Genomic DNA, 117,198 nt, shown 5'->3' with positions numbered 1-117,198 from the left:
GGAACCAATCAGCGCGCGCTCACCGCCGGTGGGCGGGCTCCCGGTACTCCGGTACCGGTAACGCTAACACGGTACACGGTATGCTAAAGGTCCCTAATATTAGCCCGATACGTTAAAGGCCCTTTTGTCCAGAAAATCCGGCGCGGGCGTTGTCGGCATTGTGAGCGAAAAATCACTAGAAAAAATTCAGGGGGCCGTACTTTGTTGACCTAAAGTGCGGTGAGGCGAAAGCCTTTAGCGTGGTGTTGCTGCTTGTGTGACTGCTGTGTGGTTGAGATGTTAATTAAGTACACAACTGTTTATGAGTCTTAAAGGTTGGAAACACTGGAGGGTGCTTGGGAGGCACCCGTCTGATTCGACGCCTTTCTGCAAACACTCTCCAGCGTCCTAGACAAGGCGAACTACATGTGCGTTGGCAGGAAGTAGCGTAGCCATTAGCACACTCAGCTTCGGTATGGAAGGATGGTGGTTCGAATCCCATCATGCACAAATATTTTTTTCTGGTCTGACTAGAAAAGGCGTGACACCTCTGCTGACAACCTTCTGTCGACAATGATGAGGCATTAAAGGGTTTCTCCTTAATATGACTCTGGCAGGTGGCGCCCAGAGAAACAACCTTAGGAAGCAGGTGGGCCACCTGGCCGGGTCACGTGACCTTGCTGCGTCATCACAACCTGTCCGCCGGATTGTTTGCGCACTGCACACTGCAGCAGGTGGCAGCTAAATTTACGATTGGCCCCTCGGGAAGAGAAAACGGTCGCACAAGGCACACCGTTGGCAGCACAAGCCATCGCAGGGACAGTGGCGCACCGCTTAACCGCTGCACCACTGCGTCAGGAGCGGTGTAAGGACTCCCAGGGATCTACGAAGGCAAAGTACAGAATGACCTTCCACATCTATGGCAATTAACCCATTACGCTGTCGCGTCGTACCCTTAAAGCAAAGCTTACGTGTCTCCTCCAATTTTCCTTCGACGTTTCATCCGTTGCGCCCCGAAGCTATTCTTCGCGCGATCTAGCTCGCACGCATCAAAAGTAGCCTGGAAAGTTAGTGTGTCGCCTGCCGTACTCGCAACTCCCTGTGCACAAGGGTGCATTCTAATGGAACCAATACTCCGGAAAAACGCTCCGAACTTCGCTGTATGTGTTCCGTGTCAGTCTGTACAGTCATGCTGCGGCTCTCAGTCCCGGTACGCGTGGTATGAACGAAACCCTTAGTCCGCACTGAAGGCACAACTTAAACAGCCATTACTGTACAGTGACAAGGCTCCTCATTTCAGTAGTTGGTTATTTGCCATTTTAGGCATCTTAACTAGAGCAAACTATGCAAGGGCTCTGTGTCGCATTAGACAAGGGCACTTATTCGTTTGTGCCGTTGGGGAATGGCACATACCCACGAGGAGGATTGATGATGATGATGATGATGTCCTCTGGGCCCTCTACTCCTTCATTTTGTTTACGTTTATTTTGCGCCAGTCAAGGTGGTTGAAATGATCATTAAAGTCATTATGCATTTTCAGAAAACTATTTAAAAACAACAACAGGAAAGTAGTGCCGCAAGTATTCTTTTGATGGTAAACGTGGACTGTAGGCATATACATGGTTCTCGCTTATAATTAACACGTTCATCATGGCTTTGCAAGCAGGCCTCGAATGCAACAATTCAAATAAAGTGCCCTTCCATTTTTATTTCTGTTGCATTCTAGAGGCCCGTGTACTGTGCGATGTCGGTGCACGTTAAAGAACCCCAGGTGGTTGAAATTTCCGGAGCCCTCCACTACGGCGTCCCTCACAGCCTGAGTCGCTTTGAGACGTTAAACACTCATAAACCATTACTTGGATTCCACGTTCCTGATACGGCTGGGAACTGCTATTTGGCTCTGCGAACGACAAAGAAGGAATTGAATCGCAGGTAAATAATCGGTGTGTTATACCTTATTGACAACAACAGCGCGGTCGGAACATGCACATGAAAGATTGTCACAAACACACAGGCGCTGACTGAAAGCATGGTTTATTGCCTTGAACTGGCTTATATATCCACCCGCAAATGCATCCTTCTGCGAGCCCTTCCTGCTGTCGTCTGGTCGGGATGTCGGAAGAGACACAAACTGTTAAACAGGATTCAGGTCCGGCAAGTCATTTTAACGCTTTCGGCATCAGTTCCTAAAACTCCGCTTTGTACGAGATGCGCGAATGCTCGGAACACAAAGTAATCTGGCCCTGGAAAAATTACGGAGGGCATTTAATTAAGACTACGAGCTGTGAATGTGAAAGCATTAACGCGGGGTATTCGACCGCGGCGATTGCGTAGTACTCTAGTGGCCAGCAAAACTGACACGTTCGCGCTGCCCGAATAGAAGTTGATGAAGACGATGAGCGCCGAACGGAGAGTTCTTAAGAGGATGAAGAAGAAGAAGAGCTTAGCGCGCGGGGTGTTGTGCTGCTTGGTTTGGTTTACAGGGGTTTAACGTCCCAAAGCGACTCAGGCTATGAGGGACGCCGTAGTGAAGGGCTCCGGAAATTATTTCGACCACCTGGGGTTCTTTAACGTGCACTGACATCGCACAGCACACGAGCCTCTAGAATTTCTCCTCCAAAGAAATTCAACCGCCGCGGCCGAGATCGAACCCGCGTCTTTCGGGTCAGCAGCGGCGATGGCGTAGTGCTCTAATTAAGTAGCCAGAGATGCGACAAGTGTCAGTGCTGAACCCGGGAGACACCCCTTACCAAGCTGGTCCTCCCAAGCTGCTATTTACCTGAATACAGGCGCATATTTTGAGGCCAGCCGAAAGGGCGGTATACAAATGACAAAACAGTGACGGCGACCAATCGAACATTTGTGCGAGACGCCCGGGCGAACGCTCGAGTTCGGGCCGCCCGTCAGCAGCGTCATGCAAGTTTCACAATGTCCTGTGGCATGTCGTCAGAGGCTGTCGACCGCGCTCCGCCCTTTCGCAACGGCGACAGTTCGTTGTTCCTGTATAATGCCATCGCGAGTTTGTGTGTTTCCAAGTCGTTTGAGGACGATTTTCGCACGATGCCCCTTAGGAACAGAGCGAGAAAAAACACCCTTTCCACACCCCCTTCCCCTTCTAAAATGAAATCTAAGGTTTGACGAAATCTCGTCTGCTCGCGTAGTAGATTCATATCTGAAAAAAAAAAGAAATAACGCCGACCAAAAGGGAGTTGTTAAAAGAAGTAAATGAAGCATAGAAGACGGTGTTATTCTTCTTTTTGCCTAGGGACCTCCTCCTTTAAGGTGACGAAAGTCAAATGTCTTCATAGACGTGCGACCTGTATATATTAATATTTATCATGTATATATGTAAATAGATTTATTATCAGTGTACTCCTCCCCCTGTCCTTTCTACTATCCCCTCCCCTCTTCCTTTTCACTTCTACACACTGCCTGCTATCCTTTATTCCCGCTGCCCCAGCTCAGGTGCTTCCAGCAGCGATGGCAGCGATGGCAGATGCCGGGGTAGAAAAAATTCTTTTACCTTCCATATTCAATGCAAAATAAAAACCACTACAACAACAATCTACAAATATTGAACAAACGACTGAACATCTGACGTGTCCTCAAGCACATTGGAGTTCGGCCTACTGCGTTGCCGTGCGCCATACGTCCGTGTTAGGTCATTAGGGTGCACTTCCTGGTCGAAACAAAGGCGTAAGAAAGAAAAAAAAAGTGCACTGTGTTAGTGTTTCTACTTCGTCCTTGTCCTTAGCGCTATGTTTCAACCATGCAATACCACTTAGCCTATCAGCTCACCCTCGTAAAATGCGACTGTCGTTGTCTGGCGGTGTTCACGGTTTCCATCTTGGTAAAGCTAATAATATGCTAAAGCTAATTTGACGCTTCTGTTAACGTGACTAATCCACTCAAATACTTGAAAAATAAAAAGCGCACATTATAGGCTTATTTAAAAACCATATATTTTTTACTTCAGGTCATTGCAACCTGTAACTTTGAAGGAACCAAGTTGCGCTATAAAAAAGACAGCCACAGGAAAAAGCCAAGGAGACAGACAGAGCGCAACCTATCAACTTTTTTTTTGTCTCCTTGGCTTTTTCCTGCGGCTGTCTTTTTTATAGCGCAACTTGGTTCCTTCAAAGCGATGCACCAACTTGCCCAACAAGAAGTGCAACCTGTAACTTCGAGGGCATCAAAATTTTGATCAGAATTTTGTTAATCATAATTTTGTCACGGGGTGCGGTCCTGGAATGGCAATCCCTTGCTTTGCGGTTAGGACCCTACTCCGGATCATGGTACGGGGTATAACCCTTTGTATCCCATCGTCCACATACGTTGCCACCGGATATGACCGTATTATGGGACGTACAGAGGGCAAAACGCATGTCTAGAACACGCTCTGAGCAGGTTTCGGGCGTAACACGCGATAACTAGCGATAAGATTTGGTTAAAAATGGACTGGATGTAAACATGTGCTGTTAAGTTCATACAATTCCATCGTCATTGTTTGCTTTATTGGTCGCAGCAGTTTTGGGAGCTCTGAAACACACAGTTTGTTTGTTCTAGGCATGCGTTTTGCCCTCTGTACAGGAGGAGTGAAGCTGTGAAATATCATCAAAGATATTGCTTCCACGGCAGCGGTGTCACGGCAGCGGTGTCACGGCAGCGGTGTTTGATACCATTCCGACTTCACTTTTTTTTTCTCTCGTTTCCGCTGCATGCTTATTTTGCTAGAGACATATGTGGCCGCTCTGAAACAAAGCATTCCAGAAGAGACCTGCCAGAATTATGCGGTACTCGCTCACCACACTTTTGGGGGGTTGAAAACAAGTTTCAAGCAGGAAAGCTGCAACAGTTTGATATTTTGTTATCACGGCTTCCAGTAAAGCGTAAATTTACAGACGCGGGTTCGATTCCGGCCACGGCGGCCGGATTTCGATGAAGGCGAAAGTCTAGAGGCCCGTTTGCTGTGCGATGTCAGTGCACGTTAGAGAACTCCGGGTGGTCGAAATTTCCGGAGCCCTCCACTACAGCGTCCCTCAAAGTCTGGGTTGCTTCGGGACGTTAAACCCCAATAAACCAACCAATAAATTTACATTTACGCTTGTTGCCTAAACCGCCCCGCCGCGGTGTATCAGTGGTTATGGCGCTCGGCTGCTGGCCCGAAATATGCGGGTTCGATCCCGGCCGCGGCGGCTGAATTTCGATGGAGGCGAAATTCTAGAGGCCCGTGTGCTGTGCGATGTCAGTGCACGTTAGAGAACCCCAGGTGGTCGAAATTATTCCGGAGCCCTTCACTACGGCGTCCCTCATAGCCTGAGTGGCTTCGGGACGGTAAACCCCAATAAACCAATAAACCATGTTTCCTAAACCACGAATTATGAAAAATGTTACTGCGCTCTGGCGTTACCTTAATGTTGCGTTGTGATTAGTGTTCATATAAATTAACCGTGTCGAAGTGAGCACACGACGTTGTCTGCATCGGCCTGAAATTGCGTTAGCCACCCATCTGACATATGGAAAGCGCCAGCCACTGTCTCCAATAAGTGATATTCTAGGTACCCACCGAAGATGAAGCTTTGTTCCAGTGGTCACGCAGACAAAGGAGAAATGAAAGGGTCAACGGAGATGTCACATAGTTGAAGGCCGCTGCTGTATTTGTTTGTATTTTTTTATCAATGTGCAGCCGGCCGAAGTGAGCGGCGAGCGCTCGTTTTTGCACGTTCAGCTTGACTCGTTCCTTCAAACGCGTTTGAAAGCAAAACTATACGGCAGCTCAAGAGCACAGTCACGTGCTCTTAATGCGACAGCATCACTAGTCCCATTACCAGAAAAGCCGGCGGCTTGTGTGTGTGTGTGCGTGCGTATGTGCGCGTGCGTGTGTGTGCGCGTGTGTGCGTGCGTGCGTGCGTGTGTGTGTGTGTGTGTGTGTGTGTGTGTGTGTGTGTGTGTGTGTGTGTGTGTGTGTGTGTGCAGAAAATACCAACGATGGCAAGAAAAATAGAATGGCGTCATCAAGCGGCCCCATGACTGACAATGATGCGGAAGACTCTACCATGCATGAATCACCGTGTGGTATGAGCTTACGACCACCAAATAATTTATAATCGAAGTTTTCTGTCATGATGTTTCAGTTTCAACAGCGATTTGATGGCTGTGGCGTTGAAGTGTGATATACGTCACATGGTGCAGGGAAAAACGTGGGTATAATGACTTCTTCATTGTTCTGATTCACTACAGTGCCGAAGCCAGCCTTTCTCAACATCCGGGATGACAATGAATGTGGCAGCAGTGATTATATCGCAGTTTTTCTTGCCTCACGTGACCTATAATCACACTTTGACGTCACGATCATCGTTCGGCTGTTGAAACCAAAACCGAAACATCACGGGAAAGAAATTTGATTGCAAATTATTCAGTGGTAGCATGAGAATACCATGTGGTAATTGTCTTATGTATTTTTTATATGTCGCTAGCTTTTTTTAAATGCCTGAAAAAAAAAGACCACGTAGAGAGTGCGTTAGAAAAGATTTAATCGCCAGTTTCATAACTCCCTCTTCACCTGAGAAAACGCGCTCTTGCCTAACATGACAAAACACGCATTTGGTGTAAGTAATGTCTGATAACAAACTAATTAACCAAATTTTAGAAAAGACTCTTAATAGCGCCACATGATGGCAAGCCGTATGACATTCGTTTTATATATCATACCGCGCACCACCCTGACGCAGGTCGCGCGGCGGTTTGCCTGAGAAGACGACGATAGGCACCGAAGCACGAGGTTCTGTTCCAGCCACGAGTTCCAGCAACCAACGAGTTCCAGCACAACGAATCGAACGCGGCTGGCCAGCCCACTCAGCGACTCCGCTAATGCGAAGCCTTCATCATCCCGTCGTGGCGGCGTCCCGGGTCCCGACCCAGAGCACTTGACTGCCCCTGCTGCTTGCTCCTGGTGAGTTCACTCCGCAGATAATGCGCATTTTTCAAAATTTGTGTTACCATGCGCAGAGCGCGCGGACGCACCGGCGAGTCTCGGAATGGCTCGTTTCAAACAGGCCCATTCACACTCGCGAGTCGCAGATGTTGCGCGAAGGCGACGCAACTTGCTCTGGTCGACTCGCGACGGGTGTCGACCGACATGAATTCGTGTTCACACAGGCGAGCAGCGAGTCGAGTTTGCAACTCGCTTCCGAGACCTCTCCCTCCGAACGAGGATCGGCGCGGGAGGAGAGGCATCACTCGCGTGCCCTCTCCCCCTTCAGGTCGCACGCGATTCTCACAGCCGGCTTTTTCCTTGCTCCGTCGCCTCCGTCGCTCCCGCAGCCGACGGAGGGGGCGATGTTCGGACCGGTTTCTGCCCGAAATCGGGCGGCCGGTGCCGCTGGATCCTGCTCTACGTTTCGGTCGAGCGGCGGCGACGGAGCTCGGCCCCACGGACAACGCGCCAGTCACAGTGCGAGTTCGCCTCACGTGACCCACGGCTTGCTTGCTGCGACCAAGAGATGGCGCTGGCGAGCGTTGCGGCTTCGGCGGCGATGCGCGGGCGTAAGCACGAAAGAAAAAAAAAGCCTTTTTTTTCTCCGTCGTGAGATGAACACGTCTTGCATCCCTAAAAGCGCCCGCTGCCAAGGAACAGAGAGCGGATCACGGTTTTACTTCATTTGGGAATGTACAAGGTGTTCCATCTAAACAAGTCAACGACTTAGTTTTTTGTTTGCACATTAGAAGAAGGCGCAACCAATCGGCCAAGCAGACCACTTAGTATGAAGACCAATTTCGCAAGTTCCAGGGAAACATTCCTATATTGATAACAAAGTTCGTTATCTCACTAGATACCTTCAATTTCGCTGTCTGGCCAGAATAATCTGAGTGCGCACTGTTATTGAAACCAGCTCCAAACTTTTGCCAGAGCTCTCGAGATCACGTCGTTTTTTCTACGATAAGAGGGAAACAAACCAAAGCCAAGGAGGCGACAGACGACTTTCACTAGATCGTTCTTCGGAGCCCGCTGCCGTCCGCGCCGCTGCGTTTATTTCATGCGGGAGAGAAGAAAGAAAAGGCAGTGACGTAGAGTCACGTGGAAGCAGCGAGCGCCCACCCTAACTGGTTTGCCGGTATCCGGCGCCTCTTGCCGGTGTCCGGCGCCCGTTGCTGCCGCGGTTTTCGCCTCCGTCGCCGCTGCGCCGCTGAGGAGGCCGGCTGTGAGAATGAGGCCTAAGAGACTTTTGATCATCATCATCATCAGCCTGACTACGCCCACTGCAGGGCAAAGGCCTCTCCCATGTCTCTCCATTAACCCTGTCCTCCGCCAGTTGTGGCCAACGTACTCCTGCAAATTTTTTAATCTCATCCGCCCACCTAACATTCTGCCACCCCCTGCTACACGCTTGCCTTCTCATGGAATTCGCTCCGTTACCATTAAGGACCAGCGGTTACCTTGACTTCGCATTACACGCCCTGCCCAAGCCCATTTCTTCGTCTTGATCTCAACTAGGATATCATTAACGCGCGTTTGTTATCTCGCCCACTCCGCCCGCTTCCGATCTCTTAACGGTACACCTAACATTTTTCTTTTGCTCGAGCGTTGTCCTTAACTTAAGCTGAACCCTCTTTGTTAGCCTCCGCGTTTCTGCCCCATAGGTTAGTACCGGTAAGATACAGCTGTTGTATACTTTTCTCTTGAGGGATATTGGTAAACTGCCATTCATGATCTGAGAGAACCTGCCATATGCGCTCCACCCCAGTCTTATTCTTCTAGTTTCCCTCTCACGATCCGGATCAGCTGTCACTACCTGCCCTAAGTAGACATTGTCTTACTACTTCCAGAACCTGGCTGCCAATTGCGAACTGCTGTTCCCTTGCTAGGCTGTTGAACATTACTTTGGTTTTAGTGGAGCGGATTATTTGTGTTCCTATATTCTTTAACATTAGTGTTCCTTATAATCTAACAGTAAGTATGTCGGGTCAGAAAAAAAAGAAACGTTTGGCACTGTGAAGGCCAAGTCAAGCCCATGGTCAATCCTAAGCCCCTCTCGCTAGCTGGGCTACAGTGCTCTAGAGCACTGTAGCTGGGCGCTCTCAAATTGGATGAGCAGCGTTCTGCGCATACTCTTTGGCACTCCCTCTTTTCCCCATCCCTGACCGCTGGCCCCGTAGAGGGTTGGCCCGCTCCATGCTGTAGCGTAATGCGGCTTCGAAAGCCCAGAAAGCAGTAGTGCATAGAGGAAAAAAAGGAGGGAGCGTGACGTCACGCGGCCAGCGTTCGCAAGCCCAGTGTTTATGAAGCCGTTTTCTCCCTCTGTATCTCGCTGTCCTGGTCAGCCCTTTATGTTTTGGTTCTGGTATGTTTTAGTGCACGCGTATTCGCGGCTTGTGGCGCGAAGCGTCTACAGCAAGGAGACTGATCTACAGTCAGTCTGCCGCGCTAATCTTCGCATGCGCGCGCGCAGCGGGGCTATATTTTTCCGTGGTGCGATAGCGTGGAGACAAACTCTCTTTTTTTTTACTATATCTTTACTTGTTAAGATTAGGCTTCAAGGTTGTCGCCGGACGCTCCCTCCTCAGTTTTTTTTTTCCTCCATGCAGTAGTGCTGTTTGCTGTGGCGACAAGGACAGCCAGACACGCGAGCGTCTCGAGATCCAGAGGCGTGCGCACGACGAATGGCGTTACCATCCGGCTGCCGCGAAGTGTTCGTCTCACCATGTAACATTCTCCTCTACTACCACATGTGGCGAAGGGGTAAAGGACACGCATCACCTTGGGACATGTAGTGAGAGTAATCTAATCGCGAAAAATCACATCGCTGATGGTCAATCAAGAAAAAAAAACACTGGCAGTAATCATCCCGATATCACAAAGGCAGCCGCAGATATGCCCGGTCGCAGTTTACGATTATGGCCCTGCTTTCGCCAGAGCCCTACGCGAGGCGCCGCATCCTAAAGATACAGGAGATGATTATCCGCGTCAACACCGGTAGTGTATACATCATGCGCTTCCCTAATTTGCTTTACTGATTCTCATAGAGTCGGTTCTCGCGATTCTGGCCTTCCCTGCTTCACTCGTGCCTGACGAAAGGTAGTCCAGTCTACGAGGTCAACCTTGCTTTCGGGTATGCGGTAGTCGTCGACTGCGATGTCCGTTTGCAGTATGGTCGCGCTGCTGAGGTTTTCAATGGCATGCGTTCACGCACAGGTGAGGCCGAATTACTGCGAGCCCAATCCTTCCAATTATGTGTCCAATTTTAATTCAAATTCAAATTCCACTTCCAATTTTTTCAATCCTTTTGCGGTTCATTAAACCCTCCTCCGTCAGCCGCGGCCCACCTATGCGCTCTCTTCTTCCCCTTCAGTGACGTCATGGAACCTCCTCCTCACACCACTTCTACTTTCCGTTCCTCTGTACTAGGACAGGCAGACGCTTCGTCTTCGTTCGCATGGCCGTTCTAATGCTCACGCATTAAGACCGCATCCTTTGATAAACTTAAAACATATCACACGACCACACCAAGGACTGAGAACCGAACGCACCTAAAACCAGAGCCAGTGGTCAGTTGATAACATATGGAACTAGCGAAGAAAGAACAACGCTAAGAGCAGCAGCGAGCACACTGCCAGGTACATCAAGGCAAAAGAAAAGTTCACAATTCGCAACCAAAACAAAAAATTCAATTAAAGATGGCAGATCAGAGCGAAAGCTGCGTTAAAACTGCAGCCGCCAGAAGGAACACGCGCGGCTGTTCAAACCAAAAAGAAACAAAAAAGAATAAACGCAAAAGGAGTGTTAGTAGATGGATCAAAATGCAGTCCTTGCTAATCAGGATTTCAACTCTCTTTGCTTTTGCGTCGTTACACCTCAGGGATATCCCACAGATATCCTATGTTGGTTTGGTTTATGGGGTTTAACGTCCCAAAGCGACTAAGGCTATGAGAGACGCCGTAGTGGAGGGCTCAGGAAATTTCGACCACCTGGGGATCTTTAACGTGCACTGACAAGATATCCTATGTAGGCGATCAGATATTCCTGGGTGTATGAAAATGGTAGCGGGGACGCCACAGGCATAACTTTGTGGCCGCTTGACGCGTTATCTAGGGAGACCCCTCCGTGTCCGCACGGGACTTACATTACAGCATCAATTACATGTATATATCGGGTCTGTGCATTGTTTTCCTTCACGATCAAGCTCTTGTACCGAAGGAGGAGTTCTAGTGTCCCTTCCAGAGAGGGCAATGTAACGCACCATGGCGCAAATTCGACGCGGTTTCTTCGCTTCATTAAACATTCACCGACATACAACCCACCATTGCCTCCAATGGATATGAGACAGTCCTTACACCTGGTTCCTTCTTTTGCATGCTGTGAGAAATTTCGCTTCGGAAATACCAAACAGGTGACAACAAAATCGTCACGGGATAGAATTATTCGTCGATCACAATCACATATTGTGGGCGGACTTCGCTTTCCGAAGAGAATAACCCTAAACAAAAGAGCGTACGTCGCGTCAGGCTGGCACAACGTTTCCAAGCTGCGTAGGCGTCTTCCGTATTGCCCTGGGATCTCCTACGTGAATGTCCCTGTCAAGTGTGTTGGGGTGCCAGGACGTTGAGAGCTCTTTTGGATATCCCTGGGACGAGGTGTTTTCACTGCGTAGCTAGTGCTAGCAGACGGTAATGGAAAGAAACTCCTTCGTTTCGGCCACGCAGTTTCTAATGATACCCCAAAGACCGCAGCGCTTGCAACTTCTCAAACACTATAGGCGCGCGCAGCAGTAAGCTCCCCACTGCTGCCTGGAAAGAACTCCAGTACACTTTCGATTCTTATGTTGGCGCAGAACAGAACCGACTCTCGTTTGACGCTCCTTTCATACTGCGCGCCATGTATGAAAAAAAAAAAAAGAGGAAACGGAATTGCTCGATTTTGGAGGCGCTCGATGTAGCGGAGCGGTGGCGCCCTCACACCAACGAGCGAGCCACCTTATTTTCTCCATGACGAGCCACATAGAGCTAATATACGCGAGCCAGTATGAGGTGGCTTTACACCGGCTAACCGCGATTTTTAAGGGGATATATATACATATATTTTATGTTTACTTCCTTCTTTGATGACAGCGTGAAAAGAAGTTTACCTTCATTTGGAATATAAATTTGTATAGGGTTTTCCCACTTATAGTATGGCGCCACAACTTTAAAAGTAAAGGTTAAAATTAGTACTAATATCGTTTACTATATTTTTCCTTTGCGTAAACACACGGGAAAGAGATTCAAGTTTTGATATACTCTCGGAATATGTATTATGGCGTCAGTTGTAAAACGCAGTTTTGCTTATCACATGCCTCTTCAGTAGTTAGATACAGGCATTTAATAGACAGTATCTGTCCCGGCGGGAGACTTTATGACGATGTGGTTTGAAGTCTCTAACACGAGTTATAAAAGCAAAATTAGGAAGCAGAACTGAAACCGAAGTATAGTTCTGGTTTCGGCTTGCTTTTGTAGTGGCGTATTCTTTTACTTCAATGATGGTGTTTGATACGATGTGACGACTCACGAGGACACTCTTTCATAATTATTGTCAAAAAACGTTCTGTAAATGTTGTGATCAGGTTTTCGAACCGTTGCCTTTCGATGTTTTTTATCGAAGCTCTGATCCCTGAGGTCTGACGTGATATCGCGATACGACTAGCGTTTAGTTTTTAAGGTGGTTTCGGTTCTGCCTGTTTGTGACGTCACAAAAACGAAATCGACGTTGGTTCTTCTACTCAGCGCTACCTACTGCGAACGCGCTCAAAGCCTGGCGTCGCTGTGGTTGCTGTGGTGGTGACTCGGAGCTTGGAGATTTTCCGGTGCCCTGCCGGATAACCGCATTTTCCCAGCTGGTTGCTCAACCCCCTATCAGCGTGCGTGCGGGAGCATTCGTCGCGTATTGTCATGGGAAGCAGCTGAGAATGGATGCGGTGCTGCTTCTAGACCTCTCGACGGGGCGAGCGTCTCTACTCGCGTAAGTTTTTTCGTGGGATAAAAACAGCCCGTGAAGCCTTCGGCCTGACTTCGAGCTAACTGCGCTAACTGCACCACAAACAAGAGGAGAACGCGTTACCAGCGGGCATTCGCATAGTTTGCATGCATGGTTGTTGTTCCTTTGTTGCTGCCGTCGTCATTTCGAGGATGCTGTCCTTTCAGACGTTCGTTTGCTGTTGCTGCTGCCTAATAAAGCTTGAAGTTGCGTTTCATTTCCTAGCTTCGCGCTGCTCGTATCGGAAAAGAAATCCCCGACTGGAGGAATTCGGCAGCTTGTTCTCGTTTCGGAGCATTTGTGTACGTCGTTTCCTCCTCGCTAAGAGATTTTCGAGGCATGTTGCCCAGCGCGAGGAAAATCGCGATTCTTTCCGTCGTAAACAGCGGCCAGGCGTCATCCGACGGAGTGTGTTTATTTTGTAGGACCCGTGAAAATTTTTCGCCTTTTAGTTCAAGGACTGACGCGCTGCGCTGGAAAGGCGTCCGCGATTAATATTCAGCCGCCCCAGATAATCTCTCCTTCAGACCTCGGCGTCGGTTTGGATATAGTTTGAAAGAAGAAAATAGACAACCCTGCTCGAAGCGAATGTGCTCTCGACGGAAGGGTAAAGTTCTTTTGTTGATAAGTTTTCTGACTCGCAGCGCACGCGTTGTGATTGTTTGTGCTGCGTATACGCTTAATTTCCGTTCGGTTTTTGCCGCCCCTGCTTGGTTGTAGCGAGGCGCTGTTTTCGTTTCGCGGTATTTCCGTTCTCGTCCCTTGCAGCCGACGCGGTAAGCGCTACCTTTTGACATGCTGTCACAGGAGTTTTATAAATTACTTGGACAAAGAACTAGCTTCTGTCGAGTTTGAAATGTTTGTGTCATTGTCATAGTTATGGCCATTCAGGCTTCAATTTGACATCATAGACACTTGCTGATGTGCTAGTTGGTTTTTTATACTCGGATGAACCGGAGCAAAATAATACAAAGCTCAATTTTGTCCCACGTGTTGTCGTTTGGCTGGTATACAAAGCGTAAACATTGTTATTTTAACGTGCATTTTTGTAATGTTGTATAAATAGCAGCTTCTGAACAGTTGCTTGACTGGTGATCTGGAGAAAAAAAAAAAAAACTGCTATTGTTGGAGCAAAAAATCGATTAATGTTCAGCCTCTTCTGTTGCAACATGTTGTAATGCTTGTTTTACCTTCTGCTCGCAGATTCTATGGCGGGATTATATAGCACCTAGCCTGGCTTTTGTTTGTTTTTCTGCAGAATTCAAAAATTTGATTGCAACACATTGTGTCAATTGTGCAACAACCATTAGCAAAAATACATATATAGCACTGTTTAATGTATTGTGGACGCTGTCTTGTCTTTTTAGGGAGTGGTCAAGTCACTCTTGCAAAACCATCTGTTAGTGAGAAAACAACATGTTTATGTTGTGGCAGAGATTTTATTGCATTATTGAATAGGGTAGGCCAGTCTACAGCGTCTGTTTACAAGTTTGAAGCTTCATGCATAATCAAGCTTTCTAATTTTGTACAGCTTTGGCTACACCCAATTTTAACAATTTTTAGGACAGTTGGACACTTGTGGCCCCACTTACTTCAAGGGACGACAAATGAAATAAGAAACTGAGTTTACTGTTTTAAACTTCACTGTCTTTTAAATTCACTATTATTTAATTACTTTTGTAGCTCAGAAGCGCAGAGAAAAATTTTCTATTTTCTCTCCTTGATTTTGTAGCTGTATAAGTAGCAACTGACACCTTCTGGTAGCTGGAAAAAAATGAATGTGGCGTTTTACTGCCGAGCCCATGGATTTGGGACCAAATCTCTGATACAGCGATTGCAGTTTTGTTAGAAGGGAACTGCAAATATGCCAGTCTTCTCTGCAATGCTACTGCTTGTTAAAAAAACCCCAGATGGTCTAAATTAACCCAGAGCCCACAACTTCCCCACCTTTCATAGCCCATGCGCAGTTTTCGGACATACTGTACCATCATTTTGTTCAGTTTCATTAATGTTTTTAGCATTAGAATGATTAGTGCAAGGGCGAGCGTTGCTGTCATTAGCCAATGGTTGTTGACGCACCTGTCACGTTGGGCAGAATACTATTTATACGAACTTAGTGTTTTACATGGCTGAAAAAAAGCTTGAAGGAAACACAAGGACGAGAACAGGAAAGACACGGACAGACGAGCACTAACTCGCAACTGAGATTTAATAGAGAATGGAACGAAAAAGGAAAACATAAGATGAAAACAAAACACACACACACAAGGCCGCAGTCTTCACACGACACATCTGGCAAAAAAAGCAATGCATAAACAGGTTATATTTGAAACCCAAGTGATGGCAATAAAAATTACTCTGTAACGAACAAGCCTACTGATGTCTGACTGATGCAGTTAGCACTTTCTAAGCGCATATGGAAGGTCCCCATTAGTTTACAGCTAATTTATCATGATGCCTGAAAAGAAGTGTCGCCCTGCTAAACAATGGTCTGCACTGTACTTTTTTCTTTTTCTCATTAGTGCCCCACGTTCGGCAGGTTGTCAAGGGAGTCCCCCCTGTTATCGATTAAATCTCAGTTGCGAGTTAGCGCTCGTCCGTGTCTTTCCTTTTCCCATCCTTGTGTGTTACTGTCGCGCATATACACCAACTCGCCCAACTTTCTGCTCTTCTTAGTATTTTACTTTTGCCATAACAAACCTTAGCATGCCATCTCGCATGCATGATCTTTCGCATATTAACCTCAAATGTAACGACTCTTACTATGCCAGCTCGGATACAACGAACTTAACCTCGGATATAATGAATTTTCATGTGTTACGCCAGATGTAATGAACCTAAGTATACCACCTTGGATATAATGAAGGTTGGGATGTTAACGCATGCATACAGTGCACTGAAGATTGCCTAAGAGGTTTTTTTTCCTAGGGCCAGAGAAGCTGCTGTTGTATTTTAGTGTCCCAGCACTTACAGTTGCCATTTTCTGCAGTTAAGAAGCACTTTGATTTGGGCTAGTTGGTTCACGGCTGTAGTTAATGTCAGGACGGCGCACGAAGCGAACAAGGACGGGAGAGGCTTCTGTCTTATTGTGTTCTTGTGCCTCTGTCGTCCTTGTTCTTTTCGCGTCGTCCCGACATCAACTACAGCTCTGCAATTAGCTATTATGTGTTTGTTGTTGGGCTGCGTACCCCCCCCCCCCCCCCCCCGCCCAACACACACACAAACACACACACACCTGGGAAGGTTGTGATGATGTCACAAGTTCGCGTGACCTAGGTGGCAGGTGGATGACAAACAAGCAAAACAACGGCCGCACAGCTTTAGAACACCTAATCCAAATTTGGTGTAACTCCAAATCGACTGTCATTTTTTGTAGCGTGAGCTACACTGGCCGAGGTTGAGCTGTTTTGCGTGGCTCCTGGAGAGCTGGCATGCTTCACCGCGTGCGCTCACCTTCCTTTCCTTAAAATGATCGGAGTGTAAAACATTGGCGACGCCAACGCTAATGAATACAATGAACGCCTATGGCTTCGGCGCCGCGTTTCTGGCACAACCTTGTCAATGCCTGCAGCGCGCATCTCTCTCTCATCACCCCATGTACCTATAAGCATGATTCAGTTGTCCACTGAACCAGGGAGCTATTATGCGCACTTCCTTTCCTTAAAGTGATCGGAGTGTAAAACGTGGTCAACGCCAATGAACACAAGGAACGCTGACAGACTATGGCTTGAGCTGGCTTGAGAGCGCGTTTCTGGCACAATTCCAACAGCACACACCTGTCACTACCGCTACTTAGCTTAAAGCACGGTTGAGGTGTCCACTGTTCCAAGAGGGCAGTTACGTGCCTTCCCTCTGGTTCAGGTGTCCACCGAGATGTGGGCACCTTGCCTTCACCTCACGCTAGGTATATCCTGGCATAGCAGAGCTAAGCCACTGCCAATTTTTTTTTGTGTTCACTGACTGTTGTGTCCTCTTAACGACCACTCAATCCTCCTCCTAACGACCACTCAATCCTCCTTCTAACGACAACTTGCACCTCGTCCCACGCTGTCACCAGATGCCCCCCCACGGTGCGCCCCGCACCCTCCTCCTGTTCTAGGAAGCCACTCCCTCCCGTGGACGCTTCTCCGCTCCGTCCTTTCTTCGGGCGGCCAGTTCGGCTGCTGCCTCGGTCGACGCTGGTCGCACCCTCTTCAGCTTTAAATAAACGAAGTCTAAAAGTACCGTGTGCGTCTTTCGCTGCATTCAACACAGCGACCGGACACGACAGTGGCGACGAGAAAGTGGATTCGACCCGCGCTACGCAACGCTATTGACAAGCCATGGCTACGCGAGGGTTTCCCAATCAGATACCAGAATTCAACGGTTCATCGTGGTCATCGTGGGTTGGACGTCTTCAGTTCTACTTTGAAGCTAACAACATCACAGACCCAGCCTTGAAGAGGGCCAACCTGCTGACGCTGTGCGGGGAGCAGACCTACGATACTGTCTGCGCCCTTATTCAGCCAAGCACACCAGCGGCAGTGTCTTACGACGACATCGTAAAAGCGCTGCAAAAGCACTACGACCCAAGGCCATCCGAGGTCTACAGCCGGGCTCGCTTCCAACGACGAGATCAACTGGAAGGAGAAACTGTGAGCGCCTACGTAGCCGCGCTCAAGAAGCTCGCTGCCGACTGCAATTTTGGAACGCTGTCGACAACAGCTACCGGGCAGGAGGGAGACGCAGCTTCTTCTGCTAACACCACCATGCTTCCCTTGGACGTGATGTTACGCGACAGATTTGTGTGCGGACTGAGTGACGAGTCACTGCAGCAGCGCCTGTTCGCTGAGAAGGACCTCACATTCAGCAAAGCTTACGACATCGCCGTTCGAGCGGAGAGCGCCGGTCACCAGCAGAGAGGGATTCGCCGGAACACCGAGCCGGTACACCAGACAAGCAACCAGGTGCGCAAGCCTTCTGTTGTTGTAAAATCGGTCAAAAAGGCACAACGCTGCTGGCGGTGTGACGACCAACACAACCCCCAGGGATGTCGATTCCAGTCAGCCACGTGTAATTTTTGCCATAAGCGAGGGCATATCGAAAGAGCATGCATTACGAAACGGAGACTTGCCAAGATAAAGTCACCTTCCCAGCCTAATCACAGCGTCAACGCCTCAGAGAATACGCCGCTATCTGATCTCCATGGAACAACATCAGCAACACCATCTGTGTTGTACGACCTGAACACCATGAATCTCGGCACGCGACCGAAGATTTTTACAGAAGTAAGCGTACATCACCAGCTGATTAAGTTCGAGGTGGACTCCGGCGCAGCCTGTACTCTGATCAGTGAGGACACGTTCCGAACTTCATGGCCATCTGACGCACCCGCCCTGCAACAAGACGACACGCACCTGCGAACGTGGTCAGGACAGAATCTGCCACTATTGGGCTCTGCCAACGTGCAGGTTAACTACAACGGCCAGACCCATACGCTACCTCTGCTTGTTGTGAAGGGCACAGGATCAAGCCTTCTAGGGAGAAACTGGTTTTCTCCACTAGGCGTGATGATATGCAGTAAACATCAAAACGCCGATGCGCTAAGCCGTCTGCCACTAGACGCAACTGTTGACGAACCATTTCCACCAGGAGACGTTCTGATGTTCGAAGCACTGCCAGAACCTCCGCTTACAGCAGGCACAGTTGCAGCATCTACGCAGAAGTGCGCAGCTCTCCGGCTAGTTTACACAGCTGTTCAACAAGGCAACGTGCATAAACTCAAAGGGGACAACTTCGACGCTTACCGCAGGCGAGCTACAGAGTTGAGCACCCATCGCGGCTGCATCATATTTGGGTCCCGAGTTGTGATGCCGAGAGAACTACGCGCACAAGCTATGTCTCTCATCCACGCCGGACATCGGGGCATCGTTGCAATGAAAAAGTGTGCCAGAAGCTACATGTGGTGACCTGGCATTGACAACGACATCGAAACAGTGGTGCGAGAATGCAAGCCTTGCCAGAGCAGCCGGAGCGCCCCGCCGAAAGCTCCTGTCCCAGAATGGGAAAAGCCAGACACACAATGGCACACACTGCACATTGATTTTGCAGGACCAATTGAGGGCTGCACTTTCCTTGTGGTCGTAGATGCCTACACAAAGTGGCTTGAGATAAGGCAAATGGGACAGACGACTTCGGCAGCAGTCATTGACAACCTCCGATCACTATTTGCAACGTTCGGCCTGCCGCGCAAGGTAGTGTCGGACAACGGAACACCGTTTGTGTCTGCGGAGATCCTCAAGTTTTATCGCGACAACGGGATCTCATCAGTTACATCGGCCCCCTACCACCCAGCGACAAACGGACAAGCCGAGCGCTACGTAGCCGAGCTAAAACGCGCCCTTGAAAGAGATCAGACAGGCTCGCTGCAGCGCCGCCTTGCGCGCTTTCTCTTCAAGCAGCACACGACGGTTCAGAGCACAACAGGCGAGACCCCCTCGAAAATGATGTTCGAGCGTGAAATGCGAACCCAGCTCACAGCCATCCTCCCCGAGCCAAAGGCAGAGACGTTCCGGGAAGAAAAAGCAATTCCGCGCTGCGGCACGCTTAATGAGGGGCAGCGCGTCCTCGCCCGACAGTTTCTGAAAAAGCCACGCTGGGAGGAAGCTACAATTGTCAGACGCATAGGCCTGCGCTCTTGGCTCGTCAACATACATGGCACAGTAGCACGCCGACATCTCAACCAGCTGCGTAGATTTACGACGCCGTCTGAGAGCTGTCCGCCAGCGGAGAGAACACGTGCACCATTTTCCCACATAGCCTGGCACCTCTTCCCGGAAGAAGAGACTTCGCCCAGGACAGACCCAGGAGACACAGCGAACAACAGCCAGCCTACAAGTGTTTCTCCCCCGAGCGCACAAAGCCAGCGCGCCTCCACGCGTGAGCGCCGACCCCCTGCACGATACCAGGCAACTTTCTAAGGGGGAAGGAAGTGTTGTGTCCTCTTAACGACCACTCAATCCTCCTCCTAACGACCACTCAATCCTCCTTCTAACGACAACTTGCACCTCGTCCCACGCTGTCACCAGATGCCCCCCCACGGTGCGCCCCGCACCCTCCTCCTGTTCTAGGAAGCCACTCCCTCCCGTGGACGCTTCTCCGCTCCGTCCTTTCTTCGGGCGGCCAGTTCGGCTGCTGCCTCGGTCGACGCTGGTCGCACCCTCTTCAGCTTTAAATAAACGAAGTCTAAAAGTACCGTGTGCGTCTTTCGCTGCATTCAACACAGCGACCGGACACGACACTGACTTTGCATTCAACTGAAAAGACATATTCGTAAAGGTGCTTTGCCCCTTCTCCTCTTATGCAGGTGATACTGCTCGTCAGCTAGAGTGACTGTGTGACGTTGGAAATGGACGCGACATCCGCGGGGACTCCGTCGCTCAAGGAGCCCGCACAGCCCCGTGTGCTGAGTGCAACGTGCCCCGACGAGGCTTGTTGCGCGCGTCTCTTCTTCCCGTCCTACGACCAGAGCGTCGAGTGTCCCCAGTGTGGCCAGCGCCATGACCGCGCTGTCTTGCGCAACGTCAAGGAGGTGTCCAACCCGGGCATCGCCTTCCACTCGCTCATCCGCAACATCCTCATCAGTGAGTCAGCTGAGTTTGACTTGTGTCGTTATGCGATGGAGACACCCAATTTTGGTTGCATGTTCTTTCTCTGTGATTATGTACTGTCGGAGACAAAAGTGCCCAGGACACACGATCGACAACAAAAGCATATATAGCTTTGTTATCAGCCGGTGGTTGCAGATCACACTTGTGGAGATGACGTTAGGCCTTTGACTGTATAATGTGTGCCAGTGAAATCATCCAAACAATAGCGCACTTCGCACTTATAAGTCAATGTCATCAGTCGCACATCCGGGAGAATTTTGTCCCCTATAGTGCAAGGCGTGTACAATAGCTGTGACCTCAAAGGTGGTTTGAGGTCTTGTGAGGCATGAAAAATTGTGAGATGATCGCTGCTTCCTCTTTTTAATTCGCTGCAGCATTAAAGGGGTACAGACACAAAGTTTTTTGGTGTCTTATTTTTTGTTTTTGCCTTGAAACAGGTCTACAGGTCTAGTAATCATGAAAATGAGCTCAAAGCACTAATGCGCAGCATTAATAGACCATTCTGGGCAGTTTTGATCTCAGTCAGCGCTGGCTCTGAAGTGCAGTTCGACGTCGTGGTCAACCGGGCAACCTGTCTACCACATTCCTAATGAGCCACCGCGGTGGCGCATTGCTCATAGTGCTGGGCTGCTGACTCAAAAGACGTGGGTTCGATTCCCGCTGCGGCATTCACATTTCGGTGGAGGCGAAATGTTAGAGGCTTGCTTACTGTGCGATGTCAATGCACATTAAAGAACCCCAGGTGGTTGAATTTTTCGGGGCCCTCCACTACGGCGTCCAGTCATAGCCTGAGCCACTTTTGGACGTTAAACCTCATAAACTATAAACATTTGTAATGACTTCGGTGTTACCGGCGAGCAGTACAGTTGTGACGACCCCACATAATGCGCAGGTCCACACGGGACGGAGAGGCAGACACCATATGGCTCAGTTTAAACAAACAGATATATTCAATAATTATACATGATTGTACATCAGAGGATGGGATTTCCAAGCTTACATGCCGTCGCCTTCATGGGGACGATGGAGGGGCTCCGGAGCTGCGCTCGATCGGTTGCTGGCAGAAGCTGCACGCCGTCGGGCTTCGGCGCTGAAGGACCCATTGGCGAACAATGTCGTCCTGAGCGTTGCTTTCGTCCGCACTGCCCAGCTATCCCTGCTCCGCCGCCCATGCCCGATCTCCTCTCTTCCAGGCTGAATTGTTTCCCTCGTCCTCCCCTCCATGGCGGAGCCTGCGGCACCCCTGAGTCCTGACCTCCCGTGTTGGGATGTCGTTTTTCTCCTGCCGGCCGCATTCTTCCTCTTGCGGGGTTTTCAGCCTCTCTTCCGTCCGTGTACGGCCAGGCAGCCTAATTGTGCTGGCTTTTCCTCTGCGGCGGAGGCGCACGTGATGCTGGGGGGCCTTTTCCCTCCCGCCGGCGTCTTTGTTCCCCTTGAGGGGTTTTGCCGCCTCTGGGGGCTCCGTCTATGCAGCGCCGTCGAACGCGGACCGTTTAAGGAGAGGGGAGACAAGGGAGCAGAACGGAACGAGCTGTGTGTTTTTTTTTTTTTTCTGCGAGCTCTCTGAATGGGCCAGTCGGCTTCAAACAGCCAACCGCCCACATCCTTTGCCGGGGTGCCTCCGGGGTTGAGCACAGAGAAGATGCCGCCGAAGATAGGGGCCCTCGTAGCACACGCACGGAACGTCACACAGTTGAGCCCACTTATGACGGCCATAGTTATAACGAATGCTTGCTTATTACGGACGGAGGAGGTGCTGCTGTTAAAGTATGCATTATGGCAATAGGACTGTGTCTTACATACAACGAACAACCGTGGCAGTGTGACTCGGATATAACAAATGAGGAGACGCTGTCAGAATAATGTGGACGGCTTGATGGTTGGTGCCATGGGAGAGGTTCGATATTAAAAATTTTTTGGGAAGTACCCTTCTGGCACAAATTCTGCAAAATTGCAATGAATACCACTTTCTGCAAATTTATTGGAAAGTGGCTATTTTAAGGGACTGTGCACTTTGCGTGATTCAATAGATGTTGCCTGTTGAAAAAACCTACAGTTTGTCTAATCAATACAGTGCTGTACCATTCAGATAAACATGCATCTTTGTGCGGCATATTTGTCAGGATATTTTGGCCGGCTTGTTGGTTGGTTGGCACTGAAGCTATAATTAATCGGGCCAACCTGCCCACCACTGCGCTCTCCATCAGTTTGGAGGGGAGGAGCAACAGACTTCACCCCGCGTGCGAAAGGTGAGATTCGACTGCTGACCAGCGATAGGGGCCACGCCTGATTAAGCGTTGACTGGAGGCGTTAGGCGTAGACAAATTCCTTAACAAACCCCTTTACTTAGGCAACGAACAACGACAAAAGGTTACAAGATCAAGCCCAACAAAGTAGCAGGCGTACACAGGCGCGACACAAATAACAAACACAAAATGAGGACGCTAACAACTATTAACAGGAAGAGGGAAATACCAGTGTGAGAACTATACAACAGCGTTACAAGATCAAAACAATACTGTACAATGCAATAGGACGAGAAAGAGCGACAGGACAAGGGAAAGAGTTCAAGCAAGTGGGGAGATATGGTGGCTTAGCTGCGAGCTGGCAAGGTCCGGTCGCAGGGAGCGTCGGGCTGCAGATACTCATCGTGGGGCTGATGCGGTGTTGCGGATATGGCTGAACTTGGGCCACGTGTCTTCGGGGCTGCCGTCGCCGCGCTCTACGTGTCAAACCTCCACCTAGGCTCGCTTACCGACCACTTCCCAGTCTGACCGGTGTCCATTCGCAAGCCTCTATTACGTCCCTCATGGAATGCAGTGGTCACTGAAAATCACTTGCGAGGCGGTCGGTCTATCTCTACGCCATCTTTGCTGTGCTGTGTAGATAAACCATTCCATTTGTAGTGTTGGACAAAGAGGGAAGCTGTGTGTGCTGTTGTTTCAAAGTTGTGCAAAAAGCCCGGACATGGAAAATGCTGCGTTCACATTTGCCGCCGTCGTTGCCACCCTGCAGGCAACCTGGTCCCCAAGCATGGTGAGGACACCATAAAGGTGCGGGGCCTCTCCAATTACCACTGCAAGCTGGTGTCGCCGCTGCTTACCACGTACGGCATGGACAAGCAGTCGGGTAAGGCCCGGCCCCTGTCGGAGATGGGCGCGGGCGCCCATTTCGACTGCAGCGTGCTGGGCGGCCGGGCCTTCCGCATCGACCCCGAGCTGGTGGATGTGGCAGGCTATGGCCGGGATGTGTCGGGCAGTCTGGCTTACCTGCGCGGCACCTTGGCGCTGGTGCGTGCCCACAACGATGGCGAGGACCGGCTGCTGCCCGTGCACGTGGATGGTGACGGCCACTGTCTGGTGCACGCGGTGTCGCGTGCCCTGGTGGGCCGTGAGCTGTTCTGGCACCCTCTGCGGTGCCACCTGAAGCGGCACCTCGAGGAGCACCTTGCCAAGTACAAGGTAGGTGCACATGTGGTTTTTACAGCGACAGCTGTTAGCGTCACCTACGCCGTCTTCAGTGACGGCATAGGCTTCGGCATAGCGGAGGAATTTGAGTGGGGTAGGAGAAGCGTGGTTCTGTTATCTCAATGATACCGTACTGCAGCTGAGCACCTTGCTAAGTACAATGTAGGTGCGTGTGTAGTTATACAGCGGCGGCTGTTAGTGGCACCTACGCCCTCTTCCATGATGGCGTAGGTGTTGGCACAGTGGAGGAAGGAATGTGAGAGGGTTAGGAGAAGTGTGGTTCCATTATCTCAGTGATACTATCCTGCAACTGCTGAGTAAGCAGCACCACTGAGCGGCAATAATAAGAGAAATTTCATCAGAGTAGATAAAAGCTCCTGCCGGTTTATTTCGCATAACAATGCTACTGTTGAACCCTATAACTGGGAATGTTGTTACAGTGAAATTTCTGCAACTGCAAAGCATTTCTGTTCTCCTTTTAACAAAACGTGCTACATAATCCAAAGATTATAAACAGTCTTCAGAGTGGAGTTCAATTTCACCGATGGCTTGCAGGTATAGTGACTCAGTGGTTATGGCGCACAGCTGCTGACTCGAAAGATGCGGAGTTGATTCCGGTCGCGTCGGTCGCATATCGCTGGAGGTCGCATATCGCTGAAGGCTTGTGTACTCTGGGATAACAGTGCATGTTAAAGAAACCCAGGTGTTTGAAATTATCCGGAGCCCTTCATACAGCGTCTCTTGGTGGATGTTGGCTTCCGTCATTTAAGCGTCCCTCATAGCCACAGTTGCTTTGGGACGTTAAGGGGGGAGGCTACCCTTGAGCATCAACTTTTTTATTTCTTGAGATATCTGGATGAAATTTTCAGGCTAAGCCTGTAGCACACACATTTGAAGAACTACCAAGTTTCATGGAGCTGTGCCCTCTGGTTCTCAAGTTACAGGAGTATATCAAGGTAGTTTACATGGGTTCCTTGGGACATGCCTGGAGCACGGCCGCTAGATACAAAGCGCAAAGCGAGGTGCGGCCCGCCACGTCGCACAGAAACGGCGTCTTGGGCCTAGTTCTCCGTGCGCCCGCCGCGGCGCCACTGCTCGGGGACAACTCCTCGCAGGGAAACGCCGCGACAGCTGCGTCGGTGCGCCCGTTGCTCACTCCTTGAGGCGTAAACAGTGCGCTTTCTGGTTGCTCATTAAATACTGCATTTTTAAGTAGTCATTGAAAACACCGATTATGTCACAATCACCGCAGCAGGTAGGAAGTGTATGCCTGAACGCTGTCCATAACGGCCGCCTATACGATGCACGACCGGGCGAGCGGCTGTACCTCAGGATGTTGCATTAATGCGCCTGAAGCTTTCGATCTACTTTTAAGGCGTAAGCCTTTTATGGCTCATGACTCGCCAGCGTGTCCGTCCGTCCATGCGTCCGCGGCAGCTGTCATTAATGGTTACTTGAAAAGTCAGTAATGATAGTTAATGGTGTAGTAGTAGATGTACGAACAGTAATGATGATTAGTTAATGATACCCACTAAACGCGCACACTGCGCATGCGCAGTGCCCCATGCGCAATCCTCAGGTGGTTTAACAACGGCGCATGTGCACTGACGTCAAAAGTTTGCACAATGGTCGTATCACCCAGAGCTCTCTCAGGTGGTCTCTGAACGTTGATCGAGGAAGGATGCAGCCCGCGCGCGCTCCAATGTCGCCCGCTACGAAGCGCGCTCGCGATGCCGTACGGAAGCGTTCAAGAGTCGCCAAACGATCTTTAACAGTCGCCAAGCAGAGGGCACCGACAGAGGCGGTTAAAGGCTTTCGCCTCTTCGCACTTTAGATCGTCAAAGAGCTCCCTGATTTTTATTCACTCCTCGCTACCCCATGTAGACGGTGAATGAGACGGACACGCACAGCTGGTCACACGCAGTAAATTTCCGCTTCATGTCACGTCGAATTTTGGCTCTTATATACACAAGTTATTGCAATTTATAAAAAAAGAAAAAAAACGATAATTATAGAAGTTGTGGAACTTCATAAGCCCACCTGCAGCCGAAAAAACCACAAAGTACTTGACACTTTTATTGCATGGTCATACAAGAAAGCAAGGAACCATTCACTGACGAAGAACCTTCCTTGACCTTACTTTTTGTAGTCATTCTCTGTAAAATGCAAGGAACACGCCAGAGACCTGTCGCTTGGCGCCCACTTGTTCCTTTCCCTGACAGTCCTTGGCGAGCGATATTTTCAGCCACGCTTCTCGACGCTGTAGTTCAGAGGGAAACTCATGATATCTCACAGTTGACTGTTTTCTGGAGTTTGTGACGGACAGTGGCACACAGCGGATGCGCGGCATCGCGCCCCATACACGTCCCTGACCTGACCTCCACACACGCATGCACGAAAAGCCCAAAGAGTGCACGGCAGACACGAGGCAAACATTTATTCACGCGCACACGAAAAGTCCAAATCCAGCACCGCAGACGCGAGGCAAACGTGCTCACTCACGCGCACAGCAGAAAATCCAAAGAAAGCAATGCAGACATGAGGAACGTGAGTAGTAGTAGTAGTAGTGGTTTTTATTTTGCATTGAATATGGAAGGCAAACGCGGTTTTACACGACGCAAACGCGGTTTTACACGAGGCAAACGCGCTCGAACACGACGAAGCAAGGAGCGCTTCGGGAGTCCACTCCCGGGACCTGTCCCCGAACAGTGGCGCCCCCACCGAAAACAGCGGCCGCGACTGTAAACTCCGCCAGGACATGCTCGCCCATTGTCGGCGGCGCGACGTGGCTGGCCGCACCTCGCTTTGCGCTTTGCATCAAGCGGCCGTGCCTGGAGAATCTGCAAAATGTGCTGGCACTTTGAAATTCAGCATAGTCATTCCTGGATAGGTACCCCAGGGCAAGACAAGGCCCTTTTTGTAAATTTCTTTGCTGAAAATTTTTAGCGCAGCCCTGAATTTAGTGTTACTTATTAGACCTTCATTAACCAAATTTTAATTGCTTATTACAAATTCCAGAGACAATATTTAAAAAAAAACGGGCTTGTCTTGCCCTCAGAAATTTATTCAGGTATGGTGCAAAAGAAACCCCATGAAATTCTGATAAGTTGTTCCCAAGATATGGCCTTCCCTAGCAGCCACGCCAGGCAAAATATCGATTCTGAGAAAATGGCCTTACAAGATTGAGAGAACACCAACTTTTTGTTTCTTGAGATATCTGGATGAAATTTTCAGGGTAGGCTCACAGCATAAACACCTAAAGAATTACTAAGTTTCGCAGAGTTCTTCCCTCTGGTACTGAAGTTACAGGATTATATCGAGGTGGTTTACATTGGTTCTTTGGGACAGGCAAGGAGAATTTGCAGAATGTGTTGTCACTATGAAGTTAATTTATGATAATTCCCGGATAGGCACCTCAGGCAACAAGGCCCTTCAAAATTTCTTTGGTAAAAAAATTTAGCTCAGCACTGAATTTAATTACTACTTAGATATGCACTAATCAGCCAAATTTTATTTATCAACAATTTCAAACACATTATCTTCGATAAATTGGCTTTTCTTTCCTGCCAAAATTTATTTATGTATAGGGTAAAAAGAAGACCACACAGAAATCCGATGAGTGGTTTCTGAGATATGCTGGGATGAGCCGCCATACAAGGAAAAAAATAAATAATTCAGAGAAAAGGGCCCTCGAAAGTTGAGACATTTCCAGGTCTAAAACGATCCTGCTGAATAGCTGGAGCTGTCTCCATGGTTTCTTTTTTTTTTTTTTTGCCGCCTCTGAGTTGTCACTTCATTCTGTTCCTCAGCCTTGCCCATGCGCAGGGCATCTTTCTCCGCCGCTGACCGACCCGTACATATCTAGGACGCTAGACGCGTCGATGCAGTCATCGGCAGCGCGCTTCGCCATGCGGATGGACCTCATAGACTGCGTCCGTGCACCGAACGCGTGTCGCGTCTCGAATTTCGTCGTAGGCATCGTGACCGACCACGCAACGATCAACAAGCTGCACGACACTGTTCAAAGGGCACGGCGACAGACTGTAAAGACGGTGATCGCAAAAGTGGCGAAAGGCGAACACACCGCACAAAGGAGAGCGAGCAGCCGGAGCAGACGACGCGCATGGGGCAGCCGGCGGAGACCATCGCGTCAGCGCGCGCAGCAGCCAATAGCAGCCGCCCGTTCCCCCGCGTTCTCGAGGAGCGCGCGCTTGGTCCAATCGTAGCCTCGGATTTCAGACGCGGGAAACTCGAAAGCAGTCGTGAGGCCCCCAATCAAAAGCTAGCCACGCCTTGAGCACGCTGCCGCTGCCGCCACCGCAGGCAGCAAGAAAAGCGCAAGAATTCACGAACAAAACAAGACCAAAATGGCGGCGCTCGGTTCAGCGTGGGAGGAATGGCGCGCACGCGAAGTTGGGGCATGTTCGGCGCTTGCTCGCGGCTCAGGAGCCGCCGTGGCTTGTTGCATTTCTAATTTTCAATATTTTTACGGCGAATTAGACATTGATAATTACAGAAAAGGTAGTTTGTAACATATACAACCGGAATATATAATTTTCCAAAAATCGACTTTTTCGCGATTTTTCGGTTTTCAAAGGTCGCGTCCGCCCTTAAACCCAACAGCGAAGTATTGAAATTTTTCCATCACAAAACAGTGACAAAACAAAGAGTGGAAGATGAAATTATGACACCACAAGTGCTCACATTGAGCTGAAGTTTTATTACAGGCACACACAGGCCACTATCATCTGTGTAATTTGTGTCCTGAGGTTTCAGCAAACATCAGGCATTAATGGACATATGGACTTAAAGGGACACTGAGGAGAAATTGAAGTTAGCTTGTATCGACAGAATACCAGCTCCTCATTACAAAAACGCCACTCATACTGACAACAAAGCTCTTGTGACGTAAAAAAGAGCGAGAACCAAAATACAGGTATCGCCGCCACAGGCCACACTCGCAAGTACAAGCGTGATGACGTCATAGGACGAGACAGTGTTGCTTGTTGCTAGAACCAACACTGGGACACGAGAAGCCACAAATCACTGAGGCTCACAAACGAAGGTTGCGCAGTTGAATACTAAAGTGAGTTTTGTTTTCAAACCAATAGTGCGCTTTTATCACACAAGGAAGACTGACAAAAGACAACCTAAATGTGTTAAGCGAAGAAAATCAATACTTAGCGGCGCCACAGGCGGCCAGATGAGTTTAGGTATATCATGGCGCTTTGCGTCTATGTGCTCTGCATGCCCGCGGGGTTTCGTTTTTCACGCGCCTCGATTAACAAGCGCGGAACAGCAGAGGAACTCCAAGTGCCGCTCCAAATGCTAGTTAACTTTTGAAGGAGCCTGTTAAGGTTGGTCAGATGATCGCCACGGTGGATGAAAAACTATGATGGCATGATTTTCGGTGATCGTACAAGGCAGTTTGCGGTGTAAACAGCACCTTGAGTCTTCGTACACTCGCCCGGCGAAACGTTCCCGGTTGTGCCAGTCAACTTCCAACTACTTGAGGTTGCTTGAGGAAGTGAGGGCTGAGGTCGCTGAAGTGCGGGCCAAAGTTATTAGACACTTTTAGTATACCGTGTACCGTGTTCCCGTTACCGGTACCTGAGTTCCGGAAGCCTGCGCGCAGCCAATGCATGCGCAAATCTTGACGTCGCCAGATGGCGCCACATACCCGGCAGCTACGTGCGTGCCTGCAGCATCGGGACCAATCAGCGCGTGCTCACCGGCGGTAGGCGGGCTCCCGGTACTCCGCTAACGGTAACACGGTATGCTAAAGGTGTCTATTTGTGACAACTTCATTGACGACTTTGAGAATGCGTTCCATCGTAACGCTGGCAAAACGCCGTTGCAAACGTAAAGAAGCGACAGTAGCGACGGCCGCAATAGCCGATAGACGCCTTCAACGTGTGGCCGGCGGTAGCTTTCATTTCGGCTGCTGCTAGGCGGCACTGCTAGCCGCCAGAAATCACGGAGTCTGCGTTACGTCATGTGTACGTCATGTTTCACGTCACTCAGTCCTGTGTCGTCATAAGAGAATCCCAAGTTTGAATCAGAGCGGCGGGAAAAACTTTTCCAACTTCGAATCCAAATTTCTTAGAAATAAATGCATCTTTCGCTGCCGGCCAAGTGGCAACAAAGCCATGAAATCATCATCATCATCATCATTTATTGCCGAACTATCGGATTTTGCTATAAAAAAAAATATTAATAGAGTTCTCCTCACTGTCCCTTTATGGGTTGAAGGCCTGTCAGGTGGTTTCGCCTGCAGTGTCAGACCTTTATTATTGTTGGATGACCGTGAATTTTCTTATATAGAGGCCATGTTTTGAGAAGCCAACATGTGTGTGCATTGATGTTTTATTTAGCTTTTATAAAGGAGCTAGGTACTCTATCAATCTACGTATGTCTGCAATAAAACTTCAATTCGAATCCATCGCTAGTACTGTCTTTCCACTGCCTTTCATCGTCCCTTTTTCATGCTGTTTTATTACCGTATTTACCCGAATGTAACGCAAGTTTTTTTACCATAAACAGATGTGAAAAGTCACCCCCCGCGTTACATTTGAATACTAGGTATAAAAATGTTAAGAAAGGCACCAAACACTCATTATTAGGCTCGCTTAATGTGCCGCATTTACGTGCGTGTCGATTGACCTGCTCCTTCAAAGTCGCGCGCTCCAAATTCAGCGGTCAACCAATATGCGAACCACGCCAGGACGAGTCGTGAATGCGGTGCAAACGTGAAAAAGGCAGAGCAGACGACACCAACGAGAGCGCGCCAGCAACGAGTCACCTTGAAACATGGAGGAAAAAAATGAGGGAGCGCGACGCCAAGCGGCCAGCCTTCACAAGCCAAGCGCTCGTGCACGGCTGGTCTCCAGGGGGAGCGCGCAAGAGAAGCGAGACCGGCTGGCTCGCGAAGCCGATTCCTCTCCCGTTTTTTCGCTCTCCCAGTCAGTTCCTCTCCCGCACGCTACCAAGCTCTATGCGCTATCACGTGGCGTGGTCACGGGAGGACCGACTTTCTCCAAAACATCGCCGGTGACGTAGCGGTCCATTTGGGCCACATGATACTACCCCGTGACCACGTGTTTTCGCGTTTTTTGATCTTGCGCGTTCGCAAAGTCGACCCTCGCGTTACAATTGTGTTCTTTTTTTTCCACCGGTTTCGCCCTCGCAAAGTTGACCCTCGCGTTACAATTGGGGTCGCGTTACATTCGGGTAAATACGGTATTGAACAAAGCATAGCACAGGGCTGAATGCTGTAGCCTGAGCATTGTCATGGCTTTAATTGGCAGTTGCATCACCATTTTACTTGCAAGTGCAAAGAAACTTGGCATGCTTTGCCTACACGCATCATAGATTGGAACCCTTGAAGCTCAATGAATTCTGAAACGCACACACAAAAAAAAAAGTGGATCAACTTCTGTTGAAGAAGCCTTCAAGGACTATAGACGTAAAATTTTTGCTTTTATGTTTTCTTCTTTCAGACGATGCGTCAGACATTCGTATGCATGGAGCACGCTGTGGTATTCGTGTACGACTACTAAAGAATTTATAATTGAATTTCTTCTTGATGCTGTTTCAGTTTGTTTCATCAGTCGAACGATGCCTGATGCTTAGTTGTTGTTTAGGTCACATGATGCATAAAAAATGGCTATATAATTGGTGACAGGTCAATTTTTGTATTGTATTAGTTTTTCTAGTGGATCACATGACCAAAACATCAACTTGACGTCAAAGTTATAGTTCGGTCAATGAATTCTAGAGGCCCGTGTGCTGTGCGATGTGAGTGCACGTCAAAGAACCCCAGGTGGTCAAAATTTCCGAAGCCCTTCACTGCGGCGTCCCTCATAAGCTGAGTCGCTTTGGGACGTTAAACCCCGTAGGCAAATGCCACTCGGTAATCCATGTAGTCTAATGTCCAACGCATTGTTTGACAGAAGAAAACGCGCAAGAAGATTAGGTGTGTGTAGTTCTTTGAGGCGATTATTGCCTCGCGGACTGTGTAATAAGTGGCTTTCTTGGCCGCGTGTTACCAGGAGCTGCTGAAGGACTTTGTGGATGAGGAGGAGTGGCCGGCGATCATAGCCGAGTGCGACCCGGACTTCCTGCCTCCGGAGGGGGAGCTGCTGGGGCTGCGTAACATCCACGTGTTCAGCCTGGCCAATGTGCTGCGGCGGCCCATCATCCTCCTGGACTCGCTGGCCGGTATGCAGAGCCCTGGGGACTACGCCGCCCTCTTCCTGCCCTCCCTGTGCGCCCCCGACCAGTGCCGGGGGGGGCCTGCCAACCGGCGCAATCCGCCCCTGTGCCTCTCCTGGAGCTCCTCAGGACGGAACCACTACATTCCTCTGGTCGGGGTCCGCATGGGTGAGCACGCCGAGACTCTGCCACTTGGTGTTTGCCCATAGTCATTGAAACCAAGCAGTGCGTAGGCAAGCGCAACTTTTTTTAAGGGGGGATAAGACTTTGCCACTTGTTGTTTGTGAAAGCAAGCCAACAATCATTGAAAACAAGCAGTGTGTCATCATCATCATCAGCTGACTACGCCCACTGCAGGGCAAAGGCCTCTCCCATGTCTCTCCAATTAGCCCTGTCCTTCGCCAGCTGCGGCCACCGTATCCTCGCAGACTTCTTAAAGGGGTAGAGACACCAAATTTTTGTGTTGTATCTCTGGGTTGTAAATAATGCGTAGCGATTCCGTGAGCATGGAACACCATCTTAGAAGCATGAACTCGCATTATATAATTAATAATCGTATTATTTGTACCCAGCAGTTTCGGTTTCGGTTCGTAGTTGCCAGGTTTTGCCAGGCTCTTTCATGACGTCAAAAACCAGACAATGCGTTGTCACGTGGGTCCGGAAAGCCGTGACGTCGTGTAGGCATGTCGTCTGCTTGACACGCACGTGGTGCGCGTAAACACGGAGAGCCGGGCGGAGGGCAAGTCGTACAGCTCCAAGTCGGAAAGAAGAGTTTTATTTCGGCGAAGACACCGATTATGAGGAATCGCGGGATGACGCAGACGAGGAAGAAGACACCGCGGTTCGAACCCCGACAACCACTTCGTTTTGATCCGCTGGCCAGCGATTCCGAAGAGGAGGCAGGCGTCAGGCCCGACGCAGCTCAGATTGTGCCAGCGAACGCCGAGCGTGTAGGCAACGTCAAATGGTAAAGGCGCGTTCACACTACGCCGACGATCGGCTGATTTCAGTCTGGCGATGGTCGGCGGCGGCGATTTTCGTGCCGTCGGCGCGTCTGTCACACTGCGCAGACGCCGACCGAGCACCGGTCGTCGCCTGACGAGCGCATCGCCGTCGCGTCGCCGAGATAGCAGCCGTCGGCCGACCCGTGTGTCACACTCTGCCGACAACAGCGCCGACCTCACGCCGACGTTGTCCCATCCCGACAACTCGACGCTGCTTCTTCGTGCGCGCTGCTCGTCTGCTAGCTCCGTTGATGAAGGCGTCGTGGAAATCGAACTTATCTTCTATTATGGGACGAGTTCGCACTAAAGCGATGTGAATAGTAGGCCTTTTATTATAGCACAGTCGACTTCCAAAGCGCCGTAAACTGCGGAAGCGAGACCACCTAGGCCTAGCGACGACTAGGGCAGCCTGGGACCAGCGCGCAGTTCAGGCGTGTTCACACTAGGCCGACGGGACCCCGAGGTCGAAGCGACAGCGACGCCGACGGTCGCGTCGGACAACCTGGTCGTTCCCCGACTAGCCAGTCACACTGCACCGACGACGATGACGCCGCCCTAACGACCAAGCGTTGTCCTAGTGTGACAACGCCGCCGACCAAAACGAGACCCGTTGGCCGACGTGCCTTGGGCATATCGGTGGCCGAGCGAAAACATTCGCCGACCAAAAACAAGTAGCGAGCTCAGAGCGCGAAGTGCAATCATTATTTAGACAAATAATGCACGCGCAGCAACATTCATCAAGCCATATGGCCACTTGGCCGACGCGCCGCACTGATCGTCGCTTGCGAACTGCCGCCCCACTGCAAGCAGGGACACGGAGCGGTGAGCATCGCTGCGCCGCTCTACCCAAGCTCCGCCCGCAACCGGTGTCGCACTTCGCTGCCGTACAGCAGTCCCTCAGAAAGACTGCTCGAGCAGCGACAAAGCATGCCTGCTTATGTTTCGAGCTTTCGGCAACGGCATCGCTCGCGGGCGCTCCGGGCGACGAGCTCTTCTGCTGCCTGGTTGCCGTGGTCGTCGCTAGGCCTATAGCCTCTTCCGCATCGCAGTCGCAGCGGCCGGCGCTTCGGAAGTCGCCTGCGCTATAATAAAAGGCCTACTCTACACATCGCTTTACTGTCAACAGCATCATCTCACAATAAAATAATAGTATGGTAAATCTCCACGACGTCTTCAGCAGCGAAGCGAGCGGGCGCCAGGCGAGCCGGACCGCAACGTCAGGCCAGCGGCAGCTGCGAGGCGGTTGTGGCAAAAAGTTTGCTCGTATCACAGTCGTTACCTTTGCCAGCAGCTCAGTATTCGTCAGCGATCCTCAAAAATGACACATTTTTCACATTTCTTATCCCAGGGTTTATTATTTACGTCAAGAACACACTTTAGCTCCTTTTTATGACGCCGGCAGACGGGATCCAGGCTGGCCGGCCGGCCGGCATGCTCGGCGTACTTCACGTTCGCACAAGAAAATACATAACATCCATGATACTAGAGAATGCTTCCTACATTAGAGCACGGGCAATATGCCTCTGCAAAAGTGGATCTTTCGGCAACGACATCGCCTGCGGCAACGCCGGGCGTAAAGCACCATCGCACTCGCGAGCGTGCGGAAAAAAAAAAAAAAAGACTCGTGAGCACTCGTAACCAAGGTTGCTAGGCCGCGAAACCGCGAAACCGCAAAACTTGGCCCCGTACGTCAGAAAACTGTGCAATGACGTAGGAAATTAGGAAATACTTGCTTGTGTTTTCTTCTCTGTTCCTACGTCACACTGATGCACTAGCGATGGCTCAGACTTCAAGAGTGAGCATTTTCACAAACTTTAAAATGAAATTAAAATATGTTCTAGACCTCCCTTAAATTTAATACTTCGCTCTTATGGTCCTCACATACAAAGGAAACGTATGGCAGTCTTTAGTACAACCTTGGAATTTGATGTCTCTACCCCTTTAATCTCATCCGCCCACCTAACTTTCTGCCGTCCCCTGCTACGCTTGCCTTCTCCTGGAATCCACTCCGTTACCCTTAAAGGGGGACACTGGTCTTAGACCTATTTTCCTTATTTTTAGTCGAATCCTAATGAAACTGTACCACCTTGCTCAGTTTTTTTATACTGATTTCAACAATGAAATTACCTTTCTCATAAGTTAGTTGGTTGCCAAAATAAATTTTAATTAGCCATTCATTGGTACCTCAGTGTAAAAAAAAACTGCTCAATGAAAAATAATTTTTAATCAATGGCTACATAGTATGTATGGTGAGTAAAGAGTGCAATATTCAAAACCATTTTTCCGTTTTACCCTCATTAGTAATTTTACATCACTTGGGATGTCAATGTTCAAGGTGTGAATGTAATGCATCGATAAGCTTTGCGTAATTATAAAGTCCCGCCGCGGTGGCTCAGTGGTTACGGCGCTCGGCTGCTGGCCCGAAAGACGCTGGCTCAATCACGCGGTCGAATTTCGATGGAGGCGAATCTCTAGAGGCCCGTGTGCTGTGCGATGTCAGTGCACGTTAAAGAACCCCAGGTGGTCGAAATTATCCGGAGCCCTGAACTACGGTGTCCCTCATAGCCTGAGTTGCTTTGGGAGGTTAAACGCCAATAAACCAAACCAATAAACCAAATCGAAACCAAGCAGTGCGTAGGCGAGCACAACTTTTTTTAAGGAGGGACACTGGTCCTAGACCTGTTTTCCTTATTTTTAGTTCAATTCTAATAAAACTGTATCACCTTGCTCAGTTTTTTATACTGATTTCAACAATGAAATTACCTTTCTCATAAATTAGTCAGTTGCCAAGATAATTAATTTTAATTAGTCATTCATTAGTACCTCAGTCCAAAAAAAAACTGCTCAATAAAAAATTAATTTTTAATCCATGGATACATAGTATGTATGGTGTGTGAAGAGTGCAATAATCAAAACCATTTTTCTATTTTCCCTCATTAGTAATTTTACAGTAAAGCACTTGAATATCATTTTTCAACGTGTGAATGTAATGCATTAATAAACTTTGCGAAATTATAAATTTGTAAAGTGCGACTGAACAAATATGCTTCGATTACTGCACACACTGTGCCTTCACCTTTGCTTAGCAAACAATATGGCATCTCTATTGGTCCCAGATGTTGAGATATAAACACACTAAGACAGCCAGATGTCCAAAATTTTCATGCCATTAAATTGTCTGCTCCTGCATGAATTCAGCCCACACGATGATTTGAATTTAATGTTATGGGCGAAAGGCTGATTTCTTGAAGGAAAAGATTGGTACAGTTGCAAAATAATAGCTGGAGATTCCACGCGTCATTTTTTGAAAATCGATTTTTTGGTCTCAAGAGACCAGTGTCCCCCCTTAAGAAAGGTGAAGTAAGATTTTAAAAAGGAAAGATAGCGCGGCGCCCGGCCCCGTGTGCTAAAATACTCTTTATCCCAATTGTCTCCCAAGAGTCGTGCCTCTTATAAACAGGGTTCAAGTGTATTCACACACCTTTCGTTTGTGTTCATTCGATTGGCTTTAAAGAGCGATATTGCAGGAATCACACTGCGGAGGATTTTAGCAGTGAAGTATCGGGTAGCATTTCATCTATATGGCCACTGTAAGTGTGGATCACGTGTTTGTTTGCCCTATAAATCATTTACGCGAGTGGCATGTTAACCTAACCGGGCACAGGATAGAGGCGAGAGGTGTCTGTTGTTGTCTCCCCGCAGGAGACAAGTTGCCGAGGCTGCCACGGTCCCTGCTGCCCAAGGCGTGGGGGGTGCCCCAGAGCCTGGTCGACGCGTACATGGACTTCGACGCCAGTGGCTGCTGTGTGGTCGGGGGCGACTACCAGCTGTCCGAGGGCTACCTGCTCCGGCTGACGGCCGCCATGGACGACGTCTTCCAGCGCAAGTACGGGGTGCACCCGACACTGGTCGCCGATGTCCACCACTGCGTCTACAAGCGGACCGGTGAGCGGCCAGCTCAGTCTCGTCATTTGGGCCATGATCCGGCCCTGAGCGGTAGGGCTTGGCAGAGTTACGAAGCTCAGCAGCGTAACGAGCGTCTCTGTTCTGGCGGTCTTGGTGGCGCAGGTAGCCTAAGAGGACTCTTGCACAATCCTGCCTATTCAATTGCAGTCCGTGTGGCATCTGTTGCTTTGGTTGGGGGTGGAACTGGTAAAAACTCTCGGGGTTAGACTCTCCGTATAGCATTAATACATTTAAACATTGAAATTCAGACAGCCGCTGCAGCCGCCGCGGTGGCTTAGTGGCTATGGTGCTTGGCTGCTGTCCCGAAAGACGCGGGTTTGATCCCGGCCGCGGCGGTTGAATTTCTTTGGAGGAGAAATTCGAGGCCCGTGTACTGTGCGATGTCAGTGCACGTTGAAGAACCCCAGGTGGTCCTCCACTACAGCGTCTCTCATAGCCTTAGTCGCTTTGGGACGTTAAACCCCATAAACCAAACCATCAGACAGCCACTGCCATTGCTTAGTTGATAGAGCACCGCCCATAGTATATGAAATGGAGGCTGTGGGTTTGGATCCTACAAGCAACATGTGGTTTGTCTCTTTCTCTGCTTTATTAAAATTATAACCTGCCCAAAATGCCGTATATGTATACTCATGTAAGGGCTGCACTGTTTTTCTGCTAGTTTGATGGGGTGCGGCCCTTACACAGGACCGGAATTTTTCTGTGAAGTTTTCCTGACTGTGGCGAAGCCCCGATACTGTGTTCCTTCTTTTATGCTGCAACACACATTTTTATTACCAATTAGCGCAGTCCCGGTGAATTCTTCATAAACATAACGCATTGAAAGTACAGATGATAGGATGCGCTCCAGATGACCATCGTGAATTACCCGCATAAAGTAAAACAGGTGACTAGATCAGTTTACTGGCAAATGTCATGTGATTTTAAGACCAAGATCATCCAGAGATCCAGTGCTCGACTCACAGTAATGATCCCTTGGCCGACAGTTTGGAGCAGCGTGCCACGCGTACGACCCGCTGCCATCAATGTGAGGTGGCGTTCGCCTGTCCTGCTTTTCTGCACGCTTCACTCTTCAAGGCCTTGCGGAAATCAATATTCGTTCATTTTTAATGCCAGATCATTATGCAGTGGTAAACTCATAACAAGGTTAGACCTTTTATAGTAAACCGTGACTAGATTCAAAGCGTTTTTGCCGTGGCTTCGATTTTTAACACGCTGGTCTAGAGAAACCGGGCGAACGACGTGTTGCTACGGCGTGTTTCGGCCGGGGCTGGCGGGTGCGATTTCGCCGCAACGAAACGTGGCGCTACTGCGGATACTTCGCAGCCTAGTTTTTCTGCACAGCGTGGCATTGTCCTTTCTGGTGCAAACGCCGAGCGCGCAAGACCAGTTAGCAGCACTCAGGCAGTTCCAGGCGGAGTGCGGTGTGCGGGAGAACACGTGCATGGTTGTGCCAAGTGTCGCAGGCAGTTAGCATCTGTCAGCTCCCGGCAAAATGTACCGCAGGAACAAAATCACCCCCGCGGGAAGAGATTCTTTCGGATGACATTGTTTAAAACTAGCAGCTGCCAAGTTGGGGCAAGTGAGCTATGGAAAGAAAAATATGTGTAGCGTTAAGAGATTGGAAGTGGGCGGAGTGGGTGAGAGAACAAACGCGGGCTAACGACATCCTAGTCGAAATCAAGAGGAAGACGTGGGCTTGGGCAGGGCATGTAATGCGAAGGCAAGATAACCGCTAGTCCTCAAGGGTAACGGAGCGGATTCGAAGAGAAGGCAAGCGTAGCAGGGGTCGGCAGAGAGTTAGGTGGGCAGGGAAAAGGCCTCTCCCATGTCTCTCCAATTTAACCCTGCCCTTTGCCAGTTGTGGCCACCGCATCCCCGCAAACTTCTTAATCTCATCCGCCCACCTACCTTTCTACCGCCCGCTGCTACAGTTGCCTTCTCTTGGAATCCACCTTCTATGATCGCAACATTCTACGCAGAAAAGAATGCGCGAGGATGCAAAAAGTCGCAGGAAATGGAAAATATGCTTTTGGGGTGGGATTGCAGGCCTGCCATGACAGGCAGGACACCTACTGAGCCCTTCACTACGGTGTCTCTCATAGCCTCAGTCGCTTTGGGACGTTAAAATAAACCAAACCTATATTATTTACTGATCTTATCAGAGCATGTCGTCCTGCGATTGGGAGGATTTACTTGAAAGAGTTCTGCAGAACCTGTTTCGATGTACTCCAAGGACAAGTTGAGATCAGCCTGTGTTGATAAATTACCCTGGATTAAATATAGAGAAGCTAGTGAATCTTAAGGCTATGCTAAAAGCTGGAAAAAGCCAGAACATAAAGAACAGGTGTTGCCACTACCAGCCATTTTCACAAGGGAAAAAAAAATTTCGAGGGGGCACTTTGGTGATCTAAAGTGTGGTGAGGCGAAAGCCTTTCCCACAACGCTCTTCAGCGTCCTTACGCTAGACAAGGAGAACTGCATATGCATTGGCAGGAAGTCTGCGTACCGTAGTGGTTAGCACGCTCGGATGGGTGGCGCCATCTGTTGTAAACGCCACAAATCACAAAAGTTTCATGTAACAGACGGATAGACGGACAGTCATGACCGTGAGTATGAGCCATTAAAGGATTTCACCTTAAAACCGCGATGATGGGAGTAGACCCTTTTTTGGTTGTAGACCTTCGAGTGTGCCACCATTCGTTTCCAAATGGTAATGACAGGGTTGTTTTCGGCACTAACATCATGAGTTTGAATTGAGTGGTGGGAAGAAAGGGAATGTTCCATATCCACTCTGCCAAAGAAGAATTAATGTGACAACCAGAAAGAACCTTGGTATCTGTTTTTGCCACAAACAAAAACTGGATGTGGCTGTCCTCGAGCGTCCCTTCAAAAGCTGTTGGGGTGCAGTCCTGTTCAATTGTCAGTTGTCGGACGTTTCACTTGTCGGCCTGTTGTTCCAGGCGTGGTGGGCCTCCACCCTCTGCTGGTGGTCCGGGCGACCCAGAAGGCGGTGGCGGAGCGGCGCCTCTACCGCTGCCTGACGTGCAACACGGTGTGCGAGCACCACGTCTCCCCCGAGTGGTTCCGGCCGGGGGGCCTCCTCTACGCACAGCTGCAGGGCAACGTCGGGACCCTGCTGCCGGACAAGCTGTACAACTTCCGGCAACACGGTGCGGGCTCTGTGCACTTTGTGTGCTAAGCTTTTGTGGCGCACGGTCTGCATGCCAACCCCATGTCGGTGTATTTTAATGTGATGGGTCCTACTCATGAAAAAGCCAGCATCCATCCATGTCGCAAAAAAGGCCTGTTGGTCGACGGTTGTGACGTCTGTGGCAGTTTCGTTGGCTGAGAGTGTTGCGACATCATCCGACCACCATTGTGAAATGTCTCGGAAGAAAGAAAAGAACTTGCTGAAAAGAAAAAAAGCGCTCAGGTGGGAATCAAACTGCTGCCCTTAGGGTCGCAAGCCCGGCATGCTATCTCTGTCGCTGAGGGCTGAGGAGAAAGAGATCATTCTTGCCGACATTGCGGTGGAGTCAGACCTCTACTCCTGCCACTGGCGTCTTTTTCATCAAGCAGTCTAAAGCATTTAAGTTCGCTGCGCGCTCGACAAACTTCCAAAGAAAAGAGATCGCATTTGCCTTATTCAAAGTAACTGTATGGCTTAAAAATTCAGTAATTTCTAGGTTCTCGGGAGTGAAGCAGCTCGGTGAACACGAAAAGCGCATCACAAGGTTCGTCGTGTGAAAAAGTTGCTTCACGTTGTGTACCGTGTCATCTGACATCTTGCACTAGCAGTTTGGTATACTGTATAGGCCTACTAGTTGAGAAGTGTAGACGATTAGGTTCTCTCTCTACCCTGCGCTGTCTGTTTCATTCACGCGGTCAACGCAGTCTCCCGCCGTGGCCACGTTGTTACTTGCTGCTAGCTAAAGCCGATGCAGCATTCTGTTTAGTAATTTCGTCTGATGAACAGGCTGGAAAAGTGCAGAACTACTCTCTGCATATCAACAAGAATGTATCAAACCATAAGCTTTCAAATATTTGCATACGTGAGTTGTTTTCGAAGACAGCAACACTTGGTGCAGCATTGTAGGCACGCTGCGTTTTTGCCTACACCCCGCGTCGCTGCCGACCGCAGCGCCACCTTTGTTTACAAACAAGACGCTTACCTGTAAGCAGGCATTGTAACATTGGTTCGCGCAAGATGGATACAGTTCGACGTTATTGGAAGCGACCATTGTTGTGCTGCAGACTCAGCTTGGTTTTTTGATAATGATGGTCCAGTTCTTGGTGGCAGTTATTGGAGTGCCCCTTACTTCCTTGGCTGCAGGAGTCACCTGCTGGTACAGCCGGGAGAAAGATGAGCTGGTGCCGGTGATAGCCAAGAACACCCTGGAGCATTGCACCTGCTGCAAGAGGTACGCTGCGCCTTCCTCCTTGCTTCATTCTTTGATGTGTTTGTGCTCTAGTACAGTGAAAGCTCGTGAATTCAAACCTCGTTGATTTGAATTTCTGGACGGTTCAAACTGGACTACTTGGTCCATCCATGCTCCAGTGGAGTCTAAAACACAGCCCGTTAATTTGAACTACGCGCCACCGCGAACCAAGAAACACTCTCGCAAGGCTACACTGCCTCTTTGGACGAGATGTGGAGAGGGAAAATCGGCATGCGAGGTGTGAGGCCTGGTACACGGGGGAGTGGTCTCTCTCTCTGTGTTAGCGGCGGCATGGCTACGACTACTAACTGCATGACGTCCAAGATTTGTACCCGCCTCGCTCATAAGTGTTGACCTCGAAGGCTTCAGTAGCTTGCTGTGTTAGCTGTTACTGTGGAGTGGTGTTTGAGGTGACCAGCGACGAGATGCAGCGAATCAGACAAGTCGCAGCATCTCCGGCACTCTGAATCCAAAGCCACTCGGTCTTGTCTGGAACAAATGAATTGGAGTTTCGTGGCCAAATGTTTAGGGGAATCACCCAAGGTGGAGTATATTTGTAATAAGGGAGTAAATTACTCACTGATGTCCACCCGAGCGCAGCCGTACGGCCACAAAGGAAAGCTATGTAGCTTTCTCAGAAACTTCGTAGTTAAAGACAAATTCGTCCTGGTCCGGGGTTTGTTACGTACGAGGTAGCAGCATCCCACCGCTGCCACCAGTTTGTTACGGACGAGGTAGCATGGACGTGCCCCGGAGAGCAAAATGAGGGACGCCTGTGACGAGGCTGCTGGGAAAAGACAATGAAGAGGAATTTATACATGAATATTTACAAGTGAGCTGCAGGAACGCTGCATCACGACAGCTCAACAGGAGAGCATGATGACAAAAGCTCTTCGGCCGTGCCGCTGCCGGCTTTTTAAGAGTTCTCTTCCCTAGGGTCCCTAGATGGGGGCCGGGTTTCACTGGCACCAATCACCGACACGCACGCACTCACTCACTCCCGAGAGATCACGCCGTCGTCACGCGCTGGGAGAGGGGAACGATGCCAACCACGTAGCGCAGACGCCGAAATGTCCATGAGCGGCGTTCGCGCGCATTTCGAACGCGCGTTCCCACTCGGTGTACGGGAAACGCTCGCTCAACCGGGCAGACGGACGCGGCTTCCGTGGCCATCCAGGCGTTCACCCAACGCGCGTCTCGGGGGTTTGTCGGCGTTTCGCTGCTGCCATGTCGTCGTCTTCCCCAGGACGAAGGCGAGTCGTAACAGACTGCCCCGCCGGGGGAAGGAGATCCCGATGGACAGGGGACAGCATCCGCTGTCCGGAGGGATGTCGCTTGAGGCTGGTCTCAACTGCAGTCGGTTCTCTCTCGGCGGTTCTGGAGCTCAGCGCACCCCGAAGTCTTCCTTCGCATGTGCAGGTTCCCAAAGGGCACTGCAAAGTGACTCGTGCTCCGCTAGCGTTAGAACCACGCCGAAAACCCAACCGCTCAGTCCGCAAGCACGACACAATCCCCACTAAGCTATGCCAGGCTCTTTCCCTCAAACAAAGTCAATTAATTAATCACTGGGAGTAGTCCAGCAGCACTCACAAAACTCCCACAGATCGGCACATTACACCACAAAGCGCATCTCAATTTTAAAACAAACAAAACCAATCGGTTCAAAATCCTACATCAGGAAGAAAAAGACCATTAAACCGCAACTATGATGCTGACTCTTGCGCTAGGGACCTCGACTTAAGCCATCGGCATTACCTTTGAGACTCCCCTTTTTGTGATGTATTCCGATTCGTAATGACCCCGACAATTACGAACGCGCTTGTTTCCCCTTAATTTTCTGCTAAACTTTTTTTTTTATCAGAAGAAACGCTTCCAATGTAAACAGCGCGTCGGAAACCTATTCCTGCTCAAAACTTTTTTTCTGCAAAACTTTTTGTCTGCAGGAATGGTTTAAAAAAGAAAAAGCAAACAGCAGAGACATGCTTGGAATCTGCTGCTAACGAGCCGCGCCGCGGCTCAAAGGGGTCGCCTATTCTTCAACCGCGCCCTGCGCGGACGCACACCAACAGTGGCTTTAGCAGCCGACAATTCACAAAATTCGAAGGGCTTAACTGCGCTTCGACACCTGCGAGCCTCAGACGCCACGCGACATTGATTTGTTCCGCACACCGGCCGCGTGTCTCCAACACCTGAGTAGCGTCTGAACATTTGAATGCGAGGGGTTGACGGTCGCGTACGAAAGAAACGCCTACGAGGACTCCTTTCTTGATTCAACCGTGTCCTTCGACTGGAACGCGTTCTGCGGCGTTCTTCCATGCGGTAGCTGGGCGTCCTCTGCGGTCCGCTGCGAGTTTTACGCGTCCTACTACCGTAGCGTCCCCACAATGGGACAGGTGGCTTTCGCGCTGTCTGTACACGCCGAGCTAGTCTGGCCTTAGCGCGGTGCATGACGCATATGGAGTGCCGTGATGATAGCCTCGGACGATTACGCTGCTGGCCGGCCTTTAACTTTACAATGTCCTCGGCCCGTACTTCGTCCGTTCTCTCGAGAGCACCCCTCGTCTTGGCTCTCCTTGCGCGTGGTCGCCTTCCTAAAACTGCCTTCGCAGAACGGCCCTGAGCGCCTCCATTTCTCGCGGTGCCCTCAACCTCCGCATCTTCTCTCTGACGCAGCACCGAGCCGTATTTCACCCTTAAGTTCGAATTATCGGCTCGTGCTTTCGGTGAGTCACCGCAGGTCGCAGTAGCTAGCTGTCCCGACAGCACTTTACCTCCTGCTGAGCATAACTTGCCCTCCTGAGGCTTGCTAATCGACCCTGCGACCCTAACTCCCTGGCCTGCAACTTGATCTAAACCACACTCGATGGCTAACGTTGCGATCTGCCCTTGGGTTTCAGCGGTGCACTCGGGTGACTCGCAGCCGCTCTCCTTACAGCAAAGCGCTGTGTCCAAAACTTGGCTACTAAGGTTCGCCAGCCGCATCGAAGGAGGGTCTCCCTTGATTCCTTGACTGCTCTGGCCCGCAAGCTCACTAGTCTCTTCCTGAGCAGAAGCATCAATCTCGCTTGTCAAAGCAGGTTTTGCCTCAGGGCTAGAGACGGTCGCTTCTCCCTTATTAGCATTGTCTGTGCTCACTAACGAAGCAGATCGCTCGGCTTTGTTTTCGGTGGGAATCCTGCAACTCACAGTTTGCTCTTCATTCCCATTAAACTCGGCCTTCACAGAACTTTCACCATGACTTTCCTCAAATAACCCAAGGACTACTTTTCCCTGGTCACGGAGACCTTCGGCGTCTTTCTCCTGGGTATTATCCTCCCGACCGCAGGAATCCGCCTCCGTCCCGGAAAGTGCATGCTTCTCTGGGCTCAAAACCAACGCATTGCCCCTTTCCTTATTTTTAGCAGTGCCTACATTATCGCCCGAGCCCTCACGGCTGGCGGATCTGCACTCTTCCTCATTACTAGCCTTAGTGCCTACATTATCCCCCGAGCCCTCACGGCTTGTGGATCTGCACTCTTCGCTAGCTTTTCGACCGAACTCATCGGTCCTCGCTGCCGAAGTGGCCTTTCTTTCCTGGACCAAACCTGTCCTATACCGCCACTTCTGCACAGCCTTCGTGTCATCCGGCGACTGAGCGGGGCTTCTAACTCGGTCCCTGACACTATCGCGGTGTAGCTTACCACCGTCAATTTGGCCTTCCAAATCTGCCTCCGCAACTACCGCCTTTGCAGCAAGCTCCCGAGCTCTCGACCTGGTCAAGGCCTGAACGCTACCCTCACCAAACACGAGTCCCTTTTCGCGCAGGAGGTGATCGGACCTGTTTGAAAATAGGTACGGATACTGAGGGGGGAGCATAGATGACACCGCGGCCTCTGTCTCAAGTGCGCCGAAAGGTCCTTCAATACGCACTTTTGCAACGGGCAGACACACGCTATGTGCTTCCACGGCTTGCTTGATCCATGCGCACTCGCCCGTGAACATATCGGGTTCTACGAAAGAGGGGTGAACCACATCCATCGTCGCCGCGGAATCACGAAGCACTCGGCACTCTTTCCCGTTCACGACGAGGTCTCGCATGTACGGCTCCAGAAGCTTCATGTTCTCGTCATTACTGCATACTGACAAAAATACGAGCTTAGTTTTCGCTTCGGGACACTGCGCCCAAAAGTGTCCCGGCTTCTGGCAAGTATAACACACGCGCGTTTGCCTCGCCTCTAACCTCTTCCTGCGTTCGTTGTCGGCTGCCGCCGTCTCTGTGCGCCCGGTCGGATCATTTTTACTCGCATCCTCACCACGTTTGCCCTCCTTTGGTCTGATGGGCGTGAACTTCGGCCTCTCAAACTTCGAGCCGAATTCACCCCGTTGACCGTCCCTGGCTCCGCGAGCCCGACGAGTCACAAACTCCTCTGCTAACTCAGCGGCTCTCGCCACGGTACTAACGTCTGGCCTGTCCAAGACCCAGTACCGCCTGTTTTCCGGTAATCGTCTATAAAATTGCTCCAGCCCGAAACACTGCAGAACTTTCTCGTGATTGCCAAACGCTTTCTCTTCTTTAAGCCATTCCTGCATGTTTGACATAAGCTTGTAGGCGAAATCCGGATATGACTCGTTTTTGTCTTTCTCCGTTTCGCGAAACTTCCGACGGAACGCTTCTGCCGACAACCTGTACTTTTTAAGCAGACTCGATTTCACAAGATCGTAATCCTCCGCCTCCTCTTTCTTCAGGCGAGCGATTACGTCGGCCGCCTCAGCGGGCAACAAAGTGAGCAAACGCCGTGGCCACGTTTCCTTAGAAAACCGCTGATACTCGCACGTTCGCTCGAAGTTAACAAGGAAGAAACCAATGTCGTCTCCAGTCTGAAACGGCCGCATTAAGTCAGTCATTTTGTACGATACCCGCTCTCCTGCACCGTGTGCCTGACTTGACCCACGAACGCGTTCCATCTCTATGTCGAGACGCTTCATTTCCAAAGCGTATTGACACTCGCGTTCCTCTTTCTCTTGTTTTTCTTTACGTTCAAGTTCCTCTTTCTCTTGTTTTTCTTTACGTTCGCGTTCCTCTTGCTTTTCTTTACGTTCGCGTTCCTCTTGTTCTCTTTTTGCCAATTCCCTCTCCTCAATGGCCTCAAGGCATTCCGCAAGCTCGTCATCTTCAGCCTCCAACGCAAGAATAGCCTTCAGCAGTTCTGGTTTTCTGAGTTTGTCTGATACCTCCAGACCCAACTCTTTCGCAAGCTCCAGTAACTTTGGTTTGCGGAGCGTCTTCCAATCCATGGCTGCTCTGAGTACTGCTTCTCTACTGCCCGCTATTGTCTTGCTGCAACTAACCCAGCAGCAACGACAACCCAATTACCAGCTCTGTTCCCGACACTAACAAAAGCCTGGCAAAACTCAGCAGAAGAAAGTTCCGCACTCACCAAACCTCGCAGCCAAGAATCCAGCGCAGTCGGTCCGCTGCAGGCAACCAGTCAACACACAGGGCTCGTTGCACTGCCCCCGACTCGCCGTTCTGCTGCTCAGCGTCCCGTTGTCCGCAACTCTCCGCCGGCGTCCGACGATTCGCGTCCCACCGCTGCCACCAGTTTGTTACATCCGAGGTAGCAGCATCCCACCGCTGCCACCAGTTTGTTACGGACGAGGTAGCATGGACGTGCCCCGGAGAGCAAAATGAGGGACGCCTGTGACGAGGCTGCTGGGAAAAGACAATGAAGAGGAATTTATACATGAATATTTACAAGTGAGCTGCAGGAACGCTGCATCACGACAGCTCAACAGGAGAGCATGATGACAAAAGCTCTTCGGCCGTGCCGCTGCCGGCTTTTTAAGAGTTCTCTTCCCTAGGGTCCCTAGATGGGGGCCGGGTTTCACTGGCACCAATCACCGACACGCACGCACTCACTCACTCCCGAGAGATCACGCCGTCGTCACGCGCTGGGAGAGGGGAACGATGCCAACCACGTAGCGCAGACGCCGAAATGTCCATGAGCGGCGTTCGCGCGCATTTCGAACGCGCGTTCCCACTCGGTGTACGGGAAACGCTCGCTCAACCGGGCAGACGGACGCGGCTTCCGTGGCCATCCAGGCGTTCACCCAACGCGCGTCTCGGGGGTTTGTCGGCGTTTCGCTGCTGCCATGTCGTCGTCTTCCCCAGGACGAAGGCGAGTCGTAACAGGTTCGAACCCAGGACCACCGATACACCGGAGCAGTCGCTCTACCAATTGAGCTAACCGGGACGCGTGTTTATTTTTCAGCGCAAGCCCAGCCAGGCCACTACTCATTGGCTCGCTTTACTGTGCGCGTCACTTCCGCTCTGATCAGTACGCAAGCATTAAAAGTAAATGGCTGTTCTACAAAACTATCTACACAAACGTTTCGTATGCATACAAAATATAATAAATCTTTGAGAAACTAGATTTCAACGTTTAGTTTGGTCACGTGACTAGGCGCACACGAGCAGACAAAGCCCAAGAGTGCGACCACGTGATATGACGTCACTTTTTTGTCAACAGTCAAAATGGCCGCTCGTTGTCTCGGTGTTTTCGGCGTGGTTTTCGGGCAGTTGTAAGCAAGTAGTTCCAAGGCTAGAGCAAGCCGCCTAGTTGAATCCAGGATACTTGCCTCTGAATGGTTAAAGTGCGTCGATTCCAAAGTGCTATGTAAGCCGCGCGGTTAGATGCTAGATATGCGTATCTTCAAACCGACGTAGGACCTACGCAGTGGCGATGTCACGAAGCGTTTGTGGCCGTGTTGCAAGCGTTTCTAATTCCTGTGAGTATCACCACGGACAGCGACGAGTAACAGCTGCTCACCTTGGAGAAAGGAGGCTGCTCATAGTGAATTTCCTGTGCGTGCATAAGCTACACAGCACAGTGACAGTGTCCGAGAAGTGAAAGTGATTGCGGTCGGAGCTAGTGCTTCTCCGCCGAGGCAGAGAAGTGCGCACGTGCGAAGGCTCACTACGCACGCAGTGTTTTCCGAATGCTGAAATGAACTTGGCGTTCTGCAGCTAGTCGTACTGGTTGCAGTGATTGCAACCGAAGCGAGCGTTGTTATACGACGCTGTTTCTGTTACGTATCCATCACCGATTTTGATCGCGCTTCGTGTAGGTACTGTGCTTCGAAACTGCTGTGTGTGCGACGTGACGCGATCCTGGCTGCGCGGCCGTCGAACTGTTTTCTTCCGCGACAACAACAGCGTCGCCATTCTTCGGCGTGTTGCTGCTTCATACGGTACATTTTGTGATTATGGATGCTCGGGTTACGACGTGCGAAAACATCGGTGTGTAGTGCAGTGGTCTCTTGTGGAGCGTCGTTTTTTTTTATTTCCTGCCTGCTGTGTGGACCTATGTCTGCAAAAATATTTGCATGAAGAATTGGTGACAATACAAACTTCTCTGCATGATGGTGGGCTGAGCCAGAGGAGTAGTTCTCGGTTTAGGTTGTGACATGGTGCACTCCGTTTAAAAAGTGCTATAGCATTGTGGGCTGCGGAGAGGCATCTGTGAGCCTATAATGTAAGCTTGCGACTCTGTTCTTTATTGTTAAGCAGCTTAATTTATTTTGTGCAATGAGTAATCTGAGCCAGGATGTGAGTCGCCGAGCACTGACAATGCTTTTGACACCAGAAAAAGAAGTGCTTTGGCATCCAGAAAATGTTTGAGCAGGAGGAGTCGCTGGGCCTGGCAGTTTATGGGTTAACACAAAACTCTCTGCACACAGTGCGACAAGCAGTATGATGGCAGTTACGGTGTGTAAAAAAAGCATATGATTCAGGCTGTGCTTGACTTATCTACTCAAATTCAAGAAGTCTTAACAGTCTTTGCACTCTGCACAATTATGCGACAAAGAGCTGTATTTATTTTCACTCTGTCCACTGTGTTATGAGCGAGTTTTCATGTTATTGAGGTGTGAGTGCATTGAAAAAGTTTTGCCCCCAGAAATACTGTCCATAATTTGAATCCATAATGGGGTCTGTATTAACGAGGCATGACTGTATAAATGAAATTATAGTTATTTTTAGTCCTGATGACGACACAAGTTATTCAGCTGTGTTATTTGCCTAGACGACTTATGAAGTAAATTTGCCATTGCAAATTATGAAAGCTGATTAAAGTATGGCACAGCAGTTTGGTGGTTGTAGAGTAACAATTGGCTTTACCTGACACCACTTTGAAACAGTGGATAGGAAAACAAGGCCTGTGGAGATAGTGAAACTACAAAGAACGAAGACGACAGGAAAGAGCATCACCACCACCGCACCCAGTAGCCATTCTTGTTCTGTCATTCTCATCCTTAGTACATCGTCGACATGCCGTCTTTCCAGCAGTTTACCCGACAGCACACTTAAGCCCTGTGAATCTTGGAGAATGCAACAGCTGGACAGGACACAGTGTGCACATATATCTTGTGCATGCCATGAAGATAGCCTCCGGTCTCATCATAGCTTAGCCCCTGTATGTGTCTTGCCAATCATCACCCAGCACCTATGACCCAATTTGTGCCGTTGGCATGTGCGCCCAATTGTAAACATAATTTATACTCTTGTGGTGCTATAATGTTATGGCCAATTAAGTTGTTTCATCCAAATTGGCAAGGCTTTAGAAAGCATTCCTGCGATAGCCAACTTGCTCTCATTCTCCCTCAACGGCAACATCCCCCGTAATGCTTTTTTTTCTGGGCTTTGAAAGAGCGTGTGATAAAATCCCTCATTTATATAAATTAGGCGTAATTTCTCATGCTATAACTTGAATCCAGTTGCTATAAACTGATTCCAAGCTTTAACAGCCAGCCGTCAACAGAATTCCCATACTAATTCTTACGCGTCCTGCTTTTTTCCTGTAATCTCGGGTGTCCCCAAGGCATTGCCCTTGGGCCCGAGGTTTTATTAAATACAATATGAGCTTCCTTTCAGTGTTTCCTAACGTGCCTTCATTGACGACTATGGAGTCTGCCCTCTGCAATCAATAACAGTATTTGAGTTCTCAGAACAATATTTCGGATGCTCTCGACTAGCCTGTTTGCTAATGTTATTAAGAATGCACTAACGTTTTTTTACTTTCAGGATAACTACATCTTGCCTACTTAAGGCCTTACTGAGAAAGGCATATTCACTGCATACTGAAAAAAAAATTGGTTTTTGAGGAAAGGAAATGACGTAGTAACTGTCACGTATCTCGGTGGATACCCGAACTGGCTGACAATGTAACATGGTCTCACCTAACAATCCTTCATCATCATCATCATCATTTATTGACCCTTAAAGACCCCTGGAGGGGTATAAACATAGGGGGGGGGGGGGGCGGGGGGCAACATCGAAACAAGTAATGACATTATTAGGTAAAAAAAAATATACAGTGAAACAGTAAAAAAAACAGTGATAAAAAAGAATACTGTGAAACATTCGTTGCTTGGGGAAGAGAAAAAAAGAAATACACGTTTATAAATCAGGCAGACAGGTGCAGTAGTAGATCAAACAATCATAACATCAAAATAAAATGCAAAGGCAACAGTTACCCACATTGGGATTTCAAGTGAAATGACAGCAATTGGTGGAATTTAAGAGCATCGCGTTCAGTGACAATACATTCGAGTAGTGAATTCCATTCTTCAATGGAAAGAGGCAGAAATGACTTGTTAAATGCGTTTGAGGAGCCATGGAGTCTTAGGATGCTCATGGAGTTGAAAAGACGGCGTGATGTTCGGAGGGGAGGGAGCAGAAGGGAGTCTCGAAGTGAGGGAAAACAATAGTACAATTTATGCAATAAAGATAAACGGGCAATTTTACGCCTATGCGCGAGAGGCTCGATGTTGGCAGATAATTTTATTTTGGTAATGCTAGAGCGGGTGTCATAGTTGGAGGAAATAAAGCGGGCTGCACGGTTTTGGACGGCTTCTAGGCTGGCTATTAAGTAGGCTTGATGTAGGTTCCATATTGGGGATGCAAATTGAAGTTTGCTACGGATGAAAGTTTTGTAGGCTTGGCTGCGAATGGAAGAAGGGGAGAAACTGAGGTGACGTCTGATAAAGCCGAGTGTTTTCGATGCATCAGCAGCAATCTTCGTGATGTGCTCGGACCAAGTGAGGTTGCTCGTGATATGGATTCCAAGATACCAGTATGATTCGGCTTTAGTGAGGATGGTTGAACTGAGTGAATACGTGTAATCGATATTAGTGCACTTGCGTGATACCTGCATGTATTTGCATTTTGTTACATTGAGCGTCATTAGCCATGTGGAACACCGGCTTTCAATCCTGTTTAGGTCGCTTTGGAGCAATTCCTGATACAACTACCTTATACAGTAGAACCCCGCTGTTACGTTCCTCACTGCTGCGTTTTCCCGGCTGTTACGTCGCTTTCTTCCGGTCCCGGCATAGCTTCCATAGGATCCAATGTATTGGGAACCCCGCTGTTACGTTGTAGCCGAGGAAACGATCCCGCATGATACGTCGCAACCGGGCTCCCCGAACCCGCCCGGGCAGTGCGCGCCAAGCGCCATTTTGATTTTTGACGAGTCTTGGCCAGGCTTGGCTACGGAACTGGCTGCAAGAAGCCGCACGCGAGTTGGAGAGGCCGCCACTAGATCGCTATCTGCCTCGCGAACGCTGAATGCCGCGATCTTTATCTTGGGAGGTGGTGACGAGGAGGCGCGCGGCTGCGGTCGCTTATCTGTTTTTCTCAGCCAGCGTCGGCTTCGGCGGAGGCAGTTGTTGACGCGCGTCTTTTCTTTTCTTTCACTCTTTCTTTTTATCTTTTATTTTAACTCTCCTCTATCTGCAAGAGACAGCGGTGGTGGCTGGGCTGGGGAGTCAGTCGGCAGGCCCGTGCAATTTCCTTTTCATCCTTCTCTCAGTCGCAACAACCTCTTTATCGTGTTTTGATGGCGTGATAGCGTTGCATAAGCGGAAGGCGCTTCCCCTTGAGGAAAAGCTGGACGTACTAAACGCAGTCGACAGACAGTCAGGGCGGCCTACGCGGAACAGCGCGGCGAGCAGCCTACGAACATTTCAGTGCTTGACGCTGTGCACAACGTCGCTTCAGCGTGGACTGCAGTGAACGCATGAACTGCACAGCACTGCTCCGTGCGGTGTGGCCGCACCGCAAAGCGACGCTGACAGCAATGCGGCCTTTGCTATTGAGAAACGCGTTGTTCTTTCCAGCGAGCGAAAGGAACTGCAATCCACCATTCTCGATTTTTTAAAGTTCTAGGGTCAATTTGCGGAAAAAAATTGTTTCAAGTCAAAGCTGCACTGTTTTCATTAATTTTCGGTGCTTTCCTCACTGTTGCGTTTTCCCGGCTGTTACGTTTTTTTTTCCCGGTCCGGTGGAAAACGTATGAACGGGGTTCTACTGTACAACTTATACAACTACCCACAGCCCAGGATATTTACACCATAGCATGTCCTTATCACCGTCTTCCATGTTGCTTGCATTCAAAACTCCTGTGCGGCATCAGCAGAATATTGTTATGCCACATGGCATAAATCTAATTCTTCTCAGATCCTGGGATGAATTCAGAACTGAGCTGCTTGTTTTATTCTCTCAGACTATTGTAGAAGCTCCAGCGTCACAGCACAAAATATGAATCTTCTAATTTCTTCATCTCATGTAGAAACTGCAGGTTTTTTTTGCTCTTTACTGTCACATAACCAACTAATCTTTTCCTGCTCATGGTTCCTTCTGCACTAGCTGCACAAGCACCGTCCCTTCCTTAGCTTATGCCATTGCATTTCAAGATTCAATTTTGTTTTTGCCACGAAAGGCTAGAATGGTCTTCCATCTCGCAAGGCTATGCTTGCTAACCTCTTGTCCTTCGAACTGGTCACTGTAGAAATCCATGCAGTTAATGACAATGCAAGTCCAATATTTTGGAGGAATCCCCCAGTGTGGAGAACGTTTGTAATAAGGGAGTAATTCATTATCACCCACCCAAGCGTAGCCATACGGCTACAAAAGAAAGCTACTCAGGTTCCACAGAAACTTTGTAGTTAGAGGAAAAGTTACCCTAGTCTGGGGTTCGAACCCGGGACTACTGCCTCACCGGGGCAGTTGCCCTACCAAGTGCGCGAACCGGGATGGCTAGCATATGATGGGGCGAGCTCGAAATGGGAGCAGTGTTGGTCCAATATTTTAGACGAATCCCTCAAGGTTGAAATGATTTCTAATAAGGCAGTCATTACTCATTGGCATCCACCCAAGCACGGCCATACGGCTACAAAAAGAGCTACAAAGCTTTTCTTTGCAGCTGTATGGCTGCGCTTGGATGCTAATGAGTAATTATTCCCTTATTAGTACATTGCAAACTCATCAAGCTCCTACTTGCCTCACCATGTCAAAGTTCACCATTCAGGTATTGCCACTTAGGACCGTTGAGGTATAATAAATATTAAAATAAATTGATCTAATAAAGTGCCTACTGACTCGTTCACTCGGGCAAACGAATAAAATGCTCTATTATGCATAATGTGGTCATCGAGAACTTTCCTCTATTTCAGGTAATATCACGGCATATAAATATGTCCTTTGCACAGCTGCTTTTAGAAATGTTATCCTTTACTATGATACATGTAATGCCCCTCTGCTAAAGTTTTAACCAGAGGCTGGCAGTGTTCCAAATAAATAAATATATGCGCACACTAGTTGCATTCAGGCTAACTTGCGCACTGTGCACACGAATCCTCTATCGGGCCGAACACACTGAGTGGAACAAGCCAGGCTGCAGTACAAGCTGCTAACAACCGTCATAATTACTAAATCACATTTTTCAAATAGCTAAGGTTATATATTTTAAATTATTAGTGAGTTATTCAAAATAGCACACAGCAGTGGTTTTACATTTGTGATAGAAAAAAAATTGGCCAGGGGAAGGCGCAAAAAAGGACGATCACGAGATGGTTTGGTTGGTTTATGGGGTTTAACGTCCCAAAGCGACTAAGGCTATGAGAGACGCCGTAGTGGAGGGCTCCGGAAATTTCGACCACCTGGGGTTCTTTACCGTGCACTGACATCGCACAGTACACGGGCCTCGAATTTCTCCTCCAAAGAAATTCAGCCGCCGCGACCGGGATCGAACCCGCGTCTTTCGGGCCAGCAGCCGAGCACCATAGCCACTGAGCCACCGCGGCGGCCTGCGATCACGAGAGAAGAGACAGGATGGGACGAGCGTTTCCCTAGCAGTGCACAGTAGTTGTCACTGTAATATGTAAACAGGCTTCCTCCCTGCAGACAGTTACTGCAAAAGAGATATGCGTATAACAACGGTCGCTTCGGTCGCGATCACTGCAACCAGTACGACTAGCTGCACAACGCCAAATTCATTTCAGCATTCGGAACACACTGCATGCGTAGTGAGCCTTCGCACGTGCGCACTTCTCTGCCTCGGCGGAGAAGCACTTGCTCCGACCGCAACCACTTTCACTTCTCGGACACTGTCACTGTGCTGTGTAGCTTATGCTGCACGCACAGGAAATTCACCATGAGCAGCCTCCTTTCTCCAAGGTGAGCAGCTGTTACTCGGCGCTGTCCGTGGTGATCCTCACAGGAATTATAAACGCTTGCAACACGGCCACAAACGCTTCGTTACATCGCCACCGCGTACGTCCTACGAATGCAATACGCATATCTAGCATCCAACCGCGCGGCTTGCAAAGCACCTTGGAATCGGCGCACTTTAACCATTCAGAGGCAAGTATCCTGGATCCTGCTAGGCGGTTTGCACTGGTCTTGGAACCACTTGCGTACAACTGCCCGAAAACACCGTGATACAGTGCTCTAGAACCTGTAACCATGGCACTCTACCGTGACTTGCCGCGACGACCTTTAAAGCGGCCATTTTGACTGTTGACAAAAGGCACGTCATGTCACGTGATTGCAATCTAGTCACGTGACCAAACTAAACGTTCAAATCTAGTTTCTCAAAGATTCATTATATTTTGTATGCATATGAAACGTTTGTGTATGTAGTTCTTTAGAACAGCCATTTACTTTTAATGCTTGCGTACTAATTGGAGCGGAAGTGACGTGCACAGTACAGCGAGCCATTGAGCAGTGGCCTGGCTGGGCTTGCGCTGAAAAATGATCACGCAACCGGGACGGCAAGCTTATGGTAGGGCGAGAGCGAATTGATCTATAACTCGAAGTGGGAACAGTGTTGGTCAAATATTTAGGGGAATCCCCCATTTGCCTTTTGCATTTCCATTTCCATTGCCTTTTCCATTTGCCTTTTGCATGCGGTTGATTGGAGTCTTTGCTGTCAACCTACGCGGTGTGGCACAGGATGGTAATTCAGAAATGTTGTCCATTTCTAACGCTTCAAGACAAGATTGAAAGTGCGCTGAAGTAGACGCCAATGTGTTATTCAAACAGGATATCACCAAAAAGCACAGCACACTCATTAGCTTGGCAGTATGTGACTCGTGCTCGAAAGGCTGGAAAATTGGGCAATGTACGTGCAGCCGTCCAGGCGACTTTAGCTTTTGGACCTTAACGGCCGTGCAACCTTGTGACTGGCAAGTGTGAAATTGCGAGTCGCGGAGGTTGTGTGTTGTTCTGGCCAAAAAAAACGGGAGTCGACGGATGGTAGCATGCTGCTCAACATTCCAACTGTGCGACCATGCTCTCGTGCAAATGCATGGCCTTCGCGCTTCTGGTGCAGTCCTCCGCTGCACAAGTTCATGCTTGCCTCTTCAGTTCTGAAGACTAAGAGGCCTTCCGCTAAGCTCGGGCTTTAGAATAGAAGGTGTTGGCCATTGCCTTCTGGCAAAAAAAAATTCAGAAGGCGATGACTGAATAATTCAGAACAATAAAATGGGTAATCTCGCTACCAGACTGTTTCCCAAAATGCACTGTACCACAAGTTCTTTTCTTTTTTGTTTGGTTAATTCAAACTTTGTCAGCATCCCCGTGGTGTTAGAATTAACGAGCTTTTACTGTGTGAAGGTATAAAGATTTTTATTATGAGGGGTATATTTACAGTCTCCGACCGATGCTTCGGACTTGGTGGGAACCGGAAAAGGCTCCAAATAATTGGAGCAGTCCAATAAATCCGTGAACATTTAAAAATCGCTTTCTGTGAAAAAAATCCTCTGCTTTAAAAATTGCAAACTTTGCTGCTTCCCATGTTCTGCTTACCATAGTAGTCCTTAGTAATCTGCTATTCGCTGATGACATTGCCTCGCTAAGTCACTCAGGCGATGAACTGCAAAGCATGATCAGAGAGCTAGACAGGCAGAGCAGTAAGTCTAGATATTAACATGCAGAAAACCAAAGTGATATTCAACAGTCTAGCAAGGGAACAGCAGTTCGCCATTGGTAGCGAGGCGTTGGATGTGGTAAAGGAATATGTCTGCTTAGGGCAGGTGCTGACCGCTGATCCGGATCATGAGAGGGAAATAACTAGAAGAATAAGAATGGGGTGGAGCACATTTGGCCGGTTCTCTCAGATCATGAATGGCAGTTTACCAATATCCCTCAGGAGAAAAGTATACAACAGCTGTATCCTAGCGGTACTCACCCATGGGGCAGAAACGTGGAGGCTAACAAAGTGGGTTCAGTTTAAGTTAAGGACAACGCAGCGAGCTATGGAAAGAGAAAAATTATGGGTGTAACGTTAAGAGATCAAAAGCGGGCGTAGTGGGTGAGGGAACAAACGCGGGTTCATGACATCCTAGTCCCAATCAAGAGGAAGAAGTGGGCTTAGGACGAGCATGTAATGAGAAGGCAAGATAACTGTTTGTCCTTAACTGAGTGGGTAGCATTGGGTGGCAAGAAGTTAGGTAGGCAGATGAGATTGAAGGTGCACTAAAGAGGAATCTGAACTCGTCTTTTTACCACGGGAACTCGGCCTACACGTTCCGAGCATTCTTAGAAACTTCGAATTATTGCCCTGTGCGGCCGATTTCCCTAATTTAAATCGGATTAAACGTCCCAGTTCCTGCCTTTTTTCGAACTTGTCGCAGATGGTTGGAGGAGTTAGGCAACCTTTCAGCCAGCCCCGGGGTGGCTTGCCGCTCTGCCATCAGCGGAGTGATACGTAGTGATTGGAGAAAGCAAAGAGTCCAAGCGTATTGTTATTTCTATGGGCCTATTTAGCAGCTAAGTAGTCTCTGACAGTATCTATTTATTCATGGAAACCTAAAAAAAGAAAATAAAAGCGAAAGTGCCGCCGCGGTGGCTCAGTGGCTATGGTGCTCGGCTGCTGACCCAAAAGACGCGGGTTCGATCCCGGCCGCGGCGGCTGGAATTTCATTGGAGGAGAAATTCTAGAGACCCGTGTACTGTGCGATGTCAGTGCACGTTAAAGAACCCCAGGTGGTCGAAATTTCCGGAGCCCTCCACTACGGCGTCTCTCATAGCCTTAGTCGCTTTGGGACGTTAAACCCCACACAACCAAACACAACCAAACTAAAAGCGAAAGCAAAGCAGTCACGTGACTGCCTGACAGGCACTCCATGCGCTAGTTGACTCCTCCTACTGTCAGTGGCGAGTTCAAGAAAAGGCGAAAGCCGGGACGTTTAGTATGATTTAAATTAGGGAAATCAGCCGCACAGGACAATAATTCGAAGTTTCCAAGAATGCTCTGAACGTGTAGATTGAGTTCCCGCGGTAACAAGACTAGTTCAGATTCCTCTTTAGTGCACCTTTAAGAAGTTTGCGCAGATAGGGTGGGTGCAACTGACCCAGGACAGGGTTAACTGGAGAGATACGGGAGAAGCCTTTGTCCTGCGGTGGGCGTAATGAGGCTGATGATGATGATGGTGTTCTGCTTGCAGCTAGTAATGAGGGTATCTGAATCGCAGTCGTGCTTTCATCATGTCTGCACCATCTCATGTCATGATACCAGACACTGCAACGCGGCCACAGGCCATACCGCGAACGAATGCACACGCACCGTGCAAAGCAAACGGTTTGTTTCCACGTGGGAACATGCTTGGGAAAACCGAGAGGTAACCCGCGGAAGCAACAAGCGAAAAATGATTTTTCTAATCCCCCCCCATTTTTCTGATGAGTGAGTGATCTATCAGTCGTGATGTAGATAACACCGTGAGCACAGGCTTTGTGCCGGACTTCGTCTTTTGTGTCCCAATTTGGTCCCAGCACATGTTCTTGGCAGCCATTGCATTTAACCATCCTCAGCGAGTAACTAGACATGCTGAATGAGAGAAGACCTGTTTCCGACCATGAATTTGCGTTGTGTTGTTTGTTTTTTTGCTGTGTGTGACACCACAGCACCCAGGTACGGCACCTCCGGGGTGATGGCACCCTGGAACTGCGCAATGGCGACCGCACGCGCACGCCCTCCAATTCCAAGTACTGCAGCTGCGGTTTCAAGCACTTCTGGGATGGCAAGGAGTATGACACCCTGCCCCAACAGTGAGTGTTGCATTGAACCCATATCCGCCTGCGTTTTCTTTTAAAATTTTTTACAGATCTAGCTGCGAAGGATCCCCGGCTTCTTCTGCGTAGTAGTCGCGGCCGCCAACATCAAGCGTTAGCACATATTGTCACGTGGTGGTGACTGCAGTGCGGCGAACAGGAAAGCAGCGAGGATGTCTTTGAAACAAAACTCTTTATTTGAACTGACTTGCGCCCGCAAAGAACTGAATCACTTGCCGGCGGTGTAGCAACAAGTGTGCTCGGCGGTCGTCGAACAGAATGCCGGCCGCTCTCGGCCATGGTCTTTTTTTAAAGCTGATTGCGAACTTTTGAGATAAAGCTTGGAAAGTTACTAGAACACTCTGGAACAACGTAGAATCGGCTCCGCCAGGATGCGATTAACCGAGATAAATCTAGGTACGTCTTGCATCACAAACGAAGCGATAAAGCGGTGTGCCGACAGCTTTGAAGAATGAACAAACAAACGCTACAAACATTCGCGGCAATATGCTCTCGGCCTTCCTCCTAACACCTCGAACAAATGACTAGTGGAACTTGGAGACCACAACACGTTCGGGCCTTCTTAGCATCGCAAAAGGCCAGACTCCAACAGACCACCACTGGAAGAGCCATTCTTCAGCATATGGGATACCAGGAGGTTTACGAGACTTTCGATGCAACTTTTCCCCTTTTCCAAAAATAAGAGGACCGATCATGTTGGCTCCGCTCCCGAATCATATGCGCACAAAAATCCACAAAAGCAGACGCGTGGCTAGGGTTGCTCATTTAGGCCCTCTCCTAGAGTCTGCTCTTGAAGCAGGATATGTAGATGTGGCGGCATACCCTGAATTCAGCATCTTCGTCACGGTTGTGGTCAACCAGAACTACCGACTATAATTACGAGTGCCTCCCTCCGAGCTGGGGATTCCGCCACAGTAGAAGCCTCCGCCATTGCCCTCGCCATAGCGATTTGGTGGATAAATCGGCCTGGAAAATTTCTGATCTGAAGCGAGCCTGTCAATATTTTAAGATGAGTTCCAGAAGTGATAGTGGCCCAGCTGATACCGTCAGGCCTTTCAGCCACTCTGCATTGTTCCCATCAGATTATGTGGACCTCAATACACGGAGGGCTTCAACACGAGGCGTCAAACGGTCTCTCTCTCTCGAGTTAACAGACCGAGCGAATTCTTGTGCGTACGACACCCCTCTACCACCTCACTATGGTGGGCGGCTAGAAATCCTCGGATTGAAGTGTGGGACAGAAGGAGCCACGTTCTGGAGGCAGATACGGACCAACACCTTCCCTAACCTGTACTTGTACAAGTTCATCAACCCTTCCAGATCCAAACCGAACCAAACTTTCCAGATACCCCCCACCTATCCCTGGTGTGGCGGTTAGCCCAGGCTGTTTCACATCCCTCAAGAGAAAAGTATACAACAGCTGTATCTCACCTGTTCTCACCTACGGGGCAGAAACGTGGGGGCTAACAAAGAGGGTCCAGCTTAAGTTAAGAACAACGCAGCGAGCTGTGGAAAGGAAAATGATAGGTGTAACGTTAGAGATTGGAAGAGGGCGGAGTGGGTGAGGGAACAAACGCGGGTTAATGACATCCTATTTGAAATCAACAGGAAGAAATGGGCTTGGGCAGGGCATGTAATGTGAAGGCAAGACGCTGGTCCTTAAGGGTAACGGAGTGGATTCCCAGAGGAGGCAAGCGTAACAGGGGGCGGCACAAAGTTAGGTGGGCGGATGAGATTAAGCAGTTTGCGGGGATATGGTGGCCGCAACTGGCGAAGGACAGGGTTAATTGGAGAGACATGGGAGAGTAGGGGTGTGCGAATAGTGGTTTTTTGATTCGAAGCGAATAGCAATTTTCTTCGAATAATTTCGAAGCGAATAGTTCGAATAGTACTCCTGGCACTAAAAAAAGGCTGAATGACAGTAGGCATTTCCAAAACCATTTTCCTAACACACGATGCCATTACATACTGCACTGAGGCTTTATTTAAAACCATGCTTCAAAATTTTAAGAGAGCACCTAAAGTGAGTTGAGAACAATTTTTACCGGTTTGGTAATGAAAAGTTATAACACATAAAAATACCGCCTGCTTTCTAATAAGAAATTAGAGATAAAATACAAAAAATGACAGTATAACAGAACGGTGCCAGTAGTACAACCAATAACTGAAACCATAGGAGTAACTGCCCTACACTGTAACAAGAGCACTGAGAACAATAATGAAAAAAAAGACATTCTGCACTACCAGTGACCAGTGGTCGAACGGGTCGAATGTCCAACAATGAGCTAGGCAATCACGTTCGGTGCACCCACTTGCGTTGCCTGCGTTTCTATAGTTTAGGATCCTCACTTCTTGGCTTGGATTGCACCTTCTTTTCGGTTACGCCGATGGGACTGCTGCGTCCAAAGATGCTAAAATGGAACATAGGCTGACCGGACCTCCTAGCAGCACTGGCAGCATCGCACCATCGCCTATCCACAGCTCCCACAGCACCGATAGGTTGGCCATACTGTCGGGGACAGAGCGTTCAGGACGTGCCACCCATGCCTCAGATGCATCGCCATCACCTTGCGGCCGGAGATTGGCGCGTCTATTTCGCTATCCGAGGGGTGCTCGTATGGAAACGTCGGCTCTGCTCTGTCTCCCTCGGGTTTAGTGCGGCAAACTGGCGCTCTTCCCGGCCTATGCCGTCACCCTGACAAGGCGTGTCGCACGATGCATTTTTTTTTTTTTTGCATTTCACTAGCAGCTCGCGCCTGCTGTTTGCCGGAGCGTTGCTTCGCTTATCAAGCTGAAGGATCGGAACATCGGGTTTATCTTCGCATCGTGTTTATCTTGGCTGCGTGTTTATCTTCGCATCTGTCCTATCAGATAATCTTTTCTGCAGCTCTATTGGAAAAAAAAGGGGGGGGGGGGGGGGGTGAGCGCGGCCAAGCGATGCCCGCGTTCGAATACTTGCGGCGTCCGAGCTCATCGATAGCGTCACCACCGCCAGCCAGATTATATAAAGGGTTCACTGACAATAAACTGAGGCTTCTTGTTTTGAAGCTTAGACGACTGTCGGCTGTGTTCTTCCTTCATTGCGTCTGCCTCGACACGGTGGCAGCGACGCGGCTTATGGCAGCCTTAGTGCGGAGGTTCGAAGACGGCCAGAACGCAGGATCTTTCGCAAGAGCGCGTCGCCCTCACTTTTCTTTCGTTTGTCGCTGGGTTCGGACCCCGGCCTGATCGTGATTTGCGTATTGACTGACCCCCGAGCGTTGAAAGCGCGATTAAAAAAAGCCATCTATGCGGCAATACTCTGAACCGAAACCACATAAAGCAAGCGGGCAAGCGTCTCAGTAACACTATTCGCGCGAGACGAATACTTCGAAATTTCGAATACCGAGAGTTCGGTTCGAAGCGAATATCGAATACCGTGCTATTCGATCGAATATTCGATATTATCGAATATTCGTACACCCCTATGGGAGAGGCCTTTGCCCTGCAGTGGGCGTGGTCAGGCTGATGATGATGATGATGATATTTCACATTTCATGCAGTTGCATGGGAAAGTTCACTAGATCTTTCAGTGTATCCAACCAGTTTTCAGTTGCATTGTTTTTTTTTCTTTGTGAATTCACACTCTGCCTGTTCAGTATGACCAGGGTGGGAATTGCTTATGACTCTGTGTCACCCCCTCCCCCTTCTCTCTCTCTCTTCCTCTCCCTCCCCCCCCCCGCCTGTTGCCTATTTGTGTACCTCTTTTTTTTTTTCTTCATGTGTTGCTTACACTTGCGTGTAACCTTGTAGCTGAAGCCACACATTTCTTCCGCTCCCTCCCCAGGATCACGGTGTCCCTCGAGTGGAACTCCAAGGTGGTCAAGGACACGGTGTTCTGGTTCCAGCACGAGAGCGACACCTCGCTCAACAGCAACGTGTACACCGTTGCCTCCGAGGTCGTCAACAAGCACTTCCCCGGTGCGTGCCACCACTTGCTTTCTTTCTTTTTTTTTTGTTCTAGAAGGCGAATAATTCGAACCGCACCATGAACGCCTCGAAGTTGCCGTTGTCCGGCTGGAACTCCGGCAGCTTCCCGACAGTTGTGGTCATCCTAGCAGTGGCGCGTGCTCCATTCGGTCCGAAAGCAGCACATAGCTGGGTTCGGGCCACTGTTGAATGCATGAGCGAGCAGCGAAGCTCGTGAACTGGAAATACGCCGCGAGGCTTTTTTTTTCGCTTAGTGGCTGGGGCCCTCCGATTGTCGTTGCGCCCCCCTCTACGTGCACTGAAGAGTTGGGCAAGTTGCAATGCTTACAAGTGGGTCGGGGAAGAAATGCAAGTCAGTGGCGTCCTAGTTGAAATCTAGAAGAAATAGGCACGGGCAGGGTTTGTAATGCAAAGGCAAAATAAACTGTGCCCCCTTAAGGTTGTGGATTGAATTTCAGAGAAGGCAAGCCTACCAGGGCGTGCTGAGAGTCGGGTCGGTGGATGAGATTAGTGTCTTTATGCGGATAAAGTGGCTCCAGCTGGCACAGGACAGGGGAGGGTGAACAGGGATATGGGAGAGACCTTTTTGTTGGCTGTGGCAGTAGCCAGACTGACGACGATGGTGGAAGCCTTCAGTGTTGGCTCACAGTGACACCAGCTTTGCATATGGTGGCTGAGGGGAATATGCAGGTGAAGAGAAAGCAATTAGAGCACAAATTCATGCTAGATTAATCATCTGATGATTGAAGTGTTATGCGTCGCTCAGTTATGTGTTTGCTCAGTTACCGTGCATAACAGAAGGTAGGCTGTCTTTATGACGAAGACAGCACACCTGATTTATCTGCCTTTCTGCCTTTGTGATGATGTACGTTGTCTCCACACTGTACCTCATCACACTACTACACTAACCAGCCCCCAGGCACCAGCTTGTAGACTTTCTGCCTTATTATCTGGGTGCATCAATAAATTATTCTTGTGTGTGTGGTTCATTCAGAATTTATGTACAAATCCAGTTCACAAAATGAGTCAGTTGGTTCCTGTCCTGTTTGCTTCGACAACATTATCTTGTTATCTACATGTTGCCGACCGATTTTTCGTACTTGGCGGGACCCGGAAAATGGTTCGAATAATCGAACAGCCCAAAAAATCGGTGAACTTAAAAAAATACATTTTCTGCGAAAAACCGGCTTTCAGAATCGCGAAATTTGCCGCTCCCCATGTTCTGCCTGCAAGTGATAATATTAGACTCTGTCTGAGTCATAGCCATGCTTTCTTCATGTCAGCAACCTATCGCATCATGATACCAGACAGTTCAACTCTGTCGCGGTCATGCCGCGAATGAATGCACTCGCCGCGCAAAGCAAGAGCATCAGTTTGCATGGAGCAATGACGTTCGCGAAGACCGAGAGGTAACCCATGGGTAACCCAGTGGAAGCTAAGGTGCGAGCGCCTCCGAATGCAGTCCCGCCTCCCCCCGTCTACCGCGTTTGCTGCCCCCCACTGCGGGGTGCGTCGTCCGAGCCATGGTGGACGCTGCAGCTGTTCCGCTGTACCGTTTTCAATGCAATCGCATGCCCTTTGTAGGTCGTCTCGATGGCAGTGGAGAGGATCTCATTGTCTGTAATGGCAACGATGGAGAACAAATAGCCAAGCCTATCCAAGGCAGTCCGATTGCACCCGCCGAGCCAATTCCGTTTAAATCCAGGATGGCGCCTTTCACGGTGGCGGCAAACGGGTTGGTAGTGACAGCGATGCCTGCTCGTGTCTATATTAGCCCAAAATAACGAAATTTCGGTTGAAAAACGATCACCACAATATTGTTGGCACCTATTTTAGTCCGAAAATTCGAACTTTTAGGCTCCGCAAAGTCCGAAATATCGGTCGTGAAAATGTACACTTTCCTATGAGGTGCGTGATGGTTCCTCGGCGAAGTCCGAGTTAATTGGAGTCCGAAATATTGGTCGGCTACTGTATTTGCCAGCGCGATGCCATAACTGAGCTCAGCGTCGGGGAAATCGGAGTGACCGTGTGTGCGTTGCGGCAGATGTGAAGCCGTTGTTCTAAGCTCCCCCGTGACACGCACGGACTGCAGGCGTGTTTGGCTCGGAGCGCCTGCTCCAGCAGGTCGTGGACCAGATCTTGGAGCAGACGCGGTTGCCCGAGGACTCCATGGAGGAGGACCGGTCCGAGGCGGACGGCAGCGATGGAGAGGTGGGCAAGCAGCAGCGCTGCCGGCAGCCTGGACCGCGTGCTCCATCGGACTCCGCCGCCTCCAAGTTCATCATCAAAGGCTACAAGGTAGGGGGCAGTGCTGGATAGAGGCGGCTCGTGTGGCTATTGGGGCTTTCACGGCGGTCGAACAAGCTGCAAGCTGTGTGTTGGATTGTTTCTGCAAATAATTGGTTATGAGGAGGTGTTATGAGGGGGCGGTCAAGAAAAGGAACTTCTCTTTTCTTTTGTTTCATCTTTTTGTCTTTTGTTTGTTTTGTTTTGTCGGCGCTGAACTGCATACATGGCTCAGTGTTTATGATGCTCGGCTGCTGACCCGGCTGCGAACTGTTCGATCCCGGCCGCGGCGATCGCCTTTCGATGCAGGTGAAATTCTAGAGGCCTGTGTACTGTGCGATTCCAGTGCACGTTAAAGAACCCCAGGTGGTCAAAATTTCCGGAGCCCTCCACTACGGCGTCTCTCATAGCCTCAGTCGCTTTGGGATGTTAAAGCCCCCATAAACCAAACTGCATGTGTCAAAAGATGGGGTTTGCAGATTCACTGATTCAAGTGAAATAAAAATTGAAACAATATAAAAAAAATGCTTTCAAATTTGCATTAGGCAGTGTTCAATGAACAGCTAGGCAAAGTGCAGTAAGCATCGTAGCCTCAAATCCTTACCATGCGATTCATTAACGGTTATGAGGATGTTAAGAACGTTTCTTTTATTTAACATATCTTTCTGAAACTTAGCACCTAGGTATATCACTGAATGCCGATTTTGAACACACGTTTACATTTCAGCTATCTCAGCTGGAAGGAAATATATGGCAAAATATGAGGAAGAAATGGGCTTGGGCAGGGCATGTAATGCGAAGGCAAGATAACCACTGGTCTTTGAAGGTAACGGAGTGGATTCCAAGAGAAGGCAAGTGTAGCAGGGGGCGGCAGAAAGTTAGGTGGCCGGATGAGATTGAGAAGTTTGCAGGGATACGGTGGCCGCAACTGGCACAGGACAGGGTTAATTGGGGAGACATGAGAGAGGCCTTTGCCCTGCAGTGGGCGTAGTCAGGCTGATGATGATGATGATCCATCCATCCATCCATTGGAGGAACCAAAGTTTTATTTTCGTACTTGGTTGTAATGCGCAATATATTTTTAGTCGAGTTTTTCTGGAAAAAAGGTGCACGTTAGAATCGAGTAAACATGGTACAACAAACTTTGCAGCTCGTGAAAAGTAATCATTGCGGCGTTCCTGATATGGTGGTGCTTGGATGGGTGCCCCAGAGGATGATAGAGTGGCTGACTGAATGAGCTCTGTTTCAAACTCTCGTTTCGGTCTAAGCTGTGCTGTTCTTGTCCTTGTTTAATCTCTCTTCCAGACCCTCCATAAGGAGGAGCTGGGCGTCAGTGAGACCGAGCGTCGGCTCCTGGAGCGGATACAGGCTCATGGTGCCATGCAGAGGCGGAAGCACCCCAGCGGTTCGCCGGACCGGGACCGCCACCTGTCCGGCGCGTCGGCCGCGTTGCCCATCTCTGTGGTCCCCAACTCCCCTTCCGTCCTGGCACCCCAGCCTTCGTTCGCTGAGCGGCCAAACTTTGTGCGGGTGGTCACCTCTGATGGCCGTCAGGTGAGTCGCTTTTGTGTTAGCTTGGACTGAAACTGTACTCAGCCTCTGAGAATGGGGTGTTGTCTTCGTGCAGCTGCCGAAAACCTGTTAACGGGGAAGCTGTTCTTTGAAAAGAAGTTTTTGTTAATGAAGTCGCAATAATGGAATCTTCTAGAAACATGCATTTTCGCGTGCTGATTCTAAATATGTAATCTAATTTTGAGTAAAACAAGTCCTTGTGTACTTATATAATATGTTATGTAACTTTTTGGTGAGAGCCTTCAATAAGTTTTGCGCCAGGAAACTTGCTAGGACGCATGCCATTGGCTTCTCTTGACATCAAACTATGCAATAAGGGCAAAATTATCTTGCCTATCATAGAAGTTGAGTTACAGGGTTTTGAATTTGCCACTTCACAAACGTGAAGAAAGTGATGATTTCAAAATCCTATAATAGACAGGTTGATAATTTTACCCTTATTGCATAGCTCGATGTCAAGAGAAACCAATGGCGTGCACTCTAACAAGTTCTCTGCAGTATAATTTCTTTTAAATTTTTGGCAAAAGCTACCCAACAGATTGCGTAAGTGCACAAGGACTTGTTGTACATAAAATTCAATTGCGTATTCGGAATCGGCACGTGAAAATGCATGTTCCCCAACGATTTCGCAGTTGTGACTTCATTAATAAGAATTTATTTCTAAGACTACTCGGTTGAGGAATTAACCACAATGAGAACATCGATGTTCTAAACCAAAGAAGGTTTCGCTTTATCTCAAAATGTACTGGATCTGAAACAACTAGGGGTGTGCGAATGTTCGAAATTTAGAATGTGAATTGAATGCGTTTCATGTTCGGTTCATATTCGTATTCGAGAAATTTATATTATATTTGGAATATTTGAATATTTTCAAAAGTTCGCCAGCGGTCGTATACCACATCGCCTTTCATAAATTCGACCATGGCAAAACCATGATATCTCTGGTCAAGTTGGTCGATGACTGAGTTTAAAGTGCCAGGAAAACAATAGAAATGTGTCCTCTTCACTTCCTTCTCTGGCATTTATCACAACTTCACCAGCGCTGCGACGAGGAATGAAGACAGGCATTCACAAGAACAGCGACACGTGCGTTAGCACACCTTCTGTAACCATCCATGAGTGTGAAATTTCGTGTCTGGATTCCTGACTTTCTTTTGTGTGCTTTTTCGCGGGAAGCGCAGGCGCTTTGGGTTGTCAGTTGTGAGCATACAATCTGTGTTATTTCAAATAAACTTTCAGTTGTTAGTAGCGCTTGTCCTTCCTTCTCTGTCCTTGTTCCGCGTCGCAGCGCTGGTGAAGTTGGGAAGATGTACCAACTAGCTTCGATCAGGGTTTTGCTGCGTTTATCACGTGGACCGATGTCACTTGGATTGATCTCATGTGAAATTCCCCAAGTGGGCTTTCCTGCATGACCACATTACAGGTTGCACTGTTATGCTGTGTAACCAAGTAGTGCACATTTCTGTGCTCATCATGTTTTCTTTTATATGGTGCTTAGTCAGTCTAGTGTTTGTTCCTGTTACTAAAGATGGCCATCTGTTGGCCAACTAAGATGGCCAACTAAAGGTGATAAAGATGATAGTAAATGTACATGGACTGCTCAGTTCCATTTGTCAATATTCTGGCCTGTTCATTTGCAACATGCTATGGCCGAGGACAGCAGAGCGAGCTGTGGAAAGGAAAGAACCAGATGTGTCAATGAAACTGAAAGAGGGCAGATTCAGTCAGGGAACAAACAGTATTAGTGATTTCTTGGGTGAAATAAAGAATAATGGGCATGGACAGAGCACATAATGTGAAGGCAAGATAACCATTTGGCAGTGGAGTGGATTCGAAGCGAAAGAAGCGCACCAGGGGGCATCGAGAGTCAGGCGGGGGGGATGGGATTAGGAAGTCTGTGGGGGTAAGGGGGCCATAGCCGGCACAGGACAGGGTTAATTGGAGGGTTATGGGAGAAGCCTTTGTCTTGCAGTTGCGGGCGTGGTTAAGCTGGCAGTATTCACGGTGACAGCCGCACCGTTTATCCCTCATCCAGCTCTTCGTTCTGCCCAGCCATCGTCAAGGTCTAACCTTGCTCGTTGCTTGCAGGGTCAGCTGAGGCCCAGCCCCGCTGGGGTCACCCTGGCTGAGCTGCAGGCGTGGGTGGCCTCTGAGTTTGGCATCCCCGCCGAGCGCCAGCTGCTCAAGAGCGGCATCCCACCCCGGGTCCTGGTGGCGCCCGCTGACGGCGGCGTGCTCGCCCTCGCCCACGGGGACCGGGTCATCGTCGAGGTGGTTGGCGGCGGGGACCAGTCTCCCGGGGCACAGGGTATGTCCCCCCCGGTTTGACACCTGGAGTGCAGTCAAGCCCACTTGTAACGGACCTGACAGTTGCGCAGATCTCGTTCATCCTTTTTGAAGTTCGTAATAATCGGTAATAGGTAATGGCTAATAGAGTCAGGACAACCTAAGACTTCAATCAACCAAATGATCAGGCAGGCTTTCGTAAAGGATACTTGACAATGGACCATACTCACGCTATCAATCAGGTGATAGAGAAATGCGCAGAATGTAACCAGCCCCTATATCTAGCCTTCATTGGTTACGAGAAAGCATTCGACTCAGTAGAAACCTCAGCTGTCATGCAGGCATTGCGGAATCAGGGTGTAGAAGTGTGTTATGTCAAAGTATTGGAAGATATTTATAACGATTGCACAGCTACCATAGTTCTTCATAAAGTCAGCAATAAAATTCCAATGCGGAAAGGTGTCTGCCAGGGAGACACGATCTTGCCAATACTATTCACTGCTTGCTTCCAGGAGGTATTCCGGGGCCTTAAATGGGAACAGTTGGGGATAAGAGTTAATGGAGAATACCTCAGTAATCTACGATTTGCTGATGAAATTGCCTTGCTAAGCCACTCAGGACATGAACTGCAAAGCATGATCAATGAGTTAGAGAGTTAATACAGCAACGAAATGTTCAGTCGGGCGAAAGAGCGTGCATTTCTAAGAGACCCGTTATGAAAGTCCCGTATCAAGGCAGTTTCCAAGCTCTGCAGTGCAGTTATGTGTTCCTCAGCAGGAACCTTGGTATTGACGAGCTCTTCTAGGAGTTGACTATCTTGTGTATAGTGACATAACCTTTCTGTTCAGCTTCCTCTAGATTGCTGTCACTCCGTGGGGGCAGTGTCTGGACTAGGAGTTCGCATCATAAAGAAAAAAAAAAAAATGGGAAGAAAAAAGCTCGTGCGAATGCGTTGGCGGCGCACTTTCTGTAGTGATGTGCGGGCCTGCTGGGTGATTATGCAGTGCTTGCTCCTGGCCACCATAGCCTCCTAACATGCTGTGCACTGAAACCGCAACGGAAAGTGCTTTCAGACTAGCCGCTGATGATCACAGAGATATCCGATCTGGTTACCGCCTCTACAGTAACTTCATGCTGGTATGAACACACACTTGATTCTCCTAACACCTTCGTCAGCGAAGCACGAAATAAAACCGGGCCAGGCAAGCTGCCTCACACTGACGGCCGTGGGTTGCATGCGTGGGTTGCAGTTCATTTACAACAAATGAATTAGCAGTTTCTTAGATGCCTGGAGCTCCATGCGTCCTGTTGTAAACGGAAGCTGGCACAGGGCGTGTACTACTGGCCGCTCGTACAGCAGCAAAATCGTGATCGGGGATTCCTGTGTAGCACCCCGAGATCTTTGGATTAACCGGGCTTGTGCAGGCCACCGCTTCAAATTATCTGGTCAGTTTTGCATTAGAAATTACGGGACTGCAGAAATTCTTCGAGTTATCAACGATTTCAGATTAGGCGAGTTTGAATTATCCAGGTTTCACTGTATGTTGGAAGGATGATTGCTCTGCCTCATCAAGTTTCGTACGAGTTGGGACAGGCCGAAGGTTAGACACGTGTTGAAAAGATCACTCTCAACGTTATCTCTCAATGTGGTGGTGGACAGGTCGGACCAGGTTATTGCAGGAAAGTTAGTCTCTGATGAGAACTGTGGGAGTGTATTGGTGAGAAGTGGTTATGACGCTAAGGGCCCTGTGGAAATTAGCAGCAAAGGAATCGGTCAAGTCAGGGGGTGGATAGCAAACACGAGTGATTATGGGAGGATATTGAAGCGTAGGAACTGACGGGACAGTATTTCTGGAGGGGATGAAATATTAATTTCAGAACAACACTATGAATCATGACTTCCAATTAGCATGCCTCCTCCGTGTCTATTTGTTCTGTCGCGACGGAAAATATTGTAGTAGGGAAAAATGGGACTTCAGAGCCACATATAGATCATGTTAGCCAGGTTTCAGTTGGTATGTTTTGTTACTCCTTATCGTGTGCACAAGACTCAAAGGTGTTCAGTTTGGGTAGGAGGCTGAGCTGTGGATCGATGGACTATTTATGTAGTAGCTGAGGCGTGCAGGGGACGGCTTTCTTTGAAGCATGGTTGAAAATATAAACAACGTTATTAGTGATCTGTTTATTATGGTGGAGTTTGTATGTTGTCTTTGGAGTTCAGCAAATTCGACTAACTTTTCCTGACAGACAGTGTAGGTTTTAAGTATCCTTCCGTGATCGTTATGAATCAAAGTGATAAATGGCGCCTCAAAGGGACATTGATTGATACAGCATGCATGTCAAAACTCCAGCGTTGAGAAATAGAAAAAAAAAAAAACAAAGACAGGATGCCGCTTTGAATGGAAGCTTCGAGCCGCAGATCTTTGACTGAAGTGGCTGGCGTGTTGCATGACATATCAGAGTAGTGAGGGAGCTGTGAGGAACTAGTCAGTGGAGGTGGCATGCTTGTCTACCGAGCACGAATTCAGTGCATTGTCCGGAGGAAACGTGATACAAAATGCGCGATGTAGAGGCCTTCGTTTCATTCATTAATGTTCAGCAGACACCTTCAGTGTCCGCAATTAGCCGAGGTCGCACACTAACGACAGTAATTCACTTCAGGTGCATAGAGAGCAAAAAAGAGCTCTTGGTGTTTGCCAGCTGATGCACTTTTCGGCTCATGCTGCTGGGCAATTTTTCAGTGGCTGCGTGTTTTATTTAAATGTATGGGGTTTTAATGGGGGGGGGATAAATACGTTCTCTCCGCTTAACCGCGGCTGGGACAATTCAAAACCGCCGGGACCCCAGCCCGTGGTCGCATACGCTACCGAGCGCTCGCTGACCACTGTGGGCCTTGCTCTGCGGGAACAAAGGAACGACACTCTGGCTCACACAAACAAGGCATTTATTGCGACAACAATAACGCCAGCTAGCAACAAAATACGCTGAGGGATTGAGGATCTCCGACTCGCCAGCACGGTTACGGGTGAACACGTTCCTCCCCTCGAGGTGTTGCCCGCCGGCGAGAGTGGAGCCCGCGTCGACACGTTTGTTCGCGGCTGAATTTCGAGCCGAAGAGGGCTGTCTCTCCCATGCGTGCACTCAGCAAACACGCCATCCATAGCGCTCATGTCGCTGCGACACCGGTGCCCTCTCTTGTTAGTTAAGGTAACTAATACGGCTAAGGAGGGTGCATCGCGGGGAAGCCAACCAAAAGGGAAGGCGCAGAGCTACGTCCCCGTAAACATTACCGAAAAGTTCCGATTTTGTGATGAGGCCTCTGAAGTGCACGGTCGTCACGGCAATGGTCCTCTATGGGCCAGCAAAGTCTACCCTTGCACGATAAGCATGGTCACCTTACTTTTGGGCTAATAGCAGTTCTAATATTCACTAATTTGCCTGGAAGCTCAGCATTGTAAGATTGCAAGCTCTTTGGTTTTAGTAAAACGGCAGATATGTATCATTCCATTTCTGGGTGTTTTTTTCAGGAGGCCCATCCAATGCAGCCAGTACAAGTGGAGGGAGCATGGAAAGCGAGATTGCAAGGCACCTGTATGGTAAGTGCGGGCTGTACTGCATGTATTATCGTGAAAATTCAGAATGACCGTGGGCCTCACTGCCAGTGGTTTCTGCTGAAAAAAATCTTGAAAGGAGCTAGATTGCCAAACATTGAGTATAAGGCACCTAAGAATGCCGCCGCGGTGGCTCAGTGGTTATGGCGCTCGGCTGCTGACCCGAAAGACGTGGGTTCGATCCCGGCTGCGGCGGCCGAATTTCTTTGGAGGTGAAATTCTAGAGGCCCGTGTACTGTGCGGTGTCAGTGCACGTTAAAGAACCCCAGGTGGTCGAAATTATCCGGAGCCCTTCACCACATATGTGTGCCACTTAGTTGACATTGCCTGAATACCGTGTTTACTCACATAATGATCTCTCTCGCATAATGAGCCCCCCAGCTTTTGGCAATGAGTTTTCTTTTTAGTGTTAACCTTTTCTTGGGACTTTCCTCAGTTACGCACTGTCTGCAGTGCAGACCTTGCAATGCGCCAAGATGCTGTGCACCAGTAACGTCATGGCATGTTTATCCTTTGATGAGAGCTCCTGTGGGAATGGTGCCAAGACTCTGCCAAGGCTCTGTGCACCCTTGGCAAGAGTACGGGCAGTGTGCCTTGCTCGGCAGGGTGCTGTGTGCCCGGCTTCACCAGTGTATGCTTAGAAAGCCGGCGCATGCTCAAGCTTTGGAGAGGAGTGTAGCAGTTTAAGCCAGAACACTTTAAAACATCCTCTGCACTGAAATGCTGTATTCAATTCAATTCAATGTTTATTTTCCAGAAAGTGCCTGGAGGGTCTTCTTGGCTGAGAGCCGCTCATGCAGCCTGACTGAGGCCAAGAAGACCGTTACATAGTAGTATCAGTAACATCATAAAATATTTAAAACCGACATGTTACCTCTAATTTGCAACAATAATCAAAGATTTTATACAAGATCCTTAGCACTGAAATTATAGCAGTTAAACAACATAAGTTAAACAACATATGTCAGAAAACACATTGCAAGAACGTGGCAACAGCATTGTACAATCAATTAGTTGAAATAAAGTACAAGAACAGAAAGAAAGAAAAAAGAAAACTTAATAAAGTGTAACAAAACAAAAGTATTACCGGAACATGGCAGTTACAAGAAAGCAGACCTCGAACCTCTTCTACTCAATCCTAGAGTGAGTGTATTTTTGTTTAGCATAAGTGGGAGGTTACGTGACAGGCCTTGATATTTATAAAATTTTCGGAACCTTGGGATTTTCAACAAATCTCTACTTCTTGTGGGTACGTTAGTGTCACAGCGCTGCAGAGATGCTAATGACATTAGTTGGTTGATTGTTGTAAGCGAGGAAAAGTAAAATGTTTTCAATAGGCAGAATTCATAAATATCCACGAAGTATTTCAAATGATCTGAAGGTACTTGCTGTAGTGGCCATTGGTGGAGAAAGGACCCTCCCCCAAGAGATTTGGCAAGCTAGAAAGCGGAAGCGAAAGTGTTGGATCCCTCTCACCACAGCTAACACTCAAACGTTCATGTAACAAACTTGCAACCGGCCTACGCGTTTTTTTTTAGCGTCACATAAAAATGAAGGGACTGACCTTCAGGCCTGTGTTCAGCATGTACGCTTTATCTCGCCACGATTGACTGATGCCATAGACTGTCCCAAAATCCTCGGCTCGCGCCGTAGTACAGCAAAGACCTCTCTAAGTGAATGATGATAAACACTGGTGGCATGAATGCACCTGACCGCATCCTTTTGTTGATGACGAACGGATAGACATACGGATGTGTGCAATGTAAAATTTCGACTCCCGCAATAAAATCTGGCCAAACTTTTTTCTTTTTCCTGTGTATAAACCCTCTCCGCCAAATTGATATTGTTTCTGGAAAAAAAAGTCTGTTCATTGGGCAAGTAAATAAAGTAGGTACTATACTGAAGAACCTTGTTGATATGTTCCCGATTTTTATGGTTTCCTGGTTCATACACTCCAAATCGTCAACATTAAAAATGTCCCATTGACTTACGAGGTGGTTCTTCTTTCTTAACACTTTCAAGGCAGCATGGTTTCCTGGATAGTGCATTGAATTGTTAGGCAAGTTATGATTGTATACAGTTGAATCCTGGTACAACGAACGCCGCTTCAACGAAATTTTCGCCACAACGAAGTAATTTGCATTCCCCGTGAAACCCCCATAGGACTTAATGTATTAAAATTTCCTCAAAAACGAAGTACTTTGCGAGCACGTGTTCGCTTCTACGAATTTTTTTTGCGAATTTTCGCGGGTGAGTGGCCCCTCCGTCTTGTCTTTCTTCAGAAGTTGAGTGCTGAAGAGCGACTTTCCCGTTCGCGCCGTTAATTTTTTTGCATCGCAGACTGTTGGGGGGTACGCGCACTCAATCGCACATCCTCCTCGCGCACACCCTCGTGTGCTTTTTTTTTTTTTTCTCCAGATGCCCACGTGATTTTTGAAGTGACGTCACGCCCCGCTCATTGGCTCTTTGCTGGGCTTCTTCGATTGATGTAGCTCGCGGTCATGGTGCTCGCGGTTTCCTGTCAAGCACGAAAGCGCGTCATGATCACTTGCTAGCGGTGTTGGCTGGTAAGCGTTCGCGGCCTCCAAGCGAAGAGGGGCTCCTCGAAAGCGCGTGTAAAATGCGCCAGCGCACGCCATCTGCTAGCGTCTTCGCCGCGTCCTCCGTGGCCGCGTCGTCTGCCAGGTACCGAGAGCGCGTTTCAGGCAGTCTGTGTGGACCGGTGGGCGGAGCCATCGGTGGGCGGAGCTTCGTGTCCTGTCGGAGAAAAAAAAAGGAAAACGCGAGAGTGCAGGAAGAAGCCCACTCCGCTTCACCATTTCTTCCTTCGTGTGTGCACCGTTTAGCGTGGTCTCGTCGCGTCTCTGCTCTGCTGAATTCCTAGGATGTCGCCGCCAGCGAAGAAGCGGAAATTTCTTTCGCTAGAAGAAAAAGCGCGTATTATCGCCGAAGCAGAAAGCGGGAAGAAGTCGATTATTGCCGCAGATTTTGGCATCGCGCCGAGTTCGTTATCAACGATACTGAAGAGCACAAAGAAAACATCGGCAAGGCACTTGCGTCGGCCACTTCAGCTCAACACAAGAAGGTGACGCAGCCAACTGCGATATTAGCCTAGGGCGGCTTACAGCCGGCGTTTTGTCATCGCAGGGGTCTGTTGAACCCCGAGTAGCAGTATCAAGACGTTTCGTTGGAGCGCGCGTGAGCATTGACTTATGCAACGCCAGGCCGGCAGCAGCAAGCCCGCGAGAGCGCCGTGGTAGCACGCAGCGGTGCAGATGCGATGAGGCCCGACGGCTCTCGAAACGATGTGGGGGAGGAGGCAAGTAGAGGAGGTGGTGAAAGAAGGAACGGAGAAGAGGAGGAGGAGAGGCGGCGTTGGGCGAGAAGAGAAGAGAAGGAGGAGAGGCGGTGTTGGGCGAGAAGAGAAGAGGAGGAGGAGAGGCGGCTTTGGGCGAGAAAAGAGGAGGAGGAGAGGCGGCTTTGGGCGAGAAAAGAGGAGGAGGAGAGGCGGCGTTGGGCGAGAAGAGAAGAGGAGGAGGAGAGGCGGCTTTGGGCGAGAAAAGAGGAGGAGGAGAGGCGGCTTTGGGCGAGAAAAGAGGAGGAGGAGAGGCGGCTTTGGGCGAGAAAAGAGGAGGAGGAGAGGAGGCGTTGGGCGAGAAGAGAAGAGGAGGAGGAGAGGCGGCTTTGGGCGAGAAAAGAGGAGGAGGAGAGGCGGCTTTGGGCGAGAAAAGAGGAGGAGGAGAGGCAGCGTTGGGCGAGAAGAGAGGAGGAGGAGAGGCGGCTTTGGGCGAGAAAAGAGGAGGAGGAGAGGCGGCTTTGGGCGAGAAAAGAGGAGGAGGAGAGGCGGCTTTGGGCGAGAAAAGAGGAGGAGGAGAGGCGGCGTTGGGCGAGAAGAGAAGAGGAGGAGGAGAGGCGGCGTTGGGCGAGAAGAGAAGAGGAGAGGCGGCTTTGGGCGAGAAAAGAGGAGGAGGAGAGGCGGCTTTGGGCGAGAAAAGAGGAGGAGGAGAGGCGGCTTTGGGCGAGAAAAGAGGAGGAGGAGAGGCGGCTTTGGGCGAGAAAAGAGGAGGAGGAGAGGCGGCTTTGGGCGAGAAAAGAGGAGGAGGAGAGGCGGCGTTGGGCGAGAAAAGAGGAGGAGGAGGAGAGGCGGCTTTGGGCGAGAAGAGAAGAGGAGGAGGAGAGGCGGCTTTGGGCGAGAAAAGAGGAGGAGGAGAGGCGGCTTTGGGCGAGAAAAGAGGAGGAGGAGAGGCGGCGTTGGGCGAGAAGAGAAGAGGAGGAGGAGAGGCGGCTTTGGGCGAGAAAAGAGGAGGAGGAGAGGCGGCGTTGGGCGAGAAGAGGAGGAGGAGAGGCGGCTTTGGGCGAGAAAAGAGGAGGAGGAGAGGCGGCGTTGGGCGAGAAGAGGAGGAGGAGAGGCGGCGTTGGGCGAGGAGACGTATGCAACGCCAGCCCGGGATCAGCCAACTCGTCTGTAATTTCTCGACAACGAAATTCCGCGACAGCGAAATTTTTCGTACGCCCCGCCGATTTCGTTGTGGCGGGATTCAACTGTATACATGCAATAGTGAATAGAAGGTACGCTAACGTACATGTGGGCCGGGCCTGTAAGCACGTGACATAAGCAGAAGCTTTTCCGCACTGGAAAGCGCAGTGGAGATAACCATTTGGGAGCAGTGATGGTGACAGTGTAGCTGCCTGCTTTCGCCTTTGCCGTTGCTGCATACTTTACGAAGTTATATTCATGTAAAGGGCAATATGAATGCCGATAGAGCTGTACAAGCACTAGACACTCTCTTCAGTCATTGCACCAACATGTGCTCATAGGTCAAGGGAGTGGCTGTAGATGTCTTTGTACTTCATTCTTGTGTCACATTTTTCAGAATAGTGACCTAATGGTCTGAGCATCCGCCTTGCATGAGGGAGTTCGATGCCCAGTGTCGACGTGTACCCACCGACGATGCAATGGGTGCAAGCTTTCCCCTGGTAGGGGGCTCGGCTTACTTAGGGTGAAATGGTAGAAGAACAATACCTTGTGCCATAGTAGCACTCTTTGGCAGCAGATGCTCTTGCAGCATAAAAATCTGTAATCATCAATCATCGGAATATTAGTAGTTAAGATTCCAAAAAATTAGCGCAACACAGAAACAATCACGAGAAAGAAAGACAGGAGAACGCGCTACTGACAACTGAATTCTTTACTGGAAGACACACAGAATATATATAGTGTACGGGTATCGGCTTTTTTCTCCTGTGGACTGTGGTGCTCAGTGCTTGAATTCAATTTTCACATGTTGGGGGCTGCCGCGGTGGCTCAGTGGTTATGGTGCTCGGCTGCTGACCCGACAGACGCGGGTTCGATCCCGGCCGCGGCGGAAGAATTTCTTTGGAGGAAAAATTCTAGAGGCCCGTGTACTGTGCGATGTCAGTGCAAGTTAAAGAACCCCAGGTGGTCAAAATTTCCGGAGCCCTCCACTACGGCCTCTCTCATAGCCTGAGTCGCTTTGGGACGATAAACCCCATAAACCAACCTAAACCAACCAACATGTTAAATGGCATGTTCTGTTTTCTGGCTTTTTCATATCACCTTTCGGATTCCATTGAAACATGTTATTTTGACCTTATACACCGCTTCACATCTTTTCGTTGTTTTCTTTTTTGCTTTTAAAGAATCATCAACTCTCTGATCGCTTTTAACTCACCTCGTGTTAAAGGGTTTCTTTTTAGTTTTTACCGACTTCTGACATTTACTGCAGCTGATAGGTGGCGCGACGATGACCTTATGTATCCTGTGTGTCTTTCAATAAAGAATTCAGTTGTCAGTAGCGCGCTGTCCTGTCTTTCTTTCTCGTGATTGTTTTTGTGTTCCACTAATTTTTTGGAAAGGCCCCACTGCGGTGGCTCAGTGGTTATGGCGCTCGGCTGCTGACCCGAAAGACGCCGGTTCGATCCCAGCCGTAACAGTCTCATTTAGATGAAGGCGAAGTTCTAGAGGCCCGTGTACTGTGCGATATCAGTGGACGTCAAAGAACCCCAGGTGGTCGGAATTTCCGGAGCCCTCCACTACGGCGTCCCTCATAGCCTTAGTTGCTTTGAGGCGTTAAACCCCAATAAACCAATTTTTTGGAAACTATGCACCAACTTGCCCAGCAACAAGTTTTACTTGAGTAGTAGTTTAGTGGATATGTTTCCCTGGGGTTATGAGCTTTTTCCTCCGCATCTCAAAAGTCACGAGTGACTGTCTGCTCTGAATGAAATTCCTTCATGCGCGTTTCAAGGAGACAGACCAGCCTCTTTCCTCCCTGACCCTCCCCTGCCTTGTTGGGCCTCTCCCCCCCCCCCCCCATCCCTTCACGCAGAGAGTCAGCAGAGTCTGTCGCTGGACGCTGGCCTCCGGGCGATGCTGGGCCACCTGAAGCGGACGGGGGCGTCGGTGTGGGCGTACGCCCAGGAGAACGAGTGGCTGTTCAGCCGCGGGGGCCTGTTCTACGCGCAGATGCAGCGCGACGTGGGCCTCGTCGACGGCAAGCACTGCCACCTGCCACTCATCCCTGACAAGGCAGGGGGCTCTCTTCCTCTTCTCTCGTCGCCTTTCCCCGCTTGCTGGGAGGAAAACATGCTTTCGTCTTTGACAAGGAGATCCTCAGCGTGTTTTTGCAGTGCTTACTGAATGTACACTCGCCGTCAAAAGTAAATGGAAAGCGACTTTGTCAAAAAGATTTCATTTCTTTAAATCTAACACATAATGGTCCATGCTTGTTGGTGCACACTGCAATTCGCACAGTCACAATTAGGCTGCACGTATGTATTCAAGGATGCATGAATTGAGGGGGCAATGATTAATCTTTTTTGTTAATATATTGCCTTCTCTTTACTTTTGACAGCACCTGTACATGTTTGTTTCTTATCAGACCTATGTGGGATTTTTTCTTTCTTCGGGAAAGCCACCGCGGTGGCTCAGTGGTTATGATGCTCAGCTGCCCACCCAAAAGACGCTGATTCGATCCCGGCCGTAGCAGTCGAATTTCGATGGAGGCGAAATTCTAGAAGCCCATGTACTGTGCGATGTTAGTGCACGTTAAAGAACCCCTGGGGGCCAAATTTTGCGGAGCCCTTCACTACGGCGTCCCTCTTAGCCTGAGTCGTTTCGGGACGTTAAACCCCCACAAACTATAAACTATCTTGTAGGGACACTGAGGCGAAATTTAAGTTAGCATGCAACGGTAGATTACCGCATTCTAACGACAGAGATGCTACTCTGACTGAAAACAGTGCTTTTTATTGGCTAGAAAAGGGGCAAAAAATGAAATGCAGGTGTCGCTACCGTCGGCTGATTTTGCAAGTGTACTGCAGTGTGCTGACACGGATTTTTGGGTGTGGTTGCAAGATGCTAGGCTACACAGCCATTCATTTTGGGACAGTGATCTGGGAGTCTTTTTTTTTTTTACTGTCGGTGACCACGTGATGAAATCGAGTGGTGTGAAAGTTTTCTAATGCCACTTTCTCACCAATAAGGGAGTGTTTTGCTACTGCACAAATATCAGCATGCCCGGAAAGAGCCATGGGGTCGATTTCTACTAAGAACAAATGTGGGCTGGAATTGTTCTCAATGTTCCTTCTTCACTGAGCATCCAGCCACCGAGATTCAAAATGCAGTGAAGCTCATCTCAAGAGGCCATATTTGGGGAAGTCATGTCAGATGTAACCCTTTCCACCGAAATTATTTCTTGTATTGCTTTTTGCTTGTGTTTTGCATTAAAGTCCCCTTGCCCAGAAAATCTGGCTTTGGCGTTGAGCAAAAAATTGGGTGGTGTTGTAGCGTCGCCCAAGTGTCCACCCACCGGAGAAGCAACCTAAGTGGACCACCTAAGTAACGTGACCTTGTGGCATTGTTAGAGCCTGCTCACCTAATTGTGAGCATACTCACCACCTTGGCAGGTGGCAGTTAAATTAATTATTGGTCGCGAGAGGTTGCTCGAGAAGAGCAACCTGTGTTGCACTAGCCCCACCGGTGGCAGCACTAGTTTCGCATTAAGGGCATTAACTCATTAACGCTATCGCGTCGTATCCTTAAGACGGAGATCTAGTGTCCCCTCCAAATGTTATTGTACTGCCCAGCCCATGGTCAATGATTAAGACTGGCAGTATCCCGTGAATAAATAATAGTATGCTCCGTTTCATACATAGCAGGCAACTCTGCGGAGGTTGCTGAAGCAGTTCGTCCGCGAAACCATATTACTCCGCCACGTATCATTCATTCTTCACGGAACTCCGGTCACTGTTTGGACGAGAACAAAGAGCGGTATGAAAAGATGTGGTAGCATTGAAAATCACGGTCGAAGCTGTGAGGCGCTCAGTGTTCAGGCTCTCTGGCCATAATTTTCATGGAGTGTGAACTACTTTTTGGCCGCGGATTTAGTGGTAGCGATTCGCCCGACCAACTTCGTATCATACCGCCACAGGTACTTTTAACTTCTCGGAATCTCGACGAGTCGCAGGACGAAAATGTAGCAGCAGGTAAGATGAAGTCCAGGAGGTGCCAGTCATGGCACTTAAGATTTGTCGCTATGAAATATGCTTGTGTTCGGTTTGGTTGTATGGCGAACTAGTTTTTGCGAGTGGGCTAAGCCTGCGCAAACAGGCGCGCTAGCTTTGGCAGTGTTGCCTGCTATGTATGAAACGGAGTATAGTTAGTTCAAAGTGCGGGTGTCTGACTGCACAGGTTTGAAGCACATATATAAATCTGCACCACTGATTTATCGCAGGTGTTCACATACAATGGCACGCACGACCGCCTCGAGCTTTGCTTCGAGCCGCACGGCCACTTCGCCATCGGCCCCGACGTGGAGGCCAAGATAGCCACTGGCCAGGTGGGCAGCACGGGCCAGCATCACCACCCTAGCCCAACATCACCGCTCGCTGCTGCTACTGCGGTGGACTCCGCATCGGAGGCATCCGCGGACGTCACGCCGGCGGATGCCAAGAGCAGCTCAGCGAGCACGGCCAAAGCGAGCCGGACGGCCATGCGCAAGGGGCCTGGCTTCACAGTGCTGGCCCCGCCATCGCCAGAGGCCAAGCCGGAGACCACGCCACAGGTCAGGCCGGCAGTGTTGGTCCACGACCAGAGCGAGGAGGAGCGGGCGCTGGAGCAGCTCCGGATGGTCGCCGCCATGCTCCTGGATGAGAACAGGGTGAGCGGGATTGCACTGCTGGGCACAGGGATTGCACTGAGTAAGAGCAGTACAGTGGTGAGCAGCCTTGTCTAGAGTGCTTGAGCAGTGTGCACTTGGTAACAAAAACCGAAATTAGAGAGCAGCCCCTCATTAGTATAGGGCAAAGTTTTCGTGCCTGCTTTGTTTACAAGGCTACCTGGCGCTACTTCCGTGCAAGCGTTGCAGCTGGACCCTAGAGGCTGCCACAAAATCTGGATTTGTTTGCAAGGAAGTGCACCGCCCGAGCACTCTAGACAAGGCTGCTCACCACTGTACAGTCGATCACGGATGTATCGGACTCAGATTTGTGCATATCGAACAGTCAGGCAATTTACTTGACAGTGCCATGCAAGGGTGTAATACTCGGCTGGGTAAGTGGATTGGCGAGTTGTGCACACTACCAGTGGCACTTCTCCCAACAGTCCTCTCGCGATCACTTTTCATACGCACTGTCGGGTCGGCTGAGCAGTCTTTCATATCTGCTGGGACGATGCTGGAAAATTGCATAATGAGGACGTGGGATGTGGTTGTGCATAGCCACATCCACTTGTGCTTATTGGATTTACTCGATTTTGATGCTATCTCGATAGTAACACGTGACCGCTTTTCAGGGTTCAAAAAAATAGTGCCACGGTGGCTCAGTGGTTATGGCGCTCGGCTGCTGACCCGCAAGACGCGGGTTCGATCCCAGCCGCGGCGGCCGAATTTCGATGGAGGCGAAATTCTAGAGACCTGTGTATTGTGCGTGTGGTCCCATGTGGTCAAAATTTCCGGAGCCCTTGACTACGACGTCCCCTCATAGCCCGAGTCACTTTGTGACGTTGAACCATAAACCAGATTACATATTGTAATTTACCCACCACGGCGGCTTTTGCATTCAGCTCCTGGTCCCAAGGTCGCAGGCTCGATCTCGACTGCGGCGGCCATAATTTGATGGCAGTCGGGTACCAAAAACTCCAGTATGCTTTGTGACGTCGATGCATGTTACAGAGCCCACGTCTTGCTTCAAGACGTTAAAAACTGCACCATTTACAATAATTTACTCATTGCAGTGTTTCGTAAATCAAATTATTTATACTACAGTCGCCGACTGATTTTTCGGACTCCAAAAATTCGGACATGCTCGATTATTCAGACTGCTTCGTGGCACTGCCACTCTCCCCATAGACCGTAATGTATAACAACTGCCGAAAGTTCGGACATCTTGCAGCCTCTCGTTTGATTTTTCGGACACTCCTTGAGCCAACTCGACCGGCAGCACTTGCCGCACCGACGCTCACCGACGCGCGGTTCACTTCGCTCAACGCCATTTTTGTTTTGAACTGAGCCTCCTTGCTGCCCCGCGAGGTGGCGCTACTGCAAATTCCCGCTCATCATCATCGTTTCCGCGTGGTTCGGTAGCGCGCCGCATGGTGGCGCGCCACACCAGTTCCGGCCGCAGCTTAGTAAGCCATCTCAAGGCAATCCAGGAGCCGCTTTGTTTGTTTATCCGGCTGCAAGCCCGCGAGAGCGCCGTGGTACTGGAGATGCGATATTAGCCTAGGGCGGCTTACAGCCGGCGTTTTGTCATCGAAAGGGGTCTGTTGAACCCCGAGTAGCAGTATCAAGATGTTTCGTTGAAGCGCGCGTGAGCATTGACTTATGCAACACCAGGCCGGCGGCAGCAAGCCCGCGAGAGCGCCGTGGTAGCACTTAGCGGCGACGGCTCTCGAAACGATCTGGGGGAGGAGGAAAGTAGAGGAGGTGGTGAAAGAAGGAACGGAGAAGAGGAGGAGGAGGAGAGGCGGCGTTGGGCGAGGAGACATATGCAACGCCAGCCCGGGATCAGCCAGTGCATGTACAGTGAAAGCTCGTTAATTCGACCCCCGTTAATTCGGAAAATCGGATAATTCGACGCGCGCGCGAGGTCCCTACAATTATACATAGGAGTCTATGGGGCGAAACTCTCATTAATTCGAACAAATTTTGCTGTGCGTCGGTTAATAGGTGAGATGCGTTACCGCCGTCAACGCAAAGAGTTATGGGAAAATCGTCTGCTAGCTACTTCCGGTTCCAAATTGTTCAGTTGATTGCATGCATCGCCCTATTCACCGCGTAAGTTGACATAGTTTATGCGATAAATAACTCTTGGTGCTAGTCACTGATTGCACTGAAGCATCGAAAGAGAAATTCAACTTCGCCTCATGAGCAGTCTGCAAGTTGATTCGCCTTGTAGCCTACCGCAGTTGTGATTTTAGGGCGACGAAAGGAGCCTGGTACCTAACGCACTTTTTGGTCATTAATATGGTACGTTGTGCAGCGCAGGGCTAATCACACATGCGATTGAAGTAAGTAACATGGTTACCTTGATTTAATGCAACGTATTTCCAACGGATCACTGAAAGCAGTAAGTACTCGATAAAATATTTCTGCTCCCTGCAGAACACGCGGGCAAGCCATTTCATTTTATTCACGCAGCTCCGTACAACACAGCGTGGCATATAGGTTTAATCTAACGCCTCTACTCTCCTTTGCGGCGTGTTCCTGCGTGTTCCCACATGAAATGCCACCTGCACTGCATCTGGAATAACAAAAAGGCGACTAGGCGATTTATTACTGCACCATGCGATGTGCTGAGACGCGCGCCGCGCGCAGTGGCATATATGGGTCGTCTGCTAGCACACTGGCGGCTTTGCACGATGTCAGGAAAATACGAGCATCGTCTAATCAGCTGCACAGATTGCAGTTTACCAAAGTGCGGCAAAAAACAGCTGTATAATGACTTATGCGCTAAACATGTCGAGACGCACACGAAATCACCCTCAGCGCATATGCACAACAGACGTGGACTACGGCGGCCGGCATATATCAACTATGAAAAAATACGCTTACCTCTCTAGATTGTCCATTTCTGCGCTCAGGTCATGCAGATACGTAGTACGGGCTTCTCTTTCGATGCTTCAGTGCAATCAGTGACTAGCACCACGAGTTATTTATCGCATAAACGATGTCAACTTACGCGGTGAATAGGGCGATGCATGCAATCAGTTGAGCAATTTGGAACCGGAAGTAGCTAGCAGACGATTTTCCCATGACTCTTTGCGTTGACGGCGGAAACGCACCTCACCTATTCGACTTCACTCTGCAGCCCGCCAAGCCGGTTTGCCGAGAGCAAAAAGAAAAAAAACACTGCCATGAGCGGCGCTACTGTACTGCTGATAGGCCATCCGTATGGTCATATTATCATCCATCCATCCGAGGAAGCGAGTTAGCGGCGGCCGAAGCGGCTGGCGTCTTTTTTTTTTGTGCTTTGTTGTGTCGCAGCAGTCGCTACGATCGCGGTTATTTACGGCGCCTTTTTTGGTAAATGCGCGCTTTGTCAGCGTGTTTACTGCGCTGCTTGTTGTTGCTGTTTTGTTGCGACTGAGAGAAGGGTGAAAGGAAATTGCAAGGGATTGCCTACTGGCTCAGCCGAGCCACCACCGCTGACATGTGCAGATAGAGGAGAGTTAAAAGATCAGAGGAAAGATAAAGAGAAAAGATAAGACGCGCGTCCCAGCAACAACGCCGTCCCCGCAGCCGCTGGCTGAAAAAACAGATAAGCGGGGAGCCGCGCTCTCTTCACCTCCTCCCCACCTCCTCCCCGCGCTGCTTTCGGGTGGTTAGCGCGCAGGGCCTGCGCGCCTCGCCTTTGTGTCCTGTCAGCTGACCGAGGATGAAATAATTAAAGTGACAGGCGCTGACAACGACGACGATTTACGATTGTGAGCAGTTGTCCCAAATGCCGAAGTGCACGGTGAAAGAAGCCGCAGAAGCCTTGTCCGTGCGGGAGGACTTCTGTGAACAAATCCCTGACGGCGCGTGTGCCGCGGAGCACCTGGCAGCTGTTAGAGCTATCGTAGTCGCTCAAATTCGCTCGAAAAAGCAGACGGTGATTACAGATTTCCTTGCCAAATAAAGGTATACGTCCTGTTGCGGCAAACATTGTTTTTTGTTGTTCATTCGATAATTCGACGTTCGGATAATTCGACAATTTTTCGCGGTCCCGTCAGTGTCGAATTAACAAGTTTTTACTGTAAATAAACGATTTCTTTCTCTTTTTTTTCTGAATTTGTTTTTTCGGACACCTGTTTATTCGGACATTTTCGCGGTCCCCGTGAGGTCCGAATAAACAGTCGGCGACTGTATATCGAAAATTTGCACAGTCCTCCTTGAGTTTGGCATATCTGAACTCAGTTGTATCTAATGTATCCAAAATGACCTTTGGTAGGCATCGCTGGTTTGCAGTACAGCTGTAACGAAGAACGTCTTACAAGGCGCTGCGTCGTGAACAACTAGCAATATAGTCCACGTCCAGTCCGGCAACAGCGATCAGTCCAGGCACGCACAAGCGTCGGGAGTGTTCAGTGCTTGTCGTCGTCTTCTTCCTTAAGCGCCAGCCGCTGAAGATTCTGGAGTTGAAGGCCTGTCTTGAAACTTCCCCCGGGCAAAAAGGCGCATCCTGACGGTCTAGGGGAATGTGACGACAGCAGGGTCGCAGTATGGTCTGACGTGGTCAGTGTGTACGAAATCACAGCCTTGGCGACGGTGATGAGGGTAGGGCATAAGGTATTCGATGAGGTAATTGACGGGGGATATCTGTTCAAGAATGTGGTAGGGGTCCTGGTATTTGCTAAGAAGGCTGGCACATTATGCCTAATGGCAAACATCTCGAATAAAAAAAAAAAAGGTTGGCAGAAAGGCCGGGACTTGAGGAAGTTACCCATAGCCGGACCAAAGAGTCCAAAGACCAGAGAGACAGCATTTTTTGCAACTACAAAGGAGCACAGAATTGAGGACTGTCGTGTTGTAGTAGTTTTATTAAGAATAAAACAAGAAAAGATGGGTGCTAGCTGTGTGAACTGCTGCGTCTAGCTATTGTGAAGACCTATTCATTCTTCGCATTTTTACCATAGTCGGTAATTACTTGAAGCATGTGTGATAGTCTTTGCGAAAATGCATTCGGCTCTGAACTTCTTGAATGCCTTTTTTCTTGCAGAGAAGCTACGATCACAGCGAAAGGAAAGAGGGCAACGAAGATCCTGATAGCATGGACACAAATTGACCCGGCCTCCTTTCCATCTCTGCTCTCCTCATCCAGTGGTCTTGGGTGAAAAAGAGAAAGGAAACGTGCTGCGTTGTGATAGACTTTTGTTTTGTACACAGAATGTGTATGTATACATTGTACGTTGTTGATAAGGAAAATGCTTGTAGTTCTAAATCTCACAAGGGATTAATAGACCATGCGGTAAACGCCGATGGTGAAGTGTGTGCAGCATTTTTGGTGAGTAAAAAAAAGAAGGTTGTGTTGAGAAGGGGTAGGGTGTGTTTATATGACCATGGTCAACTATTTATGATGTCTAGTCTGTGAAATGATGGGCAAAGCTTTGCCAGGCTTTTTAGGAACCAGGGGAAGCTTCACTGGTGAATTTCCTAACTGTTCATAATTGTATGTATTATACCGCGCTTATAAAGCTCTAGTTTTTTCATCTGTATTATAATGATAAAAGTTGTGTGTGTTTATGAGGTTTGAAGTGTGATTTGAGGCTGAATAAAATTTGATTTTGGGCTTTTTTCCCACTTCGAGTTCTCTGTTAATATGGTGCTGGGGAACGCAGAAGCCAGTGGATTTAAGGCTTCCTGCGTGAGTTCTTCGTTTGTGGTCACTTAGTAGTGCTTTATTGTCAATGGGCACACGTTCATGGATAGTTGATGCAAGCTTTGCATCAATTTCGTTTGTAGGATGGGCAAGTATTTGTGGCTATAAGAAGCCTGTGGCCTATTTTCAGTTGTAGTTTTTCTTTTGCAATAACTTTCTTTTCCAACAAAGTTAAGGAGGCGTTGAGTATGCTTTGGAATTACCAAAGCATACTAGTGAAATACATTTAGTTCGGGGAATAGTAGCCGTTTTTTTAGTGACATCCGTAATTTTGTTGTGGACAGTGTCATTAAAATGAGGTTTAATTATGCTGGAACTTCAAGGGGCTGACAACTGAACAGAGATAATTTTGCAAGTTTTTGGTTTAAAAGAAAATTGTGTTTTGCAGTGAATCTGGCTTGGTGTAGCCATTTGAAGGACGAGTTTTATTAGGCACTGAATATTCTGTAAATTAGGATGAGCTACAGCCTTCAAGAGTAGCTGTAACCTAGCTCTGGCACTCTGTGGAGGGTCTTCTGGTGTCAAAATTGCTTAGAATCGGCGTTGCATTTGCCTCGAGTGCAACGTCACCAAACTTTTGCAGCACGGTGGCATGTATCAGTGGCTTTTGTGTGCATGCATGCATTTGATCGAACAAGCGCGTGTATGTTAGCACAGAAATTCAATAATCCTGGAAGCAAGTTCCAGATTGCAGTTTCATTCAGTGCAAAGTTGTTTTCCTGTGGCTGGCACTGCATCCTACCAGTGTGGAATTGGGCACCTAGGAGCTTTGCGAGAAATAATGAACGTTCGCTTTTGAGTGCCACGAGTGGTCAGCACTAGCTGCTTTGAGAAATGAGTAATGCATTTATAGAGCCCACACAACTGTACGACGATTAGGTATGTTATGAGGGAGTTGCAATGAGTGCTTTATGAACTGCAGAGAAATCCCTGGGTACAGACTGGCAGACTTTGTCGCAAAGCATGTTTAGAGGCTGGTTACATGCAGCACAGTGAGCACAATGCTCACCGCGTAGACACCATGCTTCGATCTTAGCTAAAAGGTCGAGTAGCGTTGTCGCAGCGACGCTCGCCTCTTCTTTCAATCTTTCCTCTCGCATCTCTTTCAACTCTTCTCTGCACGTGGCAGCGATCATGGCGCAGCTCGAGCCAGTGGGCAGGCCCGTGCACTTTCCTTGTCATCCTTCCTTCAGTCGCAACAACAACAGCTAGACACCACTGAGACATGGAGCCAGAATCGGTCACTGGAATGAGTTCGTGTGAGCATAATTGGAGGCGCCAGGCTGCTTCAAGTGATACCTACTACAGAGAGCGTCACGAAGCCACGTTGGCTATAGAGAGAAGTCACGAAAGCGGGCTCATCGAGTTGATGAAACCGAGGAAGAACGGGATGTACGTCTGGAGAAGCAGTGGCACAGGCAACAAGCAGAAAAGGGCAGCGGATGCTGCCAACGCCTTCGCATCGACATCGGCCACTGGTTTGGTTACCTTTCGCTCCGTATAACCTGGCTCAGCCGAGTTGAACACAGTCATTTTTTTTTTGTTCTTTCAAGAATGGCTAACAAAGGGAGTTGTTGGTCCTGTGCTCTCCTTATTTGCACCGTCCGTTTCAAAACATGCTCATACCGTATGGAATCGACCCAGTAATTGGAAGAGCACCCGATCTTTGATCAAGCAGCGCTGGTGGTGGTGGTGGAAAGCATTCAAGGCCATTTACAGGAGAGAGTGGGGACAGGCCTTCAGGGTCAGCCGCTTACAAATTCTAGGAGGGGTCCCTAGTCCGGAACCCCTGTGGCTTCTGCGGCAACTTGTGCTCTACCTACGAGAGCTTGTTGGCTAAGGTAGAGCAACCGAGCAGGGCAGCCTCCCAGCTCTCTCTGGTAGGTGAGGGAAACGCCTCTCCTTTCCTGGTGATCCAACCAGGCCACGGCGCTGAGATTGCGCAGACTTCGCTGCATTTCGTGCTGCGTATACGCTCGGCAGTCCACAAGGTCACCGTCATTGCTCTTTGCACCTGTACGGTCAGATTGTGCAAGAAGTTGCCGACGGTCCTCCTTCGCTCAGCCGTGAAGTACTCCGTGTCGCTGTCATAGCAGAACACCTGGCTGAACCAGGTCGCGGCATTTTGGACACATCGCGACATCTGGAGCATTCGGGAACCGGCCTCGTTGCCTGCAATCTGCACGCGCGCCCTCCGTAAAGCCACCACACAGATCTGGGCGAACCAACAGGCAAAGTGCTTAACCCTTTCAGGCACTTTATGCACAATTGTGTAAGCGGCAAACTTGCAGCTTTTTCTGAGAAACTGGAGCACCTAACAGTGATTTCATTATTTCCGTCTAATTGAGCACCCTTCGTGTTGCCAATAAGTTGCTTTTTTTGTACCATGTAGCGAATGCAGGAAATAATATTTCACATAAGAGTGAGCTCGGTAGCACTTTGTCCGCCGTTTTTGTGCACACAGATTTTGCCGCGAGTGAAAACATCGAGTATTTTGCTCAATTTCGAGCGTAATATGAGTCTTCGAGACACAAAGCGATTCCACGATCCCTAGGGTGTTTACCTGACACACGAGAACATTTCGATGTTGTTACTTCTAACAAATCTGACACTTCATACGGAATTCTCCACATCGTTGTAAAAACTGACTTGCTGGCCTTTCACGTTCGAACTAACAAATTCCCTTTCTTGAGGCCTGAATAGGTAAAAAAATAATTAATTTCAGCCAAAACAAAAAATGGCGCCCGAAATGGTTAACGATCTGTCTATAGTGAGAGATCTGTCGCCTGGTGAACTTAAGCCAGTCCGTGGCGCCCAGAAAGCGGCGGCTGTTGATGTAGACGCGGCTACGCGCGTGGACTAAGAGGGACTCGAGACATGCGACCGTGGTGGCGGTAAAAACTTTTATTGTAGCCGAGGTGTTGGGGCACACATGCCCCTAAGTCCTCGCATGACCCCACTACACTCAAACGTTAATGTTCCTGCGGTTCAGGATGTCGGCAGCCCGGTCCGTGGCGGTCTTCTGCTGGACCGAGTCCTCTGAGCGTAGCAGGGTCTCCCAGCTGGAGAGGTGCTCCAGGCCCCATGGAAGAGGATCTGCCGGGGATTGGAACAGAATGTGGGCGGTGGGGTAGTTGCATGCAGATTGTGCAAGAGGGGTTAGCATTTGGTGGTGGGCACGTTTTGACAGACTGTCTCGTTGACGCTATGGGGATCTTGCTATGCATGGGCACGTTGAGCAGGCTGCACAATAATTGCAAACTTGAAGCGAGGCAGCAAGTGCTCATTATCGGCCACCCTTGTATTTCAAATTAACAGCTTCTCCAGAACGTAGAACCATGCATGCATGCTTGCTATCAGATTGATACAAGACCCGGCTCTTGTTTAATACTAGCCACAGGGGCTGAGTGGGTATGGCGTTTATCCGCTAAGCCGAAGTGAGCCAAATCTAACGCGTGCCCGGCTTTCGCAACTAAGTTGCGTACAGATGCAAGGATGCACATTTGTGTTCCGAATTTTGGCGCGGTTTGTTGATATGGGCACGACTAATTTGGGTGCCTCATATACACAATCCGCACCAGATGACACTTCATCTGTTGTTTTCGTTGCGGTGGACCCTAGATTTTTTTCAGTTTTCGAAATGCGGCATCTGTTTTGTACTCTGCGACAACATTGTGAAACCACCTATCCCTCGGTCGCTGCGCTGCACTCGTTTTGGCAAACCGGTCTGTCACAGTAGGTGTATTTTTTAATTTGGCAATGAATCGCATGGACATTAAGATGATAAGTGGACAATTTGAGACCTGTGCAGAAAGAAAAGATGAATGTCTTCATTATGCAATTGGTAACAATGGACTGCGACTACTATGCCCCAGACTCATCTGAGGATTAGACGCGCGACCGAATTCTGGATAGCAATTTTTGAAAACACTATTTTCGTGCATGTAAGAAACGTTTCTTCCGCAGCAAATAGACCATTCAATTTGATCTTTTTTTTGTAGTTTACTGCATGTCTTGGGCATGTACTGAAGGAAGAATTTGTAAGCGGCTTCCCGGCCGGCCTTTGAGGAACGCCGAGAACGGGGGCGGACTACAACCTTGAAACGTCCAGTGAAAACCGTCGATGTTGTGGAGTATCAGTGGAATAGACTCGGGTCATCCCACCCTAATCCACGTTCTTGGTTTTCGGCCCGGAGCTGGAGGAGAAAGTAAGTGCACGGTTGGTTGGTTGGAAGCACAGGTGGGCCCCCCCGGAGGTGTTAGGTCATGGTGCTGAGCGCGGGTGGGCCGATAGGCTGACGACGTAACCTCTACTGGCCGGATCACTGTTCACATCACACATACTTCCGGTGTCTGAAAAGTCGCGAAAAGGACTCGACGGTTACTTCGGGGCAAGCGCCTACGGATATGCCCTGAAACCAGTGTGCGATTATATTCACGATTATATAATTTCATCTGGTAGATTAATCTCCCAGACAACACAAATACATCCTCAGGACGTCCTGAGGATTAATTTTTGAGGACATTGTGTTGTCCTGAGGACGTCCTCTTCTAATCCTCAAAAGGTCCTCATTTAGTCCTGCTGTCCGGCCTCAGTATGTCCTCAGGACAACCTCAGATTTCCTCTGGAGGACTTTTTCAGTCTGCTTTCAGGACATCAAATGATGATGTAGCCCAGGGAATGTGGGTCACTGCTGTCTTAATTATTGTAGGCAGTGTGCACAGAGGTTGTGAAACTGCTTTCCTCGTGCTTCTTTTGTCTTGGATTTTAGCAAACAAATTTTGCAAAAGTTTCGCATACTCAACAAGTTTTCGTTCACCATATTTGTTGGAAATTACAGGTTATTCTCCATGCAATATTTTCCTACAGCAATGACTATATAACTCTCTCAGGAGTTCAACTCTGTCGCCTTAGTGGAATAGCCAATCCAACAAATTGCCCAAAACTTTGCACACTCCAACCCCATCAGAAGCATGCAGTACATGTGAACAGGTTTGCAAACCAAAATAACTTAAGAAGGCACATAACATTTTCAGTCACAATGGTTTCCTACATTAAATCTCTATTGTGCACAAGTATCTTTTAATAAACCTGAAGTTTTTACGAAATGAAAGCCGAGTGCGAGAGATAAAGCTGGTTTCATCTCAGTTAAACGCCACAATATTGTCCTGCGATAGGACGTTTGCAGGACATTTGAGAAATTTTCATCCTCGAGTCGTTCCGTGAAGTACAAACTGAGGACGTCCTCATGAGGACATTTTGCCGTGTGTTGTGTCCCCTTATTGCTTTTGTGTGTGTGCGCCCCTAACGACCACTCTCATCCTCCTCCTAACGACCACTCAATCCTCCTCTTAACGACCACGACAGTTGCCCCTCGTCGCACGCTGTCGCCGGATGCCCCCCCACGGTGCGCCCCCGCACCCTCCTCCTGTTCTGGGAAGCCACTCCCTCCCGTGGACGCTTTCCGCTCCCTCCTTTCTTCGGGCGGCCAGTTCGGCTCCTACCTCGGTCGACGCTGGTCGCACCCTCATCAGCTTTAAATAAACGAAGTCTAAAAGTACCGTGTGCGTCTTTCGCTGCATTCAACACAGCGACCGGACACGACAGTGGCGACGAGAAAGTGGATTCGACCCGCGCTACGCAACGCTATTGACAAGCCATGGCTACGCGAGGGTTTCCCAATCAGATACCAGAGTTCAACGGCTCATCGTGGTCATCGTGGGTTGGACGCCTTCAGTTCTACTTTGAAGCTAACAACATCACAGACCCAGCCTTGAAGAGGGCCAACCTGCTGACGCTGTGCGGGGAGCAGACCTACGATACTGTCTGCGCCCTTATTCAGCCAAGCACACCAGCGGCAGTGTCTTACGACGACATCGTAAAAGCGCTGCAAAAGCACTACGACCCAAGGCCATCCGAGGTCTACAGCCGGGCTCGCTTCCAACGACGAGATCAACTGGGAGGAGAAACTGTGAGCGCCTACGTAGCCGCGCTCAAGAAGCTCGCTGCCGACTGCAATTTTGGAACGCTGTCGACAACAGCTACCGGGCAGGAGGGAGACGCAGCTTCTTCTGCTAACACCACCATGCTTCCCTTGGACGTGATGTTACGCGACAGATTTGTGTGCGGACTGAGTGACGAGTCACTGCAGCAGCGCCTGTTCGCTGAGAAGGACCTCACATTCAGCAAAGCTTACGACATCGCCGTTCGAGCGGAGAGCGCCGGTCACCAGCAGAGAGGGATTCGCCGGAACACCGAGCCGGTACACCAGACAAGCAACCAGGTGCGCAAGCCTTCTGTAGTTGTTAAATCGGTCAAAAAGGCACAACGCTGCTGGCGGTGTGACGACCAACACAACCCCCAGGGATGTCGATTTCAGTCAGCCACGTGTAGTTTTTGCCACAAGCGAGGGCATATCGAAAGAGCATGCATTACGAAACGGAGACTTGCCAAGATAAAGTCACCTTCCCAGCCTAATCACAGCGTCAACGCCTCAGAGAATACGCCGCTATCTGATCTCCATGGAACAACATCAGCAACACCATCTGTGTTGTACGACCTGAACACCATGAATCTCGGCACGCGACCGAAGATTTTTACAGAAGTAAGCGTACATCACCAGCTGATTAAGTTCGAGGTGGACTCCGGCGCAGCCTGTACTCTGATCAGTGAGGACACGTTCCGAACTTCATGGCCATCTGACGCACCCGCCCTGCAACAAGACGACACGCACCTGCGAACGTGGTCAGGACAGAATCTGCCACTATTGGGCTCTGCCAACGTGCAGGTTAACTACAACGGCCAGACCCATACGCTACCTCTGCTTGTTGTGAAGGGCACAGGATCAAGCCTTCTAGGGAGAAACTGGTTTTCTCCACTAGGCGTGATGATATGCGGCATACACCAGACGCCGAGCCAGAACATGGTTGGTAAACATCAAAACGCCGATGCGCTAAGCCGTCTGCCACTAGACGCAACTGTTGACGAACCCTTTCCACCAGGAGACGTTCTGATGTTCGAAGCACTGCCAGAACCTCCGCTTACAGCAGGCACAGTTGCAGCATCTACGCAGAAGTGCGCAGCTCTCCGGCTAGTTTACACAGCTGTTCAACAAGGCAACGTGCATAAACTCAAAGGGGACAACTTCGACGCTTACCGCAGGCGAGCTACAGAGTTGAGCACCCATCGCGGCTGCATCATATTTGGGTCCCGAGTTGTGATGCCGAGAGAACTACGCGCACAAGCTATGTCTCTCATCCACGCCGGACATCGGGGCATCGTTGCAATGAAAAAGTGTGCCAGAAGCTACATGTGGTGGCCTGGCATTGACAACGACATCGAAACAGTGGTGCGAGAATGCAAGCCTTGCCAGAGCAGCCGGAGCGCCCCGCCGAAAGCTCCTGTCCCAGAATGGGAAAAGCCAGACACACCATGGCACACACTGCACATTGATTTTGCAGGACCAATTGAGGGCTGCACTTTCCTTGTGGTCGTAGATGCCTACACAAAGTGGCTTGAGATAAGGCAAATGGGACAGACGACTTCGGCAGCAGTCATTGACAACCTCCGATCACTATTTGCAACGTTCGGCCTGCCGCGCAAGGTAGTGTCGGACAACGGAACACCGTTTGTGTCTGCGGAGATCCTCAAGTTTTATCGCGACAACGGGATCTCATCAGTTACATCGGCCCCCTACCACCCAGCGACAAACGGACAAGCCGAGCGCTACGTAGCCGAGCTAAAACGCGCCCTTGAAAGAGATCAGACAGGCTCGCTGCAGCGCCGCCTTGCGCGCTTTCTCTTCAAGCAGCACACGACGGTTCAGAGCACAACAGGCGAGACCCCCTCGAAAATGATGTTCGAGCGTGAAATGCGAACCCAGCTCACAGCCATCCTCCCCGAGCCAAAGGCAGAGACGTTCCGGGAAGAAAAAGCAATTCCGCGCTGCGGCACGCTTAATGAGGGGCAGCGCGTCCTCGCCCGACAGTTTCTGAAAAAGCCACGCTGGGAGGAAGCTACAATTGTCAGACGCATAGGCCTGCGCTCTTGGCTCGTCAACATACATGGCACAGTAGCACGCCGACATCTCAACCAGCTGCGTAGATTTACGACGCCGTCTGAGAGCTGTCCGCCAGCGGAGAGAACACGTGCACCATTTTCCCACATAGCCTGGCACCTCTTCCCGGAAGAAGAGACTTCGCCCAGGACAGACCTAGGAGACACAGCGAACAACAGCCAGCCTACAAGTGTTTCGCCCCCGAGCGCACAAAGCCAGCGCGCCTCCACGCGTGAGCGCCGACCCCCTGCACGATACCAGGCAACTTTCTAAGGGGGAAGGAAGTGTTGTGTCCCCTTATTGCTTTTGTGTGTGTGCGCCCCTAACGACCACTCTCATCCTCCTCCTAACGACCACTCAATCCTCCTCTTAACGACCACGACAGTTGCCCCTCGTCGCACGCTGTCGCCGGATGCCCCCCCACGGTGCGCCCCCGCACCCTCCTCCTGTTCTGGGAAGCCACTCCCTCCCGTGGACGCTTTCCGCTCCCTCCTTTCTTCGGGCGGCCAGTTCGGCTCCTACCTCGGTCGACGCTGGTCGCACCCTCATCAGCTTTAAATAAACGAAGTCTAAAAGTACCGTGTGCGTCTTTCGCTGCATTCAACACAGCGACCGGACACGACACCGTGATGCACTCAAAAAGTGCTCAGAATGTCCTGTTCGGGATGAGGACGTTTTGACCATTTGAGGACGTCCTCAGGACGTTTGGTGTTGTCTGGGCTGCTAGAATGTGAATTCACTACTCTTTTCAGCATTTTTATTTTGTACAAATTCTAGCTGTAAGTCCCAAGTCATCACAATACTCCACTCCTTGTACGTGCGTTTGTATCCGCTATGCACCCTAGCCAATACCCCGCCGTGTGTATGAGCCATTAAGCCTGAGGACATCAACAGACATCTACCTCCCCGATGGGCACTGAACCTCCCATGGACGTCCTGCAGACATCCTAAACATCCGCAGGACATCCATGGGACTTCCAATGCCCATTGGGATCCTCGGCATTCACCTCCATACCTTGGAAAGGTTTAAAAATACGGTCAATACTACCGTGAGGCTCACCAGGAGAATCGCCAATCGTAAGAGAGGTGTTAAGGAAAAGGACTTGTGTAAGCTAGTGCAGGCGTTTGTGCTCAGTAGGATAGTGTATGCGACGCCTTATTTGAAGTTGGACGCGACGGAAAAAGGCAAGGTGGAGGCTGATTAGGCAGGCGTATAAAGCGGCCCTTGGGCTGCCTCACAATGCGTCTACCGAAAGGCTGCTGGGACTAGGGGTGCACAACACCCTAGAAGAACTACGGGAGGCGCACTTGGTGATGCAGCTTGGTAGGCTTTCATCCTTAGTACCCATTGCATGGCCGAATTTTATCTTCGTTTTTTACCTCTTCCACGCTTCTCTACCTTCTGTCTTTATCTCCCAAATTCCCCTCCCTACGCAGAGTAGCATGCCAGCGATATTGAAACGCCGGCTAAATTCTCTGTATTTCATTAAAAAGCCTCTCTCTCTTTCAAAAACAACAGCAGGAAGGGACATATTGGAAAGGATCGGCATTGGAGTTGACGTTCCAGCCGGTGACACGAAAATTCAGATGAGGCGGGAAATGCGCAAGGGCTTGTACATAAGACCTTTGCCCAAGAACATGCATCCAATACATCACGAGGACCGAAGGAAGGCAAGAGCCAAAGCTTTACATGCTAAGTACGAGAAGTACAACGGGGCAGTCTATGTAGATGTCGCCGAGTATAAGGACAAGGACCCATTTGCAATTGCGATGGTGGACGGGCGGGACGCTTGATCGCCTCTGGATCGGTCAAAACCCGCTCCCCAGAAACTGCAGAGGAAGCGGCGATAGCACTAGCTATAACTAGTAGTAATGCTGACCTGATCTTCAGCGATTAAAAAACAGCCATCCGCAATTTGGCGAGGGGCAGAATATCTGTCACAGCGGCACAATTGCTGAATCGGGCCACGGGGCGAGGGACTACGGAGGCGGAAATTGTCTGGGTACCTGCACACTCTGGGAACCCTGGGAACGAGACGGCTCACATGAATGCTCGAGGTTTCGTCAGCCGAGTAGGTGGGCCGGACGTCCCGGGAAGGTCCACGAGAGATGGACTGGTATCCTTTCATGACATTACTAACCATTTCAGACTTGAACGGAGGATTTACCCACCCCCGGACAAGCAATTGGTGAAGGCGCAGGAATGCGTCTGGCGACGATTGCAGACTGGATGTTTCTTCAACCCGTACGTGTTGAGCAAAATCTACCCGCACATTCAGCCGGAGTGCAAATGGTGTCAGGAATTGGCAACCTATGACCACATATTATGGAGCTGCAGCATAGCACCGCCACCGGCGGATATTATGCGTGATCCTTCCCTCGAGCAGTGGGAGGCCATGTTGGCCAGCTCAGACCCGGTCGTCCAGACCAGGGCCGTGGAGTGGGCCACCCAGGTCGCCGTCAGCCATGGGTTGATGGCCATCTAACACTCACATCATCATCACTCGCATCATGTTTCGTGGGGGTTTCGTACAGATCGCTGCGGTACGCTCTTATGGGACTGGGCTTGTGTGAATAACCTCATATGTTTAAATTCGGGTCTCCCCACATTTGTCCGTGGTCAGGCTCGCTCAGCGTTAGACTTGTCATTTTCTTCCCCCGGAATAACTGTGTCCTCTTGGGCGCCAGTTGACTGTGCCTCCAATAGTGATCACCTTCCGATCAGCTTCCAAGTTATGTGCCAGTTGACCTCTCCTAACAGCACACGGCGCACATTCATAAATTACGACAGTTTTAAAAATGCCCTCAAAGCAGACCTTCAGGAATTATCTCATTCCAACAGTGGAGATAATGCCATCCGCATTTGTTCAATTTTGGATGGAGCTCGTAAAAAATCCGAGTTCTTGGTTCAGGCACATAAGGGAACATCGCCGTGCCTTTGGTGGAACGCAGAGTGCGCTCGCGATTATAGGCGCCGAAAGGCTGCTTGGAAGAAACTTCTCCATAATCAGTGTCCCAAAAACTGGATCGATTATAAGTTAGTTGCAGCTACGTTTAAGCGCACCGTATCTCGTGCAAAGGAGTTGCACGATACTGAACGCTACGAATTCCTTTCAAAATCTGGTAATAGGCGCGCTTTATTCAATTACCTAAAATCCAGGAAACTAATCTCGTCCACCATGAACGCTGTCTCCCTAGTTCAGTCACCGGCTGAACTTGCACAGTCCCTGGAAGAGATAGGCAGAGGTCTTGAGCGCCGGTTTACGGCTCTTCTTCCTTCTCCTCAGAGATTTCTTGCCACTTTGGACGATTTCGAGGAGGTCACCATCACTGAGCTCTCGAACACTGTATCCCGCCTTCCTCCCGCGGCCCCTGGCCCTGATGGTGTGACTTCTTCTATGATTAAAATTTTGTTCGAGGAATCTCCCACCGACTTACTGGCGCTTATAAATTACTCTCTTAAGGGGCCATGGATTCCAAATGAGTGGCGTTTAGCAAAGATTATCCCGTTGCTTAAAAAGCAGGGAGATGGTTATGTGTTAGACAATATAAGGCCAATTTCTTTAACTTCGAATCTCGTTAAGTTAATTGAGAGGGTGTTGCATGGTAGAATAACGTCTGTTATTTCAGAGGCTGGGTTGTTGAACCCTTGCCAGATTGGTTTCAGACCAGGATGCTCTATATGGTGTGCCCATACCGATCTGGAGAGCCGCATACAGTTAGCTCGGCGCCGAAACCAATACGCAGCGCTTGTTACTTTAGATGTATCTAAAGCCTATGACAGCGTTGAGCACAGGACGCTCTTGCAAAGACTGCAGGCAGTAGGACTTCCGAGATACTTTGTGGCTTGGGTTGCTGAATTCCTTGCTGACAGGGAGTTTTACTGCTTTCAGAACGGTGTTTCATCAAGCAAATTTCGACAATCGAGAGGAGTGCCCCAAGGGGCGGTCCTCTCCCCTGTACTTTTTAACATCTTACTCAGCAGTATTCCCTGCAGTCCTCAGGTGTCCACCTATGTGTATGCTGATGACATCGCCTTTTTTGCTTCAGAGAACGACATTTCCTCTTTGTACCAGTCCTTACAGTCCTACCTGAATGTCCTAGACCAATGGTTAGGAGACATTAATCTGTCCCTTAATGTCAATAAATGTGCTTTATTGGTTTTTCCACTCTCTCGTCCAGTTAATATCTCTATTGTTTACCGGAACCATGTAATTCCTCAAGTGCAAAGTGTCAAATACCTCGGAGTAATTTATGATCCTTCTCTTTCCTGGGCGGCCCATATCGAGCAGATCACTGTGAAAGGAGTCCGAGCAGTCAGTATGCTGCGCAGGCTGAGCAGTGTTCGTTCTGGCATGAGAAGGCACTCACTTCTTATGATTTATAGAATGTACGTCCGTCCAGTCTTAGAGTTCGGCTGTGTTTTATTCTCTGGTGCACCAGCGTATAAACTTCGCCCCTTGATTCTCTTGGAGCGGGAGGCGTTGCGCCTTTGTTTGGGCCTTCCAAAATTTGTGGCGAACTCCGTTTTGTACCTGGAAGCGCGTACTCCATCATTGACTTCTAGATTTCGGCTCTTAACGGTGAAAACGTTCGTAAGGATGTGCGATTCTTCGCTCCATGCCTCCAATTTGATCTTCCTTCGTCAGCCTAGGCTATTTTTCAACGAAACCTGGTCTCGTTTCCGTACCCCTCAGATATGTTTGGTGCAATCCCTCCTGGACCCCTTAAACGTCCGCATTTCGGACATCCGTCCGGTATGCGCCAACTCATCTATTGAGATTGTCTTCGATGACATCTTTCCAAAACATGCAAAGTTAATGCCTTTTCATTTGCTCAGCGGTTTATTGCAGGATTACCTGCTGTGCTTTAAATCTCATGTGCTCATAGCGACAGACGCCTCACAGTGTGAAGAAAAGGCCGGTGTTGGCATTTTCTCCATCTCCCTTGACTGGTCATTCTCACTCCGCCTTCCCGATTACACCCCTATTTATTTGGCCGAATTTCTAGCAGTAGTCTTAGCGTTGCGCAAATTAAACAGCTCCTTGTCTTCTGTCATAATTATGACAGATTCATTATCGTTGTGTTCCTCTCTCACCGCGCCTACAACATCTCAGGCACTTCGGTTACTCAAATGCTTGGTTCCACCCCACGTGTGTTCATTACGGTTGGTCTGGGTGCCTGGGCACAGAGGAATCCATTTGAATGAGGTTGCTGATACCCTGGCGAAGGCATCTCTTAAAGGCCCAGGCGTATCTGTGCTTCCACCCAGCGCATATATTACCGCGGCCAGGTTTCGCAGGTATCTGCTCTTGAAAGAATTCGCAGCATCAGCTCTGACCTCCTCTTCCGAATTCCGGCATCTCCTTTACCCGTGGTGCAGTAAAGGATGGCGATCACGCAAGCTTGAGGTTTCCTTCACGCGTCTACGTTGTCGCGTGCCTCTTTTAAACTTCTACCTTTATAGATCTGGTCTGGCGGTCTCCCCATTGTGCCCGTTCTGCGGAGAACCCGAAACGATAGATCATTTCTTGTTGACCTGCCGCCGTTTCTCCTCTTTACGGAGCCGCCTGCTGGAGCTTCCGTTACGACAGCTTGGTCTAAGTCTGTCAGCTGGGGTTGCTCTGTCTCTTGGGGCTTCCTCCCTTGGGCACAGCAACTGGAATGTGCTTTCCGCCATGCAAAACTTCCTTACAGACACTAAACGGCTGCCGTCTTAAGCTCTGCTCTTTCTCATGATCAATATTTCTCTAGAATGAAAGCTTTCTGAAACGTGGAATATTTAGCCCCGTTCTCTATTTCAGTCACCAATCTCACAGCATTTGTTTAACCTATTTCAATTACACATCTGAGATCCTTTCATTTATTTCCTAATTGCTATTATTATCATGATTATTTTATTTTTCCCCACCATTATTTTCTTGTTTAACATTTTGTACACCTATCAGTTGCCGCCTGTGTCTTGGCCAATCCCCCGCAGTGGGTATGCGCCATTTTCTAGAGGACAACAACAACAACAACAATCCCCCCGCGTGGATACGTGCCATTTTCATGTGGAGAAGAAGAAGAAGAACCAGCGCGGATCACTTGCAGTGGCATTTTGGACTTCCTGGTAAGCAATTCAAGCATCTGTTGTGCTCTTTAAGATCGCCATACATTACCACGTCTGGTTTGAAGAGCAGGCAAGTTCAGGAACATTACTGGAGGGAAGATGCGGACGTGGGCCGGAGTTCCCAGTGGCTGTGGTCCATATTTCAATGAAAAAAGCGATGTGTAAACAAGCTCGTGTAATGAGATTTCGAAACATGTTAAAGGCGCGCACCGGACAGTCGTGATTACCACGTGCGTGCAGTGTTGGACAAAGGCCTCCTCGTCTCGCGCCCAGCCGCGGCCACCCAGTCACCACGCATCCTAAATTATTCGGTCCTCATGACTCTGCGGATCCCGGCAGTTCGCCGGGTTATTAGAGCGCACGTGGATGTAAGGAGCACCCTGAATTGCTAGCTTGTTGCCGGCCGACGGCAGCATTAAACACAATGTCTTCCCCTCAACACACTCTCTTTACTTGCGGAAACACGCCATAATGGTATATAGGCCTCTATCCGGTGTCGCGACGCCGGACGTTGGGCCCGAGTCGAGGGTAGCGAAGACCAGCGAGGCGTCGAGGAACCACGGAGGCGAGGAGCTCTCGTAGGCGAATTAGAATTTATTTACATCTTTACAGATGGAGATTTCAGAGAATTCTGCCCCCCCCCCCCCCCCCCCCCCACGAGGCGGAAAAACCGGGTTTTAAGCCTTGTAATGTCTCTAGGTCCCTAGGCAGGGAATTTGTTGTCCTTGGGCACGCACCAATCGAAGAGCACAAATTGCCATTCTTTTCACACGGCACCATAAAGGCCCGCCCTCGAATTCCTGCACGTAAGCCACAGCACGTGAGCACACACACCACCAGCCTTCCGCAGGCAACCGCTGTTTCTCACGCTGCGAACTTGGAAGATCGTGTTCTCGGCGTGTCCGCTCGTCCTCCTGTAGGCTTGCTTCTCGACGATGTGTACGTTTCTCCAAACGGCGGGTTTCGGTAAACCGACCCCGGCGCGAAGCCAGCGTTGCTTGTGTTATGCCCACGCCGTTGCACCTGGGCGAGGTCGCCGTTCTCGGGTAGCCTTGTATATCTTCTGCCTCATCCGGACACTCGAAACGATGCGAACTTGAGCTCCGTTTACGGCCACGCTCTACGGCAACCCTCGTCGACGAGTGCTTGTTTCCAGGCCATGGTTGCTATCCGCCTTTATGCGCTCCACGGTATACTTGTCATCAATGAGACGCACCGGCGCCTTCGCAGACAGTTGAGACATTACAGCTCCTCCGCCGACGGGATGATCTCGGACGGCGAGGAGTGTCGGCTGCTCGACGTAAGAGATCTGCACCATCGTCCGGTTGATGGACACTCCTGAAGGGCAAAGACTAGCGCCACAGAGCAAGCAAGCGCCAGCAAAAGCTTCCTGGCAACCAGGCTGTTGCATGATAAGAAAGGTCCTGCCCAATATCGTATTTCGCGGTCATTGTCACACTGTACTGTGGTCTTTTTCTTTAGCAGAACAAGAAAGAAAAAATCACTAGGTTACATAAGCTGCTAAAAGAAAGAATCACTGCAACAATACTTAGCATAAACACTTAAAAGAGCAATGAATATTTCCCTTGTTCCTGTAGGCGGTTAAAAGGCACGGCTCAAGCCATCGACATTCGCGTTCGCCTTTCCTCTTTTATACCGCACAAGCAGTCGGGGGTTTTTGCCTGACATTTGCGATAGCCATGTCAGCGGGCAGTGATCGGTCACAAAGACGAACGGGGTTCCGTAGAGGTAGCATGCCAGTTTTTGGGATGCCCAAACGAGGCATGCACACTATTTCTCACATGCACTATAGGCCTCCTCTCTGCCTGTTAGTTTCCTGCTTGCGAAGAGCACTGGATGTTCATTCCCGTTTTCGTCTTCTTGACAGAGAATAACCCCTAACCCACGGTTACTTGCGTCGCATTGAACGACAAAGGGTCTATCATATCTCGGTGCACGCAGTACAGAAGAACTGCACAGGGCTGTTTTCAGCGCCTGAAAAGCACTGTCCATTTCTTTGCTCCACCGTACTCTCTCTGGCGCGTTTTTTCTCAGTGCGTCTGTCAATGGAGCGGCAAGTTCAGAGTAACGGGGTATGTATCTTTGATAATAACCCGTAAGCCCTAGAAACGCTCTTATTCCGGACTTGTTTTGTGGCTGCGGAAATTCAACCACTGCCTCAACTTTCAAATCATCCGGTCTCCTTCTGCCTTGCCCCACGACGTGCCCCAAATACCTCACTTCTGCTCGCGCCATTTGGCACTTTGCGGGCTTCACAGTTAGACCTGCTTTCATCAGACGGTTGAATATGTCTCGCAGGTGACAAAGGTGCTCTTCCCATGTAGCCGAAAATATAGCTATGTCATCCAAATAGGGCACAGCGTAAGTCTCCGCGCCTTTCAACACTCGGTCCATGAGCCTGGAAAAGCAAAATGGCGCATTCTTTAGACCGAAACTCAAGGCAAGGGGTCTAAGGGTGCCCGTAGGTGTTACAAAAGCGGCGTACTGGCTAGCTCGTTCGGTCATAGGTACCTGCCAGTAGCCCCTGACTAAATCCAAGGTAGATACGTAGTTTGCTGAACTCATTTTCTCTACGCGCTCTTCTACGTTCGGAATAGGGTAGATCTGATCTTTGGTTATTGCATTTAACTTCCGATAATCTACGCAAGGTCGAGGGTCTTTGCCCGGAACTTCCACAAGTATCATAGGAGACGCGTAGGCACTCTCGCACGGTTCAATAACTCCTAGCTCGAGCATGCGTTCTACCTCCTCCTTCAGTATTTCTTGCTGACGGGGAGCCATTCTGTAAGGCCGTAACTTGATCGGTACATCAGACGTAAGCTCGATATCGTGAGCAACAAACGCTGTCCGCCCTGGTCTCTCGGAGAAGAGACCGTCGTACTCGGAGATTAAACTGTGCAAGTCAGCCCACTGCGTTTCGGTCAGGCCTTCAGCAGGCGCTGCTACTCTCATAACCTCCTCAGCCCCAATGCTTTGTTTAGAGCCTTTCAGCTGAGGAATCTCCGTGTTTAGTTCCTCACTGACGTTAAGGGCCATGTTGACTGTCTCTACCTCTGCGACATATCGTTTCATGAGGTTGTGATGATAAATCATGATCTCTCGGCGCCTTCCTTTCCGTTCGATGGCGTAGTTCGTATCGGAAAGCTTTTTCACAACTCTGAACGGGCTTTCCCATTGAACCTCGAGCTTATTCATTCGCGAGGGTCGCAGAACAAGGACTCTGTCTCCTTCTTGATACGACCGAAGTTTCGCGTTTCGGTCATAATAACTTTTCGCCCTAGTCTGCGCCTCTTTCATGTTTGCTTCTGCGATTTCTCGACATCGGTGAAGCCTACCTAGCAAATCCAATATATATTCGACCACCGTAGAGTCGGTGCCTTTTTCCTCCCAAGATTCCCTTAGTAGGCGTAACGGTGAACGTAAGGTCCGCCCGTACACTAGCTCTGCTGGACTAAATCCAGTCGCCTCATGAGTGACAGTCCGCAAAGCAAATAGCATAGCGGGGATACATGCGTCCCACTGGCGTTTCTTTTCAAAAATAAGTGCCCTCAGTATGCGCTTCATTACTGAGTGGCACCGTTCAACGCTGTTTGACTGCGGGTGATAAACAGAGCTATGAATTAGTTTGACCCCGCACCTCTCCAGAAAACCGGATGTGAGGACACTCGTGAACATCGTACCCTGATCGCACTGAATCTCATGAGGAAATCCTATTCTTGAGAATATGGACAGTAGTGCGTTGACTACTTCCACGGAACTCTGTTCTTTAATGGGGATGGCCTCTGGAAACTTTGTGGCTGGACAAACAGCAGTCAGCAAGTATCGATGCCCTGATTTTGTCACTGGGAGCGGTCCCACGATATCTATTACCAACCGATGAAAGGGCTCCGAAATCAGGGGCACTAGTTTGAGCGGAGCCTTCGTCTTATCGTGCGGTTTCCCCACTCTTTGGCAAGTGTCGCATGCCCTGACATAGTTTTCGACGTCCTTGAAGCAGCCGGGCCAATAAAATTCAGACAGCAAACGGTTTTTCGTCTTACGGACGCCTAAATGTCCCGACCAACCTGCTCCGTGACAAAGGGACAAAATGTCGGCCCGATACTTGGCCGGCACCACCAGCTGGTCGAACATACGGCCTTTGGCGCAGCTGTAGTGTCGATACAATATTCCATCTTTCACTAGGAAGCGCACATTCTTACGAGCTATTCCTTCCTTAGCCGTTTCCCTCATATCTTTGAGCGTCGGATCTTCTGCCTGCTCCTTAATGAGAGTGTCCCTGGTCACCCTTCCAAGAATTCGGTCTAGTGAATCTGACGATGGAAGCACAAACAATCCCTCACAATCCAGCACGGCGCTTTCTGATTGCCCTGGCCGGTTTGGTTTGTTTCCTTCCGCCTCCATCACCGATTCATCCGAGGGTAGTGCGGACGGTTGCTCTTCAGTTTCATTCTGTGTGTCTGACTTCTCACCTTCGCTCTCTTTGTGGCCGCCCATCTGCAATGTTGGAGGCTGTGCACTAGTGTCATGGGTTTCTGTCGCATCCTCATCCGAGTTACGCACCGTCGTCTCCAACTTAGCAGCGAGAGCACGCGCTTTAGCTCTTGTCAGAGCCTGAACAGTTCCTTCTGTCAAGGTTATTCCTTCATCTTTCAGAAGTCGGTCACTTCGGTTAGAAAACAAGTACGGGTACTGTGGGGGTAGCTTGTCTGAAACCGCCGCCTCAGTATGAACCTCACCGAACGGCCCGCTTATGACCACGTCTGCTACTGGAAGGCAAACGCTCGCTTCTTCTAGTATAGGTTTTATCCAGGCGCATTTGCCGTTATATTGTGTTTGTTCAACGTAGTCCGGATGTACAAGGTCAATTGTCGCTCCACTGTCTCTGAGCACCCGACATGTCTTTCCATTCACAGTAAGATTAAACAAGTACGGGCTCAGCAGCTCCTCATTTGAGGCTGAATCGCAAGCGTAAGCAAACGTTACTTTTGGTTTGCGACATCCTGCAGCGATGTGCCCAGTTTCCTGACAGTTATAGCATGTGAGCGGCCTGAACGCCTCAAAAATATTTTTCTTTGAGCGGTCATCATCTCCCTTTTTCTCTCGCTCACTTCGCGTGTTCTCAACTTTAGGCTTTATCGTAGCCTCTGGTGTATCATGCTTCGGCTTTGGTGCCGCTCTCCACTGGCGTTCTGTCCAGCTCTTCCCCCTGTCAGCCGGCCTGGCGGAAGAAAACTCTTCTCGTACCCCTCGGCGGGAGACACTCGTCCGCCAGTTCGGCCGCTGCCTGCACCGAGCATACAGTCGCCCTGTCTTGGATCCAAAGTTTCATCGACTCTGGAACTTTCGAAAGAAACTGCTCGATAGCGATAATTTCTAGAGCCTTACTAAACTCATCATTAGCTTTGGCGCCTTTCATCCATTCCACTAGGTTTGCCTTCAACTCATAGGCAAACTCTGCATAGCTAGCGCCCTGCTTCTTTGTTAGGCTCCGAAACCTATGCCTGAATGCCTCTGGCGATAAGCGAAATCTCTTAAGAAGGCTTTCTTTCACTTTGTCATAATTGTCCGAGTCCTCAGCAGAGAGTCTAGCGATCACATCCGCTGCTTCGCAAGGTAGCAAGCTCAACAACCGTCGCGGCCAAGAGCTGCGACCAAACTGCGCTTTTTCGCAAGCTCTCTCGAAATTAACGAGATAGAGGCCTATGTCTTGCCCAGTTTTGAAGGGCTGCAGCAGTTTCGATAGATCATATAGATCTGGCCGGGCCACTGCCTCTACGCCTTGAACACTGCTCGTCTTTCTCAGATCAACTTCTAGGCGAAGTTTCTCTACTTCCAGCTCTAACTGCTTTTGTTCTGCCGCTTGGCATCTCTGCATCTCTTTCCATGCTTCTTCTACTTGCCCGCTCTCGGCATCCAAACTTTCTATTGCCACAATGATATCAGACTTTGTCATCTCCGGACCGACCTTAATGCCTAGCTCCTCACTCAGACTCACGAGCTGAGTCTTGAGTAGCCGCTTCAAATCCATGACTGACAGCAGTGCGACAATGCCGTGGCCTCTACCCAGAAGTACTTTAATTCACGCTTCTGCGGCTGGCCTCACCAGGGAGAAGATTACACCTCTATCTTATCAGCCTGGCAACCAAAAGCAATGCCGGCACTCACCACTCAGCAACTGCCAGTCTCTGCGATCTCTGCGTGCTGTCCTCCGTCGGTCAGCCAGGCTCGATCCCACCGCTGCCACCAGTTGTCGCGACGCCGGACGTTGGGCCCGAGTCGAGGGTAGCGAAGACCAGCGAGGCGTCGAGGAACCACGGAGGCGAGGAGCTCTCGTAGGCGAATTAGAATTTATTTACATCTTTACAGATGGAGATTTCAGAGAATTCTGCCCCCCCACGAGGCGGAAAAACCGGGTTTTAAGCCTTGTAATGTCCCTAGGTCCCTAGGCAGGGAATTTGTTGTCCTTGGGCACGCACCAATCGAAGAGCACAAATTGCCATTCTTTTCACACGGCACCATAAAGGCCCGCCCTCGAATTCCTGCACGTAAGCAACAGCACGTGAGCACACACACCACCAGCCTTCCGCAGGCAACCGCTGTTTCTCACGCTGCGAACTTGGAAGATCGTGTTCTCGGCGTGTCCGCTCGTCCTCCTGTAGGCTTGCTTCTCGACGATGTGTACGTTTCTCCAAACGGCGGGTTTCGGTAAACCGACCCCGGCGCGAAGCCAGCGTTGCTTGTGTTATGCCCACGCCGTTGCACCTGGGCGAGGTCGCCGTTCTCGGGTAGCCTTGTATATCTTCTGCCTCATCCGGACACTCGAAACGATGCGAACTTGAGCTCCGTTTATGGCCACGCTCTACGGCAACCCTCGTCGACGAGTGCTTGTTTCCAGGCCATGGTTGCTATCCGCCTTTATGCGCTCCACGGTATACTTGTCATCAATGAGACGCACCGGCGCCTTCGCAGACAGTTGAGACATTACACCGGCAATACACGTTGTTGGGCTGGTGAATTTCAAAACTAGATGATGAGTATAAAAATGTAATGGCACAACCTAGCCGGCAAACATCATTATCATCATCATCAGCCTGACTACGCCCAGTGCAAGGCAAAGGCCTCACTCATGTCTCTCCAATTAACCCTGCCCTTCACCAGCTGCGGCCACCGCATCCCCGCAAACTTCTTAATCTCATCCGCCCACATGAATTTCTGCCGCCCCTGCTACGCTTGCCTTCTCTTGGAATCCACTCCGTTACCCTTAAGGACCAGAGGTTATCTTGCCTTCGCATCACATGCCCTACCCAAGCCTATTTCTTCCTCTTGATATCTACTAGGATGTCAACCCGCGTTTGTTCCCACACTACTCGCTTCCGGTCTCTTAACTTTACACTATCATTTTTCTTTCCATAGCTCGCTGCAAACATACAAAGGCACAAAAGAAGAGCCGAAGATCGCCGATGTTTTGATCTGAGGCTGCCTTTCTGTAAATGGCTTCTACAACCCACTAGCCATCCTCACCGTGCAGCGAATACCGAGGGCATTCTTTCGCCTTGATCCTCCCCGCTCAAGAAAACAAAGGAGTACAAAGCGGTTGCACTCAGTTGCTATTGATTACACTTGCAAATAAAACGCAGAGCGGGCCAGCTAGCTACAAAACACGCAAACAGACTCCAGAACACACACCCACACATGGGAATGACACGTCACGAGATATGCCGGCAGATACGTTATTTCCTCCTCATGCGACAAAATACGCTTGCTCACACGTTGGTCGTCTAACTTAGCGATGTGATATGGTGGAAGCCTTTCACAACTCCGGCTCCGCGGAGTTCCGCGTAGCCGTCTATAGGTGGCACTCCCGTCTCTGCTTCCGCTTAAGGGCAGAACTTCAGTCGAGATTAGGAGTAAATCAGAGAGCTGTTGGAAGATTAACACTAGGTACCCCCGGCAAAACCACAAATGTGGTAGTACAGGGGGATATGGGCTGGGGATCGTTCGAAGCACGGACAGCTCAGAGTAAAATACTATATGAAGAACGCCTGAGCGAATTGAACGACAACAGGTGGGCAGCTAAGGTATTTAAATACTTATACAGAAGGAGCGTTGACTTACAAAGGCGGGAAAAAAATTCAGGGGGCACTTTGAATGTCTAAAGTGGGTAGAGGCGGAAGCGTTTTCCGCACCACCTTCGCTGTTTCTGTGGGACTGGTGGCGTCACATATAATTGAGTACTAATTACTAAGTGATGACAAATCACTAATTAATGGTTAATTACTGATTAATGCCTGAATACTAATTAACTGCTAATTAATGACGCTTAAGCTTCGCCTTTAGGAGTGGAACGCGACAGTGCGTTGTAGCGCTGCCAGGGAGTCCACGGAACACTACCACCCGTTCGGCGCGATGCCTTGCCCTTTGAACACAACGCTTATTGAGGAAAGGAAATGGCGCAGTAATTCTCTGCCATCTCGGTGGACACCTGAACCGCATCGTAGAGGAAGGGAGGAAGTGGGAGTGAACGAAGATAAAGAGGAGCCGTAATGAAGAAAATGAAAATTGTATTTGAGGAAAGGAAATTACGCAGTAACTGTCTCACAGAATTCAGGGGGGCACTTTTTTGACCTGAAGTGTGGTCACTGATGTGTGGTTAAGATGTTAAGCTTCGCCCCTAAGAGTGGAACGCGACAGCGTCTTGCAACGCTGCCAAGGAGTCCATAGAACGCCATCGCCCATTCGGTTCTATGCCTCGCTCGTCGGTAAATTGGTTTTTGAGGAAAGGAAATGTATCTGTCTCTCATTTGTCGGTGGACACCTAAACCTCGCCGGAAGGGAATGGAGGAGGATGAGAGTGAGTGAAGACACCGTATTCACTAGACGCGCCTTTGTTCATTCCAAACCATCGTGCTGGCATGGCGGAGTGGATAGCATGCTCGTCTCTCACGCCGAAGACCGGGGTTCGATTCCTGAGCTCGACCAATTTCTTAATCGGTTTTATTTATTTATATGGCCTGATTAGTAAAGCTAATTAGGCTAATTGGTAATTAAGCAATTAACTAAGCTCTGTCCCACTTACTTGGAGCATCACTATACGATCCCTTCAATTGGTTGCATGGTTACTAGCCTAAGTACAATTGGCTCCGTTTGAAAATCGCGCACTGTGACGTCACGACCGTTTCCACCAATTGAAAAGCGTGACATTTTCTGTCGACAACTGCTGCTTACAACGATGAGACATTAAAGGCTTCCGCCTTAATATCTAGGAAACTGACCAGTAAGTATGCAGGACACAAGGACAGCGAAATAGAGAACATTGAATGACAGGTAAAAAATGCGGAAGATAAAAACTGGATTAATTAAATAGAAAAGAAGCAGAGTATAGAACTATACTGATACTGGAAAAGGCAGATCAGGAAGGAATCGTTCTATGATAACTCAACAGGCAGTGACCTACTCTTCGAAGCTAGGTCAGGGTGTTGCAGAACGCGGAGCTACATAAAAAAAATTTAACCAAGACACATGTGCGTTGTGTGGTAGATCTACCGAGACAATTGAACAGCTCAGTCTCAAATGTGGTGGTATTCATCCGAATGTTGATGCAGACACAGTCACTCTGCCTGAGACCCTAGGGTTTATAGTGAACAATGGTCATGTAAATAAATATGCGATGGAAGTTAGCAAAAAGCGATTGGTAGATTGATGGCTCAAAAGCAGTGAGTTGCAAGGTTAGAAGTGTAGGAAACCGCAGTGAAAGAAGATGGTGAATCTTAAGGAGGATTAACAACACAGATGAACAAAAATAAAGAAAAAAAAGCTGACCATGGTGGCAATTGCCACCACCCCGTTTCAAAGGGGGCGCTTCCGTCCGTCCGTCCGTCCGTCCGTCCAGAAGCGCGCCCGCAGCCTGCGTGCGAGGGTAAAAGAATCTGGTCTATAAGAAAAAAAGCACTCGTTTTGGGCAAACCGGTCTGTCACAGTAGGTATATTTTTCAATTTGGCGATGAACCACATGGACAATATTAAGATAACAAGTGGAGAATTTGAGACCTACTGCCAAAAGAAAAGATGAATGCCTTCATTATACAATTGATAACAATGGATCAGACTCATCTTAGGATTAGACTGCACGACCGAATTTTGGACAGCATTTTTTGAAAACACTATTTTCGTGCATGTAAGAAACACTTCTTCCACAGCAAACAGACCATTCAGTTTGATCTTTTTTTTTGTAGTTTACTGCATGTCTTTGGCATGTACTGAAGGAAAAATTTGTAAGCGGCTTCACGGCCGGCCTTTGAGGAACGCCGAGCAACGGGGGTGTAATACGACCTTGAAACGTCCAGTGAAAGCCGTCGATGTTGTGGGGTATCGGCGGAATAGGCCCGGGTCATCCCACCCTAATCCACGTTCTTGGTTTGTGGCCCGGTCAGCGAAGCCTTGAACACTCCCTCCTCGGTAGGAGAAGAGCAAGCTAGGGGAGAAGAGAGAGAGAAAGGAATTTTAATGAGGAAAAGGTGGAGAGGTCGGCCGGTGGTAACATGGCCCTGGCCTGCTACTCCACACAGGGGAAAGGGAAGAGGAGGAAAAGGAAAGTGCGAATGAAGGCTGATGATGGCATAATACAATGAGTTTCACGGGTGATGTCTGCACACACACACACACACACACACACCACACTGGCTGGCACTCGCATCGCGGTTAGTACACGCACATAAAACTGGTGTCTGCAACACAAACACCGACACATGTCATTAACCATGTAGGTTGTGCACAGGCAGTCACAGACGAGTATCCAGGCCAGTTTCACACAAAAAGTTGAGCAGGGCCTTTATCACACGCCACCAATCAGAAAGTCTCGTCCTGGCACCCAGAAGAGTTTCCTCAGAGAGAGGGCGAGAGTCCAGTTGTTTCACGGTCGCCTCCAATGTTTTTCTTGCAGCAGTATAGTTCGGGCACTCGCAAAGAAGGTGTCCAATAGTCTCTGGAGTGTGGCACTGTGCGCAATTTGGGTTACTTTCGATGCCGATCTTGTGAAGATAGTGTTTGGTGTAGGCAACGCCAAGCCGTAGTCGGTGGAGTAAAGTCCCATGACGTCGCACCACCATAGATGGCAAATGTAATCGTGAGCCAGCGTCAAGCTCACAGACGCGGTCCTGTTGATGACTCGAATCATGCCAGTGCGACTGCAGTGCCGCTTGCATTAAATGCGCCAACAAGGCTCCAATGTCTGATCTAGAAAAGGCTATCTCAATGAAAGCACCATCACTATGTGCCATCCGAGCCTTGGCGTCAGCACGCTCGTTTCCCGCTATCCCGCAATGGCTCGGTATCCATTGAAACTTTATGATATGGCCGCGGTAGAAAGCTTCGGCTAACAAAAGCACAATCTGTTGAACCAGCTGCTCGCATGCCCTTGGTTTTAGATAAGTTTGTACGACCTGCAATGCCGATCTCGAGTCGCAGAATATAGTCCATTGCTGCGCTGGCTGGTGACCAATATAAAGGACGGCTTCTCGTATGGCTGCCAATTCGGTTGCCGTAGAGGACGTTTTGTGCATGAGCCTGAAACGGTGACGTGAGGCATTTCCTGGCACTATCACCGCTGCAGCTGAAGAAGTGGTCGTCACGGATCCGTCCACGAAAACATGCTGGGTGTTAGTATACATAGATGTAATGTATGACAGCGCCAGCTGTTTCAGTCCGACTGTTGGAATGTGCGTCTTCTTTGTTATCCCTGGGATTGTTGTCCGTATAGATGGTCTTGGCACTGCCCAAAGTGGCACCTCCGCAATCTGGTGTGGCGCGTAGTTCGAAGGCACCGCATTGCGCTGCATCCAAAGGGCTCTGGAAAAGGTTGCATCTGGACGCACCGCACTAATGTTGGTCAGGGGGTGATTACGATGCCTGGTCAGATGCAGCAAATGCACACGAAGTGGCTCCTGTTGAAAATAAATTCGTGCTGGGCAGGCGCGGGCCTCATAAAATGTGCCCCATGTAGAAGTTTTACATGGCAAACCCAAGCATACTCTTAAAGCACGAGCCTGCGCGCTTTCAAGCACACGCAGGCCTGATAGTCTGACCCCCGAGAGAACGGGTGCACTGTATCTGAGAAGACCGACTACCAGCGCCTGGTACACGTGTAGTAAAGATCGCTCAGAGGGACCCCAACATTTTCCTGCCATACACCGCACAATGCTTGCAAAGCTGTCGAGCTTTTTCTTGAGCACAGAAATGGGCTTCGTCCAGGACAGGGCACGGTCTATCGTAACACCTAAGAATTTGTGATGTGTTACGTATGGAACAATTTGCCCGTCGATTGTGACCGGATACCACGCCATTAACTTGCCTGTGAAAGTCAATGTTACGCTTTTAGTTGGCGAAAGTTCAAGCCCCTGGCGGCGCAAGTACGCAGACGTAATGGAAACCGAACGTTGCAATCTTGCTTGCACTTGGGGACGCGTGACACTAGATGTCCATATGTAAATATCGTCTGCGTAGGCGGATATCGAAACAGTCTTCGGTAGTTGTTTGAAAAGGCCAATGAGCACGAGATTAAACAACGTTGGACTGAGCACTCCTCCCTGAGGAACACCACAAGCAACATGATGATCTGCTGTGTCTCCTTCAAGAGTCTCCATGTAGACTGTCCGGTTTGTCAAATAGCTTGCAATCCAATTGTGTAGACGTCCGCCTATACCACATTCATCGAGTGCACGGTTGGTTGGTTGGAAGCACAGCTGGGTCCCCACGGACGGTTGGGTTATGGTGCCAAGGGCCGGTGGGCCGATAGGCTGACGGCCTAAGCCTCTACTGGCCGGATCACATCACACATACTTCCGGTGTCTGAAAAGCCGCGAAAAGCACTCGACGGTTACTTCAGGGCAAGCGCCAAGGGTATGCCCTGAAAGCAGTGTGCGATTATATTCACGATTATATAATTTAATCTGGTATATTCCTCTGCTAGAATATGAATTCACTACTTTTTCTTTTCAGCATTTTTTATTTTGTACAAATTATAGCTCTAAGTCCCAAATTATCACAATACTCCACTCCTTGTACGTGAGTGCGTTTGAATCCGCTGTGCACCCTGGCGAATCCCCCGCCGTGGGTATATGCCATTAAGCCACCTCCGGGTGATCTAGTTAGAGCTCCTTCTCTCGAGCGGTGGGAGACCGTGCTGGCTAGCTCTGACCCCAGAACGCAAGTTTTGGCGGTGGAGTGGGCTGACAAAGTCATCGAGGGCTATGTACTCTCGACCACTTAACGCGACCTCTTGCCAAGCTCTTCCCGGCGAATAAAATGTTTTACAATCAATCCTGGTAAGCAATTCAAGCATCTGTTGTGCTCTTTAAGATCGCCATACATTACCACTTCCGGTTTAAAGAGCAGGCAAGTTGAGGAACATTCCCGGAGGGAAGATGCGGACGTGGCCCGGAGTTCCTAATGTCTGTGGTCCTTATTTCTGTAAAAAGGTTTTCAACGCGATCGAGTTCGTGTATTAGAATCTGGACATCGGAAGCGGCATTTCGATGAAGAAAGCGATGTCTGAACAAGCTCGTGTAATGAGATTTCGAAGTATGTTAAAGGCCCGCGCCGGACAGTCGTGATTACCACTGCGTTCACTGTTGGACAAAGGCCTCCTCTCGAAATGATTTAAATTAGCCTCGTCTCGCGCTCAGCCGCGGCCACCCAGTCACCACGCATCCTAAATTACTCGGTTCTCATGACTCTCTGCGGATCCCGGCAGTTCGCCGGGTAATTAGAGCGCACGTGGATGTAAGGAGCACCCTGAATTGCTAGCTTGTTGCCGGCCGACTGCAGCATTAAACACAATGTCTTCCCCTCAACACACTCTCTTTACTTGCGGAAACACGCCAGAATGGTAGAGGCCTCTATCCGGCAATGGCAATGCACGTTGTTGGGCTAGTGAATTTCAAAACTAGATGATGAGTATAAAAATGTAATGGCACAACCCAGCCGGCAAACATCATTATCATCATCATCATCAGTCTGACTATGCCCAGTGCAGGGCAAAGGCCTCTCTCATGTCTCTCCAATTAACCCTGTCCTTCACCAGCTACGGCCACCGCATCCCCGGAAACTTCTTAATCTCATCCGCCCACATGAATTTCTGCCGCCCCTGCTACGCTTGCCTTCTCTTGGAATCCACTCCGTTACCCTTAAGGACCAGAGGTTATCTTGCCTTCGCATCACATGCCCTACCCAAGCCTATTTCTTCCTCTTGATATCTACTAGGATGTCAACCCGCGTTTGTTCCCACACTACTCGCTTCCGGTCTCTTAACTTTACACTATCATTTTTCTTTCCATAGCTCGCTGCAAACATACAAAGGCACAAAAGAAGAGCCGAAGATCGCCGATGTTTTGATCTGAGGCTGCCTTTCTGTAAATGGCTTCTACAACCCACTAGCCATCCTCACCGTGCAGCGAATATCGAGGCCATTCTTCCGCCCCGATCCTCCCCGCTCAAGAAAACAAAGGAGTACAAAGCGGCTGCACTCAGTTGCTATTGATTACACTTGCAGATAAAACGCAGAGCGGGCCAGCTAGCTACAAAACACGCTAACGGTGTTTTGCTAACGCTATCGCTAACACACTCGAGAACACACACCCACACATGGGAATGACACAAGGCACGAGATATGCCGGCAGATACGGTATTTCTTTCTCATGCAGAAAAATAGGCTTGCTCACACATTGCTCGTTTAACTTAGCGATGTGAAACTGTGGAAGCCTTTCACAACTCCGGCTCCGCGGAGTTCCGCGTGGCACTCCCGTCTCTGCTTCCGCTTAAGGGCAGAACTTCAGTCGAGATTAGGAGTAAATCGGTGAGCTGTTGGAAGATTAACACTAGGCACCCCCGACAAAACCACAAAGGAGGCGGTACAGGGGGATATGGGCTGGATATCGTTCGAAGCACGGGAAGCGCAGAGTAAATTACTATAGGAAGAACGCCTGAGCGAACTGAACGATAACAGGTGGGCAGCTAAGGTATTTAAATACTTATGCAAAAATAGCATTGACTCACAAAGGCGGGAAATAACTAGGAAACTGACCAGTAAGTATGCAGGACACAAGGACGGAGATATAGATAACATTAAATGACAGGTAAAAAATGCGGAAGATAATAACTGCATTAACTCAATAGAAAAGAAGGAGAGTATAGAACTATATAGGTATTGGAAATGGCCGATCAGGAAGGAATCTTTCTATGATAACTCAAGAGGCAGTGTCCTGCAGGGGACGCTCCTACCATCCATCCATC

General features: G+C 49.5%; 2 protein-coding genes across 3 annotated transcripts; one reads left to right on the top strand and one right to left on the bottom strand.

Moving 5' to 3' along the window:
* The first annotated feature begins 12,758 nt into the window (after positions 1–12,758).
* LOC149367136 (deubiquitinating protein VCPIP1-like) lies at positions 12,759–87,644 on the top strand. Of its 2 annotated transcripts, none has more exons than XM_089554345.1 (16): positions 12,759–12,970; positions 20,331–20,607; positions 23,650–24,095; positions 32,153–32,483; positions 37,022–37,264; positions 40,249–40,458; positions 41,622–41,709; positions 58,952–59,095; positions 62,946–63,079; positions 65,181–65,386; positions 66,680–66,928; positions 69,035–69,254; positions 72,760–72,828; positions 79,194–79,393; positions 81,600–82,025; positions 87,064–87,644. In XM_089554345.1, the coding sequence occupies exons 2-16, from the start codon at positions 20,373–20,375 to the stop codon at positions 87,127–87,129; spliced, it is 3,267 nt and encodes a 1,088-aa protein (XP_089410471.1). In that variant the 5' UTR covers positions 12,759–12,970; positions 20,331–20,372; the 3' UTR covers positions 87,130–87,644. The 2 variants fall into 2 exon arrangements, with proteins under 2 accessions (XP_089410471.1, XP_089410477.1); XM_089554351.1 differs by lacking the exon at positions 12,759–12,970 and adding an exon at positions 13,644–13,761.
* Positions 42,513–47,876, bottom strand: LOC149367137 (uncharacterized). The gene has a single exon (XM_089554359.1). It carries the CDS (start codon positions 46,999–47,001, stop codon positions 43,744–43,746), a length of 3,258 nt encoding a protein of 1,085 aa, XP_089410485.1. The 5' UTR covers positions 47,002–47,876; the 3' UTR covers positions 42,513–43,743.
* Positions 87,645–117,198: the final 29,554 nt, after the last annotated feature.

Source organism: Amblyomma mixtum, chromosome 1 (assembly GCF_055824585.1).
Source record: "Amblyomma mixtum isolate Tamu chromosome 1, ASM5582458v1, whole genome shotgun sequence".
Classification (NCBI taxonomy): domain Eukaryota; kingdom Metazoa; phylum Arthropoda; class Arachnida; order Ixodida; family Ixodidae; genus Amblyomma; species Amblyomma mixtum.
The sequence above is the reverse complement of the archived record's forward strand: the minus strand, read 5'-3'. Positions and strand labels throughout refer to the sequence as shown.

Coding starts and splice junctions, on each gene's coding strand:
- LOC149367136 (XM_089554345.1), top strand. CDS start 20,373: ATGGACGCGACATCCGCGGGGACTCCGTCGCTCAAGGAGCCCGCACAG. Junction 32,484..37,021: donor TCTGGTCGGGGTCCGCATGG/GTGAGCACGCCG, acceptor GTCTCCCCGCAG/GAGACAAGTTGCCGAGGCTG. Junction 65,387..66,679: donor TCATCATCAAAGGCTACAAG/GTAGGGGGCAGT, acceptor TCTCTCTTCCAG/ACCCTCCATAAGGAGGAGCT.
- LOC149367137 (XM_089554359.1), bottom strand. CDS start 47,001: ATGGATTGGAAGACGCTCCGCAAACCAAAGTTACTGGAGCTTGCGAAA.